The sequence below is a fragment of the Borostomias antarcticus genome (assembly GCF_949987555.1).
Source record: "Borostomias antarcticus genome assembly, chromosome: 2".
In the NCBI taxonomy this organism is placed as follows: domain Eukaryota; kingdom Metazoa; phylum Chordata; class Actinopteri; order Stomiiformes; family Stomiidae; genus Borostomias; species Borostomias antarcticus.
Window position 1 is genome coordinate 15292128 of NC_140235.1, and position 144179 is coordinate 15436306.

Sequence of the window (144179 nt, forward strand, 5' to 3'; positions counted from 1 at the left end):
CTCCCGTACATTAATCCAATGATGCTCTCCCCTTCATTGGGTCATTCCACCTTGTGGTGAAAATGGATCCAATAGTCGTAAAGGACAGAAACCCTATATAGACTACACGCCTGCTGGCATTGCAGTGAGCGTTAATAAATTAGTCAAACAAACAGCTACTGAGTGATAAAACCAGACAAGGCTCACACGAGACCACGATTAAATATGGACGGAAATACAAGACAGGGTCTGGGAACATATTTAATCCCCTGTGCTGTTGTTCCCCAAATGCCTACGCAGGGGTCAAACATGTCTAGAGCGGTTAAAATGGGTGGTGCAAACAGGAATGTAAATAAGGCTACCTTACACAGATTCTGCTTAGCAGGATCATAGTTGTCAATAAAACAAAGCGTCCCCTAGGGGGGATTATGTGAAAAATCGTTACGTGGTGGATAAAAGCACCAAATTTGGTAAAGATGTCCCTTCGGTGACCCTAAGACATCCTAGATGGGGTGCCCAAAAAAATCTCAAACAGGAAGTGAATTATTGACAAAATTCTAAATGTCTGCCCAAACTGTTAACAATTTCCTGAAAAGACGGCTAGATAATCTCAAATATGTATACAGTTTGATACACATGTCCCTTGGCTGATCCTAAGACATCCTAGAAGGGGTGCCCAAAGATATCTTTAACAGGAAGTGAGCTATTGACAATATTCAAAATGGCGACCTTAACTGTTAGCAATAGACTTAATAGACACGTTAAGACACCTAATGAATCTCATAAAAGCATAAAATTGGACACACATGTCCCTTAGGTTATCCTTAAAGGAGTAGTAAAGGGAAAATGCATGTTTAGCCCTGTTTTAAGGTTACTTATGATCATATACAATGGTTCAGATCAAAACGTTGACAAAACTAGCACTTTTGAGAAAGTCTGATAATTGCTCTACCACCGTTTTGGTCATACAATGGATGTGGATGGGCACCGTGAAAAATCATTCAAAAAACATGTTAAACTCTCAATTTCAGACAAGAAGAAGAAGACAAGAAACTCACCAAGGTGTTAGTTGGCGTTCTGACATATAATTTGCCATAAAGTAAGATTATAGTTCATCTAGAAAGGCTTTTTAAAATATTTAACATAGAACTATTTAGTCGCAGCACATACGTGTGTAAACTTCCGCAAACTAGGTAGCCTAGCAACATAAACAATAACAATAGATACCGTAAGTAGTTCCGCTTCCTGAATCCCCTCTGCGGATTGATCTACACATCTACAATGGTCGCGTCAATACAAGTCAATGGATTTCATAAAATGATCAATAAACCCTACAGGATTCATACTTTGCGGCAAATTTGATGTCAGAACACCAACTGACACCAATTACCCCCTCGGTGAGCTTCTTGTCTTTGAAATCGAGAGTTTAACATGTTTTTGAAAGATTTTTCAAGGTGCCCATCCACATCCATTGTATGACCAAAACGGTGGTAGAGCAATTATCAGACTTTCTCAAAAGTGCTAGTTTTGTCAACGTTTTGATCTGAACCATTGTATATGACCATAAGTAACCTTAAAACAGGTATAAACATGCATTTTCCCTTTACTACTCCTTTAAACATATTAGACAGGGTGCCCAAACAAACCTCAAACAGGTTATATTATTATTATTGACAATATTCAAAATGGACGCCTTAACTGTTGACAGGCAACCAAAACACACCTAAAGAATCAAATAAAAGCATAGAATTTGACATGCATGTCCTTTAGATGATGCTAAGACACTCTAAAAGGGTGAAAAGGGTGTAAATTTAATCTTAAACAGTAAAGAGTTATTGACAATATTCCAAATGGCCGCCGAACTGTTTGTATTTGACCTAAAATACGCCTGTGGGCTGTTAAAGAAATCCCAAATGACTGTCATAAGTTGCCAATTGAAGCCTACTATTCTTTTTGGGCCCGCCACAACCCCCCTCTGCTGAGGACAACTTTATTTTTAAATCATCAAATTAGAATTTGAGTAGGCAAGTTGTTTCCTCTGTCTTCTTGTTTACCTTTCCACGCATCTACTTATTTTTCACTCATCATATTATTTTTTTGTGTCATTTTAAACATTTTCACTATGATTTAACTGTTGAAAGAAACGTAAAGAAAGAAGTGGGCTGTTGAGGAAATCCCAAATGACTGTCTAAATAGATGCCAATTGTGGCCTACTATGCTGTTTTGGGCCTGCAAACCCCCCCCCCCTCCCTTTTTTAATCATCATCAAGTTTATTGAAGTAGGCTTAGGGTTTGTCTTTAAAAAAGTTACCTTTGCACACCTACTTATTTTTCACTCTGCATCTTGTTTTTTTTACATTTATTTATTTATTATTATTAGGGGCCAGGCAGCATAGCTGCCGGAACCCTATTGTATTTGCCTATATTATTATTATTATTATTATTATTATTATTATTCTCCATCTTCCACTGAAGTCTGACTTCCTGTGGACAAAAAATCACCAAACTTTGCACATAGCTCCAGTACTATACTCAAAGTCCTCAACCTGCATTGTAGGTCAATAAAGCTGAAGGTGGCGCTACAGCAAGCAGTCTAAAGTTTAAAACTTAAAAAAATCATAACAAATCAGCCATAGGTGCTATCACTGTAAAGCCACCATGTCAATGTAGTCCCAAGTGAGACAAAACTTTCATACACTCTGACCTTGCAGGAATTTTGAAGTCCATCACTCTGATTTTTTCATAAACTGTAAAACCTATCAAACCTATATCCTTCCACATTTTTTATTCAATTGACACAAACATTGATATACTGTATCGTCAGAATGTCCTTACCAAACGATCCTCACAGATTTTTGAAATATGAAAAATTTAGCCGACAGCACATCAAAACGGTTTACTGTTAACAGTTCTGTATACAGTTCCCATTAATTCTCGCCAAATCAATGTCTGATCATCCTCATAAAAAGTGACAACATTGGCCACATATCCAAGATGTACTGTGATTTTCTTGAGAATTGTATCTAAATAATTGAATTTTCAAAAATATGTTTAATTCTGTCCTCTGAAACCAACACTTCATACAGAGAAAACTACATTACCCACAATCCAACGCAAGCTTCACGAATCAGAGACATCGCTGTTGGCAACCCTACCCAACCACCGCCGAGGATTACAATGACTAAATCGATTGATTGGCAACTGACTGAGTACACAGCTGCTGAAGTTAATGTTAAATTATGAAGAAAAGCAAACAAAACCTGTAAAAATTAAAAATTTTCAATCAATTAACACCAAACTTGCTACACTGGATCTTCAGACTGTAATTCACAAACTCATTGACCAGATTGTCAATGGGCAGTGGCTAGTTTTCTGTGCAAAACTAGAATGGAGAAGTAAGACGCCTCCTTCCCTCCACTAGTCTGGGGGTCCACCTTGGGCAAGTGGTAGTACCCCCTAGCCCCCCTACCTGGGGTTACAGGTAAAAAACCCTGATGACAGAAAAACTAAAAGGAAGAGAGACCTGGCCCGGAGGAAGCCCGGGGCCCTTGTCTGGAGCCAGGCCCAGACAGAGGGCCCGCATGCGAGCGCCTGGTGGCCGGGCTTACCATGGAGCCTGGCCGGGCCCAGCCCGAACAAGCAACGTGGCAACACCATCTCATCCTCCATCGTCCCGTGGACCCACCACCCGCGGGAGGAACTGTCGGGTTGCAGTGAAAGCGGTGGGCGCCGACAGACCGGACCCGAGCGGCAGAGGCTGGGTCTGGGGACATGGAATGTGACCTTGCTGGGGGGGAAGGAGCCGGAGCTTGTGAGGGAGGTGGAGCGATACCAATTACACCTGGTGGGGCTAACCTCCACGCACAGCACCGGCGCCGGAACCAAACTCCTGGATAGGGGTTGGACCCTGTTCTTCTACAGAGTTGCTCACGGTATGAGGCGTAAGGCAGGTGTGGCTATACTAGCTAGCCCCCAGCTGAGCGCCTCTGTGCTGGAGTTCACCCCAGTGGACGAGAGGGACGCCTCCCTGCGCCTTAGGACTGTGGGGGGGGGGGGGGGGGGGACTCTGACTGTGGTTTGTGCTTATGCACCGAACAGCAGTTCAGAGTACTAGGCCTTCCTGCAGACCCTAAGTGGAGTCCTATTTGGGGCTCCTGCAGGGGACTCCACCGTCATATTGGGGGACTTCAATGCACACGTGGGCAATGATGGAGAAACTTGGAGGGGTGTGATTGACCACGATCTGAACCAGAGTGGAGTTTTGTTGTTGGACTTCTGTGCTAGTCACGGTTTGTCCACAACAAATACCATGTTCGAACACAAGGATGCCCACAAGTACACCTGGCATCAGAACACCTTAGGCCGAAGGTCGATGATGTATTTTGTTATCGTATCATCTGATCTGAGGCCATGTGTTTTGGACACTCGGGTAAAGAGAGGGGCAGAGCTGTCCACTGATCACCATCTGGTGGTGAGCAGGTTTCGATGGCAGGGGAAACCTCTGGACAGACCTGTAAAACCCAAGCGTGTAGTGAGGGTGAACTGGGAACGTCTGGAGGAAGAGCCTGTCCGGAGAGATTTCAATTGCCACCTCCGGGGGAGTTTCTCAGGCATCCCTGTTGAGGTTGGGGACATCGAGCATGAGTGGTCGGTGTTCAGAGCCTCCATTGCTGAAGCTGCGGCTGGGAGCTGCGGCCTGAGGGCCATAGATAACTCAAGGGGCGGTTACCCTAGGACACCGTGGTGGACAGCAGTGGTCAGGGAAGCCGTCTGACTGAAGAAGGAGGCCTTCCGGGATATGTTAGCCCGGGGGACTCCAGAAGCAGTTGCAGGGTATCGACTGGCCCGGAGGGCTGCGGCTTCGGCCGTGATCAAGGCAAAGCAGCGGGTGTGGGAGGAGTTCGGAGAAACCATGGAGAAGGACTTTCGGTCGGCACCAAAGTGTTTCTGGAAGACCATCAGACACCTCAGGAAGAGAAAGCGGGGGACCATCCAAGCTCTATACAGCAAGGAACGGACACTGCTGACCTCAACTGAGGAGGTTGTTGAGCGTTGGAAGGAGCACTTTGAGGAACTCCTGAACCCGACTAATCCACCCCCTACGATCGAGACAGAACCGGAAGATGATGGGAGGTCATCGTCAATTTCCCTGGAGGAGGTCACTGAGGTAGTCAAACAACTCCACAGTGGCAAAGCCCCAGGGACTGATGAGATCCGTCCAGAAATGCTGAAGGTGCTAGGTGTTGAGGGGCTGTCTTGGTTGACACACCTCTTTAACATTGCGTGGAAGTCCGGGTCAGTTCCAAAGGAGTGGTAGACTGGGGTGGTGGTCCCAATATTCCAAAAAGGGGACCAGAGGGTGTGTGCCAATTATAGAGGCATCACATTACTCAGCCTCCCAGGGAAAGTGTACTCCAAGGTGCTGGAAAGGAGGGTCCGGCCGATAGTCGAACCTCAGATCGAAGAGGAACAATGCGGATTTCGTCCTGGTCGTGGAACCACCGACCAGCTCTTCACTCTCGCAAGGATCTTGGAGGGGGCTTGGGAGTTTGCCCAACCTGTCTACATGTGTTTTGTGGACTTGAAGAAGGCTTACGACCGGGTCTCTCGAGAGGTCTTGTGGAGGCTTATGCGGGAGTATGGGGTGAGGGGATCCCTACTTAGGGCCATCCAATCCCTGTACACCCAGAGCGAGAGCTGTGTCCGTGTCCTCGGCAGTAAGTTGTCTTCCTTTCCGCTGGGGGTTTGCCTCCGCCAGGGCTGCGCTTTGTCACCAATCCTGTTTGTGATTTTCATGGACAGGATATCGAGGCGTAGTCGTGCAGAGTGGGGTTTGTAGTTCGGTGAGCTGGGGATCGCGTTGCTGCTATTTGCAGATGATGTGGTCCTGATGGCATCATCTCCCTGCGACCTCCAGCACTCTCTGGATGCCTCCTGGGGGCCTCCCTAGGGAGGTGTTCCAGGCGTGTCCGGCTGGGGGGAGGCCGCCAGGTAGACCCAGGACTAGGTGGCGGGACTACATCTCCGCACTGGCCTGGGAGCGGCTAAAGATTCCCCAGGCAGAGCTGGTTGATGCTGCCAGGGAAAGGGATGTCTGGGGCCCCCTCCTGGAACTGCTGCCTCCGCGACCCGACCCCGGATAAGCGGATGAAGATGGATGGATGGATGGATGGATGGATGGATGGATGGATGGATAGTTTGCCCTCTATTTTGTCCATTTTGCAATCTGAGTCTTCTTCACATTTACAGTATTTTCTTTTTTATACTGTACTCTACCTTTATATTGTTGTCTTGTCTCATCTTATTTATGTTGTGCTCTATCTTGCTCATTGCACTGTTCTTTACATCTGCACTTTTTCTTCTTGTTTACACTTCTATAGGCTACTCTGTTCCTGTCTGTATCAACTCATTTATATTGTAGGCAACTTGGATTGTTTATTTAATGTGCTGTCCTCTTTACATCTTGTGAAGATGTTTTCTTTTTTATAGCCTACCTGTGCCTTCATATTGCTGTCTGCATCAACTTATTTATGTCATCTTTTAATTTTGCATTATTTTTTCTTTATATTTACACTGTCTTGTTAATGCTTGCACTATGTATCTTTTTATGTTGCTATCTTGATTGCTATCTCTATTGATTCGGTCTTTAAAATGAGTATTAGCTTAACATTAATAGTTATATAATGTCAGCAGGTAACGTTATAAAAATCTGTGGTTCACTTTCTAATTTCCTCAAACATTGGTGGAACCGGTCATTTTTTCAATGTCCATCTTGATTTGTTTGATAATTGCCGAAATCTTAAGTCAGTGAGGTATAGTAATTTGACATAACTAGCTAGCTAACATTAGCTAACCTAACAGTAGCTAACAGTAATGCTAGCTTGGCTTAGCCCCTGATGTTTCATATCAAGAAACACCCCTGGTGTCAGTGTTTACCACAGGTTTTGATTCTATTTTTTAACCAGGCTTCATCCATTGTTCGAATTTCTGTCCCCGAAGTTGGTCAAGTTTAATAGTGATATCTATAAGTTACAATTTTACCCTTTCATCTGGAGTGAGTTATGCCCCAATAGAGGGCTTCTCCGGTCACATGAAGGTTTTCACAATATATAATTTATGGATAATCTTTCCTTGGGTCTTTTAAAAGTTTTTTGTAGCAATTATCTATACATGGCATTTCAAATATCACTCAGAAAAGGTTTTATTTGGAATGTCCTCTCATTTTTTTAGCCTGTATTTGGTGTTTTAAGCTGTTAGAAATGTATTTAAGACATATTTCATGGGTTACTTTGGGTGAATATATTAATATTAGTCTATTTACTATACATGTGAAAGTTATAATCAGCACAATCATGCAAACTGTCAGGATTATATAACCTTTTAGCAATCCTAGGTCTTTTCTGGCGGTCATTTTGGATTTTGCACTAAAAACTGCCTTTAGTGGGTCAAATTTTTTGGGCACCCTGTCTGGAATTGTTAGATACATCTTAAAGAGGGTGTATACCAAATTTGGTGCTTTTATCCGCCGCATAACGATTAGGTCATTTTTTGGGATAATCCCTCTTACTACTATAAAGGAGGCAGGTGCTCATGGCAGTGGTTTATATTTGTCATTGATCGTTTGTACATTTGAATCTGCTCCAGCGTTTTGTGCTTAGTTAGAATAGCAACATTATGGGTGTAGTGGTGTAGGACATGAAGCCGTTCTACTGACCATTGTCTACTGACGACAACACAGTTCTACTGACCATTGTCTACTGACCACCAAACAGTTGTGATATTGTGGGACACTCTCCCTCAGGTTGGAATGTGGGATCTTGATAAGAGATGCTCAGAGACACGCTCTGTGCTCCCCCATCCCCCGGCGACAGGCCAGGCACATTCCACATCCAGACACTCACAGTGAGACAAAGGAAACTCCATTCTTTGCCTTTTCTTTAATAAAGTGAAATTGCTCCATCTCCACCATGTGATGCAAACACCATGTGAATAAGCCCAGTGAACAAAGTTATTGTGTGATGCACTGTATTTGTAATGCAACTGTACTGTGTGTTATAAATAACTGATTCTATGCTGCTAAGTCTACCATAGTCAAGTTTGGTATCCATCTTTGGCTAAAATCAGTTGATTATGCATGTTGTGGAAATGTCATATCCTGTTGAAACTGTAACCGGGATATTTGATGATTCCAGAGTGAGTACAGAATCTGAGCTCTGTTTTACGATGGTAGCAGAGTGGCCCACAGGACACACCTCGCCTCTCTGCTCCTTAAAAGCAGTCAGACAGGAAACTCTCTCTCTGGTGATTTCTCTTGTAACCCTCAACTGCCAGGGTCCATGTTTCTCCAAGTAACACGTGACCCAGGGTCCAAGCTTTGTGCCGGTTGATAAAATCAGCCTGTATCCACACTGTACTGCTACCTAAGATCTCTGAGTCAACACAGGGGCTCAGGAAAATACTCTTCAATGATCCACCTCTGGCCAGAGCAGAGGTTTTGGATGAGATATTTGCAACTTGTGAACTCTGAAACTGAACTTTGAACTCCGCGAACCTCAACTTCGCGCAGCAATGCTACTATCACTGTTTCAACGGGAGCGCAGGCGCGCTGCCCTTTCATCAAACCGAGCGACCATCAGTAGGGATGGGTACCGAAATTCGATTCCAAGTAGGAACCGAATAAAAAATGTTCGGTACCGGGTACCCTTAAAAATAATTTAATTTCGGTTCTGCATATCGGTTCCTAGCCGTGCTAAACAAAGGCCAATCAGGATGAGATTATATATTTTCAAAGACGTACATGGCTATCTGCCAGGACCTGTCTAACGTACGTGATTACGTCACGCATTCACGCTGCACTGCTCACACCATCCATGGCTCACACACACAATGCAGCGTGTTTACATCTGAGCGAACCGGCATGCTGTGAAATATGGACCGTGGCAAACGCTCTAAAGTGTGGCTTCACTATAAAAGAGAAACCGGTGAAATGGGAAAGTGCAATACATGTGGAAAGTTAGTTAGCGCTAAGACAGGTTGCACGTCTAATATGGCGAAACATTTAAGACAGCATGGCATTGATGTGAAAGATTGCACGGTGTTTGATGTGTTGCGTTCTCCGGCCACTGCGACCAGTACGTCCATGTCTCAGACAGTGAGCCCCAGTGTGTCAACAGCAACACCAGCATGTGCTACTAGTAGCAACATTAGCACCTCGCCAGCAGCCCCGGTAGAGCCCGGCACAGAGAGACGTGAGACCCCGTTTACGTTGGCGAAAAAGAATAAGCTGACAAAAGAAAAAACAGAGGAGTGTCACCAAGCGGTCACGATGTTTGTGGTCAAAGGACTACATCCCTTCTCAGTTGTTGAATCTCCGTCATTCAGGTAGGTAAAAATAATGGGATTTAGGTTGGAAATGGGCGAGGTTTAAGTTGGTAAAAAAATAAAACGTTTGATACAGAACGTTTTAACATTGTACAGTAACAGATACTTATGTAATGTTGAATCTTTATTTTCAGGGAGATGACCAAGGCCCTAAATCCCAGCTACACTCCTCCCTCCAGAGATATTTTATCAAATCATCTGATTCCTGCCTGGTACAAGGTGGAAAAGTCAAACACCATATCTGAGCTCAGTGATGTCAGCAAAGTTGCTATAACCAGCGATGGATGGACAAGCTTGACCCAAGACCATTATCTTACAGTGACGGCACACTATATCACGGACGGAAAGATGAGACAGAAAGTACTCAAAACAAAAGCAGTCTATACGGCACAAACAGGAGAAGTAGTGGCTGAAGAGATTAGTGACATTTTGCAAGAATTTAACATCAGTGATAAAATCATGGCTGTCACTGTTGATAATGCAGTGAACATGGATGTAGCCATAAAAAAGCTACAATTCATGAAGCTAGGCTGTTTTGCACACACGCTTAATCTTGGAGCACAGAGTGTCTATGCTGTTGGATCAGTGGCCAAATGGTCAGCCAGGATCAGGGATGTTGTCGTCTGGATGAAGAGGTCATCTATGGCAAAGGTTGTGCTCAAGGAGAAACAACAAATCCTAAGTAAGTATCCCTCAGTTCACTTCAACTAATTAATGTGTTATAACTTATGCACATTTTATGTCTTAAAATGTGTGCACAATGCAATAATATAACATGAATCTCATGTGTAACTACTTCTACACAATATTAAAAAATGATCTTATATGTATAACTAAATTACTCTATTATCTACCAAAAAATCAACAGAAGTTCACCTTTGACAATACTCAACAACAAACTGCACATGTATACACAGTGTTGAAAGGTAAAAAAAAGGGGAAAAACAAAAAACAATCTAATTTCCTGTGATTTTTTGTTGTGTCATACTGTAGATCTGCCTCAACATGCCCTCATCCTTGATGTGAGGACTCGTTGGAATTCCCTCTACATGATGATGGAACGATTCATCGAACAGTATCCGGCAATTCAGGCAGCCAGCTTGGATCAGCGTGTGAGGAGGCCAATGGAGAGGGACCGGCTTGCTAGACTGACAGAGGATGATTCCAGAAAGGCAGAGGAGTTCATTCATCTGATGAGAGTCTTATACACATCCACACTCTGTGTGTCATCTGAAAAGAGCGCTACATGCGGTCAGATCTTACCAATACTTAAGAAGCTTGAGGCGCATTACACTGTTAAAGAGGGAGACACAGTGTTTGCATCCAACCTTAAGCAGGCTGTCTGGGGAAACATGTCAAAGCGATACCAGACTGATGACATCAGAAACTTTCTTCAAGAGGCCACTGCATTAGACCCACGTTTCAAACACACTGTGGAGGACAGCACTGTATGGGATCGGGTCAAGGAGAAGATGATGGAAGGAAAGCTGACTGAGTCTGAGCAGCCAACAGATGACTGTGGAGAAGATGGTTTGTCAGAGGAGGAGAAAGAAAGAGAGAATGAAGAGGAAGGAGAGCAGAGTGAAGAAGAGGAGATTCAGGAGAATCAGCCACCTCCCTGCAAGAGGGCTGCAATGTCTCCTCTGGAGGAGCTTTTTGCTCATGAAGACAACCTGAAAATGAAAGTCCTGTCAAGCAGAACCACATCCATCAAGCACCAAATTGAGACAGAGCTGAAGAAGTACCAAGAGATGCCACCAACGCTGATGTCTGATGACCCTGCTGCCTGGTGGTGGAACAACAGAACCACATACCCTTCGCTATCAGAGGTGGCCTTTTCCTATTTGTGTGTTCAGGCCTCCTCAACCCCTAGTGAGAGGGTTTTCTCCACGGCTGGAGACACTATTTGCGCAGAAAGATCACGTATACTACCAGAAAAGGCTGATATGCTGATTTTTCTCAACAAGAACAGTTGAATTGGATACTTTAGCATACCTTCTCTTCTTTATGTTTTTATGATTTTGTTTTTTTGGTTGCAAACAGCTGTTACAGTATGCACTGAATGCACTTAAGATGCATTTTACACGTATTGCTGCTCAGACATGACTTGTGCAGAATGTGCACCACGGCTTGCACTTTATTTTGTTATTTCAGTTTATTTCTCAGGGATGTTTATTTGGATGTAAGCAGCTGTTATTGAATGTACTTTGTTTTATTCCTTGAATTATTTAAGGGAAGATTATTTGCTGTTTTGCAGTGAATTCAGTTTACAGTAGATATAGTATTTGGCCCAATGCTGCTCAGACAGGCTTTTATCACACTACTGTCATTGTAGTAAGAAGTACAATACTACTACCCTGGGTGAATACAGAATATATATATTTAAGTGACTAAGGTTTAAAAGAATAAAGTTACTTTTGTTAAATAAACATTTGACCTCTTATTTTTTTTAACATTTTTGGAATCGAAATAGGGAATCGTTAGGAACCGGAATCGATAAGCAGAACCGGAATCGGAATCGGATTCATAAAAATCCTAACGATACCCATCCCTAACCATCAGTCACGTGCCTCCTCCATGCTTTGAGCCAGACAACACCGCCCGGACAATGCGCTTCATACACCAGTGTAAGGTTGACATCCATGCATTCTCTTTGATGTGGGGTGATGCCAAAGTGTTGTTTAAGCTTAGAAGATTTAGGATAGGCTGTGATAATCTATGACATCATTCGTTTAATTTCTGCTGTGTTTTCATATTGCCACAAGTGTTTTTCCATCTATTATTGAATTGTGTTATAATATTATTTTGATAATTGATTAGTATAACTTCAATAAATATTAACTTTTGGCCACGTCCGAGCGTCATCACATTATCTTAAGTCACTTGATTGAGTCAAGAACTCCTCCTGCAGACTGAGTTTGATTAATAAATTAGACTATTGATAAAAGTTATTTGTTTCCCTGTACAAAACAGGCTGGTGCCCCATATACGAGTTGATTTGATGCATTAAATCCATTTTCCTTCATATTTGGGATAACCGCGGTATAATCATAAATGATACCGGTCAGTCATAGTTCTAACCCTAGAACACGCTACATGGGTCAGCAGTCAGCAGTCCTGAGTCTTCCTGTATTGGGGTTTATTGCACACAAGACAACACACCAACTGCTCTCTGGGGAAACACACACTAGGGAAAGGGAAGAGACACAATAGGGAGAGAGACAAAAATGTAAACCCAGAGTGCCTTTATGCACCAAAAATGGTTGAATAATTCACCCTTGGCTGTGGACGGAGCTATTTTGTCCGCTTGTGCTTGCCGTCCACACACTTATGTTTTCGTTGATGTGTTTCCGATTCCGAAGTTGAGTCAGTTGGTATAAAAAATAAAGACAGGAGGTTTGAGAGAAAGTGCAGTGATTCTTTATGGATTTCCACAGTAAAACTATTAGTTATACAACTCCATGAGACTAACCAGTCTTTATTCAGGTTTTCTGTCACTGATCAACCCTTTGAGGTATATGTGTATGGCCAGCCCTGGCTCAGTGGAAGAGTGAGACACAGTGTGGCTGGTCCCAGGCAGGTGCCACTGCTGGAGTAACAGGACACTAATCCCACCCAAGTCAGCTGTGGAAACAGAGCAAACCATTCTGGCATCAACTGGGTACCTGCCAAATACACAGTTCTACAGGGGGCCCCAGCAGTGCAGAGAGATGGGCACCAATAAAACTACAGGATCAGCGTACAAGGCATAACATCTTTATTGTTATACACAGAAATACATCTCCAAAGACTTTGCTCAAATCAGTGGGGCAACATGAACTTTGAGATATCAAAAGTCTCACACAGTTCCTCATCGTCTTGTAAATAGCCTCACATGTCCCCAAATTATACATACAATACAACCCATTTTTCTGATCCATGTGTTAATCACATTACCAATTACAAACAAGTTATACCCATTGTCAAAATACAGGTGTGCAAATCGTTAGAAAAATACCAACTAATACCAGACTCTGGATTGTGCTCTGTAAAAATCCTTACAAATAGTATATAATCTATAATATATAAATGTTTTCAACATGCAATGTTGCTTAACCTCAAAATATCCCTTATACTGCCTGTTTGAGACTGCTCAGTGGTTCAGCCCTTACCTCATCGTGAACACGGAGGGGGAAGAACAGGAAGAGGATGTGGCCTATGGATTATCAATGAAAAGGGTTGAAAAGTATGTCTTGTTGCTAAATACACCAAGCAAACCGCATGACCTTAGTGTAGAGAGCACGCTCATATTGTGATGCGAGAAACAATGTTGCTTTATAAAGTCCCCTAAGTGAAAATAGTTTAATTTACATGGTCTGCATTCAACTGTTCTTCATCATAAACTTCCATTATAGCAGGTTGCACAAATAAATGTAGAACAGTATTAACGAACAACACATTGCCCGCAGAAGCAGTATCAAAGTGAGGTGTTGTATATTAACCAACAAGTTATATCTTAAAACTGAATTGCAACAAATACAATCTAGCCATATTCAAGCCCTTTATAGCAAAGACCAATACTTGAAACAATATACTGTATCTATAAACTGCATGATGAATAAATAATACTTTTTGAAGTAATAACAGAATAATTTTATTCATATTTATCCACTTTCAAATAAAAGAAATCACGATGTCCCTGCAACAACAACCACAGTTACAATGAAGTTGCACCTTTTAAAAACCATGACTGATAATTGTAAGTCACAAGTTCCTCACACAACAAAATTAAGACAAGGACTTCATTGTTTACAAGGTGCCTTCCACTACCCGCTCCTCACCTTCTTCTGACGTAAACAGCAGTACTGTTAAAGACTTCTAAAGGCATCTCTCATCTTGCAACCATAGGTGCTACATCCTACAGTACATGGCCTCAACCTGAAGCAATTCAATAATAGTTCCTCTGAATCTATCCAGGGTTTCACTGCTCCAGTCTCACACAAGCAGACTTCTAGGTCCTCATAAAGCAGGTGTTTGAACTAAACCTGGCCGATGGTTTCCATGGTTCTTCACAGCTTACTGTAACACCAGAGGCAGAGAAGAACAATGAAAGTAGTTTTGTCAACGAAATCCCATGCACAATAATCTTAGCCTGGTAAACCAGACTCATCACCTTTTTTTTTTTTTTACATTTTCACTATGAGTCTGGACTTTCAGCCGCCCAGAGCGTTTTGAGTTTTTCCAGAAAATGGGGCAACAATCAGGAGACAGCATTTTAATTGCTGTTCCACCCCCAGTCCCTGATTGGTTACCATAGATGATGACGCGAAATACAGGAGTCTGCTAGTAGTAGAACAGCAATGGCAGCTCCCGAACCAACGAACAGTAACGTTAACGTTAGAAGAATAAACACAGCCAAGTTATTACAGAAATAGACTCAATAACAACAATTAAAGAAGTATGCACTAGCAGTAAAAGACGTCTTCCGACTGGATTTGGCAAAAGTTTGATCTATGTTTTATTACGCTGACTGGCTGAAGGAGTTTGTCTGTCAAGGCAAGTACTCTGCCCACTCAAATCACTCTGGGCGGCTGAAAGTCCAGACTCATAGTGAATACATCAACAAACAAAAAAGTGATGAGTCTCGTTTACCAGGCTACAACAATTTTGGCTTGTGTTGAAATACCAATGCTATTTGTTTTGAGATTCAATAAATAACATAATCCATAAGACTTTTCATATGTTTGTCACATAGAGCTAAGGTCTGTTACAGTGTCAGCTTCTTCACAAGCAGTGAACAATTCTTTCCCTCAATCCTGTCTATTCAAATGAGGCATGTTCCTATCAGTTGTATGTTGAAATGAATGCAATCATATGATTTTTATAACAGTGACATAAATAAACCTTTCTTGACAAAATATATAATTAATCTTTAACAAAAATAAATCATATTGCACGTTTAATAAAATGAGCATATCAGTCTCAAATCACACAATTTTAGAAATTATTTTTAGACTTCCAAAATAAAGGGGGAAAACTCATGTGCCAATCAATACTGATTTAGATCCAAACAAGGTTTTCCTTTTTCGACTACATGTCTACGACTGCAGGTAACCAACTTTCAGAGAACAAAAACAAAAAAACTACAATGAAAAACACAAACAAAATGTTGTTAAAACAGTACCATGCACAGGGAGCATGTCAATGCAGTGTCTCCATGGGTAACGGTAGGAGGAGCTAAAAAACGCTGCACGGTGGATTGGGTAACAGAGTAAGACTGGCGAGTGACTGCGCTAGCACTGACCGCTAGCGTTCGTCGTGTCCAGTTTCCTGTGACAAGGGCGGCATGCGTGAACATGGGGACATCCCGACGTCGGGAGGCCCTCCCACTACAACACAGTCCGCTGGACGCCATGCTCACATCTCATGAAAACGTCAGGTGGTATATCAGTAAGGCAGCTGTTCGCTCCCGTCATCTAAAAGTGCATCTCCACACTCTTCCTGTAAAGTCAGTCAGTCAGTCAGTCCTGCCCGGCCCCTGCCAGGCAAGTGGGAGCGGCACAGCTCCACCCAGCCCACTGCTTGAGTCAGGACACATGACAGGATTTACATTAACTCAGATTGTTTTCTGTGTGTACACGTGTTTCCTTTTTTTTGGGGTGGTGTGTTTTTGTATTCTTTTTTTTTTCTCCCTAGACACAACAGTTCATTTCAGCTCTCATTGGATCCAGAGGAGGTCTAAACGAGGGGGACACAGGGCTGTGATTGGCCCATGACAGGGTGACTGGTGGTTGGTTCTCTCGCGGTTCTCTCCTGTGTCACGCTGGTTCCCAAGCACCTTCGGCCTCCCACAAGTCTGACTGGCGCCATTTCGATTTTTCAAAGGCCGGCAACACAACTGCATTAGCTGCCATGGCTTCACTGAGGAGTCAAGACAGTTTGGTTTTAACAGACCGATATTTAACAAGTTAAATGCTAAACAGACACAGCTACCGGGCAATATACAGTATAAGGGGCAGCCTGCCAATAGACTTACCTGAAAAACAGGATCATCATGTCAGGAAGTGGACAAATATGATCGCTAAGCCAATATTCAACAGCATCACCATGGCAACCAGGATTGAGTTGGGACCCTGCGAGACATAACATCCTCGTGAGAAAAGTGAAATACTGTCAACATTTAAATCTTGCATTTTCAATTTTTTTTTTTTTTTTTTTCCATCTTTGTATATTTTTCCTGTACTTACCGTCTCCACATCTGACACATCCGCCGCCTCCATGCTGGCTCTCTTGGTCTCCGCAAGGCTCTTTGGCTTGAGGGAATCCTGCTTCCTGAGTTTATGTTCACTCCTGCTGCCCTGCGGGGCGGCTGGCTTGGGGGCGCTCGGGGCCCAGGCGGACTTGGGGGCCGGCAGGGCCATGCGGGCCAGGGTTAGCTGGGTGGGCTCCTCGTCCTCTTCCTCGGCGGGATCCGGGGGCGGGACACCCCTCACCGGAGCCTTGACGTAGTAACTGTGGTACTGGGAGTGGAGCTGGCCATTCCCTTGGCTTGCCGCCGCCGCCGTCAGGGCTTGGGGAGGGGGCGCGGGCACGGTCTCTGGGGCCCTGGGGGGCTGAGGGGGGCCCTCCTCCTGTCTGGCGGGAGGGGCTCTGGGGGGCTCGGCGACGGACACCCGCTCTTCTTTGCTGAACTTCCTGCTGGGCCGCTCCTCTTTGCTGACCCGGCGCCCGGGCTTCTCCTCTTTGCTGACCCGGCGACCGGGCTTCTCCTCTTTGCTGGTCTTGCGGCTGGCGGAGCTGTTGGTGAGTTGTGCCTTCTTCCTGGACTGGGGCGAGGGCGGAGGGGTGGGGCCGGGGCTGGTGCCGGTGGAGTGCGGAGGCGTGGTACCTTTGCGGTAGAAGTGGGGGGATCCCGAGTGGGATTTCTTCTTCTCCACGGTGACCTCCTTAATCTCTACAGTCTCCACGAACTGCTGCTTGATATAGTCAGGACCTGCAGGGGGCCACAGAAGAAGACAACACACACACAAAAACATTTGCATAAAATATCTCACATTCACACACAAACGTAGCCTACAGATCAAACACAAACATCTAAACATTACATTCTAGACTATCCCTTTAACCGAGGCTTAACCTGGGTTATACAGTACAAGACCGAGCAAAGCCCTCTCATACGTTGTAATCTCTGACAGGCACTTTCAAAGAACCCAGATTCGGAGCCCAGAGCTATCTGCTATTGACCGCTACTCTGGAAATGCTCTTGTATTTATTGGTGTAAACTAACTGTCCTTGTGGTACTAGGGAAGCACAAAACAGCCTAATTCTTTGAGCAAATAACAACATATTGATTTCACTGTCTAACCATCCTAACCCCATAACCTGAATCAATTGCTTTATGGCAACAGTTGCAATGATGCCTAACGCTACAGGTTTGCAAGCAATCAGTAGCTACTAGGAACAGAATGTGGAAAAAATATCTGTCCGTGCTTAAGACCTATAAAGCACGTGGATGTTTTCCGAATGCACCTGAGAACATCTCAGTTGGAACAGAGCAGGAATGACCCATTCCCCAGTAGGTTCTCCAATCATTTTGATCTTCTGTCTGCAGTATCACCGCATATTACATATATGTCCCTATGGCAAGATGTTAGTGTCGAGATCCAAGTGTTCAGAGAGAGAGAGAGAGAGAGAGAGAGAGAGAGAGAGAGAGAGACTGTTTAATTAATGTGGTGTCATAGACTCCCACAAGGCAAGAGAGGTATCTTCCCCATCGCTCCTTCCTATGATCTCCCTCTTCTTTTATCAGTATGTCTTCTAGGAAAACCTCTTATCACAACCCGTCTGCATATAGATCCATCTGTCCATCCTCAGCGTTCAGGACAGCCCATCACTGCCCTGCCATCCCAGTCCGTTCATGTAACACAGTAGCATCAGATATAGGGCTACACAATAAGACCAGGGGCATTTTGTAGAATAATGACCTCTTGTCCATTCCTGACACATGTAGTCCTTTTGAGATCCGAAAAGTGTGTCTGTGTTGTATGATCACAGTCGTCCCAATTTGGCTAAATGTGTGAAACACAAACACAAACAATACAGCTTTGTTTCCCTGGCTTGTTAGCATTGTGTTCTCTCTCTCCCCCCCCCCCCCCCTCTCTCCCCCCCCCCCCCCCCCCCTCTCTCTCTCACACACACAGCACAGTGCTACTGCAAAGAACAGTGAGGCGAAAACAGGGGGAGGACAGATTGGGAAAAGTAGTGCCAATAGGGACAGAGGGCTCCGTTGATTGGGATATTGCTTTGAAGTAGTGCGCTGACCACGAGAATGTGTAGTGTTACTGTATGTGCATGTCATCGTCACTGACCTTTCCTGGCCTTCATTCCATAGAGAAGATCTCTCTCTAAACAGAGGATCAAGATTGAATACAGCCAGTCCCACATCTGCATACATGGTCTTACCAGGGAACCTGATGGCTCAACATCACCTAGGCCCATAATGTTCCCTCTGTGAGACATTCCTAATTAATTCCATAATACTGTAGCATCAGCGACAGCTACAATAAGGCCCACTACAAAGACGGGGGGCATTTGAACATCCCAGGGACTTAAAATGTCTGGGGAGCCTACTTTCACACCATAACTCCATATGAGTCAGGGCGTTGTGGGAGGTTCTGTGCACTTTCTGTCTGTTTGGGGACAGATTCCTACGAGGGGTATGAGGGGCATTTTCTGGATGTTCCTCAGCATTAACGCAAGCACCCCCAGACCGCAGAGAGAGAGAGAGAGAGAGAGAGAGAGAGAGAGAGAGAGAGAGATAAAGGAAGAGACAGAGAAGACTGCAGTATTGGCAGTCAGAGACTTTGCACCAACAGCCATTTTAAAAGCCACATGTAGACTCTAAACTGATTCCCAGATAAAATTAGGTTGAACATACTGTAGCTGGATCACCTCTAAAGTGTAGTCAGATGCAGTAACGTATACCATCTATATATATATATATATATATATATATATATATATATATACTGTAAGAGGCCATCTGTACCATAATAATAGACCTATCTACTTTCAGCTTGGTACCTAGTTGCCATGGTACCGACTGTTGTCTAATTTGTAGTGCCAAGGAATGTGTTCTAGAACTAAATCAGCCAGAGGGCCTCTTTCATCAGCTGTGATCAATCGCTTCTACCCAAGAAAGGGTCATTAAAATAGCCCAAGGTACTGGTACTAGCCCAGAATAGCTTGGTCTTAGCAGAGACCTACCTACAACATCTAAGTAAATAAAGATGTACTGTATATGAGAGAGAGAGAGAGAGAGAGAGATATTTGTCAGATATATTTGCCATGTCCAAAAACTCTGGATGTATCACAACAATACCATAACATCATACTATTCTGACTCCCCCCCCATCCTCTATCTATCTCTCCTCCATCCCCCATCTATCTCTCCTCCATCCTCCATCTCTTTCCCCCATCCTCCATCTCTCTCTCCCTCATCCTCTATCTCTCTCTCCCCCATCCTCCATCTCTCTCCCCCATCCTCCATCTCTCTCTCTCCCTCATCCTCTATCTCTCTGCCCCATCCTCTCTCTCTCGCCCCCATCCTCCATCTCTCTCCCCCATCCTCCATCTCTCTCCCTCATTCTCTCTCTCTCCCCCATCCTCTATCTCTCTCCCCCATCCTCCATCTCTCTCCCTCATCCTCTATCTCTCTCCCTCATCCTCTATCTCTCTCCCCCATCCTCTATCTCTCTCCCCCATCCTCTATCTCTCCCCCATCCTCTATCTCTCTCCCTCATCCTCTATCTTTCTCCCCATCCTCTATCTCTCTCTCCCCCATCCTCTCTCTCTCCCCCATCCTCCATCTCTCTCCCCCATCCTCCATCTCTCTCCCCCATCCTCCATCTCTCTCCCTCATCCTCCATCTCTCTCCCCCATCCTCTATCTCTCTCTCCCCCATCCTGCATCTCTCTCCCTCATCCTCTCTCTCTCTCCCTCATCCTCTATCTCTCTCCCCCATCCTATATCTCTCTCTCCCCCATCCTCTATCTCTCTCTCCCCCATTCTCTATCTCTCTCCCCCATCCTCTCTACCTCATGCTCTATCTCCCTCCCCCATCCTCTATCTCTCTCTCCCTCATCCTCTCTCTCTCTCCCCCATCCTCTCTCTCTCCCCCATCCTCTATCTCTCTCTCCCACATCCTCCATCTCTCTCCCCCATCCTCCATCTCTCTCCCTCATCCTCTATCCCTCTCTCCCTCATCCTCTATCTCTCTCCCCCATCCTCTCTCTCCCCCATCCTCTATCTCTCTCCCCCATCCTCTATCTCTCTCTCTCCCATCCTGCATCTCTCTCCCTCATCCTCTATCTCTCTCCCTCATCCTCTATCTCTCTCTCCCATCCTCTCTACCTCATGCTCTATCTCCCTCCCCCATCCTCTATCTCTCTCCCTCATCCTCTATCTCTCTCCCCCATCCTCCATCTCTTTCTCCCCCATCCTCTCTCTCCCTCATCCTCTATCTCTCTCCCCCATCCTCTCTCCCCCATCCTCTATCTCTCTCCCCCATCCTCTCTCCCCCATCCTCTATCTCTCTCCCCCATCCTCTATCTCTCTCCCCCATCCTCTATCTCTCTCCCCCATCCTGCATCTCTCTCCCTCATCCTCTATCTCTCTCCCTCATCCTCTATCTCTCTCTCCCATCCTATCTACCTCATGCTCTATCTCCCTCCCCCATCCTCTATCTCTCTCTCCCTCATCCTCTCTCTCTCTCCCCCATCCTCTATCTCTCTCCCCCATCCTCTATCTCTCTCCCCCATCCTCTATCTCTCTCCCCCATCCTCCATCTCTCTCCCCCATCCTCTCTCTCTCCCCCATCCTCTCTCTCTCCCCCATCCTCTCTCTCTCCCCCATCCTCTCTCTCCCCATCCTCCATCTCTCTCCCTCATCCTCTATCTCTCTCTCCCCCATCTTCTATCTCTCTCCCCATCCTCTATCTCTCTCTCCCCCATCCTCTCTCTCTCCCCCATCCTCTATCTCTCTCTCCCCATCCTCTCTCTCTCCCCATCCTCTATCTCTCTCCCCCATCCTCTATATCTCTCTCCCTCATCCTCTATCTCTCTCCCTCATCCTCTCTCTCTCTCCCTCATCCTCTATCTCTCTCCCCCATCCTCCATCTCTTTCTCCCCCATCCTCTCTCTCCCTCATCCTCTATCTCTCTCCCTCATCCTCTATCTCTCTCTCCCCCATCCTCTCTCTCTCCCCCATCCTCTCTACCTCATCCTCTATCTCCCTCCCCCATCCTCTATCTCTCCCCATCCTCTATCTCTCTCCCCCATTCTCTATCTCTCTCTCCCTCATCCTCCATCTCTCTCCCCCATCCTCCATCTCTGTCTCCTCCATCTCTGTCTCCCCCATCCTCTCTCTCCCCCCCATCCTCCATCTCTCTCCCCCATCTTCTCTCTCTCTCCCCCATCTTCTCTCTCTCCCCCATCCTCTCTCTCCCTTATCCTCTATCTCTCTCTCCCCCATCCTCTATCTCTCTCCCCCATCCTCTATCTCTCTCCCCCATCCTTTCTACCTCATACTCTATCTCCCTCCCCCATCCTCTATCTCTCTCCCCCATCCTCTCTACCTCATACTCTATCTCCCTCCCCCATCCTCTATCTCTCTCCCCATCCTCTATCTCTCTCTCCCCCATCCTCTATCTCTCTCTCCCCAATCATCTCTCTCCCTCATCCTCTATCTCTCTCCCCCATCCTCTATCTCTCTCCCCCATCCTCTCTCCCCCTCATCCTCCATCTCTCTCCCCCATCCTCCATCTCTCTCCCCCATCCTCTATCTCTCTCCCCCCATCCTCCATCTCTCTCTCCCTCATCCTCTCTCTCTCCCCCATCCTCTATCTCTCTCTCACCCATCCTCTATCTCTCTCCCCTAAACTTCATATTTCATTCATCATCTCCATGGCATTTTTAGAGGACAAACTTTTCTTTAAGCCCCAGATGCCAGTACGTTCATGCTAATCAGGAGCACATTTCCGCTCCAGTGGACACTTAGCCAAATGCGCGCACGCACGCACGCACGCACGCACACACACACACACACACACACACACACACACACACACACACACACACACACACACACACACACACACACACACACACACACACACACACACACACACACACACACACACACACACACACACACACACACACACAGGCTTGACCCACAAGGCCTGAAGATGGGGTGTCGCCCATCTACAACAAACCCAGCATGAACCTCAGCCCTCCTGACCTTAATTTGAGATGAGCAGACAGCCACAACGAGAGGGCACGCAAACATAGCATCAGAGAGGATGTGTTTTAACGTGTGTGTGTGTGGGGGGGGGGGATAGGAGGAAGGGGGAGGAGGAAGAGGGACAGTATGAGCAGCTATCATATGGGTTGCCTTTGTGATACACTGCGCTGGTGGCATCACACACGTTCAGACAGAGGCACAGCACAAACATAAGGTCGCTGGGGTGGAGCAACGCAGACCATGTCCTGGCTGCGAGGATGGGGCAGTATGATGAGAAACATTCCTACAATGTTCACCTGCTGAAAGTGATTGTAAACTTGGGTCGAAATAGTAAAAATGCATATAATATCAAAGTGTGAAAATAAACATTCCCTTGGTGAAAAGGTGGAATAAAAAATAATTAAGGTGAAATAAAGGTTAAATAATTTTTTATTTTATTTTATTTTATTAGAAAACCTAGTTCAAAAACCCATGATAGGTAAGGCCTCATGACGTCATCAGGTTCCGTTTTAAAAAAACAGGAAAATAAAAATGTTGAAAAACTGTTTACCGGTCTAACTCCAACACAATTCAGTATTTTAATCCACAGATCAGCAATTACCTCATCACACGTACAGGGCAATACGTTTAGAAACAATTCTCAGAAATTCACTTTACAGTCACTTTAAAAACACAGCTAGTGACAATCACAGAATCAGAATCTGATTTTATTTTGCAAACCCATTTAGGTTTGTGCATACACAGCAGGTCCCAAGGCTGCTGTTGCTATACAGTCATAATGGTGCTTTACATTAAGCTGCCTGATGACCTGGTTGTTACCAGCTACAGATAAACAACAAACTTCAATAGTCTACGTTCAATCATAGGGCCAAGGCGCCATTCCCTTATATGTGCCCTCTACATGTTCAGTGTGATTATCTTGGCACATGTGGATGTGTGCAGTTAGATCCAGGGATTACATGGTCAGCCTCTACAGTAGGAATTCTCTCTCTCTCTCTCTCTCACTCTATCTTTCGCTCCATCTCAACGGAGACACAATAAGTAGCAATACTCGATAAGTAGCACCAATCCTATACTCAACACACTGACAGATGAACAGAGGGGGAGCTGTCATTGTTTGGGCAGATTACAGTATAACCACGCGCGTGCGCACACAGAATGCTGCATTATTGTCCAACAATGTGCCATGTTTCCAATGCAGATCACCCTGGGCCGCCTAGTCGTCACACCCGTTCAGTTTGATCAGTCTTTGTTCACCTTTGTTTCCAATGGATGGAGAGAGGTCGGAGGTCGGAGGAGGTCTTTCACATGCAGGGACATGTGACTGAAATAGAAAACAGATATGGGGGTGCTGGGAGAGTTAAATACAGTAGGTCTTTATGAGCAAATGGCCTTGATTTGGTTTCTATAAACTAAAGCAGTGATAGAATCATGACCAGCAGAACTGTCTGACGGATTACAGACTGAACACAGGTGTGTGTTGAACACCCATGGACGTCATTCTAAATAGGTATTTTCTAGTGCATGACCAGGATTTTTCAATGTAACCCAACAACTAGTCATGTCTGTAGTTTGAGGCCCTATTGGCCGTGTGTGTGTGTGTGTGTATGTATGTGTGATGGGTGTACAGTATGAGTGCTTACATCGCCATCTGACCATGAATGTACCTCGACTGGGTGGTTTTTGTATGCCCCCCCCCCACCATTAACCTCAGTACTGCCCTCCCCCCTCGTACCTTCCCTGGCTGAAGGAAGGGACAGCTGCTCTGCGTCAGCTCCGGAGAGGGGAGCGTGTGGGTGGGGGGGGGGGGAGGGGCCGAGAGCAGAGCTATTCCACCCCTCAGCACGCAGGGATTCCAGCTATGTCTCCATTAGGCCCCGGCGAGGACCCACTGGCTCCAAGTATAGCCCAATTAACGTCATGCCGCAGACCACGCCCAGACCACCCCACTTCGGGATGGTACAGTGTATGTGCGAACCAATCAGAAAGGTCAGGGTCTTTTTTTCCCAGTGACCCCCACCCTCTTCCTTTTTGAACCGCTCACATCCAACCTGGGTGATAATCTGCCATGAGTCTGAAATGTCAATTACAAACGACAAGGGTTTTAGGACCCAGTTTATTTCCCTTGGGGGAGTTATTGAAGGCAGGGACAGTGCTAAGTGCGAATGTTTCCAGTTTGGAGGTAGACTTTGAGGAATCATCTTGGATTAAAACGGGAGAATTAAATATTTTGATAATTTCGGTAGGGGGCGCTGTCTTGTACTCGTCTGGTTCCACTTAACAGACTTATGGTTTGTATCCACTTTACTGATATTGGCCGGGTTTCCCGAACCACTTAACTACAAAGTACTTCTTAACTCCCATACAAAGGGTTGCTTAAGAATGGTTCCTTAAGAAGGTTCTTTATCGGGAGACGTGGCCATTAACTGTAAATGAAGGTTGGCATGAATACAGAATCCATGTTAAGGGTGGCTGTGTCTCACAGAGACTGTTCAGAGACTGTTCAGAGACTGTTCAGGGACTGTTCAGGGACTGTCTTCCTCTACTGGTTCCGGGCCCAGTCCCAGTCAGCCACTCTGCATATGAGCAGAAATGGGTCAAACTGTAAATAGGGGACCTCATTTACACCAAACATGAGACAACCTGCAAAAGCAGAACAGATGACCACCGCCAAACCTAGAACTAGGGTACACTCTTTAGTTCTGCAGACTTAAAACAACTGATAACCCTGATACACCGATCGTGAAACGTACATGAACTAAGGCAGCTAAACAGAGAGGTTCGGGTCATTTCGAAGCGTATCCTCAAACTAACAACGACGAGCTCAGTCTGTTGGAGCGGGTATAATTGGCACGTTTGGCCCACACACGCGACCTGCAGTCTCATCTCGGATGTCTCTCTACGCAAGCGCGGGGCGTGATGACATATCTGCCCTCTTTCATTCATGATTTGACCTATAACGCAAGGACGCTCTCTGTGGCGAGGCGACCTGGGGCTTACCAAGCTGCCAAGCATGACCGCCTTTTTCCACAACACAAACAAGCAGGCCGTCCCAGGCCTGCCGGCCCCAGCTGGGGAGTTCTGCCTGCGGAAAGGGACACGCTCGAATGGCTGCCATTGTCAATCTATTAGTCATCCACTATTTTTTATGGCATCTTTTGGCAGGAGGCCATGCTAGCCTAGGCTAGGCTAGGCTAACCCAGGCTTTGATATAGCACAGGCTGAAGTTGTTGAAGGCATTGGGAGCTATCAAGGATAGAGGATCATGAATGAATATGAAATAAATGAATAGATGTGGATAATAGATTCAAATCAAGAGGAAAAGTAATGACGGGAACACATTAAGTAATCCGACTAATAGTTACTGTTGAGCTCCAATCTACACTGCTTTCCTTCCATAACATGGCACTGGTAAGGACTGTGTGCTAGCAGGCTACGTGTTGAATTCACACTTGTTCAACCCCTTGTGCTATCCCTAACCTTCGCCTCATCAGCCCCAACCCCCACGACCCCGGAGGAACCCCTGTCCACACGATTTATGTCGTATCACGTATCAGGCATTTCCTTGTAAAACTCGTCTTACCTCGTAAAGGTACAAATAGAGTGCAGCGGACACCTTTTGTGAGCTACTGTATATGATGCAATTTTCTTTGTTACCTCAGAGCCCATATAAATATACACTATATTGACAAAAGTATTGGGACACACCAAGTTTGGTGGAGGAGTAATAATAATACTATAATAATAATAAACGTCTGGGATTGTTTTTCTGGGGTTGGCCTAGGCCCCGTAGTTCCAGTGAAGGGAAATGTTAATGCTTCAGCTTACCAAGACATTTTGGACAATTCTATGCTTCCAACTTTGTGGGAACAGTTTGTGGAAGGCCCTTTTCTGTTTCAGCAGGACTGTGCCTCCGTGCACAAAGCAAGATCCATAAAGGCATGGTTGGGTGAGGTTGGTGTGGAAGAACTTGACTGGCCTGCACAGAGCCCTGACCTCAACCCCATCAAACACCTTTGGGATGAACTAGAATGGAGATTGCGAGCTCCCTTCTCGTCCAACACCAATGTCTGACCTCACAAAAGCTCTTCTGGATGAAATTCCCACAGACACACTCCAAAATCTTGTAGAAAGCCTTCTCAGAAGAGTGGAAGCTGTTATAGATGAAAAGGGGGGACCAACTACATATTAATGCCTATGAATTTAGAATGGGATGTCATAAAAGCTCCTGTAGGTGTAATGTGTAGGTGGCCCAATACGTTTGTCCATATAGTCAGTGGCGGGGATCTGTATCCAACTTTGGGGGGAGACATTTACATAGAAATTTTGCAAGATTATTTTGGGGGAGGGACATCTTCCTACGTGGCTTTATGGTCATTGAATGCCACTACCCCAATCCAAATATTGGGGGGGACATGTCGCCCCTGACCCCCCCAGGATTCCCGCCCCTGCATATAGTGTACAGTAGGACCCCACTTATCCGAACCCAATGGGACCGAAGGTCGTTCGTATCTCTTAAATGTCCGGATGACTGAAACTTATGTTAAAATGCACCAAATTCAATAAGTGGTATACTTGTTTCATATAGACTCATAATAGACCGATAAATACCCTTAATTACTTGTGAAAATGCATCAAAATTGCAATCAAATAGCCAACTAAACTCATACAGCCTAGCCTATATTAGGCCTACAGTAGCCTAGAATAAAATAAACGAATTTCCACTTGAGTGCATGCTTTGATCAAATACAGTACTTTATTCTCAAATGAGGCCTACGCTGCATCGATAGGCTACTGTATTCGCAGAACAAAATGGTATAGCCTAAAAACAACCCAACATTAGAACAATTAGAGCAAATGATAATAAATAAATAAATGAAATGACAGACAAGTTGTTGTGTCTTAGGCTATTGCAGCCTAAACAACCGATGTAGGCTAACGTGGCCTAGGCTGTAGGCTATTATTTAACAAATACAGTAGGCCTAGTAGGCTAATCTACATGCTTACAACACGTCCGTGTTCCTGAAGTCCATTAACTGGGAACGAAAAATAACTCGATACTCCTCTGCTTCAGGTTGCTGACACGCTTTCTGGCTACCAAGGAATGCAGCTCTCGCGCAGCAGACTCATTTGCGTTTTGCGCTCGACATTAAAGTAACAAAGAAATTAAACGTGACAGTAGACTATAGCATACAGGCAACATGTAGGTCTACATACAGTTCTGTTTTTATTCACAGTAGGATAGAGTACTGTAATGAAAATCCCACCAGTAACCAGATAGCAGGCTCAAAAAAAAGAAGACGTTTTTTAAGCCTGTCCGGTAGACCGGGAGGTTCGGATCTCTGAAGTTTGGATGAGTGGGGTCCTACTGTACATGTATTTTTGTCAGATCATGATGTGCTTCATCCTTTTTTACCTCCACCCCAACGACAAATTAATGTTTTCAATGGCGTGCATGTGTGAGTGCAGGTGCGTGTGTGTGTTTGTCCGTTAGCAGGATTACGCAAAAACTACTGGACAGATTTTCATGAAACTCGTTGGAGGGTGTAACATGGTCCAACTTACAATCTCTTAAATTTTGGAGTGGATCCGAATCACGGGTTGGGTCCACGGGCCGCCCAAACACAGCTGGATTGCCCATCCACTTCCATACATTTTTTGGACTATGATTATGCAAAAACTACCAAACCGATTTTTATGAAACTTGGTGAAGGGGTGTATCATGGGCTACCATAGAAACCATTAAATTTTGGAGCAGATCCGAATCACGGGCCGGATCCACGAATGAAAACAATACTTAGAATGAAGTGGGGGTGCTAGAGACTCAGGGGCGAATTCACTAAAGGATTGCGCAGCTTTTCCTGACGCAAAACCTGTGCAAATAAGTCAAAAATAATCTTTGCTTTTCACAAAGCCCTCGCAAAGGGTGAAATACGGTGTTAACTGCGTTGCCTTCCTCATAGCGTTTCTCTGCGCCGGTGTTATTAGCGGATATTTAAATTAGGTAATATGGGCGGAGAATGTTCCCCTTTCTATGCAAATGGACATTATTGCAAAATCTGCCCAATTCACAAAGATCAGCGCCAATTGCTTCACGCAGTTAAAGTGAAATTATTCAGTTTTCAGAGACGTGGTGGTATTTAAGAGCAAGGGGTGTGTCATGGCCAGCCTTTCCGCTAATCATGGTAGCAGTGATTGTTGCGAGGCGAATTCGGCATCGCAATGCCAGGCATGTTGTTCGTGAGAGAATATTTAGAAGGTCACTTTTTGATTTAACACTAGAACCACCGCGGCTCACTATATAACTTTATCTGCCAGTAGCCGTTCAATGGATTTACCATAAGAACGCATAGTTTTTTACGCTATACGGTCTTAGGATTGTACTGTACAGCTCAAGGCTTAATGTTATCCTTTCATACTACTCACAAAATGACTATATGGCAATAAAATAACACAACAAAATGTTATCTTCGCACTTTAACAAGAATAGTATAGCCTACACTTCACAAAAGGAAAAAAAAACGATGAAACGGCTACAAGAACAGCATTTTGGCCAAGGATCCAAATAAAACAGTAGCCTACAGTACAGATGTAGCATAGAACGTAGGTACATTATAATTATCTAATTAATAATTATCTAAGCTAATATATGAGAATGCATCGCTTTTTACGTAGGCTAGGCCTATACGTCTTGTGATTACTAGGCCTACAGATGCAGCATAAAACTTCGATGTTTAATAATTATCTAATAAAATTAATAATTATCTAATTATCTAGTTGATATATGAATAAAACAATAAGCCGTTTTATTGGCTATGGACTACTAGTTGTAGGCTATACACGAGTTGATGCGCTCTGCTCTTACGCGCGGTTGAGGCGGCAGCTCAAGTATACTTCGCACATATCCTCTGCACCTTGGCAATGCAACTGCCACAGACAGCTTTGGTGCACTTCGTGCATTGGTAGACAGTTCTGTTCTTGCTGCAGCTTGTCTTCACAATGCAGGTATTTTTTGGGGGGGTATTCTTCTGTGTTCACTGCGGGGCGCCGCCGGTGGCTGTTTGGATGCCAGCTCTTCAGCCAACTGGAGGATGAAGTCGCGTCTGGGGAGGCTCTGTAGACTATGCGTCTCTCCACCAGTCCCCAGCGAGTCCAAGCTCCCCCAATGAATAATACTTATTTTCAAGTACAAGTTTCAAATACTTTTCAAATCATTTCACCTCCGTTTGCAGTCTTCCGCGTTTACACACACTAATGGCACTGACTGATTGGGAAATTAAACCCCAAATATGATTTTTTGCTGCAGTGGTGATATTTTTTGAGGAAAGTTGTGAGACATGTTTTTGAACCTCGTCCGTGAGGCCTTCAAGTTCGCTGTCTGAAAATCGTATCTTTCTTTTTCTGTCTGCCATCGTCCAATGATATGCATACGAGTTGTATGCGCTGTATGCACAGTATTTATAGTCATGTCCTATATCAGCAGCAAATTGCACTCAGCCGCAAACACCGAATGGGCGTGTTTGCGCTGGGATACTATTAGCGCAATGTCTTTAGTGAATAGGTTTTTACAACAGAGCACATAGCTGGAGCAACTGACGCGCAATGTAATGGTGCAATTACCGGCCGCAATTCCGCTTTAGTGAATTCGCCCCACAGTGTTTTGACTGGGGTGTGTGGGGAGAGAGCCCGGAGTGCACCGCATTGCCCCCCACCGGCTGTGACCCAAGAGGGGCGCCACAGAGACGGCCGAATAAAGCCCCCCATTCACCTCCAGTCATTTTTTGGACTAGGATTACACAAAATGAAAACCAAACTTAGATGGAAGCTACCTGTGTGAGGGTGCTAGAGACACAGAGCTGACCAAATACAGCTACCCATTCACCTCCAGTTATTTTTACCTGCGCCCCAGTGAATCATGAGCTGCCCAAACACGGCCCGGACGCCCATTCACCTACATTCATTTTTTGGACTAGGGTTACACAAAAACTACCAGACTGCTTTTCATGAAACTCGGTGGAGGGGTGTAGCAATTTAGAAACATGAGACCACCAGACCACCAGAATTCAATTTTGGCACACACAGAGCCACGAAATGCATTCAGGGACAGAAGTCTGTGCTCTCATGATTGCACCATTTCTAGTTTTTGTAGAAGAATTTCTGGGCCAGGGCCCTGGACAAAGCCTTTTTCAGACTGACAGCCAACAGTGGGTTTCTGTCCAGAAAACTGTACCCAGTTCTACCATGGCCCAACCAGGCTCTGTTTTTTGTCAAGCCACACAGTCCTTCATTGTGACATTAGAAAACCCTCCCAAGTGGCTCTGTTCTTAGATTACAGCCGTTGGAGGGCCAGACTCCAGGCGTTCCAGAACAGAGCAAAACTCATCACACACTATTAACTCTATACAGTGTGGCGCCAGAGATTTGTACACAAACAAACAGCTAGACACTACACACGGTACAGCACAGATAAAACCGTGCTGTCGTTGAGCATAACGTGTCTGAGAGGAACAACTGAGTGAGATGCGAGGTGACTGTGAGAACTACACTACTCTGACACATGGCATTCCTTCCATGCCTGTTTGTTTGTTTGTTGTTTGTTGCGTGTTTGTTTGTTTGTTTGTTTGTTTTCAGGGGTGTGGTGAAACACACCAGCACATCTGCAGGCAGGGCGACTGCCCGGCCGGTTCAGTGACCATGCGAGCCAGGTCAATAAACAGGGGCCTTGACCCTACACTCCGTGGCTAGGCTGCTCCAAATGAAAGGATGTCTCTGAGCATCATGTGACTGGTGGAGATGCGGGTTGCGATAGTGAGTGTGAGTGTGTGTGTGTGTGTGTGTTGTGTGTGTGCGTGTGTGTGTTGTGTTTCACTTGATCCTGCTAGCTACTCCATCTGTCACTTGGCTTGTGATGTGGCTTGTTAGTTTGAGCATGTATAATAGCCCCCTTAGACACTTGGGAAGTTGTAGGTACAGAGATAGGACATTTGAGGTAGATGGGGAGTTATAGGTACATTAAAGTGGTCATCACAACCATTAAATACCGATGCCCACATTGCCACCTGTGTCCAAGATGCCGTTTGTCTGTGTGATGTGGAAGGTTACCTGGCTGGTGGAAGGTTACCTGGCTGGTGGAAGGTTACCTGGCTGGTGGAAGGTTACCTGGCTGGTGGAAGTTAGGAGGTGGAAGGTTACCTGGCTGGTGGAAGTTAGGAGGTGGAAGGTTACCTGGCTGGTGGAAGTTAGGAGGTGGAAGGTTACCTGGCTGGTGGAAGGTTACCTGGCTGGTGGAAGTTAGGAGGTGGAAGGTTACCTGGCTGGTGGAAGGTTACCTGGCTGGTGGAAGGTTACCTGGCTGGTGGAAGTTAGGAGGTGGAAGGTTACCTGGCTGGTGGAAGTTAGGGGGTGGAAGGTTACCTGGCTGGTGGAAGTTAGGAGGTGGAAGGTTACCTGGCTGGTGGAAGTTAGGAGTTGGAAGGTTACCTGGCTGGTGGAAGTTAGGGGAGAGCTCCGATGCGACGGCTCTGGCGATGTCCGAGTCCTGGCAGGCAGAGAGGGCTGCCTGGTCCGCTGCCTCGGCCTTCGTCCTGGCATGAGCTGTCCTGCACACACACACACACACACACGCACACACACACACAGAAAATGCATGTTAGCTAAAACAACAATGAAACTCAAATATTCACACACACACACACACACACACACACACACACACACACACACACACACACACACAGAAGGCCTGTTAGATAGAAAAACAATCACACACATACACACACACACTCAAATATTCACACGCACACACAGAAGGTATGTTAAGCTAGAATGACAATGATACACACACATACACACACACACACACACACACACACACACACACACACACACACACGGAGAAGGCGTGTTAGCTTGAACAACAATGACACACACAGACACACATGCAGATGGAATATTAGCAACAGCAACAAGTAGTCTACAGTATATACTGTATACACATTCACATACACATGCAAGCACATGCACGCGCGCACACACACACACACCCCTTCAGAGGCACTTTCATTTGTACAATGCAGTATGTTCTCCGTAGAAATGCACTAGCGTGTTACACTTCCGCAGCTAGATAAAAGCACCTCTGAAGGACATCGCACTTTGACACTGATGTGCGTCGCATCACTTTAGATTTCAAAGTCAAGGACAGAACATAATTAGTACTGCCCTGCTCAGCTCTCCCCTGCTCAGCTCTCCCCTGCTCAGCTCTCCCTTCACTGCTCTCTCTCTCCTTCCACCTCTCAGCTGTGTCACTGTCTCCCTCTCTCTGAGGGATGATGCAGCACTCTGCCCATCCTGCGCTGCCGTCTCCACACCAGATCCTACTTTTCCCACACCACAGATACCCACATTCCCGCACACACACACGCTCACACACGCACACTCCCGCACACACACACACGTGCACACGCACATGTGCACACGCACACAAACACACACACACACACACTGATGACCATCCATCAGAAAACCTCAACTATGTCGACCCTAGTTTTAGAGCAAATGTTATGTGGGATATAAACAGCACTTGGGGGCCACGGTAAACTTACCAGAACATTCCATACATAGATGTATATGTATAAAACAGGCCTGTATAGAACAGGACACGCAGTGAAAAAAGGCAACTAGACCTAACAGCACAGGGCTGAAATGACCATAATAAGTTTTGGGAACATGGTCAGCTTAGCATTAGCGCTGAGAGGCATAGCAAGAGCACACCATGGTAAGATGGTCCCTTACTGACAGGGCTGGGCGCTGACCCGCTAAACAAACCCCAAGAGAGATACTACACACACACACACACACACGTACGTACGCATGCACACACACACGCAAGTATGTATGTTATGCCTCTCGCGTGCACACACGCACACACACGCACACACTCTCTCTCACACACACACACACACACACACACAACACACACACACACACACACACTGAAAGCCATGGCTAGCTAAGGTCCAACACTGTGCACCATGCATTAGGGACAGGATCCTCCCCCCCCCCTCTACCCAGAGTACATTCCGGAAGACCCAATAATGCAACATGACATGAAAAGCAGATAAATGTTATCTAAATGCTATGAAAGGCAGTGGGTGACTCTCAGGGGTTTCACAGACCCTGTCCTCCCAGCAGGAGAGCCATCACACGGCGTTACCAGGACAGAACAGTGCATGACGAGGCAGAACACAAACCGGGAACAAAGGGAAAAGGCCTAGGCCCCCCGTAGCTATACGCCACACACACACGGGCTAGTGTGTGGAACTGTCACCGGGCGTCCTACTTTACATCACTGGCCCTGTCTCCCTCTTACTCCATCTACATCCTTTCCTCTCTTCTTCAATCAATGTCTTCCTCTGTCTCTCTGGTGTTCTTTCTCTCCCCCCCCTCCCGCATCGGTACGACCCCAAACAAACCGGCCGGCTCTATTTCTGACGGCTGCTCCGTCCTTGGACAGCGAGGCGTCCTGTACTAGCGACGCCCGGGGAGCGAGAGATATTAAAATGCATGAGGAGCCATGTGCGGGGCGAAGGGGGGCAGGCAGACTTAACTTCCTCTCCAGAAATAAGTCTGCGCCCCGGGGACAAAGGACGCACTTAAAAACGTGCGCGCCTGCAAACCCATATGCTGAGACACCAGCGCCGGACGCGTAAATCACCCTTCTATTTCCTCAGCGGGTGAAAGCAGCTGAGACGTCACGCGTGTCCGGCGCCGCGAGGGTGACGGGGGCCCCACAGGTCCCCGGGGCCTGGCGGGGAAGTCACGGCCGAGGGGACGACATGACGCGGGGCCATCCAGGGGTCCCAGACAGGCCGTCTGGCAGAGGAGGGGGTTGGTGACGGGCGGGGTAAGAGGCGCCAGCGAGAATCACCTCACACCTCCTCCAAGTCACGCTTCCATTCTCTCTTCATGGCCCTACTGCATTCTCGTTAGCGTTTTATTCATACATCATATAGCTGCATATTCCACTGACCATCGCCTTACTGGAGCTATAACCATGATCAGGAATGCACCAGCTGTGCCACGTGTCTCTCTCTCTCTCTCCTTGTCTCTCTCTCTCTCCCTCCCTCCTTCCCTATGTGAGTGCCTCCCCCTATAGACTCCTGGGCATGTAAAACTGCTGAGGTATGCATCTCAACCCTCTAATTTTACTGTAGGGTTAAATTTCAGACCCCTGCATGTGGCGCGATGCGGCCTCCTTTTGGGCTCGCTGTACCCTCGTCTCCTGCAGTAGTGTGTGTGTGTGTGTGCGTGTGCGCATGTGTGTGTGTGTCTACTGGCCCCCATCGCTCCCCACGCAGGCTCTGACCTATTTGAAGAATCTCTCACATATGCTGACACAGTTCTGCACCCTCCCCTCCTCCTCTCTTTATCACCCCCCTGCCCCCCCCTCTCTCCCCAGCCCTCCCCCTCCTCTCTCTCTCACCCCCCTGCCCCCCCCCCCTCTCTCCCCAGCCCCTCTCTCTTACCCCCCTGCCCCCACCCCTCTCTCCCCAGCCCTCCCCCTCCTCCCTCTCTCACCCCCTCCCAGCCCACTTACCCCTGACTGATGGAATGTACTCTGGTGCATAATGAGATAAGATACGGACCTGAGACACGACCTTGGCTCTGACCTTGACCGTGGTCCACACAACACTCAACAGTTCAACCCAACTCCTATCTACCCTGCACCCCCCCAAAGTCATCAGTCACTAAGTTAGCAGGGTGGCTGCGATGGATCAGTTGGCTCATGCCGCTTCTGTACCTGTCCCGTGTCTGTGAGACCACCTCAGCCAATGTTTTTGACATTGTCCCTTTGGAATAAAAAGTCTCTGTGAAACCAATATACGATTAGTTTCCTCAGGAACCTGCTGATACGTGGTATCCTAATGTAGCTGTTGTGTACCTAATAGCCCACTTGTAACAAGGGATTTGAGAACGAGTGATTTGAGGAGTCAAATCCCTCTCAAGCATCTCTAAAGGACGTGGCTGTGTTGAGGTTCCTAACCTACGAGCACCTCGTTCAGGGCTTAACGCACATCACATGGCTGAAACTGGCCAAGTAGCCCACCGATAACAGACCCCCAAAAACATCACTTTGGCCCGCTACCAAAAAGCGATGGATTTGATAGTGCCGGTGGGAGGACTGTGTCACTCAATTCAAGTGACACATCATCAGTGAGCTACAGTACAAGCAGGAAACATCTAATGTGTCGCTGATGTACAAACCAGGCCAGCATTGTTCTCTATTTCTCACACAGTCTGACGTAGTAGCCAGCATAACTGAATGTCTGAACAAATTAGCACTTAGCTTGCACATATCTCCTCTAACCCCAAGTCCGGTGTTGAATTACCAACTGGTGTTAATAGAGGACTACTTAGGCATGACTAACACTGTTAGTGGTTAGCAAAACCTGACACTCAAATTATTCGGGAATTATTCCTGTGCTCGACTGGGGTTCGAATGACCAGGGTGGCTGTGATGATGGCAATAGCACATGAATCTTTAAATGGAGCAGTGCAGCGCTGCTATTATGAGATAAAAGAGGCTCATGTCTATGTCTAGGGAGACGGCTAACGTGACAGCAGGAGGGTGGCACTGCCCATGTCGGGGCATCAAGTATTTTCAACTGCAATGTTATCACTCTGACAGACGTCATCCCCTTTGTAAATAACTACAGAATACAGAAGACCCAGGCACCAGGAACAAACAAACAAACAAACAAACAAACAAACAAACAAACAAACACACAAACAAACAAACACACAAACAAACACATACACACAAACATCTAACTTCTAAAACAATGTGAAGACATGTCACCCACTGCTGCCTGAAGCAGATTCCCACAATAAGGCTGTGGTTGACGGTGATAAGACAAAGGGACAGGCGGCCATGTTGAGAGGGCGGGGAGAACACAGCACAGGAGGAGAGCAGAGGGGCGGCTGAACAGAGAGGCGAGGAGACGACGCGCGCCTGGAGAGGAGGAGGACAACAATGAGACAGCACGCCCATCCCCGTGTCACGCAGGGAGCTCTACCTCTGACCAACCAGCATCCCCGCGTCATGCAGGGAGCTCTACCTCTGACCAACCAGCATTGCGACAGGCAGGGAAAGGTCAGCGGGAAAGGTCATATTCAGAAATGCAGCACATTTGGTATAGTACCTGTATGCTGCGATAAAGTAAATGCCAATCGGCACGCTAAAATGACAGAGCTGAGAGAGTTACTATAGAGAGTCACTACAGCTTCACTGTGAGACCAGATCAGCAGGTGGTAGAATGAGCCTAAGGCACACTCCCCAGGCTCAAAACATGTGCTTTAGTGTTTGGATCCTCCTGATGTGCCTATAACAGTTTTTGTCATTTTGTACCAATGTACTGTGTGTATCGATGCTTACTGTATGTGATTGTTTTTTAGTGTGATGTTTTATTGCGATTTTCTACTGCCTGCTGTGATTTGTACAGCACTTTGGTCATCATGAGTTGTTTTTAAATGCGCTTTATAAATACAAATTGACTTGACACCAGAGTTGCCCAGCCCAGCTCCTGTCAGGGGCTTGTGCTGGAACCCCCTTGTGCTGGATCCCCCTTGTGCTGGAACCCCCTTGTGCTGAGCCAAGAGAGTGTGCTGGAACCTTCATTTAGTGACCAGCACATGGTAGGAAACTGTAGGCCTATAGTCTCTTGGGTTCAAAGTCAGTTTACAAGCAGGAGAGCCAGGTGGAAACCGATTGGAAAGCCCGAATTGAGACAGATGCTTTATTTCTGACAACTGTCAGGAGAATCGGCTTTGATTAAATAGAGAGAAGCCGGAGCAGTGACATCCCGGTGTGGATTACTCATATAATCTCAGATTTTAGTGAACCCTGAGAGGACTGGTGGTCACATGGGGGGGGGCTTACCTGGCGGCCCGCCAAGCACAGGTAGGTGTGTGTGTGTGTGTGTGTGTGTGTGTGTGTGTGTGTGTGTGTGTGTGTGTGTGTGTGTGTGTGTCTGTCAGGTCTCATATCTTAAGCCTATGATTTGGCAGCAAATATGTGTATTTGTTTCCCTAAGGAATGTGGGGACACAGCAAAAAGAGAATCTAGAACCGCGGTAGAACTAACGGCTAATAGACAGGTGAGGAAGTAAGGACAGGGCAGGTAACTACAATACCCATCATCCTCCAGTATGCAGGCACAATAACACACCTGATACAGTATATGGTAGCTGCCTGAGAACTAGTAATGTGCATCCTATTGTAAACATGCACGCACACACACACACACACACACACACACACACACACACACACACACACACACACACGCTAATATCTAGTTCTAAACTCCTCTTGTATGGAGACATCACATTGCCTACTCAAACCTGAAACTATTAAAAACTATAGCCTACATTTGCTTTATGCGTCCCATGAAAGGCTCATGGGGTTGCAGCTGATATATAGATAGATAGATAGATATATAGGCTACAATTGCTTTACATGCCATAAGAATACACAGCCCAATGATCTACCCTACTCGCATTCATGAGGATATTGATAAAATGTAGGCAGTCTGCAATATTTTTCCAGCTTTCCTTCCTGCCTTTGGCAGTAGCAACTGTGTTGTGCTTGGATTATATAGTTCATATTTCTATAATCCTCGTGTAAAATGCGGAGGACGGAACTTGGTTATGCATATTGTTTGCCTTGTCCATGGCCGTGTCCGAATACTCATACTCAGGTATACGATTTGGTCATTTCGTGCAAATACCTCCCCTTTTACCCTGAACGCGCCCATAGCTAGATTGGACCAGCTGGGTAGACTTAACGAGTTCATAGCTCCCGTCGTGGTACCATTTATCCGTGATTGAGGTTGTTTGGTTTACTCGAGCGAGCTAGCGAAAAGTTATCCTGGATATGTTGAACTATCTTCGTAGTACAGGGCCCTGGTCTATTTTTTCCGTGAGCCATGAGTGAATGTGTGTGAATAAAGTGCAGAGGAGCAGAGAAATGCTCTTCTGGTGTGAACAGCCAGGCTCCTGCTCCGTATCCAGTCTGAACCTGGCGTAAAGGAGGCACAATCAGTACCAAGGAGGATCAGTGAAACAAGGAATCAATGAATGAATCAGAATCATCATCTCAGTAAGCGAGTGTGTGTTTTCACCTCAATGAATGAATCAGAATCTTATCTTTAAGCAAGTGTGTGCCTTCACCATAGTGAATCAATGAATGAATCAATGAATGAATCAGAATCATATCTATAAGCGAGTGTGGAAGACAGCAGAAGATGCAGCCATCGAATGTCGGGCAGGTTTTGATCCAGCGAGGGCTTAGGTGAGTAAACATGGCGTCGAGCTCCCCGCTCCGTTAATGTGAGAAGCCGACCTATCACGCCGCTGACATGGGCTTTCGCCATGGAAACCACCGGGGACACTTCAGCAGGCGGTTCCAAGCCCTAGCCCGTGTTAACAAACCAGCCAATGAGAGGGCTGAGGTCTGAGGTCACGTACACGTACACATACACACACACACACACACACACACACACACACGCACACGCCGACATGGACAAGTACATAGACACATACAACATCTGCTGTGTTTAATGTAGCAACAACCACTGGGTTTTGACTTGGCGTAAATAAAGGGTTTTACAACTCAGCTGTTATCACGCAACAGTGGCAAAGTAAACACACACACACATGCACACACAGCATGGCGTGTTTGATTTGACTACGTGGCTCAACATCCGACACTGAACCGCAAGAGTAAAGGTCACATTGCCTGGCAACCGCTTGAGATCGAGGTAGTTTTAATTATGGGCTGTGGATATTCTCCTCCTGTGCACACACACACACACGCGCGCGCGCACACGCACACACACACACACACACACACACACACACTTACTTGCTTATGGTTGTCCATCGTATCCGATGATGACAATCCTGCCTCTGCTATTCATGAGTCTTCATGTGGCTGTAAAGTCCAATCCGTGAGCCACACTGTCTGCTACAGACAGAACAGGTGAAGGCACTGACTGGGGGTGTGGGTGTGGTACTGGCTTCATGTCTCTTCAAGCGTCTCCTGGTCCGTCGATCACCTCTGTCCTCCTCAAGCTTCTGCACCCCTTGTTGACAGAGCTGCCGCCAGATGGAACGTTGAGCGGCAGTGTCCTCCAGCTGGTTTGGGTTCAGGCTACACTTTTTCATGGTAGTCTTCAGTTGGTCCTTGTACTGTTTTTTCTGGCCCCCTGCCAGGCGACGGCCAAGATGTAACTGGCCATACAGCACTTTACGGGGTAGGCGCTCCCTCGGCATCCGGATGATGTGACCAAGCCAACGAAGTTGGTGCTGGGTGACTGTAGCCTCCATACTGATGCAGTTGGTCTTGCGTAGGATTTCAGTATGGGGCACTTGGTCATGCCAGGTTATCCCCAGGATGGACTGGAGGCATCTGATATGGAAGGCCTCGAGCATCTTGAGGTGGCGACTGTATAGGGTCCATGCCTCACAGGTGTAGAGGAGAGTTGTGATGACAACTGCCAGATAAACTGATACTTTGGTGTGCAGGTTGAGGTCTTTATTTTGGAAGACCCTTCTCATGAGTCTGCCAAAAGAGGATGACGCTTGTTTAATCCGGTTTTGTATCTCTCTGTCGATGCTGGAGTCGTCAGAGAGGAAACTGCCCAGGTATTTGAAGGATTCCACTATTGTAAGTGGTTTGTCGGAGACGGTGAAGGTTGGTGAGAGAGATGGAGGGGTAGAAGCCCACTGGCATATAACTTCAGTCTTTCCGTTAATGGAAAGACCAAGCCTACCATACGCCTTTGCAGCGGCTGCAAGGGTAGCTTGCAGGGCTTCCGGAGTATGGGCCACAACCGCACAGTCATCAGCATACTGTAGCTCGATGATGCGCTCAGATGTTACTTTTGTGACTGCCTGGAGCCTACGGATATTGAACAGATTCCCGTCAAGTCTGTAGTCCACAGTAACTCCACTATCCCTCTCGATGTCCTTGTGGAGCAGTAGCGTCACACACAGGAGGAAGATGTTAAAGAGAACTGGAGCGAGGATGCACCCCTGGCGTACACCAGTGCACACCCTGAACGGCTCGGATTCCTGGCCTCCGGTGGTCACGCGTGCCATCATCCCTTCGTGGAACTGCCGAAGGATGTAGACAAACCTTCGTGGGCAGCCAAACTTCAGAAGGATGTTCCATAGGATCTCCCTGTTGACTGTGTCGAAGGCTTTTGACAGATCGATGAAGGCTATGAAGAGGTCCTGTTGTTGCTCCCTGCACTTCTCCTGGAGTTGTCGTGCTGCAAATACCATGTCCACAGTAATCCTGTTCCTCCTGAACCCACACTGTGACTCGGGCAGCAGCTCCTCCAAGATGTTCTTCACCAGCCTCTGTAACATGACTTTGGCCAGGACTTTTCCAGCAACAGCCAGTAGTGAAATGCCACGGCTGTTGCCACAGAGGGACTTGTCTCCTTTGCCTTTATATATGGAGACAATGTTAGCATCCTTCCATTGCTGGGGGACGGTCTCATTCTTCCATACATGTGAGATGGTGAGGAAAAGCGCACGGGTGCAGAGGTAGCCTCCCTGTCTGAAAACCTCTGCAGGGATGTTGTCAGGGCCAGGGGACTTGTTGTTTTTTAGCGACCTGACTGCACTATGAACCTCTTCAAAGGTTGGTGGAAGGTCAAGATCTTGGATGGTGGGGCGGATAGGTAGTTCACCCAGGACTGAGGGATCTGTTGGGGAGGGCTGGTTCAGCAGTGTTTGAAAGTGCTCTGCCCACCTTCTCGTGATGAGTTTCTGGTCCTTTATGAGGGTGGTACCATCTTCAGACTTCAAGGGAGAGACGGAGCAGTTTCGTGGGCCGTAGATGGTTTTCACTGCATCATAAAAGTTGTGCATATCATTTCTGTCGGCACAAGATTGTATTTCATTTGCCTTTGCTATCCACCACTCATTCTGCAGGGCACGCAATCTTGACTGCACCTCTTTCCTGGATTTTTGCCACTTTTGTCAGAGAGTCGTTGATGTAGGATTATTGAGGACAGCACTGTGTGCTTTGTGCATGTCTTTGAGCATGGAAGTTATTGTGCCAGTGTTGTCATTGAACCAGTCCTGTTGCTTTCTGCCCTTATACCCGATGGATTGGGAAGCTGCCTCATAGAGCCTAGAGTTCACAGATGACCACTTTTCATCAATAGGGTCATCTGTGCTCAGGAGATGTTCAATGTCCTCCAGGTTTACAGCCAGAGACAGACGGAGGTTGTCCCGGATCTCAGCCCTTTCTAGCTGGATGCAGTCAAGCTTCCTCTTCCCTGACCTCTGGAGACGGACAGCAGGGCGCACTTTCACCAGGAGCCTGGTCATGATGAGTCGGTGATCTGTCCAGCACTCAGCCCTTCTCATTGCACGTGTGAGTAAGACGTCTTTTATCTCAGAGCGCCTCACAATGATGTTGTCCAACAGGTGCCAATGTTTGGAGCGTGGGTGCATCCAGGATGTTTTGTGCTTATTTTTGAGTTGGAAGAGTGTGTTCGTGATGGTCAAGCCATGCTCGGCACATAGGCTTAGTAACCGCAGGCCGTTAGCATTGACCTGGCCAATGCCATGCCCACCAATGACACCACTCCACACCTCGTTGTCGTTCCCCACTCTGGCATTAAAATCGCCCAGCAAAAAGATCTTGTCCTCCTTGGGTATACGACGGAGGGCCTCGTCTAGTGACTGATAGAATCGGTCCTTCACGTCGTCCCCTGATGGTAGTGTTGGTGCATAGGCACTTAGGAGGGTTGCATAGCGTTTCTTGGCCAGAGGGATCCTGAGTGACATGAGCCGTTCACTTATGCCAATCGGTGTTTCGGTGAGTCTTGGTAGGAGGCTGCTTTTTATTGCGAGTCCCACACCATGCTGATGTTGTCCTCCGGTGGGGTAACCCTTCCAGAAGAAGGTGTAAGTATCTTCCTTCAGGGAGCCTTCATCCAGGAACCTTGTTTCACTCAGGGCGGCAATGTCAACATTGTAGCGGTTGAGTTCCGCTGCAATGAGTGCAGTCCGTCGCTGAGGTCTTTCGGCGTTGCCGTCCAGCAGGGTTCGAACGTTCCATGTTGCCAGTTTAAGGGGGATAATTTTCTTTGCTTTATTTCGACCGCAGGGTGGAATGCCCCGACAGGCGCGGTAACCTGTCCAGGGTAGATTAAGTGGGCAATGTTTAGGCCACCTTTTCTAGGCCCCTCCCCCTAGGGGGTGAGCAGTGCGCTCCTAAATAGGGCTGCTCAGTCGCACAGGGGTCTGCCTAGAGCAGCTGCCACTTGTCGGCTGCTAACGACCATAGATAGCCCTGTGCCGCTGACGTGCAGGGGTCTGGTTAGAGGCTTCCAGTCTATTCGAACCTGCCCCCGTCACCAGGCACCCTGTCGCAGCCAGACTTCCCATAGTTTCCGGTGCTGGTCTCACCGAGGCAGAGGTGGATACCTGCGCAATGACCTTATTTAGAGTGCCGTTGGGGATGCGCATGTCCCAGCAGCACTTCTTCGCCGCAAGAGGGTGGGATCTGGTGGCAAGGGAAACCCAAGACGGCCAGCACTCTCCCACAGCTGCAGGAGGCTGCCGGAGCTCCAGTCTTTCGGAGGACCTGTCGTGCGCCGCCACACACGTTGCTTTTCTCTCAGGGTGTGCTCCCCTAGCCTTTGTCTTCCTAGACTTACCCACAAGGCAGCAGGAGAGTGGTTGGTCAATGCCAGGGTGTGTCCACTTCACGTGGGCCTGCACATTAGACCTCTGGGGACCACTGCAGCTCCGAGATCCCCTTACAGTTTCGCCTGGGACCGCGAGGTACCCAGTTTCCATGTGTGGCCGCGAGGAGGCACTGCAGGAGTCTTGGCAGTAGAGAGGCTATGTACCGGCAGGAGGAGACTTACGCACTCGGCTCCTCTTTTCACCCCCTGTGAAGGAGGCTAGCCGGCGGCAGTAGCTGAAAGCAGAAAGTAGCAAGCAGAGGCAGCGTGCAGCATGCACTACAACTACAACTACTACTACCCCAGTAATACTGCACTATCGCATCATCTGCCCTGTGCACTAGCACACACACACACACACACAGGAGCTGCAAGATCCCCAGCCTTGCCACTCCAGAGCAAGCAGTAGCCATTAATAGTCCTGGTGGTCCAGGTGTTCATGGTTGAAGGAGAACATGAAGGAGTGATTGTGTGAAGGAGTGATTGTGTGCTGTGTTGTTTTCTGGCATACAGCTACCCAGAAGCACACTCCTACCAAACCTTCCAAACATATCTGACCGGGAACAATTCAGCCATTCAAAGACATTAACGCTATTTTAACCACCGCTACGATGCAGGTCACACGGCTCCAAGGGCGCTTGGGGATCATTCTGTGAATTTAACACTATCTGCTAATTCAACGATCCAAGGAATGTCCATGAACAGCGCGTCGACGGAACCACGGATCCCAGCAGCAGGCAGAGAACCTTCGCTCGGCCCTGGGGCCCCGGTCAGGCTGACTGGGATGACAGACCTGAACCTCCGCTCGATCCTGGGGCCCCGGTCAGGCTGACTGGGATGACAGACCTGAACCTCCTCACGGCCCTGGGGCCCCGGTCAGGCTGACTGGGATGACAGACCTGAACCTCCGCTCGGCCCTGGGGCCCCGGTCAGGCTGACTGGGATGACAGACCTGAACCTCACCCACTACCGCTGCACAAATGGCTGTTCAGTCTGTAGCTACTGACACTGTCACATTCAAACTCCAGGCTCTCTTTCAAGGACTTGTAAAGCTATTTGTTTTCCCGATCCAGCCATAAGACTGCTTCTCTCTCAAGTCAAACGCATTGTTTTCTTTTGAGCTCGAAGAGTGCGCACGATGACTAATGTGAAACACACATCGACACAATGCACAGATGTGTCATTGCACAAGTTAAACAGAATGAGCACAGAGCATCCGGTTACTTATGTGTGTTCTGTGACCTCGCTGGAAATTCTCAAGAGGACACACACACACACACACACACACACACACACACACACACACACACACACACACACACACACAAAAGGAGTTGTGCAACGCCACATCCCTGGAGTCTATGGCGTAGAGAAAGGAAGAGGCTCACTCCCTCTCTCTGTGAGTGTGACGGAGACCTAGGTCAATCCAGGATCTCAAACACACACACACGCACACACAGAAAAGTTGTAGAATAATGGAGAGAAACAACACACAATCCTGATTTAAGATGAGGTGAACTATGATATTGCAAATGAAATAAAGGTTAGGTAGAGAGGAGCACGAAACCACTCGTACGGTACAGGGGGACTGTTTCATTTTTAATCCCTGCAGGCAGACCTGAACAACTGTTCCCGTTTCTGCACCATGCCCTGGACCCCTAGGTGCCCTCCTGCCCGCCTGTTTCTGCTGGGGCTGCAAAGATATGCACCACTCAAGCCTGGGCCATGCAGCGTAATGGCATGTTAGTGAAACCCTATATCCACACGGAGCACAGGCACACAGGACCCAGGCACACAGGACCCAGGCACACAGGACCCAGGCACACAGGACCCAGGCACACAGGACCCAGGCACACAGGCACCAGGCACACAGGCACACACAGCCCCTCTGACAGGTCACACTTCTACACAGGGAGCCCAGGGACCAAAATAATGATGCTACAATAATATATCTCGCTCTCAGTGAAATCTCTCTCTCTCTCTCTCTGTGTCTTTCACACTTCTTCCTCTCAGAATCAGAAAGGTTTTATTATAGTATGAGCTAGACAGATTACCCCATAATACCAGGACACCTACACACACACGCACACACACACACCTACAGACATGTGTGCGCACACACACACACACACACACACACACACACACACACACACAACCATTAAAAAAACTATTCCCCAAGTAGTTAAACATGATATTATGATTATACTGTGTGAATCTGAGCCCTGTTGTAAATCTCTCTCATACTGTACGCCATGTGAAGATGCTCCGGGGTGGGGTGTGGACCAGACAGTCTGAATTGCATCAGCAGAAATAATAATAGCTCCTCAGCACTCTGATAGGGGCGCGACTAGAACCGTTCATGTCTGATATGGATAGGGGAGGCACACGTGTGTGTGTGTGTGTGTGTGTGGTTGACACGGTGTGTGTGTGTCTGAACTCCCTTTCAACCTGTCAGCAGTAACTCTTGCGTTACCTCACCACAACGCCATAAATATCAGAGACACTCAGTGGAAGAGTATAAACAGGATATGGCTAGAGATTGAGGAGCCAGAGAGAGCTACACCCTTTTGACGTCACACACTCTACTTACAGTTAGACTTGTCTACTGTACATGAGCCGGCTTGAACGATACTGTCGGCCATTCACTGTGGTAATAACTCATCACTGTGGTAATAACTCATAAAAAAAGAATTGATCATCCACGGCCTCTCCATCCGCCTTACTCACGTGTCCAACCAGTGTACATGCCACCCGTCACCCAAAGCCCTCACCCAACCCTCATCCATCAACCTAACCCTCACCCATCACCACCAACCCTCAACCATCACCACAACCCTCAACCATCACCCCAACCCTCAACCATCACCTCAACCCTCACCCATCACCTCAACCCTCACCCATCACCCCAACCCACACCCATCACACCATCCCTCACCCATCACCTCAACCCTCAACCATCACAATGTCAATGTAATTTTATTTTTATAGCACCATTCATACAAATCACTGTAGCACACAGTGCTTTACATAAGGAGAAGGAGAAAAATATGAATCATAAACACAGTGAGAACAGATTTAAAAGAAACAATAAAAGTAAAATAATTAAAAATTAAAAGATAGTATGAAATAAAATAAAAACAGAATGCAAATTAAGAACACTAAGATATTAAAACGAGTAAAGCTATGTGGTAAAAGCAATTTTAAAAAGGTATGTTTTAAGATCTCCCTTAAAAATTGCCATGGTCTCAGCCATTCTCAGGTCCTCTGGCAGGGTGTTCTAAGGGGTGGGGGCATACGAACTGAAGGGTGCCTCCCCATATCTCTTAGTCCTGGCTCTAGGACCTCCCCCTGCCTCTTAGTCCTGACTCTTGGACCTTCCCATATCTCTTAGTCCTGGCTCTAGGTCCTCCCCATATCTCTTAGTACTGACTCTAGGACCTCCCCATATCTCTTAGTCCTGACTCTAGGATCTCCCCATGCCTCTTAGTCCTGGCTCTAGGGCCTCCCCATGCCTCTTAGTCCTGGCTCTAGGACCTCCCCATATCTCTTAGTCCTGACTCTAGGACCTCCCCATATCTCTTAGTCCTGGCTCTAGGGACCATTAAAAGTGCCAGAGGACCCGAGGGACCTACTAGGTGTATATTTTAAGAGCATATCTGATATGTATTTAGGTGCTGGATTATGTAAGGATTTATAGACAAATAAACAAATCTTTTCTAAAACTGACAGGTAGCCAGTGCATTGATTTTAAAATGGGTGTAATGTAAACCAAGCTTTTTAAGAATGCTGCAGCATTTTGAATCAGTTGGAGTTGATTAGTTAATTCTTAGTCAAGATGATTAGCTTTTTTTGGTAGACCAGACAGGAGTGTTAAAATAGTCCAACCTGTTGGTAATAAAAGCATGCATTAGTCTTTCAGTATTAGTCTAGACAAGGAAATGTTTCACCTTGGCAATGTTTCTTAGGTGATACAATGAGCTCCTTGTCACATTCTTTATATGGGCCTCAAAGCTAAGATTAGAATCCAGCACGACACCTAAGTTTCTTGCCTGGCATTTCGTATTCAGTGACATTGGGCCTCATTCATTTACAATATTGTATGATAATGTTTTTCATTATTTTACAAAGCGAGAGTGCTATCTTTCCAATATCCCTGATGCGTCGGGTCCAACTGTGTGCCCTTCCCCGAATACAGCGTTCACTGAACCAGTATATCCCATGCATTTTACTGACGCTGATGAATATGACAGGTGGAGTCTGGTCTTTAGATTTTCGTTTGGGCATGCTATGTTGACAGCTGTGTATTTTATAGCCTACATGTTTGTAGAGTGTAGGCTATTGTAGCCTATATTCTATCACTTTGACATGTTGCACTGTTCTGTCTCGCTATGTTTATGCACCAAAAACCCATTCTGAAGAAAAACAACTTGGACTCCTCAGTCCTCAGTAATGTTAGACCAATCTCCAGCCTCCCCTTTTTCAGTAGGCCTACAATTCGAGAAAAAATTTATTAAAAAAGCTAAATGATTTCCTAGCTGCAAATTGTATCCTTTTCGGTTAGGTTTTCGCCTGCCTCAGAACCCAGACAGAGCGCTGGTCAGGGTTGGAAAAAACCTCAGAATCAATGCTGACTCAAAAAAGCTCTCTGTGCTCGTCTTCCTGGCCCTGAGTGCAGCATTTGACAGTGTAGAGTCTAGCGTGTAGACCATGATATCCTGGTTAGAAGAATAGAGAACAGGGTCGGCCTCAAAGATCAGTTCTAGGGCCCTAACTGTTCAGTCTGTTACCTCTATGTGATGTTCATGAGAAGGAACAACATTAGTGACCATAGCTATGCTGCTGACACCCAGCTCTACATTTCTGTGACACCGTTTTAGAGCTTTTGTGATCATGAGGTCAAGGATGTGACCTCGGTTGTGAGTGGGTCCAGTAACATGTTGACTAAAGTCCATGGAATTCAGGAGGTTAATGAAGTCCCTAGCCTTTTGAGTCAACCTAATTGTCTACATGCAGATTCAAGTTGCCAGTAATAATAATCTGATCATAGTTTGTGTGAATCATAGAAAGGAGCTGTTAAAAAGGTAGGGTATTTCTTGGGTGGTCTACAGAGAGTTAGTGTTAGAGGTGGGGAGTGGCACTTTACAGCTGATATTCAAATGAGTTAAAATCATCAAAGGAAATGCTCCTGCAGCTCAGTTGCTATGGTAGCTGTTCCTCCCCCTTTTCCCCAGTCTGGTAGACTGTGAGAAAATGTAGTTTTTGGGAAGAGGCTTCAATCAGGGCTGCTGATCCATTTGTATCCAGCCAAGTTTCAGTCAGAAACATACAGTCTAGTTTATGTTCACTTCACATATAAGATCATTTATGACAAACATCTTGCCAGCAAGGGACCTGATATTAAGAATAACATTGACCTGTTCTCATGGTGGGGGGACTGGCTCGAGCTACACTTTGTAAGAGGCATAGATATCAAAGTGTGTGTGTGTGTGTGTGTGTGTGTGTGTGTGTGTGTGTGTGTGTGTGTGTGTGTGTGTGTGTGTGTGTGTGTGTGTGTGTGTGTGCAGCCAGCCGTACAGGCAGCGGTAAACACACACTGTCTCTCCGAGCCCCAGACAGGTGACAGCAGGACAGTGCAGCTACAGTACTGCATCAACAAATAAACCCTTACCACTCCTTCACCTTAGTCTCTTTCACTGGGTTCCTCTCTCTCTCTCTCTGTCTCACTCACTCTTTTCCCTCCCTTATTCCCTCTCTCTCCCTCTCTCTTTCTCCCTCCCTTTCTCCCTCTCCCTTTCTCCCTCTCTCTTTCTCACTTATTTCTCTCCCTCTCTCTTCCCCTCTCTCTTTTGTCTTTTCTCTCGCTCTCTGACACACACACACACACACGCACACGCACACGCACACGCTCTGGGGGGCTGATATCCAGGAGTGATGGTGGGCTACTGTATCAGTGGGGTGACAGGGATATATTCCTGGCTGGTGCTGATAAGCAGTCTCCTGCCTTGCCTTATATAGTCAGTGCACAGTGCTGACACACCACCGGAGTAGCAGACACCGCACGCGCTGTCCGTGAGTGTGTGTGTGTGTGTGGAAGGAGAGACAGTGCAGAGAGGAGGGGGGGAGTGTGTTTGTAAGCGGGAGGTAGAGTCAGAATGAACTAACAGTCCAGTGTGACTGATGATAATACAGCGGGGGGGGGTAGCCAACATGCTATCCTGCTAACACATTACTACACCGCGTCAGGAAAGGCTAGCTCGGGCTAAAACATACCGTAATGCTAGCTACTGGTATTAGCCAACACAAGATGCAAACAAAATTATTATTCTGACTGACTGACTGACTGACTGACGCCGAGTCGTGTCCTAACATGAACTGGTGAGAAGATGACATCATCGACACTCACTCACTCACACATACAGTAGTGCTGCATGGCGACTATCTATAGTCTTGTACGGTATGTACTGTAGTTTAGACTACACAGCTGATATCAAACAGCAACACAGTGTAGTAGTGCGTATTGTAGTTATGTGTAGCAGTAGTCAACAGCACAGGGTCCAGGGTCTCTGGATATCTGGTGGGTGAAGATGATCTGAGTGTGTGTGTCCTGTAGCTAACTGTGTGGGGCTGCAGGGTGTAACCTTATGAGGAGAGCTACTTTTCAATAAGGGGAATGCCAGCCAGCATTACTCACTTATCTCAATTCACAGGCCTGGCCAACACACACACAGCACACAGCACACAGCACACAGCACACAGCACACAGCACACACACACACACAGTGTATGATTTCTCCCATTCATACACTGGACAGTTACATTGAGAGTGTACAGAGAGGAGGAGAGGCCCATCTTCCTTCAGATAAGATTAACTAATTAACTGTGAGTAAGAAAGCTGTGTCATTCATGCACCCCTGCAGTGAGCCAGCCCTCTCTCTCTCTCTGTCTCTCTCTGCCTCCCTCCATATTTCTGTCCTCCTTTCTCTCTCTCTCTCTGCCTCCCTCCATATTTCTGTCCTCCTTTCTTTCTCTCTCTCCCTCTTTCTCTCTATGCCTCCCTCCATCTTTCTGTCCAGTTGCTCTCTCTGTCTCTCTTCCTCTCTCGCTCTCGCTTTCTCTCTTGCTGTCTGTCTCTCTTTTTCTCTTTTGCTGTCTCTTTCTCTCTTTCTCTCTCTTTCTCTCTCTTATCCCCGATCCGTTTTTCTTCCTCTCTCCTCCTCTCCCTCCCTCTCGTTTTCTCGACCTCTCCTCATCTCTTTCTCTCTCTCTCATTCTGATTGCAGGGCCAGGCAGTGGAGAGGACTCTACACCAGACTCACACTAGCTCTCCTTGCTCGCTATCCAGGGGCGGTGCATGCACTTGGCATACAAGGCAATTGCCTAGGGCGCCGAGGCACTAGGGGCGCGCGGACAAACCCGACAGTAAGAATTGTCCCCGCAAATCAACAAATCTCCTAACAATCAGAATTGTCCGCTAGCACCCCCCCCCAACAACTTGTCGGGGGCGCACTGTCATTATTTTGCCTAGGGCGGCCAATTGCCTCACGCCAGGCCTGTCGCTATTGATTTGCGTTGCCCTACAGGCTGATGGAATGGTTCAACTCTGCTTTATTGCCAAAGGAGTGCAAGGTAATGGGTGTTTGTGTGTGGGGGGGGGGGGGGGGGGGGGTGGTTCAATCTCTTGTGTCCTCTCCTTTCTGCCATCTCTTCATCTTTGTCCATCTAGACTGTTCCGAGTCTGTCCAGAAACCTCCAGTCCACTCCACTCGCCATCTAACAGAATCCACGCTCACTCCCCTGGCCTCTCATCTCTCCTGTTTCCTTCCTCATCTCTCTCTCCTCCCTCATCACTCCTCCCTTCTTTCTCCTGACACTTGCGCCGGCTTTTTTCCTCTCCTCTCCAATCCTCTCCTCTCCAATCCAATCCAATCCAATCCAATCCAATCCAATCCTCTCCTCTTCTCAGCCCCCCCCCTGGGACCCGGCAGGTCCATTCCGGGTCATTGCAGCCAGATCACGTGACTTGTGTGAGATCGATACCGCCGCATCACTACCACACACTGCACAATGCCACTTACACAACCATCAATGCACCACCACCACCAACCTGGCAACTGGACTGCGTATAACATCTGGCTCTGTGTTCACATAGAAGGATATACGGGTATTGGTGAGATGGAGGAGCAAATCGGATATCACAGACGAGCCAATAACAAGGCAATCCTTCCATCAGGGAGTACTATGGGAGTTACTACGGCGACCTGAACGTAGCAGTTACTGTCCATGCCATCGCTTTGTTGTTCTGCTGGGGAGAGAGCTCACTGGGGAGAGAGAGCTCACTGGAGAGAGAGCTCACTGGGGAGAGAGAGCTCACTGGGGAGAGAGAGTTCACTGGAGAGAGAGCTCACTGGGGAGAGAGAGCTCACTGGGAGAGAGAGAGTTCACTGGGAGAGAGAGAGCTCACTGGGAGAGAAAGAGCTCACTGGGAGAGAGAGCTCACTGGGAGAGAGAGCTCACTGGGGAGAGAGCTCAGTGGGGAGAGAGCTCACTGTAGACGACAACAGTCTCTTTCAGATGCATTTCCTCTCGCTCTTTTTATAAGCTCAGCAACCCCCCCTGCCTCTCTCTCTCTCTCTCTCTCTCTCTCTCACACACACACACACACATCTCTCAAACACACACATGCCTAATACTGTCACAGTCACTTCCCCAGTACTCTATGTATTGTACTGTGTGCTACGATGTTTGCATAAACATAATTAAACAATCTTTTTCTCCCATTGCTGAAATATGAAATTGAAGGCACTGACAACTGTCTAAGGGCCAGAAAACAAACTTAAGGCCGGTCTATTGAGTGAGTGAGTATTAGGCTGGGGGGTGCATGGCGTCAGCGATTACTATATTAAAGAGACGGACTGTGACCGCTGATAGGTCAACCCTGGATAATCCTGTTCAATGTCTGTCTAATGGTAGACCCCTCTACAAGATACCCCTCATATCTGTATGTGTGTGCGTGCGTGTGAGAGAAAGAGAGAAAGAGAGACAAGGATATACAGATCAAGAGAGAGAGAAAGAGAGACAAGGATATACAGATCAAGAGAGAGATACAACAGACGAAGATCGAGAGAGATAGAGAGATAGAGAGCGAGAGAGAGATAGAGAGCGAGAGAGAGCGGGTGTGAGGATCGTATTTGTGTTTCCAGTGTTTTATTTCTAACAATCCTCTCCGGTGACCCCGCGTACCCCCGTGCGTCCCTCTCTGGTGCCAGCGGAGTGGACCGGTCGCCGAAAAGGTCACGTCCAGCCCACCTGTTAAAGAGCAGATGCCACACCAGCGCGACGTTTGGCACGGGGAACAGGTATCGCTACCAGGGAACGGCAGATGCACTTGGCGTGTGAGCAGTTACGACTGTATAACACACAAGGCACGTGAACCCCCCCCTCCCACCCCCACCCACCCCCGCGCTCTCTGGGCATCTAAGATATGGGCAGAGAATATCGCACTCAACCCCCGGCAGAACGAGCAGCTATAAAGTGCCACACAGAAGCATTCAGGGAGCAGCACAATTAGGGCCTCTGTCATGGGACTCGGCTTTAAGAAGGGGCTCTGCGTTCCATCAGACCCGGACATTATAGTCCACATAAAGTGGTATTAATAATAGTTCCCTGGGAATGTTGGCAGCCGCCTCCAATAGGATGCTACCCATCTGGACGCTGCAGCGCGCTGGTGGTGGGTGTGTTGTCGGCAGATGGACAGCACGCACACGCACGCACACGCACACGCACACGCACACGCACACACACACACACACACACACACACAGGCTCAACCCAAAAACTATCGCACGCACACACACACACACACGCACGCACGCACACACACATGCACCCCTACCTGGAAGCTGCTATTTCCACTTTAGTCCTGGCGATGGCCGCAGCCCGCTGGGCCCCCTCCACGGCCCGGTCCACCTTCTCTTTGGTTTTGGGGTTCTTAAGGGGAATCAGCTGCTTCCTTATTCCGCGCACCAGCACGTTGTTTTTGTACTTCCCTTCCTCCCTGGTGCCCTCTGGGAACACCGTGCAGCCGTAGCCGTGGCGCTTGTTGTTCAGCCACTCGCCCTCGTACTTCATCCCGTTGGAGCGCTCGCTGACGCCGAAGCCGTTGCGCTTGTCGTTCTTCCACTCGCCCATGTAGGTTTCAGTGGTGGTGGCGTCCACGTGGTCCTCCAGTGGCAGATCATCATCCGGCGTCTCGCCGTCACCCAGCGACACGGTGGAGTTGGCGTCGCTGGAGCTGATACGGCTCATGGCGGCGTCGCTGCGCGCCGAGCTGCGCTTGCTGGAGATGGACGTGCGCGAGTCGGACTTGCGCAGCTGCCGCAGGCTGCCGAAGAGCGAGCCACGCCTGAATAGGCCCTTCTTCTTCCCCGCCGCCGCCGCCGCCACCTCACTGTCCGAGTGGAAGTTGAGGACGAAGCCGCCGCGGCCGCCGCTGGGCATGTCGCCGCCACCGGAGAGGTCCTGGGGCACGGTGCCGTTGCTCTGCTCCGAACGCAGGGAGGCGAAGGAGGTGCGCAGCGGCGAGCGGATTACAGCAGCCATGCCGTACGGCACGCTCTGGCGGACGCCGTAGCCGTGCCGCATCCCGCCCATCCACTGGCCCTGGAACGTCCCTGGGGGGGAGGGGGGAGGGGGGGGGCAGAGAGGTGTAGGAGTGAGTCCGCTGCTCTAAAACACCAAAGGAATCAGCATCATCAATACCCCCGATATCTGTCTTTATAGTCACATATGGACGATACGACATATGGGCTCTGTTTGAATCCTCTGTTCCGTTGTGTGAACTTTTCAAAATAGGCTACTATTAGACAAATCTTCTACAGGACCTTAATATTACAAAAAAAAACAAAAAACAATCCACTTGTTTGTATTTGTCAATGTGGCAAATCTAAAAACAAAAACTGTGCAACACCACTGCTTCAGACAATTCAGACCGGGCCATAGCCTACCTGCTACCGTACACTGGGGCACCCACTGATCACCCTACTCCATAGGAGCAGTAACCCACCAATAGGCTGGTAGGCATGTGCCCTTTGGGTCTTAATCTGGGCTCCGACGGAGGTCAGTGCTTTATTGAGATTCTTTATTAGATGGTATGGAGACCCACCTGGTGTCTTTTGGATAGCAGCGGCCAAGCCAGGAAACCCAGTCCCAGGCAACGCGCCCCAGTCTGCCTGAACTAAACTCACCTCCTTCACTTCATCTAATGAAACATTTTCACTTGACATTCCTAACTGTAGCAGATCCCCTGATTGTAGAAGAGAATTGCCGGTACACAGCTCAAATGAGCATCCACCTTTCCATTCCCTCCAGGGCTTTGAGCCTGGTCAGGGCTCGCCTGTAGGACCAGGCCATAAACAGCCCACCCTCTGCTCACTAGATAAGCAGCCAGAACATGGTCTTAGCCTGGCGACAAGCTCTCCGAATGTACCAGGATCATAATAGCGCCAAGAACCTTGGATTCCCCAGCAGGGGGGAAGCTATTATGGGATGCCATCTCGTTGTTGCCTCAGCAATGTCACCGTGAGCATAACTAACGCAATCACCTAGATGAGATTAAGGTGGGGAATTCTAAATGCTAATGCTCATGAGTCACTGGGAGAATGGCCTATTTCAGTCTCCTTCCTGACAGAAGACATCCACCAGCCATTTGTCTCTTAACTACGGGGGAGGGGGGGGCGAGTGCACGAATCACAGAGCACAATGTCCCACCAATCCCTCTGCGGTTGGGTGCCAGTGGATTGTTGAGGTATAGATCTTCTATGGGTTGGTTTTGAACTGTGGACCACTGAACCAGCTGTGTAGAGCCACGAGGACATGTTATGTCGCTGTGTTCAGATAAGACTGACCTCCCTCACCCTATCCATCATGGCAATATGGACTATATATGAGATCTTTGTTGGGCATTTGAGGTTCATGTATTCCATTCCAAAATATGATCTTCTGTTATTATGTGATCATTGCCCCCTGTTCAAATAGAATATAAAGACTGGCCTAGACTCATGAGTCTCTAAACGCTTTGGTCAACTAGAGACTGAAGACATTCGTCCTGGTTTCATTGCTAAAAGTGGGTCGAAACAATTTGAGAGATTGAAAAAAGCCTTTGCAGAACCAATCGTCTTTAGAGTAGTCCTTCCAAATGCAGAGCAGTGAATGTTTTGTTTTGATTTGGCATCACGAGACTAAGACTGACCTATTTACATTGTCCATATGGTGCCTACTACTACTACTACTACGACAATAGTCCTATAATCTCAACCCCCCGCCTCCTCTCTCTCTCTCTCTCTCTCTCTCTCCCTCCCAGGGTATGACTTAAATGGGTATTAGGAGATGCACTGATGCTGGAGCTGTGTTATCTCCCTGTGACAGACTAGGTCTATGAATCCTCCACTAATCAGACAGATCACACATCACCCAGAGGTCTCAACCTGATCTGCTCTTTCAACACTCCCATTGAGCACGTCAACAGGCTTGTGTCTTCTCAACGCACCTGGACTAACCTCGAAACAATCAACCCCGTTTACTGACAGCAGGGATACACATCAGTGTGACTTTTATGTTGGTAGGCTTAGGAAATGAAACAGGACAGGTGATAGACCGGCTATACTGGATCTATGTGCGCACTTACTTCGCCCTTATTTGACAATTTCAAACTCCTCATCATTGCCGATGTGTGGTGTCGCGCGCCTGTGACGGGAGAGGGTTTGCCCTCGGCCTGAATACACTGTCACGTGAGTAAAAATCAATGGTTGAAATGCAAGTGGCTGGTCACGTAACAAACCAGATAACTAATCTGGCGTGTAAACAATAGCCTAGTCGTCATCTCTTAAAACCATTGATCATGTTTAGGCTACATGATTAGGCTATAAGATCTATTTAGAGATTGCCTATAAATAACAGTAGTGTATGGCGCATGGAACAGCCAACTCAACTTAAACCCCAATAGCCTAAAGGCCTTCCTGTTAAGGTTCGCTTTAGATTAATGGATTAAAGCATCTCCATTATCGCCCCATTCTGTCTGGACTAACATCCTCGCAGTCGCACGCACTAATGGCACATCTACTGGACATCGGTTTAAAGCGACACACGCGATCGGATCATGTCGTCAGTCATTGCAAACCTCTGCTAACTGTATCTTACCACCATCGCCATAGGTCTCGATCCCGTATCCGTCCTGCAAGCCGTTGCTCCAGGTCCCGTCGTATCTGGCAGGTGTATTGTGGCTCTGGCGGACACCGTAGCGACCCTTAAAACCATGACTCCACTCGCCTCTGTAGAGCCACTTCCCTTTAGTTTCCACGCCGAGCCCGTGTCGCTTCCCCTGGGACCAGTAACCCTGGTAGGTATTCCCGCTTGGCCAGGTGTAGACCCCCACTATCTCGAAGCCGTGGGACCAGGACCCGGCGTACTCGCCCTGGCCCTTGGGTCCGGTGCAGATGCCGTGTCCGTGGGCTTTGCCATCTTCCCAGCCCCCGCAGTAAGTGCCTCCATCGTCGAAGTCGAACCTTCCACCCGTCATTCAGAATAGGCTAGAAATAAAGCTGAACGCGGCGTAGACTCAATTGTCTCGTATTTCCCCCCCGCGGGATCCAGGACCGGAGATGAGAAGAAAGGATGAGCACAAGAGGATGACTCTGTTAACAGAAGTGAGGAACAACACCAGTGACGATGGTGAATGTGATGAACGGGGCGCGTATAATTCCAGAGACTGATAGCCTATATGTAATAAATAAAGCATGCATAATGGTCAGTGTGTGGGTATGAATGGTGAGCGTCATTTACCCGAGGCGCACGCTGTATCCGCCGCTGTGTTCTCTGTCTCCCCCCTCACCCACCGTTCAGAGGGAGAGAGAGAAGCGTCGAGTCGCAGCCGATGAAAGACACTGCCAATTGGAACGTCATGCCGGTGGAACCTCCCACTCTCGTCCTCCCTCGGCTAATTAAGAGCGTGTATGCGCTCGAGCCCTCTGAATAATGTACCGCTGTTCGCCAATAAATCATACTCCAAATGGCAGAGCTCTGCGGCTCGCTACCCGCCTCTGACCGACAGGACATTTAAAAAACGCGCCTTTCGCCGTGCACAGGTGTGTTCCTCGCAGGTCTATTTTAGTGTTATGAGTCAATGGGAGAGAGAGAGAGAGAGAGAGAGAGAGAGAGAGAGAGAGAATATATATCTACATGCAGTCTGTTCATCATAGCAGTTGTATTGATGCCACACTATCTTATCAAACTATAGCCTACTAAAATATTGTTGACTATAACAGAACACTATGTTCATGTGTGGCATGTGTAGGCCTAGGGCTCTTATATAGTCTAGGTCTGTATAATAATAAACAGATGTCCCTGAATTTAAAAAGATAGGCCTACATCTTTGTAAGCACGGTTAGACCTGGCCAAGTCTTAGATTTGAGGTTTCAGTTCAGTAGGTATAGGGTAATCTCTAATAAAATGTCAAATGATGTTTGACATCAAAGACTACCGTGAGCTGAATAGACAGATGAGAGGCTGAGCACATTCCTAGTATGTGTAAACAATATGCATGGCAATAAACTGATCTTCAATCTTGAATCTGCAGAGATTTACAGTAAAAAAGGAATGGATAACGGTGACCTCTGCTGGTCATTCAGGGCAAGGTTGGTAGATACTGTAGGTATAGTAGGTAGACACAGCCGAAATTGCCTATGCTCGAAATTGCATCGTGGCAGCCGAAGTATACAAAATGTATGTTCAATCAGTTAAATTGTTCAATAAGCGTCCAACTATCCTAGGCCTATATAAGCCTACTCATATACATCTTTGGAGATTTAAGATTTTAAGATTAAACTTAACTAGGCTATAAATTAACTCACAAAACGGGTATTTGTGATTTGACATTTTCAGATAGATCTGATGTCCAACAGCCCTGTTGGCTGTGTTTTAGTGTAGTTTCAGCAGTTTGATAGGGCTTTGGAAAATGTAGTCCCAGACACGACCATCTTGTTTCTACACAGGTGTATCTATTCGTCTGATTGCATAGGATTCTATGCAGTAGAGCCAATCAGACAATAGATACACCTGTGTAGAAACAAGATGGTCGTTCCCCAAGCCCTATAGGTGACCGACAGACATCGGCGACAGTAGGCTACTCGGGCCGGTGTCTCCTATAGGCAGAATAGGCAAATGCCTCGCTAAACTTTTTTCGTTTTTAACTATAAAATGTGTTAACGTTCTCATTAGATACAGTAAACTCAGATTTCCGGGAGTCCGCCCCCACTCCCCCAGCAATAGATTGATCTAATTGGCTGAGGCCAACCGAAAGTGATACTCAAGTGCGTCATTGCTGCTGATGATAGCCTGAAGTGACGGCCTAACTTTACATGACGATGGAATGATGCCGCCTCAGTCTCTCTCAGTCTATTGCTTGATGGCGGTATAGGGTTTATTTTGAAAGGGGCCTCCACATAAAAGTTTGCCTAGAGCCTCCAAAAGTCTGAAGCCGCCTGCCTTTACTCATGAAGCATGCTGTAAAAAGGTCTAATCTAGACTCTGCCATGCCCCCCGAACTCGGGGGGTTGTGGTACTGATGACGCCACATCGCTGGATGGTTGCCTCCCATCCACCCCAAATACACTGACAGTTAAAATGGCGGCAGAAAACAGCTCAGAATCAAAGGATGAGAAGGACATTCTCATCCCGAAGGACGCAGTCCAGGAGATAAAGGATCAGAGTGGAGCAGTGACAGAAAGCGCAAAGGCTAAACAGAAACTGACTCTATATCACTGGACACAGTCTTTCAGTTCGCAAAAGGTGAGTGGCCGTCTTCGCGTTTCAGCACCACTGCAGTGGACAGCACAAGGGCGAACTGCGTAAATGATGCTAGGGAAAATACATTCATGTTCACAGTGGATAAACGGTGCTTCTCTTGCATCTTTCTTACAAAATAAATGTTAAACGATGCGGACATTATAGTTAGGCAGCAATTAGCTATTGTTTACACGTGGCTTGTTTACGCCAGCTCATGACGCAAAGACGCATTGATAAACAATAGGTTACGGCACTGTACTCCAGCCCCATTACACGACTCTGGCTGTACTCTAGGTGCGTCTGGCCATAGCGGAGATGGGCCTGCGCTGCGAGGAGTACGACGTGAGTCTGCCTCTTAGCGAACACAACGAGCCCTGGTTCATGCGTCTCAACCCGGCGGGGGAGGTCCCCGTCCTCGTCCACGACGATAACGTCATCTGTGACCCCATCCAGATCATGGACTACCTGGAGCAGAACTTCAGAGACGGTGAGATGCTCTGCTCCTCGCACCAACAGACCTTAACACGATGCCTCACGATGGAAACATTGATTAACACTGAGCTAAAGACACATGATCTGAATCTGACTGGATCAGATGCTGAGGTGGTATTGTGATTAAAGTGATAGAGGTGGTGTGGTGATTGAAGTGATGGAGGTGGTATGGTGATTGAAGTGATGGAGGTGGTATGGTGATTAAAGTGATGGAGGTGGTATGGTGATTAAAGTGATGGAGGTGGTATGGTGATTAAAGTGATAGAGGTGGTATGGTGATTAAAGTGATGGAGGTGGTATGGTGATTTAAGTGATAGAGGTGGTACAGTATGGTGATTAAAGTGATAGAGGTGGTACAGTATGGTGATTAAAGTGATAGAGGTGGTATGGTGATTAAAGTGATAGAGGCGTATGGTGATTAAAGTGATAGAGGTGGTACAGTATGGTGATTAAAGTGATAGAGGTGGTATGGTGATTAAAGTGAGAGAGGTGGTATGGTGATTAAAGTGATGTAGATGGTATGGTGATTGTAGTGATGGAGGTGGTATTGTGATTAAAGTGATGGAGGTGGTATAGTGATTGAAGTGATGGAGATGGTATGGTGATTGAAGTGATGGAGGTGGTATAGTGATTGAAGTGATGGAGGTGGTATGTTGATTGTAGTGATGGAGGTGGTATTGTGATTAAAGTGATGGAGGTGGTATAGTGATTAAAGTAATGGAGGTGGTATGGTGATTGAAGTGATGGAGTTGGTATGGTGATTAAAGTGATGGAGGTGGTATGGTGATTGTATCCAGTCTTTGTAGCCCTCACCCATAACCTGACAGGATGAGCTGATATAATTGCATCTAATGATCTAATCATCAGGCATGTCTGGGCAGTAATCACCATGTTCACTGTACTCAATGGACCTCATTCCTGAACGCAGTTAAGAAGAGGTTAAGAAGAAATGTCTTCTTAACTCTACTTACGAAGTTCCCGGGACAATTCTGGTATTCTTGAATGGTTTCTAATCTGGTATTTGTTCTTATCTAACAACAGGATTTAACGCAGAAATGCAGTCGTAGGTAGGCCAGATTGGAGTGCGCCCATTCACAAGGGCTGAATTTTTGAGAAATCCGAGGTGACTGCATTCACATCAATTCTACAGACATCCTAGGCTTGAAATAATAATCATAATATAAATATGAGGATATTTGTATAATTTCCAATTACGTTTCACATTTATACTCATGATTCTACAAGGCATCGTGGTGTCCTAAAATAAATAAAAGCTCTACACAAACACTGCAAATGGCAGTGAATAAATAAATAAGCACTAAACTCAGTCGCTATACTCAGACTAGACTCAGCACAACAGCACCTTATATTCCATAGTCGTCAGAATGGACACATCTACATTCTGTAAATAAACATGAATATCCATAGCTAAAATATATCATATGGGCCTACATAATATAGATATAGGGCCTATCAAGATCCACAAGTAGCCTACTCTACACTACACTAATGCATTTAACTAAACTTCAAGGAAGAACCCATTACATTTTGGAGCAGATACGAGTCATGGGGTGGACCCACAAATTCTTTTTCACTGTTTTAACATTGAGAGAACCGAGGCGACCACTCCTGCATGCATGCGTGTCTCCCAGTGCACTCCCTGCCTCTGTGTCACACTGGAAGATGAATAAACTTGGATTTCATTCATTTCAAAGGGTATCTTTTCCCTGTTATGCGCCCCCTCCAGTGGTAGGGAGAGGGGCTAGTGTAACGGCCCGTAGGCCAAGGATGGTGGGCGCAAACACAAACTCAACCAACTAATAAGAAAACCCAAAATGGGGGAATTATTCTTTCACAGAAAGTCAACTTGAAAATAATCACCAACAATAACTAAACAATAATGCACAAGCAAGGTAAGAATTATAAACCAAAACCACAAAGGGAGAGGAGAAGGACTATGCAAGGGGTGAACCTTAGTGTACACTGTACAACAAAGTGATGAGGTGTATACCTACGTGTTTCTTACCTAGCCATTCTCCACTATGACTGCTGGAAAACAGAGGACAAAGTAACAACCAACAAAACCCCACAACAAACAAGTTTAATAGACAGAACAAAAGTAGGCATACAAACAAACAGAGCAACTCTCTTCTACTTTGCACATAGAACAACACAGAATATATAGTTGGCAGGTCTTCCTCTGATTGGACTACAGAGTAGGGGGATGATTGGACAAAGGTGGAGCTGATGATTAGTTGAGTGACTGGACACAACAAGCGCAATGACCAACACCTGGGGAAGACAGACAAGAGCAGAAACAGAGGAGGCCGTAACATTCTCAAATAGGGAAAAGCGTTTAGCAAGTAGGTTACTTGCTGTCCATGTCCGCAGCTATCCAAAACAATATATCAAACCTCTAAGGTTTGCTTGCAAAGTATGAACAGGCATCGACTTTTACTAGGAAATAATTGTGTGTGTGTGTGTGTGTGTGTGGCAAAAAGCAACACCGAAAGCCAGTTCCCCCACTGTAAAGTCCCATGTCGCGTCAACAGTCAGAGCGGCTTGATTTTGTATGATACTGTACATGGGTCCTGTTAGAACCAGGTGGCCTGCCAACATGGTCATATCCAGGCTCTGTCTCTGTCAATCAATTTTGAATTCCACGTCTGATCCCCATGATGAATAAGCCCTTTCTCTTCTGTGGACCTGCCACACTGCTCAGTATAAAGTACAGTCTCCATGATCTCAGTGCTAATCGGGCCATTGTGTCTGACGCTCATCCGGAGGAGAGTCAGCAGGGACGTTCACACCTCCTGAGTAGTGATGACTAATCAATATAAACATAAGATACATTTGCTTACTGTATTTATTAGGTCCTCAATAAAGAAGTTGTCAGACGAGAGAATCGAAGGTCCAGGTTTTATTATAGCTTATGCAGAGTTGCAGGTGCAAAACAATCACAACAACTGAATCACTTTACCGTTACACAGCTTATAAGCGATAAGTTTCACATTCCTTACGTCAGAATTAGGAAGGGCAAAAGACCACTCTCTATTGGACACACAGGATCCGCTACCATATCAGGAGCCTAGGCCTTGGTGGCATTAATCCAGATGTTGGGCAAGGCTACTCATCTTATCCTGCCAATATCCTTTAGCCCTCGGATGGTCAATAACACCAAGAATAGCCTTAGACCTTTGGGGTCAAGGCACAGAGACATAGATACATAGAGAAAACCCACCTCAGTAGCTTACCGGGTACCAACGTTACTTTTCACACTTATAGAAGTCCTCAACATGTTATCATTCTCTTTGGTTTTCTAGTAATTTGATTAACCAGTGTATTGAGAGTGAAATAGCTTTACTAGTGTATTTGTAGGGTGCTTTTTGACATGTTTTTGATGGGTCCTCGTAATGTGGAGGCTCTGGGCAGCTGAGCCATACTCGTACATATCATATCTTCCACCCACAAGATTGGTCCAATCAACATACCCTCCTGCTGTGTTAATCAGAGCAAGCTCAGAGCATTCAACAACTGTGACGACATGCGCGGAGGTCTGAGGTCTGCGCTCTCCGAGGGCCCTTTTCTAGGTTGGTGCTGTTTGAATTTGTCCTTTTTGTCTTGGTTTACAAAACCTAATGTAACTGAGTGAAACAGAGTCCTTGTGAGTACTTGAGTAGCTAGCTTTTCATCAGCGCAGCTAAAAAGCATTAAAAAAAACGTGTGAGACCTGGGTTCGAATCCCACACTGGGAATGCCGAAACGTTACAGGTTACATTTCGTTTGATGACTAACTTTACCAGGCTGATTCCTGCTGTGTGGTCATGGCTGACCTGTGGTCTATGGTCCTCAGAAGGCGCGGCCAGGCTCATCCCGGAGGAGGGCAGCATGTACTACCACCGCGTGCAGCACTACCGCGAGCTGCTGGACTCCCTGCAGATGGACGCGTACACGCACGGCTGTATCCTCCACCCTGAGATCACCGTGGACTCACACATCCCGGCCTACGCCACCACGCGCATCCGCTGTGAGACACACACACAAACACACACACCTCCACCCCGAGATCACCGTGGACTCACACATCCCGGCCTACTCCACCACGCGCATCCGCTGTGAGACACACACACACACACACACCTCAACCCTGAGATCACCGTGGACTCACACATCCCGGCCTACGCCACCACGTGCATCCGCTGTGAGACACACACACACACCTCCACCCCGAGATCACCGTGGACTCACACATCCCGGCCTACGCCACCACGCGCATCCGCTGTGAGACACACACACACACACACACACCTCCACCCTGAGATCACCGTGGACTCACACATCCCGGCCTACGCCACCACGCGCATCCGCTGTGAGACACACACACACACACACACACACCTCCACCCTGAGATCACCGTGGACTCACACATCCCGGCCTATGCCAACACGCGCATACGCTGTGAGACACACACACACACCTCCACCCCGAGATCACCGTGGACTCACACATCCCGGCCTACGCCACCACGCGCATACGCTGTGAGACACACACACACACACACACCTCCACCCTGAGATCACCGTGGACTCACACATCCCGGGCTACGCCACCACGCGCATCCGCTGTGAGACACACACACCTCCACCCCGAGATCACTGTGGACTCCCACATCCCGGCCTTCGCCACCACGCGCATACGCTGTGAGACACACACACACACGCACACCAAAACACACTCACGCCGCGCGCTTGCTCTGACAAGCACATGCATGCGTGAGCACAGACAAACACATAAACACACTTATAATCACACACACACACACCTGACCTGCTTTTGTACTTGTGTGTGACAGCGCAGATTGGAAACACAGAGTCTGAGCTGAAGAAACTGGCAGAGGAGAACCCTGAGCTGAAAGATGCTTACATAGCAAAACAGAGGCGCTTGAAAGTAAGAGTTAGTGTTCATATCAGTGATGGTGTGGAGTGCGCTGGTAACTTCTGATTATTCATGAGAATGACTGGCCAGACAAACCTGTCGTTTCCTGTCAGGAACTGTAGAGCCTTGTAACCAAGACAACATCCCTCTGAATAGGGCAATGCAAATGACATTGACCAAACGAGAAGCGCCTGTTCTTATTGCTTCTCTGTCCAAATGCTTAACGAGCGCTTTTTACATTCCTCTAAAGAGTTGGTGTGTGTGTGTGTGTGCCTGTATGTGTGCTTGTGTGTGTATTGTGCCTACTGTAGAGTGTACTAAGAGACAATATGTGCCTGCCTCCTTCTCCAGTCCAAGCTGTTTGACCATGACAACATGAAGTACCTGAAGAAGCTGCTGGATGAGCTGGAGAACGTGATGGACCAGGTGGAGACGGAGCTGCAAAGGAGGGTGGAGGAGACGCCAGGTACCGCTGGAGAACCGGACTTGAGAGAGATGTACTAACATGTTATGCCGGGCTCACACTACAGGATTTTGAGGCCGATTTATCCCCGATTCAGCCCTCCAGACAATTGGAGGAGAAATATGGTCTGGAACGCTGGTTGGTACAGATGTTCAGCCCAGATGATCTTGTAATGTGGAATTTTTATAGATCACAATCTTAAACCTCCCGATCGGTTCTCAGAGCCATCAGGGCCGCCCCGACAATAGCAAACATGTATGATGTTTAGATTATTCTGATATCTTGTATGCAGTGTGAGATGAGCCGTTATTTCCAAATCTTGTTGTGTGTGCATGTTTGAGATTCGCGAGAACGTATTGTATGTTGAGGTTCTTGATGGGATTGGGTGCTTGATGCAACCCAATTTCGAAATCAGTTAGGATTTTAAATATACTGCAGTGTCAGCCCGTATTAGCGCCCCGTTTTTGGTGTCATTTCGTCACACCGTGCGTCCTGCTCTGTCTCTGCCTTGGAATAGAGGAGGGCAGCCAGGCCTGGCTGTGTGGAGACTTCTTCAGCATGGCGGACGTCTCCCTGGCCGTCACCCTGCATCGCCTCAAGTTCCTGGGCCTCTCGCGCCGCTACTGGGGCAACGGCAGCCGCGTCAACCTGGAGACATACTACGAGCGCGTGCTGGAGCGGCCTGCTTTCCGGAGGGTCCTGGGCCACGTCAACAACATCCTGATCTCGGCGGTCCTGCCCGTGGCCTTCCGTGTGGCTCGCAGGAGGGCGCCGTCTTTCATTGGCTCCACGCTGCTGATAGGCATTCTGGGTGGAGCCACCTACCTGGCGTTTCTCTACCTGAAGAAGAGGATGATCGTCAGCTGCTGAGAGACTGGAGCGAAAAGGGGGGGTGGAGGTTAAAGGAGGGGTTGTTGGGGGGGGTGGAGGTTAAAGGAGGGGTTGTTGGGGGGGTTGGAGTTTAAAGGAGGGGTTGTTGGGGGGGTGGAGGTTAAAGGAGGGGTTGTTGGGGGGGTTGGAGGTTAAAGGAGGGGTTGTTGGGGGGGTGGCGGTTAAAGGAGGGGTTGTTGGGGGGGTGGAGGTTAAAGGAGGGGTTGTTGGGGGGGTGGAGGTTAAAGGAGGGGTTGTTGGGGGGGTGGAGATTAAAGGAGGGGTTGTTGGGGGGGTGGAGGTTAAAGGAGGGGTTGTTGGGGGGGGTGGAGGTTAAAGGAGGGGTTGTTGGGGGGGGTGGAGGTTAAAGGAGGGGTTGTTTTGGGGATGGGGGGTGGAGTTGTTGAGATGAGAGGAGGGGGGTGGAGGGTAGGAGGGTACGGTAACCTGATGCGCCAGTTTGCTTCGCACAACCATCTGGGAATTCTCCACTGGAAACTGGATAAAGGCAGGCACTCTCAAAAATACTTGGCAGGTGATTGAATAATAATAATAATAATAATAATAATAACAATAATAACAAATGATTCATTATATTTATAAAGCACTTTTCATTGAGAGACAATCTCAAAGTGCTGCATGATGAACCATCTGTCACTGTCTATCACGCTCTAACTCCTTGCTGTCACCACACCTAAACCTGCCCAGTATAACTGTTTGCTTATCGGCCCAGTAATTTGTCGATTCTTTATGGAGGGTGTCCAGAGTGAAACAGAATGTGAAAGAGCAATTTTAATTAATTTACGCTTTGGCTTATTTTATAGAAATACTGCTCCGAATTGAACCCAGACCCGAACGTCCAACTGCCTACTATAGACCATTTCAATGGAATTGTTGGTCTTACCTTTTCATGGAATGTTCATACTCAAAACAGGAAGTTTGTTTAGACCAGTTGCCCTAGTGACTGAAGAATCTATTGAAATGGTCTATAGAATTATGTTGCTTGCTCATTAGCTGCAAGGAGCTGCAGCTTTGCCCAAAATTAGTGTGGTTGCCCTGATACAAACACTGAACTATTTCCTCACGCTAGCCTACTCTAGAATTATTTTGCCTTTGCTCAGCTTTGCCCAACATAAATGTGTTTTATTGTCCACCCAATAGTAGTACAATAGCTAGCTAGGTTGCAAACAAACAAGTAGCCAAACCAAGCTGACATCCAGACACGACTTGCCATTCACAAGATGAGGGGGGCATATAATGGACTAAATGACCAATTACTGATTGCCCTAACAGGTATCCAGTGTGTCCAGTGCTCCAACGGGTATCAGAAGCAGTATTCATTTATTTGTTTGTTTGTTTGTTTATTTATTTATTACACGGCTCTCTGACATACTCGATTATGATTGTGTGTAGGCCTATATATATATATATACATTTATTTATCCACATGCAGTGTAATGTTATCCTTGCTGTGTTGCTGATTGCACAAAAAGCACTTTTAGTCATCCGCATAGGCCTATAGTTTATGTTAATAAATACTGTGTTGCCTGAGAGGTCAAACATGAGTCACCTGAGTCATCCTGTTAGTGATGGAGAGTTGTGTGTGACTGTGCTGTGACCCTTTAACAGGCCTCTGACAGATCCCTCATGTACTACAGTTGGCTTGATGTGTTTGATTTCTGGCATGTTACAAACCAAAACAGTTCAACGTTGTGATGAGATATGGTACTTATAACTATGACAACAAGACGCTTTGTAGTGTGTAGCGAGGGAACATGCTGGTGTGCTTTGCTAGGACCAATTCTGCCAGTGTCACGTGAGGCCTCCTCACGGGTGTGTAATCACAGTATGATCTCACCATTATTAACAGTGAGTTAAATGTGCATTCTTCTTATACCACATATTTCTTGGTCATGTTTCATTCCTTTACCTATTTCACTCACTCATATCCGTGTTGTGTGTTTGATGCTCCATTATGTCACATATCTGTTTTGAATGTATGCTGTTTAAACCCCTCATCAAATTCATTCTATTCACTACCCTGACACCATGATAAGTGAAATTAAACAACACTTAATTCACAATATTGGGGGTTTGTTTCAGTGCAGGGGGCCCTGGCTAATGTATGTGCCAGTATAGGACCACACATGCTACAGCTCATGAGGCCACTTGAATAAAGGGCTGCTGTTTTCTACCCCAGGCTGAGACTAGCACATAGAGCCACAACACAGAGGACTAGAGACTGAGACTAGAGGCTGAGACTAGCACATAGAGCCACAACACAGAGGACTAGAGACTGAGACTAGAGGCTGAGACCAGCACATAGAGCCACAACACAGAGGACTAGAGACTGAGACTAGAGGCTGAGAACAGCACATAGAGCCACAACACAGAGGACAAGAGACTGAGACTAGAGGCTGAGACCAGCACATAGAGCCACAACACAGAGGACTAGAGGCTGAGACTAGAGGCTGAGACCAGCACATAGAGCCACAACACAGAGGACTAGAGGCTGAGACCAGCACATAGAGCCACAACACAGAGGACTAGAGGCTGAGACTAGAGGCTGAGACCAGCACATAGAGCCATGACACAGAGGACTAGAGGCTGAGACCAGCACATAGAGCCACAACACAGAGGACTAGAGGCTGAGACCAGCACATAGAGCCATGACACAGAGGACTAGAGGCTGAGACCAGCACATAGAGCCACAACACAGAGGACTAGAGGCTGAGACTAGAGGCTGAGACCAGCACATAGAGCCATGACACAGAGGACTAGAGGCTGAGACCAGCACATAGAGCCACAACACAGAGGACTAGAGGCTGAGACTAGAGGCTGAGACCAGCACATAGAGCCATGACACAGAGGACTAGAGGCTGAGACTAGCACATAGAGCCATGACACAGAGGACTAGAGGTTCTGGTGAAGGGAGGGGGGAGGCGGGGGGGGGGGTGAAACAGGTGTGATTATCAGAGATAAAGCCTGGGACTTCTCCATGACTCTTGAAGTCCCTGGTTTATTACACACCTAACATCCACCCTCACATTCAGACAGAAAAGCTCAAACAAAAATAAATACTTTGTTTGATTGATAAGTTAGGATAATAATCACCAAACCCAATACAAATATTTTACAATACTATTATTCAACTGCTTGGGTAATTTCAGGACTCGATAACCACACATGAGAAAAGTGAAATATTTATTGTTTGCATTCTGCAGCATCACATTACAATGAATAAATCTGCGACTCCCTTGCAATCAAACTAATAACATTGGGCCTCATTCACCAACGAAGTTAAGAAGTTCTTAAGAAGCATTTCTTCTTAAACTGTACTTACGCCGTTTCTAAGAACATTCGGGCATTCACCAATGTTTTCTCATCTGGGATTTGTTCTCAGCTAAGAACAGAATATAAGAACACCGAATAGCAGTCGCAAGGAGGCCATTTGAGTGCGGAAATGTAGACTATGCAAAATTGGTGATTGCGGTCACCTCAATTCTACAGTTGGATGATATATGATTAAAATACAATTACATCTGCATAATTCCCAATAACGTGTCCTAATCATAACCATAATTCCCATTGTAAACGTGCGTCAGAATATCTGATATGTCATCGTTTAAATCATTTCGCTCCGAATTGCTTGTTATTCGTGTAGGGTGAGGCTGGCTATTTTGGTTATTTTGCGACTGAAAAGGCAAATGTCAGCTAGGTGTCAGCTAGGTCCGCTGCTGGTACCGTCGCAAAGTTACCACAATTACACCAATGTGTCCCGTCAGTTTTACGTACTGTGTTAGTAGGGTGATCAGTCTTGAAGATGTCGATAAAATATTTAGATTGTGTGTTAATAATTTGTGATGTTGGTGTAAATGAATGAGTGTTGTGTTTTGTTTTAATTATTTGACCGTTCTGCAAAAGCACCGTGACATTTCGCTGTAGGCTACTGTAGGCTATATAATACCAACAAATCCATGACCATTTCATCAATTGGTGATTGCGGTCATCTCAATTCTACAGTTGGATGTGTGTTAGTGCGCTAGACGGAGAGTCTGTTGCGGAGAGGGTGGTAGTCCGTGTCCCTGGTGTCTGTATCCATATCACCAGCGGCGCGCACACCCAACAGTGCTGTTGTCCCTATGGCACCAACGCGCTGGTCGAACTCGGACAACGGTGGGCACGCCGGCCCCCCTCCAGTGGCCTGCATATCTCTCCTCAAGATTAAACATTCACGATTCCTTTATTTGTCACATGCAGCCTAATGTCCAGTCACAGTGAAGTGTTGCTGCGGGCTCCAAGGTTATGCTATACAGATAAACTCCAATACTCAATTTACAAATGACACAATAAGGACCATTTCTACAGTAGCCTATGTAGCCTATGTATAAGATCAGATACGTAGGGTAGGCCTACCTCTTTTGTCAGCTGCTAGCGTTGACAGCTGTGTAGGCTATATAGCCTACATTTTTGTAGACTGTAGGCTTGTATATTGTATTCTATCACGTTGACATTTTGCACTGTTCTGCCTCGCTATGTTTATGCACAAAGGCAAATTCCTCGTAGTAGGAGGCCTACTTGGCTGAAATAAAATCAGATTTTAATTGCCTACGCTGGATTCGACAGTCCTATGACTTACTAACGCACCTGACACAACCCCACCTAAACCAATGCTATCGAAAAGCTGACGAGTTGAGAGCGCGAATTAGTGGTATTCATTCTGAGAAGTGACATCTGCACACGACCCTGGAGTTGTAGGCCTATATCCTTATATGGGGCTGGCGGGGAGTTCACCTATGCTAATTCATGTGAGCGGCCACGAGCTTTGAACTTGAGAAGAGAAGGCATTTGTGAACTCTTCCACCGGTTTACGAACACGTCGTGAATCAGACGGGAGCTTTCCTTAGAAACGTTCTTAGGAAGAAATTTAAGAACAGAACTTGAGAAGATATTGGTGAATAAGGCCCATTGCTTTTGGCCTATCTTGAACTGTATCGTATCCTTGCAGTGAAACCAAAATGAGCCATGACAGTGTTCACCACTAAGTGTCAGTGTTTTCTCGTCTGAAAACACCTCTTGCCACGTTCCTAGGGGGATTCAGAATGCCATCATAGTGCTACAATAGTGGATAGCCGTCTGTTCGTGTGGACTGCTATATATCCCAGCAGAAAAGTTCGGCCAACAACAGATCAGACATCTGACAAAATAAACCTCTTGCTGGACCAGCACAGGATTGCATATGGTTCAGCTGATTGGACCTGACATCTAGCTATTCAGTTGTTTAAAATCCAACAGGTGGCTTGCAATAATGGACAAAGCTCCTCTCATCATCATAAATGGAAAGGCATGGTGAATTTCTGAGTCTAAATCATGTTGCTCTGAAGCACAGACCTGCAGGGCAGGACTGTCTACCACAACTTAAAAAATATGAAAACACAAATGCATTCAATATCCTAGGTCAACTGGAGAAAAACATATGTTTTTTTCCAAGCTGTTTCAGTCTAATGTTGCTCGGTACAGTATATGGCCCATACTTTGTGTACTGTATCTAAACAGCCGCACTGCAGTCTAACAATCCTGCCACATCCTACCGTGTGAGAATAAGACTGGACTATCATTATAGATAAATAAACTGCAGTAGAAACAAAACTACAGTTTTAGGGGCATCATTGGTGTAGCAGGCCAGCTTGTGGATTATTTGTATTCCCATTTGGCCATATTAAAAAACCCAGTAGTAGGCTTTGAGAGAGATGGTGACTGGCGTCTAGTCAGACCAGACCACTAATTCAGAGCTGCATGCTGCCTCTCTGTTGCCAGCCAAATAAACAAAACCAACTGTGTCTGTCTGCTGCAGGCATCTCTCACTCTCTTTCTCTCTCTCTCTCTCCCTCCCTCTCTCTCACTCTCTTTCTCTCTCTATCTCCCTCCCTCTCTCTCACTCTCTTTCTCTCTCTCATCCCTCTCCCTCTCTCATTCTCTCTGTTTCTCTTTCTTCCTCTCTTTCCCTCTCTCTTTCACTCATCTCTATTCCTCTCTTTCTCTCTCTCCCTCTCTCTCCCTCTCTCTCTCCCTCTCTCTCTCTCTCTCTCTCTCTCTCTCTCTCTCTCTCTCTCTCATACTAGTCCGAACAGTTCCTCTTTCTCTTTGCCCTCTTTCAAGTGGAACTACTTTTAGAGGTGTTCCAACGCTACAGTAAGTGTCAAAAGGGGTGGGTTAGTGTGTGTGTGTGTGTGTGTGTGTGTGTGTGTGTGTGTGTGTGTTTGTGAGAAAGGGATGGAGAGATGGAAACCTCCGTTGGAAAGACAGAAAGGACTAAGACCGGGGGCAGGGGTTTCCCTCCACAGGTGAGGAGAACAGGAAGTGGGAGGGAGAGCTGGGGGAGGGAGGGGAGGGAGGGCTGGGGGAGGGAGGGGAGGGCGAGCTGGGGGAGGGAGAGCTAGGGGAGGGAGGGCTGGGGGAGGGAGGGGAGGGCGAGCTGGGGGAGGGAGAGCTAGGGGAGGGAGGGGAGGGCGAGCTGGGGGAGGGAGAGCTAGGTGAGGGAGGGTGAGCTGGGGGAGGGAGGGGAGGGAGGGGCGGGTGAGCTGGGGGGGGTAGGGCGGTGGGGATGTTCTGGCTGAGGACGTGGCTCTCGCCAGGGAGCGTTGAGGGAAGAGATGGAGACGATGGAGGGAGGCTGTAGGAGAGGGTCAGCAGAAGGAGAGATGGCGGGGTGAGAGAGACTAGGAACACGGGGCAGAGTTTAGGGAAAATGGCCCAAGAAGACAGATAGCGGGGTGGGTGGGGGCGGGCGGGAGAAGACAGTAAGGTGATGAAGGCTGTGGCGAGCGTGTATGTGTTGGATGTCAGACTCCACAGTGAGGACAGGGTAAACAGAGGCCCACGCAGAAGCAGAGCAGCGGAGCAGTAGGACAGCCCAACCCAGCAGCCTAGCCCAGCCTGAGGTAGGTGGCTCTTCTCCCAGAGGCTGAGTGGGTGGGAGCATGGAAACTTCCACAGCCATTTCTCACAGAAGTTACCTGCTGTCTCAGAGGAGCTCAGGGGAGAAGAGAGGGGAGACAGACAGAGAGAGAGAGAGAGAGAGAGGGGGGGGAGAGCGATCAAGACGGAAAGAGAGAGTGGGGGCGATGATGGATCGAGGGATGATAAGCAAGGGAGGGATAGAGAAGAGTGCAACAGAAAGTTTGGAGGTAGTCACACACAACTTTGAATTACAAGGTTGCATTGCTCTATAGCAGAGGTGGTTTGGAACCACCTTCTTCAGCCTCTCTTGCTGAGACAGGTGCCACAGCTGTGGAAGACCTCCTGCATTGTGCCGGTGCCCAAAACAGCATGTCCCAGTGTTCTCAATGACTACAGACCAGTGGCACTGACATAATATGTCATGAAGGTCTGCGAGAGCCTGGTTTTGCAGCGCCTTAGGACCACCATGAACGACTTCCTGGGCCCACTGCAGTTTGTGTACCAGGCCGGAATCAGCGTGGACGATGCCACCATCTACCTGCTCCACAGACCTTACTCACACCTGGAGAGGCCAGGAAGCACAGTGTCATGTTCTTTGACTTTTCTAGGGCATTCAACATCCTGCCCCTCCGGCTAGCAGAAAAGCTCAAAGCCACACACAACATGTGGCCAGGATCACAGACTACCTCACCGGCAAGCCACAGTATGTCCGACTGCAGGGTTGCCTGTCCGAGGTGGTGATAACACCAGCACCCCCCATGGGACCATCCTGTCACCTTTCTCGTTTTCGAATGACTTCTCGATCATGGGCTGCATCAGGGCAGATGGTGATGAGGAGTACAGGGATGTGGTCAGGAGATTTGTCAGATGGTCTGAGGAGAATCAGCTCCAACTAAACAACAGTGAAACCAATGAGCTGGTGGTGGACTTCAGAAGGAACAAGATACCCATAACCCCTATCACCATCCTGGGGGAGGAAATTGAGATGGTGGAATATACAAGTTCCTGGGAGTGCCTGAACAACAAACTGGACTGGACTGACAACACCGAGGCCGTCTACAGGAAAGGACAGAGCAGACTGTTCTTCCTCAGAAGGCTCAGGTCTTTGATGTGTGTAGCAGGCTGCTGAGGATGTTCTACCAGTCTGTGGTAGCAGCACACTGTTCTTTGCCGTTGCCTGCTGGAGAGGCAGCACCAGGTCTGGTGATCAAACAAGCTGAACAAGCTGGTGAGGAGGGCTGGCTCTGTCGTGGGGCAACAACTGGACAGCCTGGAGTCTGTGGCTGAGAGGAGGATGAGGGACAAACTGAAGTCTATTCAAGACAACCTCTCCCATCCCCTCTATGATGAGCTGTGGCAGATGGGAGCACTTTCAGCCACAGGCACCTCCCACCCACAGGCTCCTCCCACCCAGGTGCACTACGAGCGGTTCAGATGCTCCTTTGTGCCAGCGGCCATCAGACTCTAACATATGGATATGTGCATGTATGTATATATTTGAGTATTATTATACATATATCTATACAGACTGTATGTATGCATATTGTATGTTTATATTTCTTGTAATTAAGATAAATTAAATTATAAATTAAATTGTAATTAAATTATTTAAAATTAAAATATCTATATTATCTATGTATACTCTTTATTCTACATAGATTATTTTTTCCCACTGCTGCTGTACTTTTCCACTACAGAAACCCCCAATTTTTCCCCACAAGGAATATTAAAGTATCTATCTAACTTTTGGCCTAGTAGTGGTTAGATGTTGCTCAATGAGAAAGGTTTGCGGTTGCGGACACACTTGGCACAGATTTGGTAACTAGTGTTGTCGTGCTACAACAACCAGCGGGTTCCAGTACCATCCACCTAAACACCAGCGGGTTCCATAGCAGTACCATCTACCAAAACACCAGCGGGTTCCATAGCAGTACCATCTACCAAAACTCCAGCGGGTTCCATAGCAGTACCATCTACCAAAATACCAGCGGGTTCCATAGCAGTACCATCTACCAAAACACCAGCGGGTTCCATAGCAGTACCATCTACCAAAACACCAGCGGGTTCCATAGCAGTACCATCTACCAAAACTCCAGCGGTTCCATAGCAGTACCATCTACCAAAATACCAGCGGGTTCCATAGCAGTACCATCTACCAAAACACCAGCGGGTTCCATAGCAGTACCATCTACCAAAACACCAGCGGGTTCCATAGCAGTACCATCTACCAAAACACCAGCGGGTTCCATAGCAGTACCATCTACCAAAACACCCGCACGTCAGAGGCCATCTCGTCATGCGGTCCGTTTCTCAGCTGTCACTCTTCCTTTTCAGCAAGGCCCCGGAGTTCATTCCAATGGCGACTGTCCCATTATGCGATAAATAGTAGTTGTTGGTCCAAAATATCATAAAACTAGACATAAAAATCACAAAAAGGCTTATATCATTAAAGTAGTTGGCTCCCTCCCTGAGTGGAACATTGGTCGTCATGCAACACACTTTTGGGAAGTCCAAGGCAAACCGGTCACTACTGCCAACTAAGCCAACTAAGCGTGTTGCATAACCCCTCCAGCTACGGGATGCTGTAGCCAACTACGTCAAACCTGTTCTCTCACTGACTAATCCCACAGCAGGCTTTTTCCGTCTGTCACTGCGGACAGTGAGAATCACAGAGATATCTGCGCAGCCAACCGGCTCCATCCAAGGGGTTCTGAGAAAACACCTGCACTCTTCCAGAAAGCAGCCGTCACCACCGTCCAGAGGCCCAGCTTTATTATGTTTGCCGAGTTGACTGGGTAGGATTCCGCGCTGTTGACACTGCTGGCAAAATGGCCCCCCGCGAGTTTGCCCCTCACAGTTTTGATGAAACCCTGTGCCATCATCCAGACCCACATGTGCTCCTCAAATATTTAAACAAGGCCTACATAAACACCGCCGTGCGGGGCAGACAACACCCAGCGCGGTCTGGACAGAAGCCTCTGCATTGTAAATCCCGGGGCAGTGGCCAGTTGTGGCCAAGCTAAGCAAACTGGCTCTTTTTATTCTCTTAATGAATATTTTATTGTGTTTGATGGACCCAGCTGTTGCCACGCAAAGTAATACCACTCCGATCTCTGTGGGAACCGGGGGCAATCAAGTGCTTATTTTTTCCGGCATTTTTTCCCCCCCGAAGCTCTTGGATACCTACATTTGATGCCGTGTGTGTAACCAAGTTGAATTGGTTAAACTCACTACTCAGTATAAACACTGTCCGCCTGCACCACCGAATCGCTAGCTTCTTGGCAGCGTAGCTGGCTAAAGCAGTGCTTATGTAAGGTTTTCATCATGTGCGTTGGCAAGTCAGAGGACCCGAGATCGAACCCAGCGTGGGCAAAGCGAGGGTGGAAGCGATACTGACGAGCGACACAGTGAAACCTGTGACATACAGTATGGAAGAAGTAATAGCAGCCCCTGCCCTTCTCGATAGTTCCTCTAGAGCAGTTCTGCTTGGTCATGGCTGAGCATTAATAAACATTTACAGCCAGCTGCCAAACAGGATGTAGACAGCTTTGTCCATAAGCTTTGCTTCCCTCTGGAATATGTAGAGGTGGGTCGTATGCCCACCTCCCTTGTTCTCTGTAAAGCGCATTGTGTTGCCTCTGGGTATGAAATGCGCTATACAAATAAAGCTTTGATTGATTGATTGATTGATTGATAAGAGGACCGTAGCAGCAGGGATACTCAGGTGCTAGTGTAAGATGTGGGTATGGGAGGTGGGAGATTTGGGCATGGTGGTGGGGAGGTGTTTGTGTGTGTGTGTGTGTGTATGTGTGCGCGTGAGTGTGTGTATGTGACAGATGCTGATTAATGTCAGTGTTCTTTCCTATATATCTTCTGTCTTGTCCTAGATGTCAGAGGGGGTCAGTCCACCAGGGGTGTGTGCCACGTCCCCCTCCCTGTGGGAGGTCAGTAGTCTCGGGGCTCAGCGGATGGACATCCCAATGGAAATACTCACCTTCCCTTTGAGAACACTTCCTCTCTCATGACCTTCCGAACCAATCACATCTGACTTCCTGCATGGGTAATCAAACCTGTTGTGTAAGATCCGTCTGCTAAAATGAAGAGTGACCAAGCTCCATGAAATGTCATTCAACATATTAATATTGATAGAAATTATTTCCTTTTTGCGGAATAGCATTTAATAGCTGAATAAATTGTAATCCAAAAAAAAAAAAACTCAAATGAACGGACCATTTAAATGTACACGAGTGTTCGACCAACATTACAGTTTATTTAGTATGAGTCTTGTTAACGCTAGACTGACAGAAATACTACTGTATGACATAGCTGTACAGTACATTCATAGAGCTAAATGGCCCCAGCCCTCGCATGTCTGGAATATTGGGGTTGGAGTTACACATGGTACACAGCCCGGGGCCGGAGAGCAAGTTCTGGCTAGCTGGAATGAAAATGTAAATATGTGATGGTTCCTCCGTCCTATCTCTGGACGATCCACTTGTTATATCCAGCTCCCCGTCTGCTCAATGGCCCGTGGTCAAGCTGAGAGAAGGCCGCGGCCCTGCTCGCTCGGCCTGAGCGCACCAGGCTAGAGGCGAAAATGGAGATGTGGAATTTCCCACTTGTGTTCAGTATACCATTTATCCTCTCACCCCCAGAATGTGGTGTTCGGGTAGTTGAGCCTGCCAGAAACAGAGCCCCCAACATCAACAACTGGGCTGCTTTTAAACATGGCCCCCTCCTGAACAGTTGCGTTGTGGAAATATCTCCTCAGCCCGTAACGGCTATGCCTAATGTTCCCACATGGTGGATCCCACATCCTCAACAGAGATGACATAACCCCGCACACATATACACCACCACTGTGCAATTCACCCTGTGTTGAAGAGTAGCACAGTGTGCTGTCCATGACTTTGCTTTCACCGAGAGCTGAGGCAGCAGCCCCCTAACGGCCCTCAGAAGCCCAGCCCCCCAACGGCCCTCAGAAGCCCAGCCCCCTAACGGCCCTCAGAAGCCCAGCCCCCTAAAGGCCCTCAGAAGCCCAGCCCCCTAACGGCCCTCAGAAGCCCAGCCTCTCTGGTTCAGTGTATGGGCTTATCAAGACGACGCTACGTCTGCGTCTGTTTTCAAGCGTCGAGCACTGGGGGAAACGTTCAGAATCAGTTTGAACATAGACCATAACACTGCACTGGGGGAAACGTTCAGGATCAGTTTGAACGTAGACCATAACACTGCACTGGGGGAAACGTTCAGAATCAGTTTGAACATAGACCATAACACTGCACTGTGGGAAACGTTCAGAATCAGTTTGAACATAGACCATAACACTGCACTGGGGGAAACGTTCAGAATCAGTTTGAACGTAGACCATAACACTGCACTGGGGGAAACGTTCAGAATCAGTTTGAACGTAGACCATAACACTGCAGCGGACAGCAGAGAGGTTGAAAAGTGTGCTTCCAGGACAGCTCCTCAGTCTGATCGGGCCCAGCGGCTGAGAGAGGGACATGAGCCCTGTACTACGAAGCTGGATTACGGGGTTAGCGCGATAACTTCAGGTTCAAGACTGGTTCATCCGTATCACGAAGGTGGATCTCTTTTCACCGCGTTATATCGCCATGGTAACTTATGCTGGCGAGCTAACCTGCTCGGTGGCAGGTTAAGTTCCAGATTACGGCTCGACGCTATACAAAACACCGGTAGTCAACCAGTCAATACCCAAGCCCCCAGGATTCGAAATCTAAAGTGAAGGCCTATTGAACCGCGCCATCTTGGCTAGATTTGTAGTCATTTGGCTATTTCCGGTGACTTTTGTACTTGCGCAGTTGAGCTTTTCTGTCCGACGCGCGTCCACAAAAAAGTTCACGTTTATGTGAAATGTAGACGCACGTTCTCGGCTCTCCCCGCTTTGATTTAGCAATGAAAACCGGCTTGCATATTAACCTGTTTTTGTCAAATATATCCATTGGATAAATTATTTTTTCATCCAGGCATCTTAGTTTTAACAGGTTAAATATAACTGAACATGTTTTGTTTGCTAGTAGATGGTATTCATTCCGTTCGCGATAACGTTATTGCAGCCAGGCTAAAATCCTCCAGGGAGCCAGTGACCGGCGAGTTGAAGAGCTTCACTCCCCGCCAGCAGGAGCTTTGGCCGCTGCTACTGCATCTCGGATAACCCGCTGAGTTCGTGGCTGCTATTTCACATTCGCCCTTGATCAATCCCAATACCGATCTATGGTAATAATGAATCAATCGTTCAGATCGGCAGTGCTGCATGCATGTTTAATAACATGTATAAGCTTTATTAACATAACCATAGCCTACATTTATCTCTCTAACGTTAGGCTATCCAGTCGGCCATTCGATAGCTAGAAGCGGTCAACGCCAACGTTGACTGAAAACACCCAAACTCAGTGTATCGTTTCATCTTTATGCCTACACATCAACTCCTTTCCATTGTATGTCAATAAATTCCTGTTATTCTAAAAATATCCCATTTCTGTCCATTCCTGGAAAAGGCTAATAATTGCTGTCAAATGATCACTCCAGTTTATCACCGTATCCCACTACCATTTCAACTATGCACAGGATGTTGTCTTGTGGTCATTTTCATTAAAAAATGATTAGCCTGATCAGTTTGTTGTATGTATTAAGCCCTTTTTGAGCGGTGTGCTTTGACTACTCTCCTTTTTTGTGGTAATTTTCATTAACACATTTGATTAAACATCCGCACTGGCCTATGAACGGCTAAAGATTCCCCAGGCAGAACTGGTTGATGCTGCTAGGGAAAGGGATGTCTGGGGCTCCCTGCTGGAACTGCTGCCTCCGCGACCCGACCCCGGATAAGCGGATGACGATGAGGCAAAATCTATCTATGAAAATAACCTCAGATTGAAACATATTTTGTGGTGAATAAGGCGATATAGGCTTAATGTGTATTTATACGGAGATAAGATTCGATTGATCAAGGGCGAATGTGAAATAGCAGCCACGAACTCATACTGCGGTCAAGCCAGCCTTCAATTTGGAAATACAAGTCATGTGGGCCACAGCCAATTCCCCTTTGCGCAAACATTAGCGTCATTACGGTACATCGTTATTTCTCTTGTAAGGACTTACCACCGTCGCATTCACCGACAAGTAGTGAAGTCAAATAACTATGGTTTGATTAAAGAAGTGAAAGGCGGTTGTGGTGTGGCATTTCAAAATAAAGGACCTCTAAATTGTCATAACTATATTTCCTTAATATTCAGATTGGAAATAAAAGGAAATCACCCATAATGCGGCACCTACTCCAATCCAGAGAGCTAGCAGACCACCCCTGGCTCTGGGTATATCCCAGTGATTTTCAGGACATTCTGATGTGGCATTTCAGAATAAAGGCTCTCTAAACTGTTCTATACAACCTACTGTTTCCTGCAATTTCAGGTTAGGATTAAAAGGAGACCGCCCATAATGCATCAACACTTCAACTTCACAGTACTAGTAGACCACCTGAGGATGTCACCCAGTGATTTTCAGGACATTCTGATGTGGCATTTCAAAATAAAGGCCCTCTAAACTGTCCTATACGACCTACTGTTTCCTGCAATTTCAGATTAGGATTGAAAGGAGACCGTCCATAATGCATCAACACTTCCACTTCACAGTACTAGTAGACCACCTCAGGGTGTCACCCTGTGATTTATATGACATTCTGATGTGGCATTTCAAAATAAAGGCTCTCTAAACTGTCCTATACAATCTACTGTTTCCTGCAATTTCAGGTTAGGATTAAAAGGAGACCGCCCATAATGCATCAACACTTCCACTTGACAGTACTAGTAGACCACCTCAGGGTGTCACCCAGTGATCTTCAGGACATTCTGATGTGGCATTTCAAAATAAAGGCCCTCTAAACTGTCCTATACGACCTACTGTTTCCTGCAATTTCAGATTAGGATTGAAAGGAGACCGTCCATAATGCATCAACACTTCCTCTTCACAGTACTAGTAGACCATCTCAGGGTGTTACCCTGTGATTTATATGACATTCTGATGTGGCATTTCAAAATAAAGGCTCTCTTAACTGTCCTATACAACCTACTGTTTCCTGCAATTTCAGATTAGGATTAAAAGGAGACCGCCCATAATGCATCAACACTTCCACTTCACAGTACTAGTAGACCACGTCAGGGTGTCACCCTGTGATTTATATGACATTCTGATGTGGCATTTCAAAATAAAGGCCCTCTAAACTGTCCTATATGACCTACTGTTTCCTGCAATTTCAGATTAGGATTAAAGGGAGACCGCCCATAATGCATCAACACTTCCACTTGACAGTACTAGTAGACCACGTCAGGGGCCGTGTCCGAAATGCATACTACCTGCTACTTGCTATATAGTAGGCACTATATAGTAGGCATACTGCATACTATATAGTACCTACTGTTCCACAAAACGCGTGTAGTATGCGAGAAAATACAGCATGCTACTCGAGTCATCCAGCGGAAGTGACGGGATACGATACTGTTTACTCCCGCGAAGCTGTGGTACAATTATCCGTGTTTTCTGTGATCATTTTGTGTATTATCCACAAAAATGTAGCCTGGCATGGGATGTGCGGCTGCTGCTGCCGCCAGGAGAAGACGTGTTAACGCTGCAAGGAGAAGAGCCGTCATGAGATCTTCTCGACATGCTTGTAGTTGAGGTAAATATTGAACGTTAGCTTGCTAGCTACGCTAGTTAGCTAGGTTAGTTGATAGCCCCGCATGTGCTGGCTTGGGGCTAGCTATACTGTTACATTTGTTCCAGGGATGTTATATTAAATAGATTCTGAGAGGCAGGTAAGCAAAACAATAAAACTCAACTCATTTTAAAGAGGTGGGTAAACTGAGTTTACCTGGGTTTACTCATCACTACACGCCTGCTTTGTAATGTTACATTTTAGCTCTACAGATAATGACATCTATCTATTATCTGCCTGGATCCCAGCTCTTGGTGAGCACGACTACCCGCATCCTGCCATAAGTAGTCAGTCTATCAGTTCATGAGTGTGCTTTGCCTTGTTCCTTATAGACAGCCTTGAGGCTTTAAACACCGATCAGTTGGTTATAGGCAGCCTTGAGGCATTTGTTTAAATGTATTTGTGTTTAAATTTATGTGTAACACTGTACATAGTAATCAGTTTAAGTATTTTAGGGCGAGACAACAGATCAGCGTTATCCTGTCAGTACCTTTTGCAAGGAAAGCTAATGATCTGACCAAATATAAACAAGTCAAAAGTATATTTGAAGACCATTGTGTAATAAAAATATCCAAGAAATGTTTATGGTTGTGTTTCTTCCATTATACATGTAAAGGTTACTTCTTGATGTATTAACATTTCAACAAAGTGTAATATCTACACATCAGACACATTGTCTTGATATGTCTACAGGTCATGTACAGTAACTTGGAAGGTCTTAACACAACACGCAGAGCGCTTTGGACATGTAACTCCCTTATCAAGTAGTCGTTAGTCAGACACATTAAACAGTGAAGCTTTCATAACCGTCTCTGAATAATTCCAATGAAGCATTGTGAACCAACATGTGTGTTCCGTCTTTTATGCCTAATTGCAAACTACAATGTCCATTAGGAATGTTCTTTTACTCTAATGACTGGTTTTAGGTATAGTGACATTTGTTCTTTGACTGGGAATACATTACAAGGAATGACACACAAACACCAATTTAATTCAAGAAAATACATTTAATCAAAAATAACAAAAACAATAATGGAAGATAAAACCGTTTTTTTTGACTGAGGCTTCTAGAAGCAACATCAGCCGGTCCTCCCTCTCCTTAAACAACCCCCTTTCCTCCCTCCACTCAGCCTTCATCTCTGCCTTCTCTCTCCCCCATTCAACATCAGCCGGTCCTCCCTCTGGAGGACGGCCAACTCTTCCCTGTTTACGGGGAAGAGAAACACCACGCTGAAAGGCTTGGAGTAAGTTAACTAACGTATGCATTGTTGTTCAGAAGCAATCCAGCGGTCTTTTTACTTTGAATATTGATTTATGTAGGACCTACATCTTAGAAGCTGGGCTGCAGGGGACGACGGAGACAGCCTGGATAAAGCACACAGAGAACCTTGTAGCCATGTACAAGGTGATTTTGATCTACAGGCTACATGATAGCAAATATATTGATAGGGACTCACAGTTTGTATGACACTAGAAAACTGTTATCTAACCTCATAGGACCTAAAGAGCCCCAGAACTGGGGTCAGCACAGAGGGAGGGGAGGCCACAGCCGCTTCGTGGAAGTGGTACGGGGTCTTGGAAGAGGCGATGGGGGCCACCCATGCAGCCGTCCTCCAGAGGATCATCGTCCCTGGTGTGGTCGTTGGTCCCTGTAATACATCCAGAAGTATTATGGGACAATGAATACTAATATATTCATATATGATATATGAACAGTTGAACTCGTTTAAATCATGGAATGAACAGACAATTGTTTAAACAACTTCAAGTAACGTTAGGCTCGGTGGCTTAGGTCAGCCATTTAACAACTCATCACAATTTCGACATTTCTTATACATTTCTTAAGCAATCATGGTCATATTACATGGGAATGTTACTCTGTTTGTCTTGATTCTAGCTATAATAACATTTAAGCTATGACATTAATACGTTTTGAGCAAGAGCCGTCTGAACACCTGTAACGTTAGCAGCCTATTAACGTTGGCTGGGCTAGCTAGCTAACGTAACGTCCACCACAGAGATCAATGAGAGCAGCTAGCTATCATGACGTTCTTTTTCGAAATGTCATTTCTACCCCACCTATATACACAAAACTGCATTTGTAGCTCTGTGTCATTATAACTAAGATATCTGTCGGAAAAAATAAATTTTTCATCGACAAATTAAGTCAATACTTACATTTGAAAACTCCCGCTGCGGTCCCGGAGACCTCTTCGTTCGCCATCTTTTTTTATTTTTCTCAGCCCAGTGACGTATCACGTCTCGACTTCCGGAACAGTATGCTCTGGACTATGCTACATTTTCGGCCATTTTTTCGCCGATTTCGCCTACTATATAGTACCTACTATATAGTAGGCGAAATACAGTATGCACAGTTTTGATGCAGCATGCTGCATCTCGCCTACTATATAGCAAGTAGTATGCAATTCGGACACGGCCAGGGTGTCACCCAGTGATTTACAGGACATTCTGATGTGGCATTTCAAAATAAAGGCTCTCTAAACTGTCCTATACAACCTACTGTTTCCTGCAATTTCAGATTAAGATTAAAAGGAGACCGCCCATAATGCATCAACACTTCCACTACACAGTACTAGTAGACCACCTCAGGGTGTCACCTAGTCATTTTCAGTACATTCTGATGTGGCATTTGAAAATAAAGGCCCTCTTAACTGTCCCATATGACCTACTGTTTCCTGCAATTTCAGATTAGGATTAAAGGGAGACCGCCCATAATGCATCAACACTTCCACTTCACAGTACTAGTAGACCACCTCAGGGTGTCACCCAGGGATTTTCAGGACATTCTGATGTGGCATTTCAAAATAAAGGCTCTCTAAACTGTCCTATACAACCTACTGTTTCCTGCAATTTCAGATTAGGATTAAAAGGAGACCGCCCATAATGCATCAACACTTCCACTTCAGAATAGTAGAAGACCACCTCAGGGTGTCACCGAGTGACTTTCAGGACAATCTGATGTGGCATTTCAAAATAAAGGCCCTCTAAACTGTCCTATACGACCTATTGTTTCCTGCAAATTAGGATTAAAAGGAGACCGCCCATAATGCATCAACACTTCCACATCAGAGTACTAGTAGACCACCTCAGGGTGTCACCCGGTGATTTTCACGACATTCTGATGTGGGATTTAAAAATAAAGGCCCTCTAAACTGTGCTATATGACCTACTGTTTTCTGCAATTTAAAATTAGGATTAAAAGGAGAACACCCATAATGCCCCAACACTTCCACTTCCGTATACTAGTAGACCACCTCGCGGTGTCACCCAGTGATTTTCAGGACATTCTGATGTGACATTTAAACATAAAGGCCCTCTAAACTGTGCTATACGACCTACTCTTTCCTGAAATTTCAGATTAGGATTAAAAAGAGACCGCCCATAATGCATCAACACTTCCACTTCACAGTACTAGTAGACCACCTCAGGGTGTCACTCAGTGACTTTCAGGACATTCTGATGTGGCCTTTCAAAATAAAGGCCCTCTAAACTGTCCTATACGACCTACTGTTTCCTGCAATTTCAGATTTGGATTCAAAGGAGACCGCCCATAATGCATCAACACTTCCACTTCACAGTACTGGTAGACCACCTCAGGGTGTCACCCAGTTATTTCCAGGACATTCTGATGTGGCATTTCAAAATAAAGGCCCTCTAAACTGTACTATATGACCTACTGTTTCCTGCAAATTTAGATGAGGATTAAAAGGAGACCGCCCATAATGCCTCAACACTTCCATGTCAGAGTACTAGTAGACCACCTCAAGGTGTCACACAGTGATTTTCACGACATCTTGATGTTGCATTTCAAAATAAAAGCCCTCTAAACTGTCTTATACAACCTACTGTTTCCTGCAATTTCAGATTAGGATTAAAAGGAGACCGGCCATAAAGCCTCAACACTTCCACTTCAGAGCACTAGTAGACCACCTCAGGGTGTCACCTAGTTATTTCCAGGACATTCTGATGTGGCATTTCAAAATAAAGGCCCTCTAAACTGTGCTATATGACCTACTGTTTCCTGCAATTTCATATTAGGATTAAAAGGAGACCGGCCATAATGCCTCAACACTTCCACTTCAAAGCACTAGTAGACCACCTCAGGGTGTCACCCAGTGATGGTCTGATGCAGGATCTCAAAATAAAAGCCTTTTAAAGTGTCAAAAACTGCTTAAATCAGGGTAAATCAGGATCAAAAGAAAAACACCCATAATGCAACGGCAAAGGCATAATGCCTTTGAATTTGCCCACTCTTTGTATACTTTTTGTTATGTTATTAGGTTGTGATAACTTGTTAACTTGTGATATTCCCACTATTTCTTTCTTTCTTTCTTTCTTATTATTCTCCTCAGTGTTTTGGCCCTTAAAGGAGAATGCACAGCGTGCTGGAGCAATGCTTGCATGCTGTGCTCATGCGTGCTGGAGCAAGTGGGGAAGCTATTTCGTTTCTAAAGACGTTTCTAAAGATCATATTACAGAGGCATGTGAAAAACCACAACAAGCCCTCGCTCTATGTAAGCACAACTAGCGATTCATAAAGACAGATTGATGAAAACAACCGTTTCGCGGCAGAAAATAGATTTTTTAGAAGCTGCATTCTCGGTGCCCCGTCCGCCGCCATTACATGGATATACTTGGCTCACGCTGGATTTAAAATTTCTTCTACAGGCCTCCGAATTACACCAAAGTTATCTCGGTGAGTGAAACGTCTTATAATATGGCGTAAATAAGGTCCAGGTTGTCAAAAACGAGCATTCTCCTTTAACTACTTCTTCATACTTTGTGCTAGAAACTTCATTCAAACTTTAAAATGTTCGTCTTTAGCTGTTTCCCGGATGTATTCAGATTTTGTAGTTTTTTTTGTTTTGTTTTTTAGTAATTTAACTTTTAATAGTAATTTTTGTGCCATTGAAACTGCTGTTGGAATGTTCCGTATCATTATGTTTTTAGAGTGGTGGCAGCTGTTGCTTTGAAAATATTCGCACATTTTGTAAACTGCTGGCACTCCTACAGTTTTGAAAGCTCACACACATATTATACATCAAAACGTTCACACAACTGTGCTGATTCATAGAATGTAAGTATCTAAGCTGTGTGACTTACCGTTTTTGAGGTATGACGATTTGTTCGGCAACTGCGCTCCCCATTGAAACATATGGTGCCACACTAACTTTTGAGCTGCTAATTTTGCATATTTACCCTTTTTCTAACTTGTTGCCATGGTGTCAATATATAAGCTGTAACATTTATAGTTTTTGCGATAGAGCTGTCTGAAGCGGACCATGTCTAGGATCAGAGTGTCAGTTGGGATAAGAGTGGTGGCAGCTGTTGCTTTTTTGAATTTGTGTGAATGTGCAGCCTCTCTTAAAGGTACAGGCACCCTTTTATAACTAATGTGGTAGCACAGAACTCAGCCAAAAGGGAAAAGAGACACATGATCTTCACTCCACAGAACCAACTTTTCAGCCCGAGTGGGCTAGAGACACACAGTCTTCAATGGTGGATGCATGGAAATTGCCCGGAGGTCACTGTACTGTCCCCGACTAGCTGTGACCCAAGGGGGCGGAGCCTAACCAGTATGCCACTATCCACGCCACGGGCCCCACAACTCAGACCCTGAGTGGGCTAGAGACACACGGTTTTCACCGGTGGAGTCAGGTAGGTGGCCCGGAGAGGGGTACACTGTCCCCGACTGGCTCTGACCTGAGGGGGCGGAGTCTCGCCACCACACCACGGACCCCCCCTGAGTGGGCTAGAGATGCACGTTCTTCGCCGGTGGGTGCATGGAGATTGCCTGGTCCGTAGTAGTTCTAGCAGTAGCTGTTACATACAACTGCAGCAGGTAGCCCACCTCACATTTTCTCCAGGAAATGTACTTTCTAGTTTATTTTACTATGCATTTTTTGTCACCTGCACCTTATGTGAAGCACTCTGTGCATCCGTGCTGAGAGGGATGCTATACAAATAAACTTTTACTTACTTACTATAAAAGCCTTTTAAAGTGTCAAAACTGCTTAAATCAGGATTAAATCAGGATTAAAAGAAAACTACCAATAATGCAACGGGTTCTATACTACACAGTGGTGGTAGGCCCGTCTCGGTATGAATCATAAAGTTTCACGAGATTCTGATGTGCCATTTCAAAATAAAAGCCTTCTAAATTCTAAAAAACTGCTTAAATCAAGATAAAATCAGGATTAAAGAAAACTACCGGGTTCTATACTACACAGTGGTAGTAGGCCTCGTCCCAGTCTGACTCATGAAGGTTCAAGAGATTCTGATGTTCATCCATCCATCTTCATCCGCTTATCCGGGGTCGGGTTGCGGAGGCAGCAGCTCCAGCATGGGGCCCCAGACATCCCTTTCCCTAGCAGTATCAACCAGCTCCGCCTGGGGAATCTTTAGCCACTCACAGGCCAGTGCGGAGATGTAGTCCCACCACCTAGTCCTGGGTCTACCCTGCGGCCTCCTCCCAGCTGGACACGCCTGGAACACCTCCCTATTGAGGCGCCCAGGAGGCATCCTCACTAGATGCCCGAACCACCTCAACTGGCTCCTTTCGACGCAAAGGAGCAACAGTTCTACTCCGAGTCTCTCCCGGATGACTGAATTTCTCATCCAATCTCTCAGGGAGACCCCAGCCACCCTCCGGAGAAAACCGGCCGCTTGTATCCGTGATCTCATTCTTTCAGTCATGACCCATCCTTCATGACCATAGGTGAGGGTGGGGACGAAGATAGACCGGTAGATCGAGAGCTTTGCCTTTTGGCTCAGCTCTCTTTTCGTCACAACAGTGCGGTAAAGCGACTGCAGAACCGCACCAGCTGCTCCGATTCTCCGGCCAAACTCCCTCTCCATGGTTCCCTCACTCGTGAACAAGACCCCCAGATACTTGAACTCCTTCACTTGGGGTAAGGACTCAATTCCTACTCGGAGCGGACAGGCTTCCGGTTTCCTGCTGAGAACCATGGCCTCAGATTTAGAGGTGCTGATTCTCATCCCAGCCACTTCACACTCAGTTGCGAACCTATCCAGAGAGTGCTGGAGGTCGCAGGCAGATGATGCCATCAGGACCACATCATCTGCAAATAGCAGCGACGCGATCCCCAGCTCTCTGAACTGCAAACCCACCTCCCCACGGCTACGCCTCGATAGCCTGTACATGAAAATCACAAACAGGATTGGTGACAAAGCGCAGCCCTGGCGGAGGCCAACCCACACCGGAAAGGAAGACAACTTACTGCCGAGGACCCGGACACAGTTCTCGCTCTGGGTGTACAGGGATTGGATAGCCCTAAGTAGGGACCCCCTCACCCCATACTCCCGCATAACCCTCCACAAGACCTCTCGAGGGACCCAGTCGTAAGCCTTCTCCAAGTCCACAAAACACATGTAGACAGGTTGGGCAAACTCCCAAGCCCCCTCCAAGATCCTCGCGAGAGTGAAGAGCTGGTCGGTGGTTCCACGACCAGGACGAAATCCGCATTGTTCCTCTTCGATCTGAGGTTCGACTATCGGCCGGACCCTCCTTTCCAGCACCTTGGAGTACACTTTCCCTGGGAGGCTGAGTAATGCGATGCCTCTATAATTGGCACACACCCTCTGGTCCCCTTTTTTGAATATTGGGACCACCACCCCAGTCTGCCACTCCTTTGGCACTGACCCAGACTTCCACGCAAGGTTAAAGAGGCGTGTCAACCAAGACAGCCCCTCAACACCCAGCGCCTTCAGAATTTCTGGACGGATCTCATCAGTGCCTGGGGCTTTGCCACTGTGGAGTTTGACTACCTCAGTGACCTCCTCCAAGGTATTTGATGACCCCCCATCATCTTCCGGCTCTGCCTCGATTGTAGAGGGTGGATTATTCGGGTTCAGGAGTTCCGCAAAGTCCTCCTTCCTTTGAACACCGACCACTCATGATCAATGTCCCCAACCTCCACAGGGATGCCTGAGAAGCTCAGCCGGAGGTGGCAGTTGAAATCTCTCCGGACAGGCTCTTCCTCCAGACGTTCCCAGTTCACCCTCACTACACGCTTGGGTTTTCCAGGTCTGTCCAGGACCTTCCCCCGCCATCGAAACCAGCTCACCACCAGATGGTGATCAGTGGACAGCTTTGCCCCTCTCTTTACCCGAGTGTCCAAAAAACATGGCCTCAGATCAGATGATACGATAACAAAATCGATCATCGACCTACGGCCTAAGGTGTTATGATGCCAGGTGTACTTGTGGGCATCCTTGTGTTCGAACATGGTGTTTATTATGGACAAACCGTGACTAGCACAGAAGTCCAACAACAAAACACCACTCGGGTTCAGATCGTGGTGACCATGCCTCCCAATCACGCCCCTCCAAGTTTCTCCATCATTGCCCATGTGTGCATTGAAGGTCCCCAATAGGACAGTGGAGTCCCCTGAGGAGCCCCAAATATAGTATAATATAATAGGACTCCACTTACTGTAGGGTCTGCAGGAAGGCCGAGTACTCTGAACTACTGTTAGGTGCATAAGCACAAACCACAGTCAGAGTACCCCCCCACAGTCCTAAGGTGCAGGGAGGCGACCCTCTCGTCCACTGGGGTGAACTCTAGCACAGAGGCGCTCAGCTGGGGGCTAGCTAGTATAGCCACACCTGCCTTACGCCTCATACCGTGAGCAACTCCGGAGAAGAACAGGGTCCAACCCCTATCCAGGAGTTTGGTTCCGGCGTCTGTGCTGTGCGTGGAGGATAGCCCCACCAGGTGTAATTGGTATCGCTCCACCTCCCTCATAAATAATGCAACTGGTTCTATACTACACAGTGGTATTAGGCTTCCTCTCGATCTGACTCATTTAAAAATAAAAGCCTTCTAAAATCTAAAAAACTGCTTACATCAGGATTAAAAGAAAACTACCCATAATGCAACGGGTTCTATACTACACAGTGGTAGTATACACCTTCACGGTCTGACTTATGGAGTTTCACAAGATACTGATGTGCCATTTCAAAATAAAAGCTGTTTAAAGTGTAAAAAACTGCTTAAATCAGGATAAAATCTGGATTCTTTTTTATAATTTAGAAGGATTTTATTTTGAAATGGCACATCAGAATCTCATGCCACTTCATGATTCAGACCGAGAGGGGGCTTACTACCACTGTGTAGTATAGAACCTGTTGCATTATGGTTAGTTTTCTTTTAATCCTGATGTCAGCAGTTTTTTTTTAGAAGGCTTTTATTTTGAAATGGCACATCAGAATCTGGTTAAACTTCATGAGTCAGACCGAGAGGAAGCCTAATACCACTGTGTAGTATAGAACCAGTTGCATTATGGGTAGTTTTATTTAAATCCTGATTTAAGCAGTTTTGGGCATTTTTTTGGAATGGCACATCAGAATCTCGTGAAACTCCGTGAGTCAGACCCAGAGGGGGCCTACTACTACTGAGTAGTATAAAAACCCATTGCATTATGGGTATTTCTCTTTTAATCCTGAATTAACCCTGATTTAAGCAGTTTGACAATTTAAAATGCTTTTATTTTGAAATGCCACATCAGAATGTCCTGACAATCACTGGGTGACACCCTGAGGTGGTCTACTAGTAGTGTGAAGTGGAAGTGTTGATGCATTATGGGCGGTCTCCTTTTAATCCTAATCTGAAATTGCATGAAACAGTAGGTCGTATAGCACAGTTTAGAGTGCCTTTATTTTGAAATGCCAGATCAGAATGTCCTGAAAATCGCTGAGTGACACCCTGAGGTGGTCTACTAGTACTGTGATGTGGAAGTGTTGATGCATTATGGGCTGTCTCCTTTTAATCCTAATCTGAAATTGCAGGAAACAGTAGGTCGTATAGCACAGTTAAGAGGGCCTTTATTTTGAAATGCCAGATCAGAAAGTCCTGAAAATCACTGGGTGACACCCTGAGGTGGTCTACCAGTACTGTGAAGTGGAAGTGTTGATGCATTATGGGCGGTCTCCTTTGAATCCAAATCTGAAATTGCAGGAAACAGTAGGTCGTATAGGACAGTTTAGAGGGCCTTTATTTTGAAAGGCCACATCAGAATGTCCTGAAAGTCACTGGGTGACACCCTGAGGTGGTCTACTAGTACTGTGAAGTGGAAGTGTTGATGCATTATGGGCGGTCTCTTTTTAATCCTAATCTGAAATTTCAGGAAAGAGTAGGTCGTATAGCACAGTTTAGAGGGCCTTTATGTTTAAATGTCACATCAGAATGTCCTGAAAATCACTGGGTGACACCGCGAGGTGGTCTACTAGTATACGGAAGTGGAAGTGTTGGGGCATTATGGGTGGTCTCCTTTTAATCCTAATTTTAAATTGCAGAAAACAGTAGGTCATATAGCACAGTTTAGAGGGCCTTTATTTTTAAATCCCACATCAGAATGTCGTGAAAATCACCGGGTGACACCCTGAGGTGGTCTACTAGTACTCTGATGTGGAAGTGTTGATGCATTATGGGCGGTCTCCTTTTAATCCTAATATGAAATTGCAGGAAACAGTAGGTCGTATAGCACAGTTTAGAGGGCCTTTATTTTGAAATGCCACATCAGAATGTCCTGAACATCACTGGGTGACACCCTGAGGTGGTCTACTAGTGCTTTGAAGTGGAAGTGTTGAGGCATTATGGGCGGTCTCCTTTTAATCCTCATCTGAAATTGCAGGACACAGTAGGTCATATAGCACAGTTTAGAGGGCCTTTATTTTGAAATGCCACATCAGAATGTCCTGGAAATAACTGAGTGACACCCTGAGGTGGTCTACTAGTACTGTGATGTGGAAGTGTTGATGCATTATGGGCTGTCTCCTTTTAATCCTAATCTGAAATTGCAGGAAACAGTAGGTCGTATAGCACAGTTAAAAGGGCCTTTATTTTGAAATGCCAGATCAGAAAGTCCTGAAAATCACTGGTTGACACCCTGAGGTGGTCTACCAGTACTGTGAAGTGGAAGTGTTGATGCATTATGGGCGGTCTCCTTTGAATCCAAATCTGAAATTGCAGGAAACAGTAGGTCGTATAGGACAGTTTAGAGGGCCTTTATTTTGAAAGGCCACATCAGAATGTCCTGAAAGTCACTGGGTGACACCCTGAGGTGGTCTACTAGTACTGTGAAGTGGAAGTGTTGATGCATTATGGGCGGTCTCTTTTTAATCCTAATCTGAAATTTCAGGAAAGAGTAGGTCGTATAGCACAGTTTAGAGGGCCTTTATGTTTAAATGTCACATCAGAATGTCCTGAAAATCACTGGGTGACACCGCGAGGTGGTCTACTAGTATACGGAAGTGGAAGTGTTGGGGCATTATGGGTGGTCTCCTTTTAATCCTAATTTTAAATTGCAGAAAACAGTAGGTCATATAGCACAGTTTAGAGGGCCTTTATTTTTAAATCCCAAATCAGAATGTCGTGAAAATCACCGGGTGACACCCTGAGGTGGTCTACTAGTACTCTGATGTGGAAGTGTTGATGCATTATGGGCGGTCTCCTTTTAATCCTAATATGAAATTGCAGGAAACAGTAGGTCGTATAGCACAGTTTAGAGGGCCTTTATTTTGAAATGCCACATCAGAATGTCCTGAACATCACTGGGTGACACCCTGAGGTGGTCTACTAGTGCTTTGAAGTGGAAGTGTTGAGGCATTATGGGCGGTCTCCTTTTAATCCTCATCTGAAATTGCAGGAAACAATAGGTCATATAGCACAGTTTAGAGGGCCTTTATTTTGAAATGCCACATCAGAATGTCCTGGAAATAACTGGGTGACACCCTGAGGTGGTCTACTAGTACTGTGAAGTGGAAGTGTTGATGCATTATGGGCGGTCTCCTTTGAATCCAAATCTGAAATTGCAGGAAACAGTAGGTCGTATAGGACAGTTTAGAGGGCCTTTATTTTGAAATGCCACATCAGAATGTCATATAAATCACAGGGTAACACCCTGAGGTGGTCTACTAGTACTGTGAAGTGGAAGTGTTGATGCATTATGGACGGTCTCCTTTCAATCCTAATCTGAAATTGCAGGAAACAGTAGGTCTTATAGGACAGTTTAGAGGGCCTTTATTTTGAAATGCCACATCAAAATGTCCTGAAGATCACTGGGTGACACCCTATGTTGATGCATTATGGGCGGTCTCCTTTTAATCCTAATCTGAAATTGCAGGAAACAGTAGGTCGTATAGGACAGTTTAGAGGGCCTTTATTTTGAAATGCCACATCAGAATGTCCTGAAGATCACTGGGTGACACCCTGAGATGGTCTACTACTACTCTGAGGTGGAAGTGGTGATGCATTATGGGCGGTCTCCTTTTAATCCTAATCTGAAATTGCAGGAAACAGTAGGTCGTATAGGACAGTTTAGAGGGCCTTTATTTTTAAATGCCACATCAGAATGTCCTGAAAATCACTGGGTGACACCCTGAGGTTGTCAACTAGTACTGTGAAGTGGAAGTGTTGATGCATTATGGGCGGTCTCCTTTTAATCCTAATTTGCAGGAAACAGTAGGTCGTATAGGACAGTTTAGAGGGCCTTTATTTTGAAATGCCACATCAGAATGTCCTGAAAATCACTGGGTGACATCCTCGGGTAGTCTACTAGTACTGTGAAGTGGAAGTGTTGATGCATTATGGGCGGTCTCCTTTTAATCCTAACCTGAAATTGCAGGAAACAGTAGGTTGTATAGAACAGTTTAGAGAGCCTTTTGTTTTGAAATGCCACATCAAAATGTCCTGAAAATCACTGGGATATACCCAGATCCAGGGGTAGTCTGCTAGCTCTCTGGATTGGAGTAGGTGCGGTATTATGGGCGATTTCCTTTTATTTCTAATCTGAATATTAAGGAAATATAGTTATGACAATTTAGAGGTCCTTTATTTTGAAATGCCACACCACAACCGCCTTTCACTTCTTTAATCAAACCATCGTTATTTGACTTCACTACTTGTCGGTGAATGCGACGGTGATAAGTCCTTCCAAGAGAAAAAACGATTTACCGTAATGACGCTAATGTTTGCGCAAAGGGGAATTGGCTGTGGCCCACATGACTTGTATTTCCGAATTGAAGGCTGGCTTGACCGCAGTGAACTACGCGGGTTATCCGAGATGCGTTAGAAGCGGCCAAAGCTCCTGCTGGCGGGGAGTGAAGCTCTTCAACTCGCCTGTCACTGGCTCCCTGGAGGAATTTAGCCTGGCTGCAATAACGTTATCGCGAACGGAATGAATACCATCTACTAGCAAACAAAACATGTTCAGTTATATTTAACCTGTTAAAACTAAGATGCCTGGATGAAAAAATAATTTCTCCAATGTATATTTGACAAAAAAAGGTTAATATGCAAGCCGGTTTTCATTGCTAAATCAAAGCGGAGAGAGCCGGGAACGTGCGTCCATATCATTTCACATAAAGGTGAACTTTTTCGTGGACGCGCGTCGGACAGAAAAGCTCAACTGCGCAAGTACAAAAGTCACCGGTAGGCCTGAAAAGCACAACTGCGCAAGTACAAAAGTCACCGGAAATAGTCAAATGACTACAAATTTGCCAAGATGGCGCGGTTCAATAGGGCTTCATTGTTGATTGCGGTCAGTGAATGGAGTGGCTGTATCCAGTTCTATTAATACATCCATGGTCAATACATGTGGAAAATGGCTTGTCCCTTCTTAGAGGATCCCGTGGAGCTCGGTGCGCGAATAGTTAGAGGGTCTCTAAGGAAGGCGAGAGTATTTAAGGACCGACAAAACCCATTGGAGTTTTCGGATGACTATTTATATGAAAGATACCGATTTTCGGCAGAAGGGATCATTTATATCTGTCAGCTGCTTGAGCCACATGTAGCTACAGTCAAGTCATGCGCTTACAGTCCCACAGACTGTATGTATTGCTTTGCGGTTTCTTGCTACAGGTAGCTACATGTATGCTGTCGGCGATGCAGAAAACCTGAGTAAGAACACGGTCTGTCGCGCAATACGCAAGGTGGTCGTTGCCCTTACCAAGCTGCTTGACGCGTTTGTGACCTTCCCAGGCCACTTGCCCATGCAGTCCATAAAAGAGGGCTTTTATGAAATGGCAGGTAAGAACCTACTTGATATAGCCTACTGTAAACCAAATTGACGTTTACTGTTGTAGCCAATGCTGCCCACCCTTTGCATAGGTTTCCCCAGAGTGATCGGTGCTATACTGCACACATATCCCAATCTCCGCCGCCCTTGGAGAAAATGAGGGGGATTATGTGAAGCACAAGTCATTTCATAGCATCAATGTGCAGGTAAAGACACTTCAGTATTTGGCCTACTCATTCCTTGATATGATTGTTGTAGGAGCTGATGAAAGTTAACTCCTTCATGGCACATATGGAAATATTCACATCAATAAATATCACCCCCACCTTCCAAATTCAATTCAATGTCATTATGAGAAAAGCACATGTACAACCAAATTAATGTCAACAGGAGCAGTACAGAACTATACATCACATCAAAAAGAAACCATCATACTCCGCCCCCGCCCCCACACCATCAACAGTCTAGTGCAGTCCCCGTGTTCATTCAATAATAAATAGTCAGCAGACATGTAGCAGTAATTCAGTCAAATGCACATGCTACATTCACTTTTAATTCTATGGTCTTATGTTGTGAACCACAAATACTTTTGCAGATGACGTGACCACAACGGCATGATCACCAGCCTTGATGCGAAGTGGCCTGGGTCAGTGCATGACTCCCGGATCTTTAGGGAGTCTACACTGTGCCACAAGTTTGAGCAAGGTATGGCAACTGTAGCCTACATATTGTGTTTCTCATGTCATTTCCCACAATGCATGTGCGATACTGACCATGGCAATATTCCTCTTCACCTTCAGGGCTTTTCAATGGAGTGCTGCTTGGGGACAGGGGGTATGCGTGCTTGCCCTTCTTGATGACACCCTATCCTAACCCAGAGCCAGGGCCACAAAACACATTAAATGTGGCCCTTACCAAGACGAGGGTCAGGATAGAGATGGCTTTTGGGGTTCTGAAAGCCCGCTTCAGCTGCCTGCGCGGGCTCAGGGTGGCCCCAGAGAGAGCCTGACAAATTGTGTCAGCATGTGTTGTACTCCACAACATAGCTGGCATTAGGAAGGAGAGAGCCCCACCGGTCACCATGCAACCCCCTGATGTCGTGGACCCCATCACTTTGGATTACCCTACTGGCAGGGCTGTGAGAGGCCATCACCCAGCAATTTTTTGCATGAACATTGAACAGGAGACATTTTGTGAAGTAACAACTTTTTATTGAAATGTAAATCAGACGTCCTCTCGTTGCTAGAAACAAAGAGACATGTTAGTTGAATTGTCATCCATGCTGGGAAATAAATTACATTCTTACTGATATACCTTCTTTTCATACTCCAGTTTCTCCACCTCCAGCCTCAGTTTCTAATCTCCAGGCTCACTTTCAGCCGCTGCTTCTCTTTTAGGAGGATGTCAGCCTCTTTCAGGCGTATGTCTACCTCCAGCTGCCTCTTGTACAGGGCCCTCACATTGTCTGCTCCAACCTGAAACACACATACACTTGGTTTAACAAGAGCAGTCCCTTGGCCAGGCTCACTTAAGATGCAACTGCAACATTTGACTACCCTGTTTGAATTAGGCTTCATACTTTACCCCTTGTGATCGCCTCAGCGGCCTATGACAATAGGGCCTAGAAGTGGAGGCCCTAGATGTGGAGGCTATGGGCTCAGGTGATGGGTAAATGGCCTCTTCCTGGAGAAGGAACATCATAGCGATGGAAGCAATTGAGTCATCTATAGATAGGGAGCACTAGAACCAATTGTGTCCCATCCCAATGCAACTCAGTTCCAGACAAATGTCCACACTCACCATCTGTGTCAGAGCCTCCAATGCCCTCACTGAGCATACAGACACTGTAGCGTCATCTACTGGCTCCAACTGATGGGAAGAAAATGTCAATGGTGTATTTAATACATACGTGACCACAGATTACATGCCAGTGTAGGCTATATGACAGGTTGCCTCCACTGTTACCTATGTATGGGACTGGGCTGTGTGTGTGGGTGGGTGGGTGGTGGCAGCAACACCAGAGTATCCCCATGGACTGTAGAGAAAGTTAATGCATTTTACTACTTACTTGCACAATGACTATTATTAATAAAAGTTTGCAATGAAATTGTGATTTGTTTTATTAGCAACCCTGTATTTTATTATTGAGTAATTGAAATACCTACTACCCTGTACATACTGTTGGGAGCTGCAACTGGCACTAGGGTCGGAGGAGACCCCCCCCTTCACCCCGTCCATCACAGGGCGACCCTCGTTGTTGGAGAGGGCCAGCTCCTCAGCAGGGGTGTAGTCCTTTGGAGCAGGGCCACCTCCAGTCTTTCTGGACTCATTTTTCTTCCTATTGGTTTCAAGCAATTTAAAAGGAATTGTAATTGTTCGATATGCCTTTGTACACTACAGAACATCATCCTAAAACAGTGATTTTTGTATTAAACATCACAACCATGTAGGCTGTTTATTGGGTAAATTCAAGTAGGCCTATGCCTAGGCTACCGGTTTGGATTATGTTTTTATGTTTGTTCGTCACTTGCTGCCATGAACGTTTTCCATTGCCAGGGTTTGCACTGAAGGTATATATGAGAATAGTCCTAACGTTACATCTATGCAACTCATTCATGTTAAGGCATGCAAACGTCACATCTAGGCCAGCATAGTGCGTTCATCATGGGGCATGTAGCAAGTTATATGGCTATTGACCAAACAGCTATATTAATTAAATTTAATATTGATAAGCCTATTAACTTACGCATTAAAACAGTCAGCAATTTTTTTGCCAGCTTTCCTTCCTCGCTTTAGTTGCAGCAACCGTGTTACTCTTGGCCAGAATAATATGTTTGTAGTCTTGATATTTCTGAATGATGAGCGTCTGCTCCTCTTGTGTGAAGTAGGCGGCTCTAGATCGCTCCATGTTTGCGATTGGCCATACCGGCAAACACCGCCTCTTTATATGTGCACGTGCTCATAGCTAGATTAGATCAGATGGGTCGAGTTAAAGGACAATGCTCGTTTTTGACAACCTGGACCTTATTTACGACATATTATAAGACGTTTGACTCACTGAGATCACTTTGGTGTAGTTCGGAGGCATGTACAAGAAATTTCAAATCCAGCGCGAGCCAGTATATCCATGTAATGGCGGTGGTGGGGGCAACGAGAATGCAGCTTCTAAAAATCTATTTTCTGCCGCGAAACGGTTGTTTTCATCAATCTGTCTTGATGAATCGCTAGTTGTGCTTACATAGAGCATAACTGTTGTGGTTTTCACATGCCATGATCTTTAGAAACGTCTCTCGAAACGAAATAGCTTCCTCACTTGCTCCAGCACTAATGCGCACAGCGCGCAATCGTTGCTCCAGCACGCTGTGCGCATGCGTGCTGGAGCAAGTGAGGAAGCTATTTCGTGTCTAAAGACATTTCTAAAGATCATATTACAGAGGCATGTGAAATACCACAACAGGCCTATGCTCTCTATGTAAGCACAACTAGCGATTCATCAAGACAGATTGATGAAAACAACCGTTTCGCGGCAGAAAATAGATTTTTAGAAGCTGCATTCTCGTTGCCCCCACCACCGCCATTACATGGATATACTGGCTCGTGCTGGATTTTAAATTTCTTCTACATGCCTCCGAACTACACCAAAGTGATCTCGGTGAGTCAAACGTCTTATAATATGTCGTAAATAAGGTCCAGGTTGTCAAAAACGAGCATTGTCCTTTAACGAGTTGATAACCACCTTCGTGGTACCGTTTATCCGTGATTGCGGTTGTCTCGTTTACTCGAGCGAGCTAGTGAGAAGTTTAACTGGATGTGTTGAACTACGTTCGTAGTACAGGCCTATGGTCATGGGCAGAAATGATTAACCCGGGTGTTTTCTTTGATCGTAGGCAGACAGAGAAGGCTAAACGTCAGCTGTATGCGTCTGATTGTCCGGCGACAACTCCAGAGTTCCTCACCCCTCCACGGGTCATTCGTAAAGATCAATGCTCCCACCTCTTGCTTCCTCACTTTGAAAAAGATTGACAGCAGCATACTACTTGATATTTAGTTTTGCTGTATGTACGTGTGTGTGTGCATGTGTGTGTGTTTACAGTACTGTATGTAGAGTATGTATAAATATCTTAGATTAGGATTACTATAATGTTTGGAATGCAATGCTTCACTGTTGAATAACCATGGTGGACACAGGTAGAGTAAAAAAAACGTCATTTATTTATTGCTTGATTTATTGCTTGATTTTGGTTGCGCACAAATACAGATCCATAAGGGTCTAGCCAGTGATAATAGAGGCTGCTATGGCTTTCTTGGCTAATGGTGAAACACACTCACACAAACACACACACACACAAACACACACACACGCAAGTACAGTCTCTCTCTCTCTCTCTCTCTTTCACACACACACATACACACACACTTGGCCATTGCCCTACAATCTCGATCAACCAGTGAGGATATTAATGACCACTGAGATTAAAACAAATAGAACACAGTCATCTAAAGAGAAGCCTGGACCGCAGATATCTGGCAGGCATTAAAGAAAACTGATCCACACTGTATGTCAATGAGTGTTTAGTCAATATAATTTACAAGTACTGGCTTGTCTATAGACTTCACGCTACATGAAAGGACCTAATGTTGCTTTACCTTTTATGGACACAGCCTGGTGTAAAGAGTTCTAATCTACAGTACCGTATGGTTTCTCTTAGCTTACTTTTTTGTGTGTATTTTTGCTCAAGGGCATTTTCCATGACTGCAACGGAAAGTATTTAAACGCAGAGATTGAATGTTATCGATAACAAGATGCTTAGCACGAGTTCTCTATGAACAGGATGGGCTGGCTATTTAACGTGGAACACTCCAGAAGCAGTGGTGTGATCTTAGTTCTACCAGCCTGTCTGGTCTGATGACTTATTTTTGTTTGACGCCTGACTTATGAGGTTCTAAATGCCCACATAGTGTATCTTCAGAGAGACATTCCAGTTGTGAAGAGGGGTCAAAGGCAGAATCCACTCTTTAGTGTCTCACAAATTCCACGTCTCTGTTTCGAGGCAACATGCCATTTTTAAGATGGCAGCCTGCTCAAGGTACCAAAAAAAGCTAAATATTAAACTCTGCTATTCCAGCTATGCGTGTTTATATATGTCATATCATTATCGAACATAATTTATGTGCTCAACTACCTAAACATCACATTTGGAAAACCCGTGTCAATTTTCCACGACTTGTGTAATCTTAATAAAGTGTTTTGTTTGAGTCTGTTCGAGGCGGCAGAGTAAGCTTGACTTGCTGAACTCATAACCCGTGGCGTTCCTTGTCTCAGAGCTTGATTAGGTGACAGACATGTATGTTAATGAGTTTAATTCAAACTTTATCAAAGAAAAATGTTAAAGTATAAACATCAGGGTCTTTGTTGCATGTCTTAACTTGCATTTCACTGCTTTTCATCCAATAACTTCTGCAGGAGTGCAGACACAGGTCAGCGCAGTGCTAATGAACTGCTCACGGAGGTCACTGAGTTCTGAGAATAACTAGCTAATATTGAACTGATTTAGCCTGTGTTCTATGTCTGAACTCTCACAATCAAAATAACATAACTTGTGAACTTTTAAATCAATGTTGAACCTGCCTTGGCCACATACCTGAATGAAAGATCCAGCTTTATAGGATATCAGCTCACACCCCAACAACTCCCCAGTAAGGACATGTAGAGTACGGATAACAACTACGACAGCAGACAGATAACAGGTGAAACTCTATACAAGGTATTGGAAGCAGATTTTTATACTGGCAGGGTTTTGTACGCATGTGTCTCAGCGCCAAGCACAATACTAGACATAATCAGAAACACTTGCCTTGAAAATGAACAATTCAGATAAATAAATAAAAAAACACACAGGACATAGCTCCAACTGCCTCTAGCAACAGATTGCATCACAGGAGACCAAACATGATACATCATCAGAACTAGTATGTAGGGTGGCCCTGGTAAAAACATACTCTCGCATGCCCCGTACCCTATAACAATTTCAACGTTTTTACTGTTTATGTCTGAGTTTTCAAGGTGGGGGTTCATGACTAGAGAGGAAGTGTTTGTATAAAAAACAGCATTGCAGAGGAAATGAAAGGAGAGAGAGAACACTGCAATACAAGTCCCATTCGATACAGCTCCTCAGGAAACCTGTTTTTCTCTTCAGATCCTCTGCAGGGACCATATTGAGAGCAGAATTTTCAACTTTCTATGGACCCCTCTCTAATAACTATGTCCAAGATGACGTGCATTGACGGTCGTAGGACATTTGAATAAACAATGGCAAGCCACTCAATCTCCAGTTGTCATCCCAGGACAAATTAGTCATACAGCACCTGTACATCTACTTCATCAGAAGTTTGGACTGAAAATTTCTGAACATGTCTCAGCATATTTATTTGGGTTGTAATGAGTTTCTCATTTGATTAAAGTAATGCATATAGTGTAATGTCCTTTTCTGACTGTAGTCACTATAAGGCAACGCTTTCAGCTGAATCTTTTCCGAATAGATCAATTGAATCAATTGAAAAGCCTCTACAAAGTTTCAGGCAACGTTTCAGTCAATCTGTGACTGTTTGTTTTAACTACCCCATCATTGATTTTTTAATGGTTAGAAATGCTGTCTCGACAGAAAGTCAGATGCCTTTAAAGTTTCTCATTGGAGCTCTGTTTGACTCGGTCCAACATTATTCATTGTTGCAGCAAGGCACTAAAGAAGATGGCAGAGAGTTTTATAGATGTGCAGTATCCACAGAGGATTAGCACTCTGTTTTCCCTGACTAGACTGAACCCATTAACACACGCCAACTGGAGACAGACGCTTTTCCACTGCTGAAACCATCCTGCGACTCTGAATACCACACAATCCTCGGCAGGACCCCCGCCAGGGGACGAGGAGCTATACTGTAGGTATCGACGACGGTGTGAAAGAAGACATCAACCCCAGTTCAAGCAGTATTGGTTGTATCAAGTCAGACATGGTCTGTAACTATCAATCAATGACAGAATCACCTGTGCTTAACAGTGATTTCTGACACGTTCCTGACTGAGCAGCTCGGTTGGCCTCACTTGAATGCACTTTACGTATGCTGAGGCTGGCTCCATTTGACACGACTGAGAGAGAACAGACAGCTATAAGTAAGGGATCCGGCAACCAAGGTCGGGTCACTCTGACTGATGGGCTGCTGGGCTGGGACGCTCTGAGAGGAGAGCTGCTGACTGCTGATCCTGGCCAAAGAAGAGGGGATCGGCAGAGAGCTGAGCCAAAGTACACAGTGATTTCCACCACTGGCCTCAGCCAGCTTGGACCTCATAGAATACGGAGGAACCCACAGCGAGTCCAGCTGTTCTTATGGGTCAGGCTCTAACCGCAAGCATCATTTCAGAGGAGGAAAGAGGGTCGGTTGGGGGATAAACCGTACTAGGATGCAGCTAGGAGAATAGCATGGTGCTGAGCGGCAGCTTTTACGACATAACACTATATGTCATAAAGGGTTCAGTGAAGAAATCGGTTATTTAATGGATAGTGTAGGTTCAGTACACCTCTCATCTTATGCACCGAGCTCACAGAAATTCATAATGCGTAATGAATGTACCAAGAACGATGAGCAGGCCCTCAGGGACTTAAACAGTGCTGTGAAGCAGATCAGTAAAACCTCCTTGTCAGGAACCCTGTTTCATGCATGTCATTTTAATCTCACAGACATGCGCAACACTTCTCCTCTCTTCTCCTCCCCTCTCATCTCCATTAAGCTGGCCATGGGAAGATGGAACATCAAGATGCTTCACAAAATCACAAGCGGAGGACCCAGCTGAGATGGATAGGATACTGTAATATATTAAGATTTCAGAAGGGCAAAAGCAGGCCTTCAGGCCAGATTCCTGCCAAAACACCCTTGCTCCAAGCTGATGGAATATGAGTGAAACAGATCCAGCTTTCTCATGCTAAAGTATGTAGGAAGAGGATTGTTGAAGCAATTTCCCTATCTGTACTGGACCAGTGTGATGTGATTCATTGACATGCTGCGGCTACAACTCTTGACACGGTCTATCACTCTGCCCTTACTTACTGTCATGGCCGATAGTTACAATACTCACCATTGTCTCTAGTATGATAGGGTTGGCTGGCCTACTCTTGAAGTCAGACGTAATAGACACTGGCATTAATATACAAGGCTCTTGTTCGGAAGCTGCCTCCTTACATTACAGTGATGCTGGATTGGAACATTGATCCTCATCTTACTTGATCAAATGACTGGCTTGTACTTAAAGTCCCTTGAGTATGGTTGGAAATTGGAAAGTCTTCCTTTTCGTTTGCTGCTCCATACTCTTGGAATAATCTCTAAAACACCTTAAAGATTGATTCTCACCCATCCTATGGTCAGTTCAAAGTCTTAAAGGAGAATGCTCTTTTTTGACAACCTGGACCTTATTTACGGCATATTATAAGACGTTTGACTCACCAAGATAACTTTGGTGTAATTCGGAGGCCTGTAGAAGAAATCGGATGGGGCACCGAGAATCTAGCTTCTAAAAAATGTATTTTCTGCCGCAAAATGGTTGTTTTCATCAATCTATTTTTATGAATCGCTAGTTGTGCTTCCATAGAACGAGGGCTTGTTGTGGTTTTCACATGCCCCTGTAATATGATCTTTAGAAACGTCTGTGGCATGTGAAAGGCATGTGAAAACCACAACAAGCCCTCGCTCTATGGAAGCACAACTAGCGATTCATAAAATTCATAGATTGATGAAAACAACCTTCTAGAGAGAAATGTGCAATATATGTAAAATTCAAAACAAAATCTAACTGATAAATGTCCAAGGTGAAGCTGAGGTTGCTGGTAGCAGTAAGTTAACTAATAGCTAATCTTAATAAATACTAACTGACAAGACACATGACGCACAACTGACACCAGGGCAGCCAACTTAGATCACATCAAGCTGCCTCAGGTCTATAGTGTCCAGCCAGTGAGGGGATGTGTTGAACAGTCTGATGGCGAAGGATAGGAAGGACCTACGGAAGAGCTCTGTGGAGCACCGTGGCAGGATCAGTCTGCCACTGAAGGTGCTCCTCTGCCTGACCGGAGTATCGTGAAGAGGTTGGGAGACATTGTCCATGATGACCCCCAGGACAGAGCCCGCCCTCCTGATCAGCTTGTCCATCCTGTTAGCGTCCGCTGCCTTAGTACCGCTACTCCAGCACACCACTGCAAATAATACACCACTCGCAACAACAGACTGGTAGAACACGTTAGGCATTACATTATACACACATCAAAGGACCTGAGCCTCCGCAGGAAATAGATTTGACTCTCAAATCTCAAATAGATTTGAGATTGGACCACCTCAACTTCAACCCCCTGGATGGAAACTGGGGTTTGCAGGGTCTGCTTCCTCCTGATGTCAACCACCAACTCCTTGGTCTTCCCCATGTTGAGCTGCAGGTGCAGCTCACACCATCCAACAAAATTCTCCACAAGGGCTGTATTCCTCCTCCTGTCCTTCTTTTCACATCCGACAATACAGTAGCAGAGTCGTCCAAGTACTTCTGCAGGTGGCAGGTGTCCGAGTTGTATCTGAAGTCCGAGGTGTAGAGTGTGAACAGGAAGGGGGACAGGACAGTCCCTTGAGGGGCTCCAGTGTTGCTGACCACACTCTCTGACTCGCAGCCCTGAAGCCTCTCATACTGTGGCAGCCTGTGCGTCAGGTACAGGTAGTCTGAAATCCAGTCCTCAAGGGGAGCTTCCACCTCCATTGTGTCATGGAATTTTTAGAGACAACTGGCCTCAACCCTTTCAGATTTCAGCCTTTTGTTCTTAAGCCTATTGGTTCAGTCCCCTACCCCTTTCCATTCGAAACACCCCTGTCCTCTACCTTTTATAATGATAAACACCCCTGCCGTGGTTTTATCATTACAACAGGAAGGCATCTCCAGGGGAGGTGAAAAACCCCAGACTTTGTCTGGCCTACAGTAACCTTCCATTGTTCTATTGTTCCTACCTGAAACCTATTCAAGATGTATTATTATGACGTGTACAGATGGGTTAGCCAATCAAACCCCTGGAAGCGTCATACCTGTGTATTGCTTGAATATAAGACCGCGCAACACATTTCTGTTTCACTTCTGTCGGATGAACCACTCACGTGCGTTATTCTGAAGTCCTTGCACTCTTATGTTTTCTTAATAAATCAGACTTAACCTCTTTGAGCGAACCTTGGCAAATCCTTTACTTTCGATCAGATTTATTTCCACTACAATTGACAGCAGCTTGCCTCCCAGGATGTTGTCATAGATTGCCCATGTCAGCTTGAACTCTATTCATATCCTAGCATTGCACACATCAGTAATGTGGGTCACCAATATTCTCAGACATATGCGCTCCCTTGATCTTTCTTGTGCTAATAACTATGATCCTCCATTTATCAAAACATCTCACAACACAATAGTTAGCCAACACACCATTCTGTTACGGCTCGCCCGTCCTAGCCTCCACAACCGCACCTCTCTACCTCCATGCGCTCTCAGCGTCCCGTGCAGGGGTCATCCCTATATTCCCCGGGTCCTATGTTCCCCGGGTCCTATGTTCCCCCCAAAAAAGGGTTCTATGTTCCCCGGGTCCTATGTTTCCCCAAAAAAAGGGTTCTATGTTCCCCTGGTCCTATGTTCCCTGCAAAACGCGAAAGATAAATGTGATTATGCCATCGCGTGATTTAATGCCAAAAGGGAAAAATAATATGTGCACATTTTTTCACATCAAGTTTCAAAAATGTTACATAAACTTGAAATGGATCAGACGTAGCCTAGCCTATGATGCGCAACGCGTATCGCCTCAGTAGGCTACTCTACTGGAGGCCGAGTGGGCCGTTTCTTGTTTTCTTACACACTAAAAATGCAATGATTATGCAATGGAATATGCGGGGTTGAATGTCTTAGTTCTCTTTTTTATTATTTTTTATTTTCTGAAGTGAGCCTATCACCAAATAAGATAACTGTTGTCTATGTTTTCATAGGCCTATGTGTGTGATGGCCTATTTATTAAACTCCAGTTATTTCAAGCGCATAGTGGGTGAGTGACTATCATTTATACTGCGAGCGGATCCTCTCTCCACAGAGATTTTTCCCCCAACGGATTTGCGCCTCTCATGAGCCATATCCCAACTCACAGCAGGATGGGTTTGGACTGGGACACCGTCAACTTCACGAAGGCATCAAGCAGCTTCTCCATTCATTGACATAAAACCAATAGTAGGCTAGCCTTACAATCTAGAATAGCCTACATTATAGTCAGAGCTGCTTTGGGTAGGCTAGCCTACTGAGGCGATATGCGTTGCGCATCACAGGCTAGGCTACGTCCCATGTCAAGTTAACATGCAACATTTGATGTGAAATAATGCGGGCATGAAATCATGCAAGCCTCGCATATTTTGCACGGAATTCTGCGATTATTGTGCTGAAAATGCAACCTTTCTAAAATAGGTGCATAATCTGCCCCTTTTGGCATTACATGCGATGGCATAATCACGTTTTTCTTTAGTGTTTCGGGGGTAACATAGGACCCGGGGATCATAGGACCCTTTTTCGGGGGGAACATAGAACCCTTTTTCAGGGGGAACATAGGACCCGGGGAGCATAGGACCCGGGGAGCATAGGACCCGGGGAACATAGGACCCGGGGAACATAGGACCCTTTTTTGGGGGGAACATAGGACCCGGGGAACATAGACATGTTCCCACTGTGCATTATCCTGGGCGCTGCCAAGGGTCCTCTCCACGGCCTCGTCTACGGTCCTCCACCTCGAACTCGCCCGGGTTTCCGCCTCCCACCACCAGGACTTGGGTCCGTTCCCACTCCCTGACTCAGACCCGAAGGTCCCCAGCACCTCAGCGCGCGAACGCCGCGCCTTACTCTAGACTCAGACAGCGAGCGACTAGGGCGACAGTGGTCGCTCTGGTTGCGTGCATCACGTCGCCAGCTCCCCGGCAGCCAAGAGCTGCAGACGCCGGGGGGGCGGGTCATTCATGTGTCACTCACATTATTGAAGATGTATTCTCCTGCCATTCTGAGGTAACCTGATCTGCTATGGGTTGCTGCTTTGGCGATGTCGCTGCTAATTTGCATAAAGTTGAACTCTGAGGCGAGGCGTCCGTAGCCCTATGTCGCCAGCCTCCATTGAGAATGAATGATAGCCGGCCGCTCTTGTCGCCCAAGTCGCTCGCTGTGTGAGTGCACAGTTGCGGCGCTGATTGCTGGTGATGAGCTACGGCTCGGCTCTGCGCATACCTGTCCCGAATCACTCATCACCGCACCTGTTCCTCATCCTGCAATCACCTTCAGCCTCTTACAAGAACCCGGTCTACATTCCACTCATTGCCAAATCTTACCAGCCTATACGTGTGGTAAAGTATAGCCCTAGTCTATATTTTTGCCGCCTGCTAACTTTGCACTACAGTGCCTACCTTTTTTGCTCGTTGCCATTTCGCCTGTGGTCATTATCACTCACCCTCCTTTGTCCTCCTCGTCTCTCCAGAACCCCGGACCTCCTCCGCAGCGCCATACCAGCCTGCACAAACTCTACTCCTCCAACCCTCTACAGCTCTCTTGAGTGCAAGGACATTTTTTATTATTTAGTGGCACCTATTTTTTCATCTCCGTTTTTGTGGCAAACCCTTTTTGTGGCCTTTGTTCTATTAAACCGCCTGCTGGCCTTTGCCCGTTCTCCTGTCTCACAAGTTGGTCAATTGAGGCAAACAAATCCTGAAAACATTCCATGTCAACCAACAAAGTGGTACCAGCCTGCATTATAAAAATGTATCCCGATCAGCAATAATTCCCAAGCAGAGGGTCAACATACAGAGTATACTTCCGGGCCCTAGGGTCTTTGCCTTCTCTTACTATTGATCTTCTCTCCCAATTTATCATATCTCCAAAACTCCTATCCAAATCACATCGCCGCTGATTTGCCTGGCTACAGCTTCTCGTTTTCTCCGTTGCCTGATTTCGTCAGATGTAAATTCAGTCTCCAATAAATAGCCCAGAATTTCCCCAGAATCCTAAATGTCATCCCTATACTCATTAATCTTTGGTATCGCTTATGGTCATCATTCTCAGTTATTGTGTTGTTCACATGTTCAGCTGAGGCAGGGGCTCACGGTAGCTCCTTTCAGTCATCATAATAATAATACATTTATATAACGCCTATAGATCCAAGGATGCTTTACAGTGTGAGACAGGCCAGAACAAACAGGGAACATAAACCAATTAACTAACCAACTTACTAACTGACTAACTAACGAACTAACTGACTACAAGCCAAAGGCCTTGGTGAACAGATGGGTTTTGAGGGCTAATTTGAAGATGTCCAGGGATGGTAGGTTATAAATCTCTGTGGGGAGAGAGTTCCAGAGGGTGGGGGCTGCCACACTGAAGGCTCTGTCGCCAAAGGTTCGCAGGCTGGTACTGCTCTGGAAAGTTGGAGATTTTCTTCTCCAGGTAGACGGCTGCTCCATCTCCCCGTCTCCTGAAATCTGGAACCTGGGTGTCATGTTGACGGACGCTCTGAGCTTTGTCGCCTCACAACCAAATTCAACTACTACAACTACTACAGCCAGCCTCTCACGCATTAAGAACGGGCAAAGCCAGTCCTATTAGCGATATTGCGTTAGAGAGGCGGGACTAGTAGAGAAGGAGATCTGTTAACTGTTTGTATACCAAATTATTGCTAGGGATAGTAGTAGTTGCTGGATCTTGGTTGGGACATGTCCCCAGTGTTCCTACCTAATTCTATGCCAATGCAGGGTCCAGTTGCATATGGAGCTGCTCAGGCCTACACCTCTCAGCTTCAAGACCAGTTTGATGGGGCATATGATGTTGAAGGCAGAGCTATAGTCCATGAATAGCATCCTGAGGTAGGTGTTTTTCTTGTCCAGGCTGATGTGGCCAGAGTCACTGGTGATGAGGAGACCATTGGTGATCTTTATGAGGGTGGTCTCTGCTGTGGTGTATTCTGAAGCCAGATTGGAGCGTTTCGTAGAGCTCATGCGCTGATGGAGTTGGGTGGCAACTGCTCTTTCCAGGATTTTGCTGAGGAAAGGAAGGTTGTAGATCGGCCGGTAGTTGTTGAGGTCATCAGGGTCCAAACCAGGCTTTTTGATGATAGGGGTGACTGAGGCGGTTTTGAAACTGATGGATACAATGCCAGATTCCAAGGAGTTGTTGATAATCCACAAGGTTGATGGTGGAGAACAACATTCTAGGGTGATTTTGCTGGGATGAGTGGAGTAATATTGCGTCTTGGTCTGGGAGAGAGCTTCTTTATAGGACCTCACATGGTCTTTAAAGGCCAGAAGGTAGGCCGTGAGGCCAGTTCTTTTATAGAGCCTTGCAACTGCTGGAGTCCACATGGATATCAAGTCAGCAGAAGTGTAGATGGAGACATGGGTGACATTGGTGAAAAACTTAGACAGCTGAGATATGAAGGCAGTGGAGGCTTTAGGGGGGCGGTAGATGAGGACAACCTGGAACGGAGCGGACCCAGTCAGTGTGAAAATAACACACTCAAGTGAGGTGGTTTTGGGTACTGGGAGCTCTTTAACCAGGATGTCACCTTGAAGGATAACAGCCAGCCCACCACCATGACCCATGGAGCGGGGGCTTCTGGGTGTATACATAGCCTGGGTATGCGGCTTGGTTGAGTATGATGAAGTCCCGCTGATTTTGCCATGTCTCAGTCAAACATACAATATCAATCCTTCTGTAAGTGATAGCGTCATGGATAAGTCGTGCTTTATTGTTTATGGAGCGAGTATTTAGCAACATAAACATTGCAGTGTTGTTCAGAGATGCTGCTGGAGATGACGTGGGAGGAATGACACTGTCAACACAGACCAGGGACTTCATATTGCCAGTGCGCGCATGAGGTTTGTTGTGATGACGTTGTTGCGGTGCGCCCGAGCGCCTGTCAGACAGTTCTGAGGAAATAGCCGTATCCAAGTAAACAAACTTGCATCGGGAGGCCGGTGTTTATAGCTGGGGTGACGCAAGAGTCTGAGGGATGCAATAATAGGAGGAGAAGTGGTGTGACTGAATAGGTTCAGGTGTTCCGTGGAGGAGTATTTTAGGAACACCATTTCAGCAGCAGAGGAGGGCCAGCAAGCTACCAACACCTTGAGCCTGAGAGAAGACGCCCAGCTTTGGACCATGACAGTGGCGTTGGAATAAAACCAAAGCACGATGACAGGACCAAAATCAGATGTCGGGGACAATCCTGGTAAAATGGCAGATGTTTGCGAAAAGAGCCCAGTCAGAGTATTCCAGAGCAGAGCCACAGATGGCGCCGGAGGGTTAATAGCTAGGCTAACAGCTGGTCGGCAGAGGCTAACAGCTGATTGATGGTCAACAGCTAGCAGCCGAACAGTGGAGAGTACACAGATCCAGAGCTGTACAATCCTCATACAGTAATGGAAGTGTGAAGGTTTGTGGCAAAAAGCTATTAAAACCGGGAAAAACACAAATTTGCCTCGGATTGAAAAGCGGCGAAATGCATGTCTGGGTCAATTTCCAGTCAGGAATGACAAATGAGCTGGCACTCTTCATATCTACAGTTCCTTATCCCACCATAGACAAAAGTCTTTTATTAAATCTCTTGGCTTTATTGGCAAAGCCAAGCTCGTAGAATACATTTTCAAAGGTACTCACAGTTGCACGGGGGTTTCGCAAACATGGGCAGTGGGTTTTAAAAGCTCGGTGCTGCTAATCAAATTGTTTAATATTTTTCCAAAAAAACCTCCTCAACGTTTACCAAAGTTTTTCCCCCAAAAAATGGCTGGTCTTCTTCTGCATGTGCATGTGTGAGCAGAACTGCTTTAGAAAACTAACGTTGAGTTTTTGTAGAAAAATATAAAAAATGCTTAATATTTGGTGGTTTATTTATTGATTGAATATTTAATGTTTTTAAATAAAGGTTTGAATGTGTTGTCTCCTCAGTGCTTTGCTCTTTGTTTTATGTCTTATGTATTGGTGTTCTGGTTGTATTTTATGGTTCTTATGAAATGTGCTCAGCTGTATGTATAATATTTCTGTCCCTGTGTTTAATATCAATGTGTCTTTTGATGCTGTCATTACACTTACAGTACCAGGGACTGCAGTTGAGAATTGGTCAAGTGGGCTAAAACTGGCACATTTATAGAAATGTTGACTAATTTGCACTGTCCCTGTAATTTTAAACTGTATAAATAAAATATAGAAAATGATCTCACCAGCCAATCTGAGAGGATATGACCCATAGGTTTCACCATGCTTCTGGAAGAAGAGGCGAGCACGCGAGAGGCGTGTGAAGGATTTCCAGTCAGAATCTCTTTCAAGTCTGGCCTAAAAACCCAGAACTCACAATTCACTGCTGGGGAACGGGTGAGAGGAGGTCTCTTCACGTGTCAAAACCTAGAAAAACACTATCAATTAATACACTGGAATGCCTCACCTTCCATATGGAATTATAACACTTAGAGCTCTTGGCCAAGCTTTGGCTTTTTGAAATCAAAAAGAACAGAAACAGAGGTTGAGCCACACCTCTTCATGATGGTTTATTGTCAAATGGAAAGCAATGGGGCGTGGCCTGTTCAGTTCAGACCACAGAACAGGTCTGTGAACTGCTCTGTTTTCCATTAGTTTATCTCCATTGCAATTAAGGTGAGCTCAGGCTGAAGACTATTGAAGAGTCTTGATGCTGAGGACTAAGAGTGAACAAAGAGGCTATTCTGGCTAGGAGGGGAGCCAAAGGGGCCGCCCTGAGACTGAGGGCTATTGAAGGGCTGGCCTGGTGCACCCTCGGAGCATTCAACCACCCATTCAACCTCCTCCCACGTGCAGCAATGAACCACGTGTCATTCGTCAGTTACATTCATAGAACCTTCTACACCTTGACTGGAGGTTATTCTCCCTGCTCATGTTAATGACATTTCAGTCTCACCAATGTGTTACTCCCAATTTGTTCTTTTCTGTGTTCCTATTTGATTGAATCCTCCTATTTGATTGATCTTCCTATTTGATTGATCTTCATTGTTTTACAACCTCTGTGAAACTTCTTTCTAATCTGTTTCCATTGAAAATAGTCTGTTTAGAAACACCCATTGCTCTGTGACATCACCTCCCTTTACCCTTTGTCCCTGAGTGCATGTGACTTACTCTACCATGCTATAAATTGTCCCGCGATATTTCAGTCCAACCATTCTGATGAGGGAAACACTTCCTGTTTCAGAATCTGATTTGCAAATCGTCATATTAGAATAAAACTATTGTCTTTGTTTGAAACCAGCTTGAATCGACCACTCGCGTGTTCTTTTGATTCTCTAACTTAACCAAGTTAGATTTTCATCCATACTCCATGTCTCCTCTGTCTCCTTGTCTGAAGCCAGGGGATGAGTTGGGACAGTACACGCACAGAATCCATTCTGAGGACTCAGCAGGTCAGCTCACACCTACAGCCCAAACACAGCTATACACTGAGAGAGAAGTAAGACTTTTCCATTCTGAGGTAACTGAAACTTCAGTTCTTCTTGTTTATGGAGCAATGCCCATTTCAACACAAAGCCATGGAGACACCGCTAAGTAAAAATATTGAATATAAGCCCGAGAAAGGGCTTCAGCTTGTGTTTACCTTCTCTCCTCAGATATACACAGTCTCTCTCCTCACCAATGTTCATGGATAAACAAAATGCCCTGCCATGTATATGGTTCATAATCCTGTCACCACTGCTAAAAGGCTGTATACAAAATCTAGGACACAATTCTTATACTGTCTGCATTCAACACCTTCAACTCAAAAACTATGCTGCCATTCAACAACTTTACTGTGTGTGTGTGTGTGTGTGTGTGTGCGCGCGCGCGTGTGTGTGTGTGTGTGTGTGTGTGTGTGTGTGTGTGTGTGTGTGCGTGTGTGGTTCTGTCCAGCTTTCAGCAGCAGTAGGACAAGGTCAGGTGGGACCAAAGACAAACACTGTCATCCTTTCCATCCATCGTCCCTCTTTCCACACACAGGACCTGTGATGGAGAGGGAGAGAGATGCATGGGGAAGAAGAGAGAGAGAGAGAGAGAGAGAGAGAGAGAATAAGGTAGTGTGATGAAGAGGGAGCAAGGTACAGTAGGGAAAAGATAGAGGGAGCTTAAGTTGAGAGAAAGAAAGTGGAGAGAGAAACAGAGAGAAGGACAGAGAAACAAACAGGGACAGATGGAAAGAACAAGGGGCAGACAGACAGATGGATAGACAGACAGACGGAGAGACAGAGACGGAAAGACAGACAGACGGAAAGACAGACAGACGGATACCGAGAAGAGAGTGACAGAGAAGAGACAGTGCACTCCACCGCATTTCTGACGCCTACTGCTTGTGAATCCAGCCGACCAGACTGTGCCAGTGTTGGCCATGGTCATCCCAACAGACCAGAGCCTGACCACTCCTGACCACAGGCCCTGTGGCCTGGTCCTCACCTCCACCGTGCTGACTGCAGGGCCTGTGCCTGGCTGGGCCATCGGACAGGAGAAAATAAAATAAACCCCCATGGACAAATGAGCAGACCAAAAATATGACACTCCACATAAATAAAGCCTGAACTCACCATGGGATTTATAACTTTTCTGTTGAACAAGGGAACATGTACATTAGAGAGAGGATGAATTATGATGAAAATCAGACGCTGTTTGGATAGACAGGCATGGGAGGTATGGACATACATTACACTGCTCTCAAGGTGCAGAAAATGTGTTGCCTTTATCCTTTCTTAAACATTGGTTAAAGTGTTTAGGATGTCGATATTACTACCTCAGTCAACTTCATGGACAGATGACTTTAGGCAAAACACGATGAGCATAAAACTCCTCACAGTTTGACTCTTCAACATGCTGATCCTCCTAGCTGGATGTGGAGTAGGCTACCATATGAATGTCATATTCTAGCAGACTATTTTAGTTAGTTCTGCATAATTCACCCTTGGTTGTGGAGCTATACTGGTTGTGTGTGCTTGTCGTCCACACATGTTCATGTCTGATGTGTTTCCTGTTCCTGTGGTGAGTCATTGTGAGCGAGGCGAGGTGTGTAGAGATCCTTTGCATAATTTCACACTGGTGACCCCGACTGTCGCTTGCTGGAAGTCTCCAGGAACTAGGAGAAACCTCAGCCTCGGCCTGGTTCGCCCAGACGGAAGTGCAGTTCGCGCTTTCGGGACATCACCGTTGAAGTCTATTATGTGGCGTTGGTCCTCTGGAGTTCAGCTGCGACCAGAGTGACGGGCCTGCTCGGAAAAAAGAACTGCAGGAAAAATATGAGACCCTCCAGTGCCTCATGGACCTACCTTCCGTCTTTGTCTATCTAGACGACATCCTCGTTACCAGCACCTCCAAAACAGAACACCTGTCCCACCTCTGGGCTCTCTTCAAGCGGCTCAGGACGCCGTCATGGCCCGGTCCATTCCCCTGTCCCCATGGGAGTTCCTTGGAATAGTGACCTTCTTGTACCACTGCTTTATCCCCCCAAGTGGCTCGGATCATGCGGCCCAGCCCCTGAACGAGGTTCTGAAAGGCAAGGTCCCCAAAAAAAGCATAGACTGACCCGCGGAGAGGACCGAGGCATTCGCAGATATCAAGGCCACCCTGGCTATATGCTGCCATGCTGACGCACCCGTCATCCGCGGCACTGATCGGCATCACCACGGACTACGCTACGGTGGGCAACCAATGCCTGGCAGCCACCCCGTACGACCTTTCCTCTGAACCAGGCCCACGGCTTCACTCTGGAACGCTGTCGCAGAGGGCCTCCTCCAGCTCCTGTAACGTGGAGCCGTTGTGGCCGGGCCATCTGCCCCCCCTCCCCTCCAAGTTCACTTGTCCTATTAGGGTGAATTCTGAGGTGACTTGTATAGCGGACTCTTTTAGTTAGTTTTAGGGTGTTTTCTCTCCTGTTAGTCGCACCATTCAAAAATTCAAAATTAAAAAATTGATACATTGTTTCATTTTTGAGCTGGTTCGGTCGCTTTCACACCTATTCTAGGGTTCTTGTCCGGAACAATTGATGAGTTGGTGAAGCGAACCAAAATGCACGTTCATTTCAATTATTGGTCTTTGATGATTTTGCCTCTTTTGAATACCACGCTATTGTCTTAAAATGCCAGCCCCCAGTTCTGGCAGTAACCGTGTATAGGCCTCCCGAACAATGCTCTGCCTTCTCTACAGAATTTTCAGAACTCCTGTCCATCATCCATACAAATTATGATAAGATTATCATCATTGGAGATTTCAACATACACGTAGACACTGAGGCAGACTCGAAAGCTAGGGACTTTATCAACCTCCTAAACTCCATGGATTTTACCCAACATATCTCTGAGCCAACCCACAACCGCGGCCACACCCTTGATCTAGTTATTACTAAGGGCCTGACTATCACTGTTTCTTCTATTAGTGACCTCGCCCTCTCCGACCATTTCTGTATCTTCTTCACTGCATTGGTTCCTAAAGTCAAAAGTAGTACTGAGCGCTTTATCAAGAAACTTTATCTTACCTCCGCAGTAGCCGATAGTTTTAGAGAAATAATGACCACAAATAATTTATCAACTCCAGAAGTGGGGCCCTTAGGAAACATTGAAGACTTGGCAACCACCTTTAACACCAGAGTAAGGGCAGCCTTGGATTCTGTAGCACCTATTAAACTGAAAAGGATCACAACCAATAATATAGCTCCATGGCGAAATGAGGAAACATATCAACAAAAGAGAACCTGCAGAAGTTCTGAGCGTATATGGCGAAAAACCAAGCTACAGGTCCACCATAATATTCTCAAAGAACATCTCTCTGCTTTTAATAAAGCAATAAGAAATGCAAGGAAAGACCACTTCTCAAAATTGATATCTATCAACCGAAATAATTCAAGAGTGCTCTTCTCAACAATTGATAGCCTAATAAACCCTGCCGTAAAAACACCTGATAACCTGCTCTCTACCTCCAAATGTGAGGAATTTTCAGCTTACTTCAGAGATAAGATTATGAATATTAGGAGGAATATCACTCAGGAAAGGCCATGCATCCCGTTCACAGATCCTCTCCCTCCATGCAATGGACATATGAGCCTGTTTACACTGATTGACACAGAAATGCTGAGAAAAGTAGTATCCAAACTCAAAACCTCCACATGCCTGCTGGATCCCATCCCCACCGACTTTTTCAAAACTATTTTTGACTCTGTATCCTATGACATTTTATCCATTGTTAATGACTCCCTATCTACAGGTGTCTTCCCACCAATACTTAAAACTGCTCTGGTGAGAACCGTACTGAAGAAAAACAACTTAGACACTTCAGTTTTTAGCAATTTTAGACCAATCTCCAACCTTCCCTTTTTGAGTAAAATTCTGGAAAAAATTGTTTTCAAACAGATTAATGATTTCCTAGCTACAAGTTGTACCCTTGACCTTTTCCAGTCCGGCTTTCGTGCCCACCATAGCACAGAGACGGCATTAGTCAAAGTTGTAAATGACCTCAGAATTAATGCTGACTCCAAAGAGCTTTCTGTTCTCGTCCTCCTGGACCTGAGTGCAGCCTTTGATACTATAGATCATGCAATCCTCATCGAAAGACTGGAAAAGTGGGTTGGCCTCTCTGGTCCAGTCCTAAATTGGCGTAAGACCTATCTAACCGGTCGTGATTTCTTCATCGCCCTCGGTGATTATAGCTCAGGAAAGATCCCTATGACCTGTGGGGTGCCCCAAGGATCGATCCTAGGACCTCTACTCTTCAGCCTGTACATGCTGCCCCTTGGCAGTGTCATCAGAAGGCACAACATTAGCTACCATAGCTACGCAGATGATACCCAACTCTATATTTCCGTAACACCCAGTAACTACAGCTTGGTTGACTGCCTTGTCAAGTGTATTACAGATATAAATGTATGGATGTCACATAATTTCCTCCAACTAAACCAGGACAAAACAGAAGTACTGATCATTGGAGAAAAAGCTGAAAGAGAGAAACTAGCTGCACACTTAAAAACTCTGGAAATTGACACCAATTGCCAGGCAAAAAACCTAGGTGTCATACTTGACTCAGATCTTAACTTCGAAAACCACATCAAGAATATTACAAAGACATCTTTTTACCACCTAAGGAACATTGCCAAGGTGCAACCCTTTCTCTCTCAGGCTGACACCGAAAGATTAATGCATGCTTTCATCACAAGCAGGCTGGACTACTGCAATGCTCTACTATCAGGCCTACCAAAGAAAGCAATCTCTAAGCTACAAATGATACAGAATGCTGCAGCACGAGTCCTCACTAAGACTAGACGAAGGGCTCTCACGCTCACACACACACAGACATACACCAGTCCTGGGCTCGGATCCCCTCCCCCTCACCCTAACCCGGGTCCGTATCCTTTTCCTATCCCACCCTACCCCTGACCCCTGCCTCTACCTGGACCTAGGCACACTCACGCTCACACACACACCGACATACACCAGTCCTGGGCTCAGATCCCCTCCCCCTCACCCTAACCCGGGTCCTTTTCCTTTTCCTACCCCCACCCTACCCCAACCCCTGCCTCTATCTGGACCCAGGCACGCACACACACACAGACACACATCAGTGTTTGCCACACCTCTCCCATGATGCTCTTAGCCTTTCTTGCTCTGAAAATGTAGTTTGACGTAATGTATCGCTCTATATATGGCTCTGTGTGCTACTAACCCTGTTCTGCCTCCCCTCTCCCTAGTGCCTCTCTCTCTCCCTCCTATCTTCTAACCAGGTCCAGTGGATGCCCCACTGTCACCAGCAGACCACCCTGAGTCCGATAGATACCCCTGTGTCTGCTGCAGATGTCGTAGCAAATTAGTTAACACACACACACGTACACACAGACACACACCAGTCCACATCCAGCTTAGGCGTGGACCTGGGCCCAGTTCCCTTTCCCCTCACCCTAACCCGGGTCCGTATCCTTTTCCCACCCCCACCCTACCCCCGACCCCTGCCTCTAACTGGACCCAGGCACACCTACACTCACGCTCACACACACACAGACATACACCAGTCCTGGGCTCGGATCCCCTCACCCTAACCCGGATCCGTATCCTTTTCCTATCCCACCCTACCCCTGACCCCTGCCCAGGGCTGGACTGGGACAAAAAATCGGCCCTGGCATTTTTGGCCCAGACCGGCCCACCACAATCGGCCGGACCCAGGGCTGGACTGGGTGAATATTTCCTACCGGGAAATGTAGCCCCAGTCAGGCCACTAGCCGAGCCGACGCGGTGAGATGGAACACCTTCAGTTTCGTTTTGTTGACGGGGGGGGGGGGGGGGGTGCTTCGCGATTTGTTGACGGGGGGGGGGGGGGGGGTGGGGTGCTGCTGCGCGATTTGTTGACGGGGGGGGGGATGCTGCTGCGCGATTTCTTGACGGGGGGGGGGTGCTGCTGCGCGATTTGTTGACGGGGGGACAGGCCAGCTGGCTCTCTAACGGCCCACGCAAATGACACCTGAAACTAACAGAGGGAGGGGTGGGGCCTACATATGATTGGGCCAGCCCAGTGTCAGTATAGAAAATGGACCAATGGGCCGCTGGCCCTGCTCTATGGGCCGTTCGTTAGCTCTTTTTTTTTTTAGATCGGCCCACAAGTAGGTCCGGCCCACCGGGCATTTGCCCGGTACGCCACATGGCCAGTCCGGCCCTGCCCCTGCCTCTACCTGAACCCAGGCACACTCACACTCACGCTCACACACACACCGACATTCACCAGTCCTGGGCTCAGATCCCCTCACCCTAACCCGGGTCCGTATCCTTTTCCTACCCCCACCCTACCCCAACCCCTGCCTCTATCTGGGCCCAGGCACGCACACACACACAGACACACATCAGTGTTTGCCACACCTCTCCCATGATGCTCTTAGCCTTTCTTGCTCTGAAAATGTAGTTTGACGTAATGTATCGCTCTATATATGGCTCTGTGTGCTACTAACCCTGTTCTGCCTCCCCTCTCCCTAGTGCCTCTCTCTCTCCCTCCTATCTTCTTACCAGGTCCAGTGGATGCCCCACTGTCACCAGCAGACCACCCTGAGTCCGATAGATACCCCTGTGTCTGCTACAGATGTCGTAGCAAATTAGTTAACACACACACACGTACACACAGACATACAACAGTCCACTTCCGGCATTAGGCCTGGGCCCAGTACCCCCTTCCCCTCACCCTAACCCGGGTCCGTATCCTCTTCCTACCCCCACCCTACCCCTGACCCCTGCCTCTACCTGGACCCAGGCACACTCACACACACACAGACATACACCAGTCCTGGGCTCAGATCCCCTTCCCCTCACCCTAACCCGGGTCCGTATCCTTTTCCTACCCCGATCCTACCCTTGACCCCTGCCTCTATCTGGGCCCAGGCACATTCACGCACACACAGACATACACCAGTGTTTGCCATGTCTCTCCTATGATGTTATTAGCCTCTCTTACTCTGAAAATGTAATTTAATGTTATTTATTGCTCTATAAATGTTCTTAGCCGGTAGACAAACATACTCCAGGAGCTTGCTCGATCGCCTCGTTGAGAGGGGTCAGGGAAGAATTTTTACAGCTCACTTATCTGGCCCCCGGGTGATTACTGTTTTTTTGCTTCCCTCTGGAATATGTAGGGGTGGCATGTCTGCCCACCTCCCTTGTTCTCTGTAAAGCGCATTGTGTTGCCTCTGGGTATGAAATGCGCTATACAAATAAAGCTTTGATTGATTGATTGATGTGTTGGGGGTGGGAGCACCCAAACTGCTCTGTAATTGGTCCTCTGCACTCCAGGTCTGTTCACGATTCATCTTTGCGGAAGTGTTCACCCCACAATGCACTGGGCAGCTAGCTACGGGAGATGGTATAATCCAATAATGTGTATTTTTTTCTAATGTTTGGTCTGTTAGAGCCCTTAGTCTGGCTGTATCTTGTGTGTGGAGTTGTGTGTCCCTTCTTCTGTTCCCCCCCACCCCCCACTCTCATCTCATTCAGGTGCCGTTGGTGAGTCCAGTCCAATTAACCATCATCAACTTCATTCCCTTCAGCTGTGTCCGTCCAATCGGCTGCCGCCCTGCCTCCTATTGTCCTATAACCCTGCCAGTCTGTCTGCCCTGGGCCTTGTGCCACTTGTTTGTGTGTGCTGCTGTTTGTTATGTTCTTATGTTAGCTTACTTTGCCTCCTCTTTAGTCTCAGGGCGTATTCACATATGTTAGTGTGCACCATTGATGCGCACCAAAAGCGAAAGTGATACATTGTTTTCATTTCTCAGCTAGCGCGGTTCGCTTTCACATAGCACTTTCTTTACTCTGGTCCAAATGCAGCACCATAAGTCACATGAAAAGGCTGTGCTGTCATTGGTCAATATCTTCCTGGGGGCGGGTGCAAGAGCGTCATGAAAAACTTTTTAGGTCAAACATATGGCGTGCACAAGGTAGTTGCGTCGGTCAGAGGTCGCGCGCTTTCACACCCATAACTCGTGTGTGCAAGAATTCGGTTGAAGCCGCTCCGAGACCACCCCTTCTGGAGGGTCTCGGTGCGGCTGTTTTGGTGCGCACCTGAGTGCGATTGCTGTGTTCACACAGGCCTAAACGAAGCGCTCTTGGGCCCAAAGCCCATTTGGTGCGCACTGACTAGTGTCTGTGTGAAATACACCTCAGTTTGTAGCCACACCATCCTTTGTTGTCTAAGTTAGTTTGTCTCAGTTATGTCCCTATCAACCCGATCTCACCCATCTGCGTATAAATAACACACCTTTACACCGTGCATATCATAAGCCGAAGTACAATTCTGCGTGCAATACATATGCTGAGACCGGGTTGCAGCCGGTGGTCCACATACCACGCATGCGTGGAGGCGCTCGGGCAGCAAGCATTGAGCAATTCCCCTGCACGCGTATTGCGATATGCGGAGTGCGCCCACAAGTGCTGTCCGAGTAGCTCCACTCTTGGGTCCAGTTTCGTAAATTAGCCTGATCCCTGTGTCCACGTCTAACCCGTGTGTTGACATGGATGGTGCTAGTGTATACTGTGAATAGCTAGCAAGTTATTCTAATGCTAGCTAATGCTAGGATGCTAGCTACAGTAGCTAATGCTAGGACGCTAGCTATTGTTAAACGCTAGGACGCTGGCTAGCTAATGCGAACAATAGCTATAAGAAGAGTAGTTACACTCTCTAATAATACCAGTAAGAATGTGAGCTAGTACACTAGCTAGTAGTGTTGTTGTTTGCTAGTTGCTAGTAAAACGGTGTTGTTGTTTGCTAGTTTTGCTAGCTAGTTTTGCACTCTGTTGTCTCACCAAAGCTGTTCGGCCCACCCAACTCACCCAACCCCAGCAAATTTATGGTACGTTCAAGACAACTTGGGACTCGGTAATTCCCGACCTCCAACTTGTGAAAAACGAATTCATCCAACTCGGGATAACAAGTCGGGAACTTGGGTAACACTTTGAGCCCTGAGTTGACTTCACAACATGGCGGCATATAACATTGACGGTAAGAATTAAATTATCATAAAGTGTTTTTTGATGTTTTAATATGTAATTTGATGTGATGAATGCAGTGACGTCGGGGGTCTGGATTCCCAGCTTGGGAATTCCCGAGTCCCTAGTTGTCTTGAACGCACCATTACCCTCTTGTATCATGTGTTCCAAGGTGAACAACCAACCACAAACTCAGATTTTGGCATTTGTATTGCACACAGAATTGTACTTTGATGTATAATATGCAGGGAGTAATAGTGTGTTATTTATATGCAGATTGGTGAGATTGGGCTGGTTCCTATACATGGTATAGCGGTTTAATGTTTCCTGTTTGTTAACGTTTGTCTTAGTTAGAAAACAAGGTCGGATCATGTTCTCACCACACAAGGACCATACCAGAGTTCACTTGGGAACGGACCTCTGCGAGGAGGTCTCGGTATGGTCGTTTTGCTGCCATGGCTGCATTCACACCTGGCCAAACAAACCGCACCAAGGGGGAAAGCGAACACTGGTATGGATTAACTGAACTAAACAAGGCAGGTGTGAAAGCACCCTTGCGTATTGGCTGTGGGTGAAGCTTTACTTGATGTGTGTGTTTGCCTTCCACACATGTTTACGTTTGATGTGTTTCCTGTTCCTGTGTTGAGTCGTTGTGAAAGTTGAATGAAGACACAAGGTGTGTAGAGGAAGTGCTGTGATTCTTTGCATAATTCCACAATATTACTCCATTTATATGGCTTGGAGCCCAGCCCAAAACACCGGCTAAAATATGGACACAGCACAAGTTATGAGTTTGACCTGTGGGATTGAGCAGATTCCAAATAGAGATGAAGCACCAGTTGAACACTCATTAACATTCCAAAGTGAGAAGACCTCATCCAAACAATGTCTCTTTCCTACAAAGTACAAACAGGTTGTTCTGCAATGTTTTAGTCAAAAAAGTGTATTTTCTTCCTGCCAGGATGGGAGAGGATGGCGTGGTTAGTACCCTGGTGGAGACTAGGACTAGCTGAGATAGAATACAAACTCATCTTGAATTACAAGCTTTGGACGAGCCTCTGCTCCTACTCCCATTCTCCGACTGCAGACGTCATACTAAGTTGTGAAATTTGATCGGTTTCAAGAAAGCAATGCGTCACTTTTGAACTCAAACTTACATAGAATGTGAAAATGCTGATGTGCTGATTGTGCCAGAATCAGAACAGAACCAGCCCCAGACCAGAACCAGACCCAGACAAGAACCAGACCCAGACCAGACCCAGACCCAGACCCAGACCCAGACCCAGACCCAGACCAGAACCAGACCCAGACCCAGACCCAGACCAGAACCAGAACCAGAACCAGACCAGGACCAGGACCAAATTGCTTCATACCACCGATTTCATTCTCAGTAGAAAACAACAAAACAGTGCAGTATAATTATGTAGAAAGTGACAACATATGTGAAAGCATGATGATGTACACTTTCCATACAACTCAGTGAAGTTCCTATTCTAAATATTTTTCTCCACGCTCAACAACCCCCTTCAAGAAGAAGTTACCCTTCTCTCCGTCCCCCCATCCTTTCTAAGCTTCTCTTGCACAATCCTCACCCTGTGGCTGACATAGTGATGGATGACTTGTTTCTATCCTTCTGTCCTCTGCCCACTTCAGGGACTTACACTCAAACAATCCTCACCTTCCTTTGACAACCTGTCTCAATGTACTGTGTGTGTGTGTGTGTGTGTGTGTGTGTGTGTGTGTGTGTGTGTGTGTGTGTGTGTGTGTGTGTGTGTGAGTGAGTGTGAGTGTGTGTTTCTGCATGAATTGGACAATGACGCTGTGTTCTATCTATTCCACTGTCTCTGGGCCAGGGTGCATCATTAAAAAGAGGGGGGATGACATTTTGGAGATTTGCATCAATTCCATCCATGGGGAATCACTGGGCTCTGCATCTGAGATGAATGAGAACACATCCAACTGAACACACCATCTATCAATACACGCTCTTGGAGGTATCAGTGCCATGTGACGTTGTTTTTGAAACAATAGATGTTATCTGGAGGTTATTTGGACTTTTTTCTCAGTTGCATTCATAGTAGCTGCCAGCTATAATATCCATTTTTGTATTATCAGTTTTAGTTATGATCAGCATTTAGTTAACCTTGTGTTTACCAACGTGGCTCAGAACTGGTGAGGGAGGGTGAGAGTCAGACGAGGTGAGTAGCGTTTCCCACCAGTGACCCTGTCCTCTGTTCTGTTTAGATTCCCCATCTGTTTACTTTGCCCAAGAGCAGCAGGACCCCTTGGTACTGCCAACATGTCCAGCATGGAGCACACGCAAGTAACGCAATGTGAAAACACCATATCATACCGTATGTGCTGGATCTTGCTATAACCTGTGTCTTAATGACCCCAAATGTAACCTGACTTTTCTTCCCAACATTCATACTTCATACATGTCCAACCTGTGTAGAGGGGAGGGGGCAGGCCCGGGAGGGGGGGGGGGGGGGTAAAGAGGAAAGAGAGAGAGAGAGGAATGTTGTTTTGGGGGTTAATAGTATGTTCTTTGCGTGGGTTTTACGTCACTACCACCCACAGCTTTCCTCCACATATGGGCCAGTGGTAGGAATGTGTTTCCTCAGCCTGCTCTTGATGACATGGGTCACCTCATCAACAGCCCCCCCCACCTCTGGGGTAGTGGTGGGAAGGGGGACCAACAGCCCAGAGTCTACCACTGAAGGTGTCACGGCACCGCCGCGTCAGCCTCGTCCACCTCCTCAGCCCCCTGACCCCGGCCCGAGCCCCGGTTCTGACGCTGGTCCCCAGCCTGTCCCTGTCTCTCCAGTGCCGGACTCCGTTTCCCCCAGCACCTCCCAGAGCCTGCAGCGGGAACTGCGGGCACATCTGCGGTCACAAGCCAGACACGCCCCCGATCCACACCTGCCGTGCGTCACCTTGATTGCCTCTCCTCCACACCTCAACGCACCTGGTCCTGATCAGCCAATCAACACACCTGGTCCTGATCAGCCAATCGCCAGCAGGATAAGAAGCCGGTCCACACAGCCCTCTGGCCAGATCGTTGACCAACCAACCTAGTGGGTACACGTCTCTAGCTCCCTGCCTCGTCTGTTTTTTTAACCTTGCCTTACCCTGTTCTCCCTGTCTTCCCAGTTCCTGCCTGACCCACGCCTGTACGATTACCCCGCTCCTGCCTGACCCACGCCTGTACGACAACCCCGCTCCTGCCTGACCATCGCCTGTACGACTACCACGCTCCTGCCTGACCATCGCCTGTACGACTACCACGTCCCCGCCTGACCCACGCCTGTCTACGGATCACGTTACTGCCTGCCTCTCCCCGGATCGCAATAAACGTGCCTACGGGCTTTCACCCCAATCGTGTCTGCTCTTGGGTCCTCCATCCAAACCCTAACAGAAGGTTTGGCAAAGTGGTACTGTGTGCTGTATCTGTACGGACAGGTATACAGAACTCGTGAAATTGTTGCTTGCTAGTGACGGCACTGCCAGCGGAAACAATGGCGGAGAAGCCGTGTGTGCAGTTTTATCACTGAAATCTTGTATTGACAAAGGAGGACCGAGTGGCTAGTTGTTATCCCACAGACATGTTCCACAGTCATGTGCTCTCTCTCGATGTTAGCCAAAGTCACAGGGAGAAGCACACTCTGGATCCGACTCCTCTCTAGACCGTAAAAACTCAAAAGAGTTGGGCGAAATGGAAATCCCTATTCAGGGGGCAGTGAAGAAACGGAAACCCTTCTAAATAAGTGCTGCCCGTATTCCTGTTACCACATTATCGGTGGGCCTGAAAAATACTTGTAGGGGACACGTATAGAGAGTAGTCATCTTTATTAAACAATCTGTTTCCTGCCCGGTGGTGCTTGGGGGTCAGAGAGAGTGAGAGTGGCGTGGAGCTCCAGCTGGAGGCGATACAGAGCCAGCCATTCAAAACAAGCAGCATAGCAGCCAGGGGACGTTTGATTCAAATGTCACTCGGGCAATGGCAGCACAGAGCACAGCTGAGATGTTTACTCTCAGCTGGCCCCAATCTGCAGGGTGTGCTGTGTGGAACCCTTATTGAGGCGTGGGACTGCGTACTCCAGGCTACTACTGCACGGTGTTGTGGGTATGCAACTGTAGTGTCTTTGTTACGATATCATCAGCTCACAGAAGGAATAGTGTGAGAGTTTCACTGTGTTGTTTTAGGTGGAAACTGGGCCTTTTGCATGTGATGATTTGGAAAATGCACTAATTCAATGATAGCATTTCATAAAAACAATTTTAAGTGATGTACCAATTAAGTGATGTAACAATTAAGTACTTTACTAAGGATAATAACATGGAGTTGAGTAAACCTTATTACATATAACCATTTCATTGTGATCTGAGGCTGTTCTTTTGGACATGATTCAAATCTAATATCAGATCATGTTTTTCCAATTTGTATGCCAGTATTCCCTACTCATTGCTTTCCATCTTCAACAGAATTAATCCCTTAAATGCTTTTTACAGCTAAATCTCTTTCAGCTCATTGTGATGAATGCGTCAGGATGGGATACAATTTGGCGCAGACATACAAACGCTGTGCAGAGCGTAGATGTTGTCTGAGACCGTCCTGCTGTCTGAGACGTCTTGTTGTCTGAGACCGTCTTGTTGTCTGAGACCGTCTTGTTGTCTGAGACTGTCCTGCTGTCTGAGACCGTCCTGCTGTCTGAGACGTCTTGTTGTCTGAGACCGTCTTGTTGTCTGAGACCGTCTTGTTGTCTGAGACTGTCCTGCTGTCTGAGACCGTCCTGCTGTCTGAGACCGTCTTGTTGTCTGAGACCGTCCTGCTCTCAACATTAGCTTCTCCACTGTCAGACATCTACTGCAAAATCCATATAATGAAGTCCTCATCAGAAAGATGTGGCTACTGTGTTATCACTGACCACATTCCAGGACCACATTAGAAACACCGTTCTTGTGTTTGTTATCCTTTCCTTATTATCTTATTTATTAATGCGGAGGCTGTGGCTCAGGAGGTAGAGCGGGTTGTCCAGTGATCGTAGGGTCGGTAGTTCGAATCCCGGCTCCTACTCTCTACATGTTGAAGTGTCCTTGGGCAAGACACTGAACCCCAAATTGCTCCCACCTTACATGGCAACCGCTGCCGCTATATTTAAGTGCAGTCCATTTACCATATTCCTCCAAATAAATCAAATCACCAACTGTAGTAGACCTGTATGTTTATACTAGGTCAAGTTAAAGGTGGTCTAGGCCTCTTCACATCACTAGTGCTTCTGATCTAACCCAAACCGTCAGGGGATAGGTCTAGTGGTTCTGATTGGTCCATGGAGGTGACCAAGAACCCGATGGTCCTTCCAACAGGACGACCTAAGCACAAAGCCAAGATAACAAAGGAGTGGCTTCGGGACAAGTCTGTGAATGTCCTTGAGTAGCCCAGCCAGAACCCAGACTTGAACCCGATTGAACATCTCTGGAGAGATCTGAAAATGGCTGTGCACCAACGCTTCCCAACCAACCTGATGGAGCTTGAGAGGAACTTTTTTTCACTTTGTCATTATGGGGTGTTGTGTGTAGAATTTTGAGGGGGAAATTAATTTAATCCATTTTGGAATAAGGTTGTAACATAACAAAATGTGTAAAAAGTGAAGGAATATGAATACTTTCCAGATGAACTGTAGATATAGATAGATATACTTTAATATTCTGATCTAACCCAAATGGCCAGGGGATAGCCTAGATAGATATAGATAGATATACAGTATACTTTAATATTCTGATCTAACCCAAACTGTAAAAGCAGGATGTAGCCTGCTTATCCTCAGCAGGGCACCAGAGGGAAGCTAATGGGAGAGCTGCCTGGCTGCTTTCTGAAACAGTCTGTGATTCTGAGCCATACCATATGGACACACACAAAAAAAGAGATATGAATTGTCAATTGTTCTCTTAGCACTCTTAACAGTTTCATTCACTTGAATACACTTGCATTTTAGAGGGAGGTAATATTATCTGATTCGTTCAGCACATGCATCCCCACAGCCGGTGTCTGGGTTTCTGTGCACAAAGGACAACCTTCTCCTCGTGGTGCACTGAGCCAAACGAACACCCAGACGCCGCTCCAAGTTCAATATTGCATGGTCACTATGGAAGCTGTTTTTGCAATGACTAAAGCTTTGTTGGAAATGTCCCTTTTCGTCAGTTGGTTCAACAGGCTTATGACAGTGTCTTTCCATAACCAATTAGGTGAACTGGTACGTTTTATCACATGACTTTGGGAAAATATCTGTCAAATAATGAATGAGGCTGTTTGGAGATCATATGGGTGATTTGGGGGAAATTTCACAGACTGCTTCATTGGCACAAAGGAAATGTAACTGACAGAGGAGTAATTTGATAGCATGGGCCAGTTCACTACTCTCCTGAAGATCCTTCTGCTCAAGTCATTGTTTGAGATCTTTTCTCCAGAAGCTCATGAATAAGGTTGGAATGGTCAAAGTTTAAGAGGGTTCATGACTAAATGCATACAAATCCTGTTTAGATTTATGGTCAAGAGGTCAAATTAATATGTTGGTGATGAATATCTGTCCAATAAGTCCAACAAATTCTGCAATCTGATCTTCATTCACAAACTGTAGCTGATTGTCCTCTGCACCTTTAGGTTCGGCCATTGTGAATGTTGCAGAGATACAGAGATGTTTTGTGAATGTATTCCAGTGGCGTGCTCTCCATCTGGAATCACTCCGCTACCGTGCGTCTGGGGACGAGACTCTGTAGGTCAGGGGTCTCCTAAAGGTTTGTCATTATAACAGTGCCGAGAAATACCTCAGAGGGCAACTCTCCTCCTGTGAACTCTAGCCAGCCCACAACAACAACACTGGTGGAGATATGCCCCCCCCCCCCCCATTGCTCTCTGTAAAGCGCAGTGTTGCCTCTGTGTATGAAATGCGCTATACAAATAAAGTTTGATTTGATTTGAGAGAGAGAGAGAGAGAGACAGAGAGAGAGGAAGAGAGAGAGACAGAAAGAGAGGAAGATGGGACAGCCAGGAATGTCAATTATCTCATTGGAACAAAGGATGACTTCTAGTTATTCAAACAAGGAGTAAGCATAACTTATATAGCTAGAGAGATAAGTCAATATAAAGATAACTTAAGAACCTAGAGAGTTAAGTCATTATAAAGATAACTTGTAAAGCTAGAGATATTCAAGTCAATATAGCAATAACTTATCAAGAAAGATAAGTCAATATAATGATAAGTCAATATAATAATGCACATTGTTTGCCCATTCCAAATGATGGACATAATGTTTGTTTTGTACAGCGGCACATAAGTTAGGGATCATTAACGACCAGGTGTGTGTTTTTCTGAAATTATCGCACGACGTGGAGGTGGGGGAAAACGGTGTATAGTCACTGATTTATGTAAGACGAATAACAAGATGACAGGAAATAATCAGTTACAATGATACATTTGACAATAAAATCACAGAGGAGCTCGGTCCAGACAAAGTAGTGAAAAATGATCTCCGCATACAAAACAAAAAAATATCTGTGCTTAATTCATCATTGAACCCAAGAACTGTGAAATGTCTCTCAAAGAGCCAGCAGCAGCAGCAACCGCTGCCTTCCTCATACCTCCCTCCGGGGTTCAAATGCAATTTCAAAATGTTTCTCGATCTCAAACGCCAGCGGTCGCAGAAAATTAAATCTGCTGTTTAGGTTTTCTGGTTTCCTTACTGAGGGGGGATGCCCATCTCCTTGAAGACAGTGAAAACAGACAATGGGATAGAGAAGGCCTTCTGCTAATTGCTTCCAGACGCTCCTCCTAAGGACACTGACCCATTGGGGCTGCATGTCTGGAGTCTCTCTCTCTCTCTCTCTCTCTCTCTCTCTATGGACGTTTTGATAATATGTAGGGACAACAGGCCTGAAACAGGAACAGGAAATGTGCGGTGGTGTTGGGAAACAGCACAGCAGCATGCAGCAGAGTTTAGTATACACCACCTCACACCCCCGCTGAAGAAACGCGCAAGAGGGCAGCAGCTGGCTTTATCTGCTCTGGCACACGGTTGACCTCTCGAGGTTCAACGTCTGGGTAACAACGTCTGGGTAAATTCACACACACACACACACACTCACACACACACACACACACACACACACTCTCTCTCTGACATTGTCTCCACTCCAGTCATTTTGAAGCCTACAACCAAATAGTCTTGATTGAAGCATCCGTCGACAACAGCGACTGAGCTTTCAGTGCGTGCAGAGAGCAGACAGAGGAGAGGTGTGTATGTCGTTATACAACAACAGTGGGAAGACATCCATGACCCTTCGGTGGTCTTCGTAGTAGCTTGGCGCGGCCTCCGCCTCCTTCCTTGTGGTGACGAAGTGCCGATTCTCTGTCTAATCGAATGAAACATGAGGTGTTTTGGCAGCTTGTGGACGTACAACAGGTCAAAATACCAGGAAGACGCTATTAACAACGTAATGTTTTGCTTTTTTCTGGAAACAGAGTCAACGCGCTCAGACGTAGTGTAGTGGACCGCAGACACAACTCTGGCTCGCTCAGCACTCCTCTAACAGGCCATGCATATGCATAGACTGAGCGGTATTTCCAGCACGTATTACAACAAGAAAACTGAGTGAGGTCTATGGCATGTGAGGCTGTTTGACAGAATGGGTTGCCGTAGGGATGAGGGCCAAGTGAAAGAAAGAGCGGGAAAGAGACCAAACTGTAGAGAGACCAGTCAAAACATTCGCTCAAGCAAAACAGGTTGAACCGATCAGAGCACAACCATCAACAACAGAGACACATAACCCCGTCATTGAACTACACTGCCCCGCCCACAGGCTTATGTAAGCTCACTAGTCTGTTTGTAACATGAATGTATGAGAACATTGTAGAGCACACATAGAACTTTGTATTTGAGGTTGTAGTGTATCAAATTTGAACTTGAAATACTGTAAGTAAGGGATAATGTATTTGCGGGATAACGTATCATTATTGAAAAAGAAAAGCCGATAATGACCGGCTGGCCACATGTTATCCCGCTTTTACACGGCTACTTACCCAAGACATTAATACTAATAAGACACTTTTTTTGTTCGCCAAGGGAAATGGTTCCTTGTGCTTGGGCAATGGGCATTTTCAGAGATTGGCTTGGTGAGAATGGGTTCACATACAACAGCCAAAACCGTTATTAACTGTTTAGAATGTTTCAACGGTCACCCATAGACATATTTGTTGCCCTTAGCAGCAGTCAATATTGCAGTCAGTCATCGGGAAATAATTGACAGGTAGAACGCACGATTGTCCAATCAGCCGTGTAATAAGCGTTCCTAACCATATAGGTCCACAAGTGAAGTCCATACCTTCAGAAGATTGTTCTTGAATTGTCCTGATTTAAAATCAATACGGATAAAGGAAATCCAACTAGGACCACATCCTCTGTCTATTGAGACATTCTTAAAAAGTTATACCATGACCTTAAAAGGATTCTTAAAGGGGGTTTCTGAGGGTTCTCCCACAGGGATGGCCAAGGGGTTGTCCCTGCATCACCCTGTTTCTGCTGGAGCAGCTCTCTCAGTCAAAGCGGGGCAGAAACAACCTGAAACAACATTCTCATGGTCATCAATGGTCTTGCTCCAGCTTGCTTGGAGTCCCCATGCCAAGTCTGAGAGTACTCATTAAACAAGCTAATATTATGACTTATTAATCTAAAAAAATTAACAGTTCGATAATAAACAGTTCAATCCAAAAGAATGATTTGTGTGTTATCAGTAGGCTATGTTACACAGGGTGAGATTCATTTGTGACCTGATAAATTGGGCTGATAAATAGTAATTCAACTGCAATGAGATCCTAATGTGTAGGCTGTGTCCTCAAAACACCTTATCATCACAGTGACATGAGGCTGTGCTAGCACGACATCACTGTGAACGCCAGAAAAAAAAGAGTGGAATTGTAAAGCTGTTAGACCAAGACTTTTCAGTATTTGCACAATTAAACTTGATTTGTTTGTGTTAAACCAGATAAGCCATATATAGACCTTTCCTATACAGGCGGCAAGTTCTGCCCCCCCCCCCCCCCCCCCCCAGTTAATTTTGCTAGCTTTGGAGCAAGTTAATAAAATGTCCACTGAACAGCACATAGAGCACCTGATGATTCCCTCAAGGATTCCTGACAATATTGCTATATGTTAATTGCGAAATGCCACTACTTTGTCTAAGAGAGTTCTACAGAAAGGCCTATTTCCCTTACCATTTTACACAAGGATATATCCATTAGATTTATATTTCAAACGGAGCAGGTGACAACATACGAGTTGATGCTAGGTGTTGGCAATCTATGCGGAAGGTACAAACGCCTCACAAACTCCAGATTGAAATTCATCAGGACAAAATCGTGGAGTCTAACTGCACATGTAAAGCAGGGTGAGTAAGTTAGTGGCCCCCATTCTTAGAAAATAAGTCTGTGAGAATGATCTGTTAACTACTAGTTACGGGCTAATTAGCTACTGAACACCAAGCACCTAATGTTACTAGCTTGATAGCCTTTTGTGTCGGAGCTGCTGTAAACCAATGTGTGGAGGGAGGTGTGGAGTATGGTACAGCCTGTTTTCTTATAACATTATGGTACAGCAGCCTGCAGGCCAGTTTTCTCTATGTTTTAAGAACCATTTTCTTCAAAATAATGTCTAATCTATGAACACAACGCGGGACAAGCTGTGTTTGTGGGACATCAGAGGAGTGGTCTTAAGAAATCAGGCAACCTTATTGGTTATTATTCTCTGCGTGATTGACAGGTCGGAAAGGTCTATTGATACAAGGGATGTCACCTGTCACAATGGATACACCAAAACAACCTCTGAAGACCTGTTTGTGACTTGAATAGACAAGAAGAGAATGGTCACTATAGAGAAATTGTTGTGTGTGGGTGTTTTGGTTTGATATGAATAGTTGAAAGATGATGCAGAGCAACAGACACTACACAGCACTTCAAGTTGGCTGAACAGCAACTTTTCAGTGTACCTGTTCAACAGATGTTCTGGACGTGAACCCCAGATGGCATTTTTGGGGGGGGGGAAGCATCAAGCTTCTACTCAAGCGTTACCCAAACTTTATCTTGTGCCATTGTGACCGAATGGAATATCGAACCCGGCTTTCCAAGACTCCAACCCCAAAAGTCTACTATGAGGCCAAGAGACCATAACAAGGACATGAGTGAGGTTCCAAACCACCTGGCCTACACTATGACCAGCCAAACGCTTTGGAAAGTTCCCTGTGAACAACCAAATAAACACATGGCCTACCGGCGGGTCCTGACCCCTTGTCTGGGAAATAGTGGTTTGAGGCATGACTCGCACTGACCATTCCCTTTATCGTCAGACTCTGTTCTGAGAAACTGCCCATGTTCCTACGTTAGTACTGCAGACATAATAGTTCCCCTCAAAGTGACTGGTTGGATGACGGCAAGAAAGAGCAGGGAACAGAGACCCACCGGTCCCCCAGGAGGCCTTGCCTTCACAGATTCATCACTCCTCTGCCAAGGCAGAGAACGGCAAACTACCACTCCACTGATAAGAAGGACCCAACACAAACAGGGATCTCGTCGGCACAGATTACAGGCGAGCGATGCAGGTGAACAGCAGATGAGAAAACAGGTCAAAGATGAGTGAGTTCATCTTCTGAAAGGGTTGGGATCTGTGGCAAACCTGTGTTTCATCTTTGATGTCAAACTGTGCAAGAAGATTTTTTTAAAGTATAACTTGCAGACCTGAAGAATTTTCCCAACATCCTTGAATACTCCAAATATCCCTTTACTATGAGCTGCTGCTCTACATCAGGAGATACACTGAGACAAGCAAAACATTTTGTTTGGAAGCTGTGGACTATTTTCATTAGTCTGAAGATCATTTTGAAACATGCTTTATGTCTACTTTATCTCACACAGCTAGGTTTGGCATGTCATTTCAACTTTCCCCTGAATTATTTACGTCTTTGATAGATGTTCTGTAATGAGGTCTGCAGTGGTGTATTTTCAGGGCGCTACCGTGGGGAAGCTTCATACACAGCATAAAACAGTGATAAGTCAGCAGTTGTACTACTCATATCAAGTGAGTTCCTTGACTACAGTCATTAAGTTAAGTTAAGACTTTTCTTGAGGCCTTGAATAAACTAGCATTGTCTTGCACAACCTATCACTGTTAGACTTGATTTGAACCATTTACCTGACTGATGAAGTGGAACTTTGTTTTGGTTTAGTTTTTTTCCTTTTTAATTGTGTCTAGCACTTGCAGCGCGAAGTGAGAAACCACAGCCTAACAATAGGATCACTGGCATTAATCTACTTAGTTACTTTGCTTTCTGGCAGGTGGTTACTTGACCGGCTCATACCATTTTTAACAGGCACTAAGAGGATCGGAAAAACAAAATCTGACATGAAAATAACCCAACATAACAATTTGCATATTCTTTAGCGATGAATGGAGCAGTTCACCAGGTGTCACCACTTCCTACAGTACGAAAGCAAAGTCTACAGATGCAGCTTTCCTCGGTGCTTCACAAAAGCTCCCACCAGTTGCCAAGTAAGCAGCAAGCAAGCAGGTCTCCATCCACCCACAAAGGGATCCAGGCACCGAGCTTCTCCCCTTTGGTGAGCGGGACCATTTCTTAAGGCCTGGATGATGAAAAATGCAGCCAATCGTAAATCCTGAGCGACATTTTGATTCTCGGTGAAATAGAGGCCAGTCATGATTTTAGATGTACAGAGCAGTCGACAGAGCGGTCAGCAGAGACTGCTCTCTAGGTTAGACTGTTCAGGAAAGCCTGGCTAAAGGGATTTGCTGCATCAATCAAAGCATCGTAAATTCCCAGCTGTGCTATAGGAACATCCTTAGCTGGCATGTATGCAGTCTACAAAGAAGCATGGAGTAATGACCAAACATACAGTATATCAACGAGGTGATGAGCTCTGTAACTGCAAAATCTCTAAACAAGTTAGGAGACTGGTTAATCCAATCAAACACAGCCTGATAGTGGATGCTGGGAACAAGCCATTATCTTTGCTTATGGACCTACAGTAGTGAAAGGACATTTGTCATAAATGCAATGCATCACATCACACCTCCTAAAGCAAGGAGCCCGGTCGGTCTGCATCACCACAGACCCAGAGGCCCTGGAACGATCAGGGGCTCAGAGTGACCAGCGACCCAACAGCCCGGCCCTCTATGCCAGGCCTCAACTCTTTCACCTGCTCCTGTCTAGACGGCCCCCAGGCCTCTCCAACCACAGACAGACGCTGGCAGGCGGCCGGGCCCAGCAGCACCCACCCCGTTGAGCAGCGGAGGAAGATGACATGGGCAGGACGCAGCTACACACACTTGACAGACTCATACAGCAGTGCTAACTTTGCACCTGTTGCTTTGTAAAGGGGAGAGGAGAAATAGCCAAAGATAGATTGACAGATAAATGAATGGGAGACCGGTGCGCTTTTGAAAAACACAAAAAAGGTCCACAAACTGTTTCTGGGAGACCAAAAGACGTGTTTGTTTTTGGTTTTCCAGAATGAGAAACTGTTTTTGTTCCAGGTGTTTTCCTAAGGCTCAGGTGATAGTTTGTTACCTGTTGTCATAAAGACACATCATAAAAGGTCTCTGCTCTAACTTTAGACACTGCTGGATATTTCATGTTTGCGTGTCTCGCTCTCAGCTGACATCAGAACCTCTTGTGAAATGTCTGTGCGCGACCACAGTCTCGTCTCTGTCCTCCCCTACAAGGTCTGAGCATCAAAGATGGTTGTAAATGTCTTATAGATGGGTGAGAATATCTGTGGGTAAAAGGAATGTGGCATGTCACAAAAATAGATATAGAGGTTGAAGGACCTATTCCTGAACAGAAAGCCTCCTCCTGTCTCTGTCCTTCTGTAATGCAAGTCGGTTTCCCACGCTCAAAACAGTGTTACGGGAAAAGGAGAGTGCTTAGGGTCTCTGCATATATTATGCCTGTACTGTAAATAATGTTTTGAAGCAATCTAGAGGCTTCTGGGTGAGATTTATGGTTCTGCATTATTGTAGTATTGGACAAATGTTATTCAAGATGACATAACATTCTGCATGTAGCTCAAAGGATGATTCAGCAAGTTTAATATGGTGAGAACATTCTGAAAGTTCATGTGAATTCCTGATAATGCACCCAGGTTTCAAAGGCTTCCTCGTTGTAATGGGCTGTTTGCATGTTGCTGTAATGGCCTTTATGGTTGGTGTCCTTCCCTTGACCAAGGTTTGGGACAGAGTCACCATGGGTCCCACTGTCTGTTCTGACTGGCCAAACAGGAACCAGCCTCGTATCTAGCCAACAACATGAGAAAAACTCTGTCTACAAAGGCTTTCAGGTCAAGTTTATGTGGATGTATTCAAGGGGGTTTCAGTGTGTTTGTGTGGGTTCTCAGATTGCCACATGGCAACAGGTTTCAAAGTATTCCTGTTCCACAGTAAGTGTTATGGCCTAGCTAGCCTATGAGGTTACAAACAAAACTATAGACCAACTGTATGGACTACTCTATTTACAAACGTCAGTTCACTGGTGGTTTAGGAAAAAGGAATACTGAGTATCATGCAAGTGTTGCAAGCCGCATTGTATGAACACCTATATAAATAAACCTACAATGTAGGGATTTCATTATTAATAAATGTGAATCTCAGCAAAGACACTTTAATTCACTTCAAGGACTTCAATATTTATTGACATAATTACTGTGCTTCTAAGTCTTTCAACAAGGGAGGAGTGGGAATCCACTCCCAAACATCTTAGGAGAACGCTGAGCAAAACTTTCTCACCAGAAGATATCTCTCCTGTCAACAAGCCTTTGCCCTGCTGAAAATTTGCCCACCGTGAGAATTATACAATATTTGCTATGTAACCATATATTCCACTGATACAATGTTTAGCAGCTGCATGTGGAAGAAGGGGCCTCTGGAGCCCGGGCTCCTGACCAATGTAAACTGCTCTGAACTGTCACCATTTCTTTTGGGCCTTTTGGCCAACAAAAACAAACTTGTGACATCACCGACTTTTTTTTGTTGTGGCACTTTCCAGCTAGCCTGGTACCATAGCCTTTTCAGCCTCACAGCCTCAGATAGCTTAAGACCAAGGAGAAATTATTTCCTCTACTAACTTTCCTAAAATCAGCGGGAACTAACATTGTCAAAATTGTATTGTTCTATAACAAAGTTTCACTTGATTTGATCAGTATCATAACTTCTGTCTGTCATCTTTAAATATATACTATGACAGTTGAACTGCACAATTTCTAACCAAAGGCAAACCATAATTGGTTGATATATTTCCCATACGCAACAACAAAGGACAAGAAATCCCTTCTCTCTACAACCAAAGCCTGTCTCTGGCCTTGAAGAAAGAGCTTTTCATCCTTCCATTCACACAGTGATGACCTCTAAGTGATTTTCCCAGACATGGCGGATCTTGCCAGCTCAGTAACAATCGTCAGGGTGGAGCACACAGCTGGGACTCAGTCTACAGTATGAGCCTCTGATTGCTGGTGAGGAGTCTGGGGGCGACGGAACGGCCCGTCTTTTAAAGTATTTGTTTACTTGTTGATTTTGTCAGGGAGCGCACAGAGCTCAGAGAATCTGATGCACTAGAGTCAGTTACCATCTTACCTCCTGCCCTGGAGGCATGACATGCCATACTGTGGCAGAACAAGAATACAGTACTACATGAATACATGAATATATGAGGAAAAAAACACTTCAATATTGCTTCAATACTCTTTCTTTGTGAATCTGCCTAGGGCCTCCCTCCCTGCCTTTCTCCCCCCCCCTCTTTCCCTCCCTCTCACTCCCTCCCTCCCTCCCTCTCTCTCTCCTTCCCTCCCTCTCTCCCTCCCTGCCTCTCCCTCCCTTCTCCCTCCCTCTCTCTCTCCTTTCCTCCCTCCCTGCCTCTCCCTCCCTCCCTCCTCTCTCCCTCCTCTCTCCCTCCCTCCTCTCTCCCTCCCTCTCTCTTTCTCTAACTGCTGCATCTCTGAATTGGCATCGACCCTGTGCTTCGAGAGGCCTCAGGAGAGGGGAAAGCTGGGGGAAACTTGGAACAATATATTGTAAGTAAATAAATGCTCTGTCTGAAAAAGAATGCTTTTCCAAAACAGCCCCAAGGCCCTCTGAACGGCCTGTGCCCCAAATAACGGCCTAATTACTTTACTGATAATATGATAATAGTGGTTCAACCTTCATAAAGTCACTGGGTTCACTTTAGCTTTGAGGCTAAGAGAATGTCATGTGTACCCTGATAAAGGACTGCGCTATGAGAAAGAGAGAGAGGGGGGGGGGTTCTCAGACAGTCTCAGTTTATCTCATGAAGAAAGCTTTTTATAAGATAAGAACATGTGAATAAAGCAAAGTACCAACGGTCAGCTGGATCAGCTGAACTGGTTTATGATGTCTACAGACCTGGGTGGAGTCTGTCATCTCTGCGACATTCCCGTCTTTGGCTGCAGGCTGAACTGGACACAGACATGCTGATCGGTTCAACATGAAAGCATGAAGCACAACACTGAACAGGTGGGATGGTGCTGAGCCATAACAGGAGAGAGACGCTCTGAGCTCAAATCATGCTGCAGCGACTGAAATCCATGACGGGAAGATAAGGCCCCACCTCAATGATCAGAAAACCATTGATTAATATAATAAGGTGGTGGTACCAGGCTAGAATGTCAAAATGAATGGCCAGATCACGTCAAATGGCACGTCTGATTTAGTATGATGTGCCTACCATTCAGAGAGAAGGTGAAGATACGGGTTCAAACAATGCAAAGGATCCGACTGCATTGAGTGATATATCCCTCTGCCATTCCAACACCTGAAAACTATCATTTTCAACAACATTTTGGAAAAGAACCGGCCCTGGACAGAGAGAGAGAGAGAAGAGGGGGGGAAAGAGAGAATAAGAAAAAAGTGGGGAAAGAGAAGTGTTCCTGCGTCACGTTGCTTTAATTTGTTCACCAGCTGCCAAATGAAACGATGACCTGCTGAACGGGTTCTTTACTTGGCCCCAACGTCGGCTCTGGCACAGACCTCCGCTGGACCCGAACACTGAACAAGTGTAATCTTTACAGGATCATGAATACGACAAAGAAAGCAAATAGCCTAGCTAGGAGAAAGGGACGCGTAACTCTCCCCAAACCATAAAACGTCTGGATCCCACAGTGCTGATGCATGTACCGCTTGAGTGCTTGACGCTAAGAGCAAAGTGTAGCCTACCAATTTATCATGTGTTGTTATCAGTGGGGTTATGAGCGTAACAGCAGCAGGAAGTTAATACAGTTATGCATGCCTCTTTGATTACGCACGGTAGTGATGGCAGAGCATGTAGCTTTGCCCAGGAATCAATAGCCTACAATGCCCGTAGGAACTCAAGACAATTCTTGCTCTATAACACTGACAGTAGGCTAGGCTACGCACTTATGTAATTAGGCTACTACACACTACAATTTGCACAATAATCTGATTCCTCATTTACCTGGTTCAATTCATCAGATCTTTCTGGTCATGATGGCCACAGTTAGGCTACCTCTCTCCCGACGTAGGGCCTATTGCACAGTATCATTGTAGGCTATCACGTTTTCTTTTTCACTTTGTCCAGCTGTGGACAACCCAAAGCAGATGTTTTAGTGACGTTTGGCAAGATCTGTCAGAAACGTGATTAAACAAAACAAACATTAGGCTACTTTCAAATGATGTTTTGTTTCAGGTGACAGGGAGGGACTGCGCACACCTTCAAAGCACGCGTACTTCCTGCATCGTCCACTGCAATATATAAACCCGGTGAGTCGAACTGTGAGCCTAAGTAGCCTACTCCTATAGTTTGACAAGAGCAGCAGCCCACTGGAAGCGTTCCTTCTCTCCTATCTTTTGTAGAAGCTTATGAAGAAATCGCCTGGCAACGCAGGCACAGATACCGCAGCACTAGAAGGTAGGACCTTTCCAAGATTCCATGAAGGAATTCTATCCCTGCTGTCACTGATGTATTTCTCCAGCGTATGAGTTTCGGAAAGGCTGGAACGTTTCAACAGTCAGTATACTGTTGCATTGACTACCTTTCATATTTGCAAATAGGCATAACGTTCTGCTGCAGTTTTGTAAATTATTTTCTAAGATCTACTTTTTATTTTTTATTTTATTTCAGATTGATTCAAGATTCGGAGTATACCCTGTCAGAAATCCTTACAAGCCAAACATGAAAGCTCGGTACTTTGCTATAGACCTTTTGCTTCTGTGCATATATCGCGGAGCAAGTGTATTGGCAACGGATGTCCCCACCGTGTCCACGACGTTGCCAGCCACCAATTTCACCAATCTTGGCTCAGCGCTTGGCTATGGAACAGACACGAATATTTCCAAAACCAGGAGGAGGCGTTATATTTCCCAAAATGACATGCTTGCCATTCTTGATTACCACAATAAAGTAAGAGGAAAGGTTTTCCCCCCGGCTTCCAATATGGAGTACATGGTAAGTGATATTCCAAACCAGCATTACCAGTCTGGCCATTTGGATATGAAACCGTTAACGATATAGCTACATTGATGCTTTTATGGCTGCATTTGATATCAGACCTCATTTTGTTATTATTTCTACTTTGTACATAGTTCTCATTGGAAGTCTGTATGAACCAGTTTTCTAATGAGATGGGATGGTGTCATGGATTGTCCAGTTGGTTTTAATCGATGTGTAGTTCAGTGCAGGAAGCCACAGTGACAAATGGCTTTGTCGTCTTTTGGCACCCCCCAGCTGTTAAGCAGATTGTAGTTTAGGACCACCAGAGTAGACCCTTGCTGGGAGAGAGGGGTCAGGCGTAATACCAGTGGCCTACTGTACTTTAAATGGTGGGAGGACGTCGCCATGTTGCACATACACATAAATGTCCAATTTGGATGTCAAAAGTTAGATTTAGTTTATGGAAACGTAGGTTTGGGTTATAGGCCTGTTGGAGGTCTACTGAGTCATTGTATCCCTCTGTGAAAATGTGCATGGTCATGATATGGTAGTTATACTGCAGTAGTGAAGTCATGATATGGTAGTTATACTGCAGTAGTGAGGTCATGATATGGTAGTTATACTGCAGTAGTGAGGTCATGATGTGGTAGTTATACTGCAGTAGTGAGGTCATTATATGGTAGTTATACTGCAGTAGTGAAGTCATGAGGGGAGGAAGTGTCCCCCCATTGTGTAATGCATCATTCTTGAATGGGAACCACGTGTGAGGGTAGCTGAGTGCAACCAAGGAGATGAAACTTTCACCCAGTAATCCATCCATCTTTGACTCTCATCTCTCACTCTGACAGTTGACAGTGGCATTTCTAGATAAAACAATGAAAACATGTGAATCTATAAGCTTTCCAACCAAGGCCTATCTGTCAGTTGCAAATGTCAATTGTAGTAAAGTTAGCGAAGAAGTGAACTCCCGGGCTTTTATGCATCAAGGGTCAGTCTCCCTCTCTTGTGTCCAGGTGTGGGACGAGACCCTGGCCAAGACGGCGGAAGACTGGGCCCACGCCTGCCTGTGGGAGCACGGGCCACGTCACCTCCTCAGATTCCTGGGCCAGAACCTCTCTGTCCGGACGGGCCGGTGAGTGACCTCCAACCCCCCACATGTGTACTCTCCCAGGGAAGAACGGACAGGCGGGCGAGGAGGGAGTTTGTGGCCGTTCCTCGGGCTCTGTGAGGTTTTTCTTGCTGTGTGACCGGGCAGAAGCTCCAGGAATGTTCCGGTGACCCCCGGCACATAAACAAAAGCGGTGTGTCTAGCCGTGGCCCTGGGGGAGCCGGGCTGTGACCTCCCTGACCCGTCTGGCAGAACCGTAGCCTTAGCGCCTGACTCTCGGCCTGACCCCTAGCCTGAGGCCTAGACACAGAATAGAGCACTGTTACTCATCTCTCTAAAGACGATAGAATTCCCCCCTGGGATCAGTAAAGTACCTATCTGAAAAGGCCCAGCACCGGACTAAACTGAACATCTGTCTCTTAAGTGTCTGTATGAAGGTAGGTTGAAACCTAGGATGCCCGTGTGAGATCCGTCTATGTGTCTTTTTTTGTCTACAGCTATCGCTCCATTCTCCAGCTGGTGAAGCCCTGGTATGATGAGGTCAAGGACTATGTGTTCCCCTACCCACGTGACTGCAACCCCCGATGCCCCCTCAAATGCTACGGGCCCATGTGCACACACTACACACAGGTAGGCGGAGAGCAGCTGGAGCCTCAGCATGACGCATGATAAATATGATGGTCCCACGTGAGACGCCAGGTCAGCTGTGTAGGGCTCTGGCCATGAACGCCATGTCGTTTCCTCCTCAGATGGTGTGGGCGACGACTAACAAAGTGGGCTGTGCTGTTCACACCTGTCATAATATGAACGTGTGGGGCTCAGTGTGGAAACGGGCCACATATCTAGTATGCAACTACTCAGCAAAGTAAGTAGCGCATATGCATGTAGTATGATCATTCTGACACAAGGTCGGGGATTTGTCTTCAGCCTCTCTGCGCTGTTGAAAGCGACATGCTGGGTGTATTAGTCCTGGCAAGCATGCTAATCTACTATCAGGAACTCTGATCTAATCTCCAACCAGAGAGGTTTTCTCTGGACCTTAGAGCTTTAGAAAACACACTGCCACTCGGTGCAATGCCACCCATGATGCTGCGTGAAGCAGTGCTCTTCAGTACAAGGCTGTGTAAGGGTACCGCATTCCAAAAGCTCTGGAACCTTACAGGATTCCCCAAGAATTTTTTCCCTAATTCCAAAATCAAAGGGCTGCGTTTCATGGCTGTCTGGACTTGTGACTGACTTGTGACCTGGGCCTTTTAATCTCATTGGGGGACAGACGTTTAAGAATAAGTAATTTACGGTGACCTATTTTAATTTCACAAATTGAGAATATGGCTTGCATGCCTTCGGACACGAGCTTGTGACTTCACATCAAATCAAATCAAATCAAATCAAATCAAATCAAATCAAACTGTATTTATATAGCACATTTCATACACAAAAGCAACACAATGCGCGTCACAGAAAGAAAGGGGGAGGGGGGACTTAAGATGTGCCGTTTGCTTGGAGAGACATATTAGGAGATTCCTAATCTGGGGGAACCCAAGATGATGCACCACAATGAACCATAACAAGCAGCTCTCCTGTCAGCCAACCTGAGGACATAGGTGTGCCAACGGGTTGTGTGCTTTCTGTCTTCCAGGGGGAACTGGATTGGAGAGGCCCCCTACAAAGTAGGTGTCCCATGCTCTGCCTGTCCCCCAAGCTATGGAGGTTCCTGCAGCAACAACATGTGCTTCCCTGCGCTCAACACAAACTACCTGCACTGGTTCAAATAAACACAGGTTTCTCCCAGACACAAGCTGACACCCTGCCTGCTACAGAGAGACGTTTCTCTCCCTAAAGGATTTGCACAACAGTCCTGGACCATGCTACTCTGTATATATGGGCTTATTTAAGATACAAGCATACATTTGAAGGCAGCAAATGTTTCAACATTGCTGAAGTGTACATAAACTGTAAAGTGATGTTTTTGTACTAGAACTTTTTTTTTATTGATATGATTTGGATTGGTTGATTTCTCGATTGATTGGAAGATAATTGATCTTGTGAAGAACGTAATGTTTCATTTAATTTGTTTCATTATTACTGTGTTGGTTTACCATTCACCATTATGGAACCAGGTGCATTTTTGTCAAGCTATTTTTGAGGGGATGTAGAACAACACAATCACAAGCTGCTTATTACCCATTAATGGTGCTAAAGACACCACACATAGTTGTGCTGTGTCACCATGTGTAAGCC

The 144179-nt window shown here is 46.4% G+C and overlaps 3 protein-coding genes and 1 pseudogene across 4 annotated transcripts; 3 read left to right on the forward strand and 1 right to left on the reverse strand.

The window, feature by feature from the left end:
* Positions 1 to 16391: 16391 nt before the first annotated feature.
* Positions 16392 to 56993, reverse strand: jph1a (junctophilin 1a; the record flags this gene model as incomplete). Its single annotated transcript, XM_084460642.1, has 5 exons — positions 16392 to 16472; positions 16587 to 17332; positions 32122 to 32240; positions 53313 to 54090; positions 56615 to 56993. 5 exons carry the CDS (start codon positions 56991 to 56993, stop codon positions 16392 to 16394), a joined length of 2103 nt encoding a protein of 700 aa, XP_084316768.1.
* Positions 56994 to 59095: 2102 nt separating this feature from the next.
* Positions 59096 to 66018, forward strand: gdap1 (ganglioside induced differentiation associated protein 1; the record flags this gene model as incomplete). Its single annotated transcript, XM_084453482.1, has 6 exons — positions 59096 to 59260; positions 59552 to 59744; positions 63603 to 63776; positions 64603 to 64697; positions 65037 to 65151; positions 65666 to 66018. The coding sequence occupies 6 exons, from the start codon at positions 59096 to 59098 to the stop codon at positions 66016 to 66018; spliced, it is 1095 nt and encodes a 364-aa protein (XP_084309608.1).
* A 7381-nt stretch (positions 66019 to 73399) lies between these two features.
* LOC311321503 (putative nuclease HARBI1) lies at positions 73400 to 96938 on the forward strand (annotated as a pseudogene). Its single transcript has 5 exons — positions 73400 to 73568; positions 95610 to 95777; positions 95920 to 95972; positions 96362 to 96471; positions 96567 to 96938. The product of its transcript is annotated as a putative nuclease HARBI1 (transcript).
* Positions 96939 to 140572: 43634 nt separating this feature from the next.
* Positions 140573 to 143713, forward strand: pi15a (peptidase inhibitor 15a; the record flags this gene model as incomplete). The annotated part of the gene is made up of 5 exons (XM_084458320.1): positions 140573 to 140845; positions 141844 to 141962; positions 142436 to 142568; positions 142688 to 142803; positions 143578 to 143713. The coding sequence occupies 5 exons, from the start codon at positions 140573 to 140575 to the stop codon at positions 143711 to 143713; spliced, it is 777 nt and encodes a 258-aa protein (XP_084314446.1).
* Positions 143714 to 144179: the final 466 nt, after the last annotated feature.